The 140361-nt window shown below is 56.1% G+C and overlaps 1 protein-coding gene and 1 long non-coding RNA gene across 6 annotated transcripts; one reads left to right on the forward strand and one right to left on the reverse strand.

The window, feature by feature from the left end:
- Window positions 1–733: 733 nt before the first annotated feature.
- LOC118549387 (uncharacterized) lies at window positions 734–9426 on the reverse strand. 3 transcript variants are annotated; one of them, XR_013443820.1, is made up of 4 exons: window positions 8904–9426; window positions 8321–8460; window positions 7535–7772; window positions 734–4539 (listed from the first exon to the last, which is right to left on the reverse strand). It is a non-coding gene; the product is annotated as an uncharacterized LOC118549387 (long non-coding RNA). The 3 variants fall into 3 exon arrangements; XR_013443819.1 differs by having other exon boundaries at window positions 734–2665; window positions 7535–8460; XR_013443818.1 differs by having other exon boundaries at window positions 7535–8460.
- A 523-nt stretch (window positions 9427–9949) lies between these two features.
- On the forward strand, window positions 9950–93981 carry PHF2 (PHD finger protein 2). Of its 3 annotated transcripts, none has more exons than XM_078061683.1 (22): window positions 9950–10131; window positions 51438–51523; window positions 56900–57014; window positions 66563–66723; window positions 68372–68513; window positions 70874–71060; window positions 73186–73348; window positions 73811–73898; window positions 74269–74375; window positions 75520–75611; window positions 77286–77375; window positions 78141–78509; window positions 80193–80312; window positions 80657–80772; window positions 82135–82313; window positions 82391–82461; window positions 83100–83263; window positions 88629–88903; window positions 90092–90187; window positions 90667–90776; window positions 91092–91506; window positions 92113–93981. In XM_078061683.1, exons 1-22 carry the CDS (start codon window positions 10034–10036, stop codon window positions 92199–92201), a joined length of 3333 nt encoding a protein of 1110 aa, XP_077917809.1. In that variant the 5' UTR covers window positions 9950–10033; the 3' UTR covers window positions 92202–93981. The 3 variants fall into 3 exon arrangements, with proteins under 3 accessions (XP_077917809.1, XP_035969608.2, XP_035969610.2); XM_036113715.2 differs by lacking the exon at window positions 9950–10131 and adding an exon at window positions 13277–13298; XM_036113717.2 differs by lacking the exons at window positions 9950–10131; window positions 51438–51523; window positions 56900–57014 and adding an exon at window positions 63947–63965.
- The last annotated feature ends 46380 nt before the right edge of the window (window positions 93982–140361 follow it).

Raw genomic sequence — 140361 nt, forward strand, 5'->3', positions numbered from 1 at the left:
CTGCTGCTAATGCCCACATCAGCCATCAGCGGGGCTCCCCCGCCGGCCCTGCCCACCCGCCACTGTGGCGTTTCCATGGTCGCTCAGGCGGCAGCGCTGGGGACGAGCCTGCCGCGGGTATCCGGGGGAAGCCAGCCACAGCACCCGGGAGTCGCAGAGGACCGGCGCGCTTCCGGCCTGCGCACGGGGGCGGGACCTGAGCCGCTTCCGGCCTGTGCGCGGGCCGGGCCACGAGCACTTCCGGCTTGTGCTCTGGATGGCGCTGAGGGGGGGCCGTGAGCACTTCCGGCCTGTGCTGGAGGCGGGACCGCGGGCGCTTCCGGCCTGTGCTGGAGGCGGGACCGCGGGCGCTTCCGGCCTGTGCTCGGGGCGGGACCGCGAGCACTTCCGGCCTGTGCTCGGGACGGCGCGGGGCCGCGAGCTCTTCCGGCCTGTGCTCGGGGCGGGGCGGGCCTTGAGCTCTTCCGGCCTGTGCGCGGGACGGCGTGGGGCGGGGCCGTGAGCGCTTCCGGCCTGTGCTCGGGGCGGGGAGGCCTCCTCCCCAGCTGCACGGGCGCTGCGCGCGCACGGTCCCCGCCCCGCGGCCGGCCGCGCTGAGCGCCGGTGTGGGTGAGCGCGGCCTGCGAGGGCGCAGAGGCCCGGGGTCGGGCCGCTGCTGCGGGGCAAGCCAAACACTCGTGCTGACCGTTTCTTGTTTTTGTAAAAAAGAACTTTTGTTGATCTTGTTTGCTCGTTTGAAAAGTAACACGTTTATTGTAGTAAGTTCAGAGTGCAGCCAGACGGAAAGGAACAGAAATCACTCGTGACGCGCGCCTCTTGGCGCACCTGCGTCTGTGCTCCGCAGCCCACAGGCGTGTGCGGGAACCTTACAGCGGACTGCAGCCCCCACGCACGCCTGGTGAGGGTCTGCGCGCCCAGGATGGGCGTGTGTACGTGAGGCTGTATCAGATAAGAGCGGCACCGCGCCCGGCACCGCGCCCAGCACCACCGAGCCTAGCACTGTGCCCAGCACCACCGAGCCTAGCACTTAGCACCACCGCGCCCGGCACCGTGCCCCGCACCACCGAGCCTAGCACTTAGCACCACCGCGCCCCGCACCGCGCCCAGCTCCACCGAACTTAGCACCCAGCACCACCGCGCCCGGCACCGTGCCCCGCACCGCGCCCAGCACCACCGTGCCCAGCACTGTGCCCAGCACCACCGAGCCTAGCACTTAGCACCACCGCGCCCCGCACCGCGCCCAGCACCACCGTGCCCAGCACCACCGAGCCTAGCACTTAGGACCACCGCGCCCCGCACCGCGCCCAGCTCCACCGAGCCTAGCACTTAGCACCACCGCGCCCGGCACCGCGCCCAGCACCACCGAGCCTAGCACTTAGCACCACCGCGCCCCGCACCGCGCCCAGCTCCACCGAACCCAGCACCCAGCACCACCGCGCCCGGCACCGTGCCCCGCACCCAGCACCACCGTGTCCAGCACTGTGCCCAGCACCACGGAGCCTAGCACTTAGCACCACCGCGCCCCGCACCGCGCCCAGCACCACCGAGCCTAGCACTTAGCACCACCGCGCCCCGCACCGCGCCCAGCTCCACCGAACCTAGCACCCAGCACCACCGCGCCCGGCACGGTGCCCCGCACTGCGCCCAGCACCACCGAGCCTAGCACCTAGCACCACCGCGCCCAGCACCGTGCCCAGCACTGCACCCAGCACCACTGCGCCCGGCACCACCGAGCCTAGCACCCAGAACCACCGCGCCCAGCACCGTGCCCCGCACTGCACCCAGCACCACCGCGCCCAGCACCACCGAGCCTAGCACCCAGCACCACCGCACCCAGCACCGTGCCCTGCACTGCGCCCGGCACCACCAAGCCTAGCACCCGGCACCACCGCGCCCAGCACTGTGCCCCACACTGCGCCCGGCACCACCGAGCCTAGCACCCAGCACCACCGCGCCCAGCACCGTGCCCAGCACTGCACCCAGCACCACCGCGCCCAGCACCACCGAGCCTAGCACCCAGCACCACCGCACCCAGCACTGTGCCCTGCACTGCGCCCGGCACCACCAAGCCTAGCACCCGGCACCACCGCGCCCAGCACCGTGCCCCGCACTGCGCCCGGCACCACCGAGCCTAGCACCCAGCACCACCGCGCCCAGCACCGTGCCCAGCACTGCACCCAGCAGCACTGCGCCCGGCACCACCAAGCCTAGCACCCAGCACCACCGAGCCCAGCACTGCGCCCAGCACCACCGCGCCCAGCACCGTGCCCCACACTGCGCCCAGCACCACCGCATTCTGCTGCGACCCAGGCCCCACACAGTGGCTGTGTACAGGTGTTCCAGACTCAGCAGCAGGGGCCACTTCATGGCACTTCTGTTTCAGGGTGCAGTATAGATGTGTGCACACAAGGCCGTATCAGATAAGAACACAAGGAACATAACACAGGGTCACGGGCGTGTGGCAGGGAGAGCCGCTGGGGCTGGCGACAATGGTGGTCTGCAGAGCAAGGTCGGGCTCAGGTCCAGGGCAGCATCAATGGATAGAGAGAACCCACTGATGAGGGGAGAAGCCACCACACAGGGTTCTTGGGTGCTGCTGGCACTTGGGAGATGAGGAGCAGTCTCCAGGTGGGCGCACACACCCCGCCGGGGAAGTAGCTTCTCACTGGAAGGAAGGCCAAGGGGAGGGACGAGGAGGGAAGGGTGTGTTGGTCCTCAGCGCTGACCAGCCCCGCTCTTGGCCAGTGGGACAGGAAAGTGGGTTTCTGGTTTTCACCTGCATTGATTGCTTCAGTTGTCTGTGAGGGTGACATTTCCCTTTGTACCGTAATGTACCCTCAGTTTGTCCATGTTCCAGTCAACAGATTGTTAGTATCCTGGCTTTTTTGAATCTAAAAACCCAGGCCAGGGCAAACGTTTTAAGAACGAATTCACCATTTGCGCCCTCATCCGTGTTAGCAGCTGCAAGTACAAAGGGAATTGCAGACACCCCTCCTTGCCACCTGTCTCCTCCTGGCTCCTGACGGGCCCTCTCAGCACCCCCTGTGGGCAGGCACGAGGACCCCAGCTCTCTCCCCGTGTGGTCCCCTCAGGAGCGGCTCTCTTCTCCTGCGGCCTTATCCTGCCGTGAATTCTTTGGACAATGCCTGATTCCCTGCCCTTTCCCCTTTGCTCCTTACTCCCCACTTGGTGGAGTGAGCCTTGCAGAGGTTGCTTTGCCCTCGCCACGAGGGGCCCTGGCTGCTGCTGGCTGGGCCTCCGCTCCTCTCCTCATCAGCTTCCCTAGCACAGCCAGGGGCCCCACGGACCTGCCCACGGGCCAAGCCAGGCTCTGCACCAGGCACTTTAGCCCGTGCTGTGCGCTGGACTGTGCAGGTGATGTCCTGGGGACTCCAGGAGGGACACCCTGGGGGCTGGGTGGAAATTACCCAGGCAGAGCGCTGGCCGCTTCAGGGCGGTGCCTGGGATGGCCGTGGCCCACTGTGCCCAGCGGACGCCAGCAGCGCGTGAAGCAAGCCTGGTGGCACCGCAGCACACCCACCCAGCCTTGTCACGCCACGTCCACTCCTGGCATTTGTGCAGCTCCAGCTCTTCAGACCTGACCGACCCAGGTGTGGGTTATGTAAGTGTCACCTGGGTCTGGTTTTCCCAGAGTAGCCCGTTTGCCCTGTTCTGGTGTTTTACGAACAGTGCCCTTTTGGATGGTAAATTAGATAGTCACTGGGCTGAGGGGCTTTTGTCTACAAACGCACTGCTTCCAAACATCACAGGGCCATCCTAGAGATGCTCGACAGGAAGGGCACTCTCATACGTATCAGGAAAACCCAGAAGGTTTCCAAAGTCCCCATGGGTCACTGTTCATTTCAGTGGGTTCTGGATCAGATCAGTTTGGTCCAGGTCTCCCAAGGGCCTGCTCTTAGAACTCTCTTGGCATTCACCAGATGGCTTCCTGTGTTACAAAAGCACACATCCGACCCTGAACTAGTACCTCCTTTCTGACTTCTCCCACCCCCCAGACTGTTATTAATTGTCTGTCATCTGCTCCGGCACATGAGCTCCTCAGCGGGGGGACGTGTCTGCCTGGTTCACGGCCATAAGACCTGCACTTGTTGCTTACTGACACACTGGACAGCCTGGATGGAAAGGGCAAACTCTTGGACACACACAGCCCACCAAAGCTGAATTATGAAGAAACAGGACATCTCACGGACCTGCAGCTATTAGAGACTGAATCGGTAATCAAAAGCCTCCCAGCAAAGAAAAGCTTTGCTGGTGAATTCTACCATGGATTTAGAGAAAAAAATCAACACCAATCCTTAAACTCTTCCCAAATGTTGAGGAGGAGGGAACATTTCCTAACACTTCCTGTGAAGCCAGCATTGCCCTGATAACTGAAGCCAAAGACTCGACAAGAAGAGAGAACTACGAAAAAAAACAACCCTCACGAACCTTGATGCAAAATTCTCAGCAAAATATCAGGAAACTGCATGCACCCGTGAGTTAGAAAGATGGTACACCACGACCAAGTGGAATTAGTTCCTGGAATGCAAGGATGGTTCAGTCTCAAGATCAATCTGGGTGAGACACCACACTAACAGAACGAAAGAGGGAAAGCCCACAGGATCATCTCAACCAACGCAGAGAAAGCACTTCACAAAATTCAACACACTATCATGATAAAAATACTCAACAAACAAGGAATAGAAAGAAATTTTTCAGCATAGTAAGGCCACATATTAAAAAGCCCAAAGTGAACAATGGTGAAAAAGTTAAAAAAAAAAAAGAAGCATTTCCCCTAAGATCAGAAACGAGAAAGATGCCACTTTTACCACTTCTACTCAACATGGTATTGGAAGTTCTAGCCAGAGCAATTGGGCACGAATAAAAAACAAACAGCATCTAAATTAGAAAGAAGTAATTTCTGTTCACCAATGACATGCTTTTACGTACAATCATCAAGAATTAGGAACTCTAAAGATTCCACAAAATGCTATTAGAAGTAATAAATTCAGCAAAGTTGCAGAATACTGAATCAACACACAAAAATCAGTTTTGTTTCCATACACTAAGAATAAACAATCCCAAAAGGAAATTAGGAATGCAATTCCATTTACAACAACATAAAAAAAAAAAAAAAAACTTAGGAATACACTTCAGTAACGGGACAAAAGACTTGTGAGCTGAAAACTATGAAACATCGCTGAAAGCAGTAAGGCACAAATAAATGGAAACACATCCCATGTTCATGGATCAGAATATTAACATTGTTAAGATGGCAATACTACCCAAAATGACCTATACATTCAATGCAATCCCTGTCAAAATTATCATAGCCCTTTTTGCAGAAATGGAGAAGCCAATCATCAAATTCATATAGAGCTGTAAGGGGCCTAGAAGAACTGAAAGGATCCTGAAAAAAGCACAGAGTTGGAGGGCTCACACTTCCTGATTCTAAAACTTACTACAAAGCTACAGAAATCAACACAGTGTGGCATAAGCCTGGGCATGCAGATCAATGAAAGACAATAAAAAGCCTGGAAATAAACCCTTGCCCACATGGTCAAATGATTCTGACAAGGATGCAATGACCACTTAACGGGGAGAGAACTATGCTTTCAACACATGGCGTTGGGAAAGCTGCATCTCCACATGCAAAAGCAGGATGCTGACCCTTACTAACACCAAATACAAAAATTAACTCAAAATGGATCAAAAGCCTAAACCTAAAACACAGGATGAAACCTTCATGACGCTGGATTTGGTAATGACTTCTTGCATATGACATCAAAATGCACAGGCAACAAAAGAAGAAAAAAGAGTTGAACTGGATTTCCTCAAAATTAAAAACGTTCGTACATCAAAGGACACACCTGACCAACAGAGTGCAAAAACAACTGACAGAATGTGAGAAAACAATTGCAAATCATCTATCTGATAAGAGATTAATATCCAGAATATATAAAGAACACCTATAAGTCAACAACAAAAAAACCCAGCCCAAACCAAAAATGAAGAAAGGCCTCAAATGGACATGGACAAATATATAGATGGTCATTATGCACAATATCATTACTCATTAGGGAAATGCAAATCAAACCCACAATGATCATGGAGTTTCAGTGGCAACAAATTTTTGCCATGAAAAACTAGTATTATACGGAACTGTATGTTGAGAAATCAAAATAAAAATCTTTACTTTAAAAAAAAAAAACCACCCCACAGTGAGATACCACTTCCCCCACATGAGGACAGCTATAACAAACACACACATATACAACCAGAAAACAACAAATGTTGGCGAGGATATGGTGAAATTGGAACCCTCGTGCACTGTTGGTGGGAATGCAAACTGGTGCAGCCACTGTGGAGAACAGTATGGAGGTTCCTCAAGAAGTTGGAACTACCCTATGATTCACCGATCCCACTTCTGGGTATACACACAAAGGTAGCAGCAGGGACACAAACAGATATTTGCACACCCACACTCATAGCAGCATTACTCACAACAGCCAAATGGTGGGAACAACTCAGGAGTCCTTCAACAATGAACGGACAAATCAAATGTGGGTTCTATGTAGGATGGAATAGTATTCAGTCTTAAGAAGGAAAGGAATCCTGACCCCTGCTACAACACGGGTGAACCTGGAGGACACCGTGCCGGGTGAAGTAAGCCAGTCACAGAGGGTCCAACTCTGCAGGAGTCCACCGACCCGTGGTCCCTAGAACAGTCAAGCTCACGAAGACAGGAAGTAGAATGGTGAGCATCAGGGGCTGGGGGAGGGGGATGGGGGGCCAGAATTGCAGAGGGGCACGGTGATGCTTGCACAACAGTGTGAACGTACTTAATGCCACAGAGCTGTGACTTAGAGATGATCAAAATGGTCAATGTTATCTTGTGTATGTTACTACCATTAAAAGAAAAGCCTGCACTAGCCTTCAGTATACTTTGTGGAGAGGGAGGGGATCAACGTGACCTGAAACATGCTGTGTTTCCACTGGGCAACAAGGTGAATAAGACGGGCCCCACCCTCGAGGCTGGCTGCAGGCTGCGTGCTGCTGGGAGCCCCCTCTTAGCCCTGCTGCAGGCCCGGCCACGTGGCTGGGTGGTGAGGTCCTGATGCTTATGTGGACTGCGCCCCCAGGAATGGCATGGACTCGGTGGGTGTTGAGGCAAAGGGCAGACCACATGGAAGGGCCAGAGCATGAGTGGGCAGCCAGAGGGGACACCTGCATCTCAAGGCCACTGCCCCTGCTTCCTGGGTCCTTGCATCTGGCCCCATGCACTTTCCCTCTCTGCGTGGCCTCTGAGCCCAGGTCACTTCAGGAGGCCCTAGGTTCCCACCCACCCACCCCCACCAGTGCTGGTCTCCCCAGGGCACTGTGGGGCATGTGTCACTCTCCCCCTTACAGCAAGAAGAGCTACAACAGGGCACGCAGCAGGAGCTCAATGCGCATCTAAGTAACTGAAGGAGAGGGAGGAGGGCTTCCTGGAGGTTGAGGACAGGGAGGGTTTGGGACCCACATGGACGCTTACTTTAGTGTGTAGTTGGCCCGCGGCTTTGGAAGAGCTTCGAGCATCTCTGCGGACACTTCCAGATGCAGTGGACACTTGCAGACGGGGAGGGCAGGGTGGCCAGAATGGCCTCAGGCCCCGGGGAAGTGGGGGCTCCCGGCCTGCTTCTCCCTCCCGCCAGCAGGCCGACTCCTCCGGGAGGGACTGAGCTGCTTCCAGCCTCAGTGTCCTGTGGAATGGCGCCCACCTGGGTACCTGTCTGGAGCAGGGGCGGCCCAGGGCTGACGCTGCGTGCTTCCCAGGCCGCGGGGCGGGGGGGGGGGGGGATTGCTGCTGGAGCCTGCAAGGAACTAAGCAAGCCTCCGGTGAGCCTTTGCTAAATGCTGGTGACGCTGTCCTTGTTTGTAAACAAGGAGATGGAGGTGTGGGAGGAGGGCTGCCGCCCAGGGGCCTCCAGAAACTTCTGGCCTCGCTGGCCCGCCAAGGGTGGAGACGGACACTGCTGGTGTGAGCACCACGGCACTGCTGCAGGGGACGGTCCCTCAGCAGTGCCCAGGCGGGCGCCCTGGGCCGCCCTGCAGACTCAGCACTGTTCATCCGCACTAACTCGCACCACGGTGCTCCTGGTGGACAGTGCTTCCCAGAGTCCGCACCAGGTCCAGGGAGAAGGACTCCAGAGGGGAGGGTGACAGCTACAACTCAGGGAGGAAGGCGCTGAGCACGGGGCTGGGGGGCGGGGGATGGGAGCCCCCCCCCCCCCCCCCCCCCCCCCCCCCGCCCATTGCCCAGAGTCTTCTCCACTCTCACTCCTCATGCTGGTGCCTCCCAGCTAAGGCCCTGCCATGGGCCTGCCAGGCTGCAGTCCGGGGTCATCTGCTGGGGGAGGGGGGCTGGCCACGCCAGGGCGGGTTTTGCCTCAAGAGGACGGAGCACTTCAGCGGAGCTGCCTGCAAGTGGGACAGGTGGCCCCGAGAGGCCGCAGACTCAGCTGAGCACCTGCCTGTCCGGGCTGCCGCCGCCGGGTGGCCTGGACCAGGCTTTCCGTCCAGGCTGGAGTCCTGTGCTTCAGGTGGCCAGCATCCCCCAGGAGCAGGGGGCAGAAGGCTACTGCACTCCCTACTGCACATCGGAAGCCGCTCTGCTCAGGCACCCCCAGAGGAGCACGGATGCAGCTGGGAGGAAAGAGCCCTCAGCGCCCCCCACCCCAGACCCTGAGCCCCCTGCTGAGGCTGCAGCGCCCAGAGCAAGGCAGCAGCACCTCTTGTCCACCCCTCTAGCCCTGCTGCCCTAGAGCCACAATCCTGACAGGGACCCGAGGCCTGGGGGCTCTGAGCAGGGATGGGGGTGGGGCTCCAATTCCACATAATCACTCTCTCTTTCTAGAGCTGACCTGTGCGAGTGCGCTCCTGGCTCCCTGAATTCTGTCCTCCTCTGGGGGCTGAGCATCAGGAGAGTCAAGGATCCTGTGGGGGGGGGGGGGCTGGCTGCACCTAGCCGGAAAAGGAGCAGGGAGGAAAAGCAACAGAAAACCCCGGTTGCCCCCTGTCCGTCTGCTGGGTAAGAAGAGAGTTGGAGCCAAGTAGTTGTTCCTTGGCCATCTGAACGAGAAGGACATCCTGAGGGTCTCACCCCACACCCAGGGGTCTCAGGGCCTGCCTACCCTGTACCCTCAGCCCACCTTCTTTCGGGGTGACCCCCCCAATTACCCAGCCCACTTTGTCCTGGCTTGGTTCCTCATCCATCCTCCCCCACAGGGGGTCTCCCTGGCCCACTTACTCCTGGCAGGGGTCCCGGTCGCCTTCTCCCCTGCAGGTCTCCCAGCCCACCTTCTCCCCCAAGGGATCCCCCAGACCACCTTCTCCTCCAGAGGGGTGTCCCGGCCCATGTTCTCCTCCGGGGGGGTCCCCCACTCTCCTCCCCGGCCCACATGCCCCGAGAGGGGTCCCCCGTCCCTCCTCCCCCACAGGTGTCCCCCGGCCCTCCTTCTCCCCCAGAGGGGTCCCCTGGTCCTCCTCTCCCAGGCAGGCCCCCCAGCCCACCTTCTCCCCCAGAGGGGTCCCCCGGCCCACCTTCTCCCCGGCAGGTCCCCCGGCCCGCCTTCTCCCCGCGGTCCCCGGCCCGCCTTCCCTCGGCGGGAGCGGCGGCCCAGGCCGGCGGGCGGAGGCGGCGCCACCCGGGGCGCTGACGTAGAGGCCGCTCGGCGGCCGGGGGTCCCTTCGGTGGGGCCGCGGCTCCCCGCCCGCCGCCCCCGCGCGTCCATTCCCTTTTGTGTCCCGCGCGCGGCCCGGCCCCGCGCACACTCGCGCCCTGCGCCCCGGGGCCGGCGGGCGGCTCCCGGCGCGGCCCTGCTCCGCGCGCCCCGCTTTGTGTGGACGCGCCGGCCGGGTGCGCGCGGGCTGTCGTGCGCCCCCGGCCCCGTCCCGGCCCCGGCCCGGCGCGGCCCCCCGCCCGGCCCGCCCGGCCCGCCCGGCCCGACCCGGAGCGCAGCGCGGGCCGAGGGCGGGCGGGCGGCGCGCGAACATGGCGACGGTGCCCGTGTACTGCGTGTGCCGGCTCCCCTACGACGTTACCCGCTTCATGATCGAGTGCGACGCCTGCAAGGACTGGTTCCACGGCAGGTGAGCGCGCGGCCCGCCGGCCCGGCCCCGGCCCCCGGCCGCCCCTCGGCCGCCCCGCCGCCCCCCCCGGCCGTGCCCCGGCCCCGGCCCCGGTGCGCGCCCGCCGCAGGCCCCCGCCGCCGCCGCCGCCGCCGCCGCCGCCGCCGCCGCCGCCGGCCGCGCGCCCTTTTGTGCCCGGGGCGGGGGCCGGGGCCGGGGCGGGCGCCCCTCGCGCAGCGCACAAAGCGGGCCCGGGGGCCGCGCCGGGAAGTTGGGGCGCCGCGGGCCGGGCGGCTGACAGCGGGGGCCGCGGGGAGGCCGGCTCCAGGCCCAGGCCCGGCCCGCCGCCTCCCCCGCGAAGTTGCAGGAACTTTCCCCGCGCGGGCCCGGGAGAGGCGCGAGCGGCGGCCCGGACGCCGGCGGGCCCGGCCAGGGGGGCGGCCGGCGCGCCCACCCTCCGCCGCGGCCCCCGAGCCCCGGGACGCGGTCCGGGCCGGGTGGGGTGGGGGGACCCCGGCCGGCTCCCCGCCCCCCCGCGCTTCACCTCCCCTCCCTCCGCGCCCCGCGGGGGTGGGTGACAGAACGGCGTGGGTGGGGGTGGGGGTGTTGTTGCCGGCACGGTGCCCCGTTCCCCCTCCTCTGCTGCAGACAGGGACGCCCCGGGTCGGACTTGACCTTATGCCCTCTGGGGGCCGTGGGTGGGGGAGGTAGAGCTGGGCCCTGGCCCGCGGCTGTGACCTGGCCCTGTGCCAGTTTTCAAAGCGAGGCCCCTTCCCACCAGAAGTAAATGGGAAGGAGGAAGAGGAGGTGCCCGGGTGCCCAGACTGCTCCAACAGGTTCTCACGTGTTGGGGCCTGGGCAGGACGGGGGCCAGGGGCCGGCCCGGGCTGTGTGCCCTCCGTGGCTGCGCTCGGACCCAGCGCCAGCAGGTGGTGGGTGCTGGTGTGTGCTGCTGGGTGGTCCCCAGTCCCCAGAGGAGAACCTCCCACTCATCTGAAGGTGGATGGGCCGGTGGTCCTGCCAGGTCCCATGTTGGGGACCCAGGCAGCCCAGTGGGACAGGAGCTGCTCAGCTGGCTCAGTGCCAGGCGGGGTCCCCGCTCAGTGCTGGTGACAGGGACCCCGTGAGGAGGGGTGGGACTGCTCTGGGCAGGGACATCTCCTGAAATCCCCTGGGCCTGCCGGGCTGCCTTCCTGCCTGTGGATGCCCAAGGCTGCAGAGCCCCGGGGAGGGGTGGGAGGGGGGGACCTGAGCACAGGACCCTCCAAACAGTGCAGCTGCGCACCCACCCCCAGCGCCTGCTGGAATGGAAGTTCATGGCCGGGCCAAGGGTGAGAGCTGCCGTCTGATCCTTCAGGGCTGCTCAGTTCCAGAGGTGATGGCAAGCTGACCCCGAGCGCCCTGCGTGTGGGGGGCCCTCCCCTTCTTCCCCCACCCCATCCGGGGCCTGCTGAGCTCCCTGGGTGCCCAGGTTTGGGGAAGGCCTGGGAGGACCTTGGGCTGCCCAGGGGCCCCCTCCACTGGGTTGGGAAGGCAGGCGAGGTCTGGACTAGACTTTGAGACTTGGTGTGAAGGGCAGGCAGGGAGAGGGGCTGAGGGCTGGTGTGCCTGGTGGGCGGCATCTGCTGGACTGGCCAGGGCAGAGTTGGGGAGAGGTACGTTTGGGTAAGCCTTATCTCTTTATTTCTCAGTTCTCAGTGGAGGTCTTTGATTTGATCCAACGTAGGCACAGGTCATTTCATCAGCCCAGATTCATTTCCACCCACATGGGGTGGCCCTGGGGTCTGCAAGGGGCTGTGTTTTTTCCCCCTCCGTGGGCACATTTTCTGTGCATCTAATCAAGGGCCCCTTGCGGGAGTGAGCCCTGAGACTGTAGCTTTCCCAGGTGGCTCAGGGCAGGTGCCGAGATGGGGCACGCAGGGTCAGGGGTTGGCCCTGGGCCATGTGTGGCCCTCGTAGCCCTGGGCCATGTGTGGCCCTCCCTCCCCACCCCTGCATGGACCCCTCTTCTGTAATGGGAAGGTGTGTGATGATCCCTGTGCTGCCCCATCTCCAGGTATTTCTGGCTGACCCAGACTTTCCAGATCCACGTCCCACCTGTACTCTCGTTTACTTTGTGTTCAACAGCTCGGCTATTTTATTTTATTTTGTTTTGCTTTATTTATTTTATTTTATTTTATTTTATTTTATTTATTTTATTTTATTTTATTTTATTTATTTTATTTATTTTATTTTTATTTTATTTTATTTTATTTTATTTTATTTTATTTTATTTTATTTTATTTTATTGTTTTTAGAGAGAGGGAGGGGGTGAGGGGAATCCTAAGCAGGCTCCATGCCCAGTGCGGAGCCTGACATGGGACTTGAACTCATGACCTGAGCCAAAAATCAAGAGTTGGACACTTAACCGACTGAGCCACCCAGGCACCCCCTCGACTCATTTTTTTAAAGTTTAAATACTTTATAACTTTTTATTTTAGAGAATTTTGGACTTAAAGAGTTACAAAAAAGGTTGTGTTCCTATAAGCGTCACCCTGCCTGCTCTGAAGTTAGCACCTCCCCAGACCACGCTACAAGCATGGAAACTGAGGCAAGAACATGGGGGCAGGGCTGTTAACCACACCGTAGGCCCTAGCAGGTTATTTAGCTAGGTTTTCCCTGTGCTGCCCTTTTTCTGTTCCAGGACCCCACGGTGCATTTCAGTCTCCTGAATATTTCTTTTAGAAGGAAACTTCGTATCATACCCTGAAATAGCACATTAGTGGAACTCGCTACAGAGAGTACCTGTAAAAATAAACATAACTGTTAAAATAACGGGCTCCGTCTTGTCCCACCTGTGATCCCTCACGTCTCTCCAGGGCACCTTATTTTGGGAGGACTGGGAAGGGTCTCTGTGGTTACCCACACTCACAGCGGCCCAGACTTTGCTGGGAGGACTGCAGCAGTGTCCCCAGGCCAGGGCGTGGTTGGGGCAGCCCCATTCTCGGGGCAGAGCCTGCTCCCAGGGTGTGTTTGCCTCTGCAGGAAGCCCCGGGCACCCTGAGCTGCCGTCCTGGCGTTCCCCAGGGAGGCCTCTCTGCTGGACTGGGCTGGAAGTGCGGTCAGCCAGGAAGGCAGGAGCCCGTGTGGCCCCCCATCTCCTGGGGCTGGGGCACCTTGTCAGCCCACCCGGCCTTCCCCCGCACCGGGTACGTTGCCTCGGAAGCTGGCTTTGACCGGGGAGGGATGGAGTTTGTGGCCGGCCACCTCGCGAACCGTCTTGTCTGTGTGTCTGCTAGGCAGGTGTGGCAGCCATGGCACTGGGGGCCTTTCTCCTCCTGGGTGGGCCAGGCAGTGGGTGGCCTGTGTCTTCCACCAGACCCCGTGCGTCCTGACCCCGGCCTGCAGTGAGGCGTGTGGCTGCTGGGGCCGGTCGCTGTAGGGAATGAATGACCCAGCGTCTCGCCTTGTCACCACCCAGGTGTGAAGAGTCCCTGTCTCTGGGCAATGGGAATGATTCTGTTCAAGTATCAGACACCCCAAAGCTTCGTGGTCCCCTTTCAGTCGCCTGTTCTGTCGATTCCAAGGGGCTTTGGAGGCGTAATCGGTAAAATTGATTTTAAGGAGCTCGGAAGCCGGAGGTGCAATGTGAACGCTTCGGCGACAGAAGTTTCACTGACTTCTTGGTAAATGTTTCTGGGTACGCGTTCTGTGAGGGGTGCAGAGGTTCCTGGGCTCACAAGGCAGATCCATCTCCTCCTGTGGGGTTTCTTCGACCAGAGTCAGGCTTGCACATGAGGAGCTCGGTGCCAGCCTGGGGGGCCCTGTCCCAGTCCTGAGGGAGCCCCGTGGGGGCAGGACCAGGCGTGGGGCAAGGAGGCCCGTCAGCAACGGCCTTAGGCCTTTGGTATATCCAGGAGGGGGAGGCTCGCTGGCTCTCTGAGCCCAGGAGTGAAGGGGGAATTTGATAGGGTTCCTCTGCTGTCATGGGGACGAGGGCGGGGTCAGGAGCCGGTCCCCAGGGGAGAGATGGTGGGCACGGTGGGGGTGGGGCTGGGGTGAGTTCTGGCGTGGATCTCTGATTCCTGCTTGTCTGTCTGTTTGGGCTCCTCCTCGCAGGGGGGGCCTGTCTCTGGGCTCCCCTTTCCAGGACTGGTTGGCTTTTGTGGGCTCTTGCCATGACCCCCATCCCACCCAGCCATAAGCTTCTTGGGGCAGAGCCGGCCGGGGTCCTCAGCCCCATGGTGCCGGGTGACATTGAGCAGAGCTCCAGGCCGGCCCTCTTGGCCCGCGGAGTATGTGTGCTTGGAGGGAAAGGAGGGCCCACCAGGGCTGATGTTGTAGCCCCCACAACTGGAGGGGGCTGTTAAGTCCTTGAACCAGGGATTCCTGAATATGGGAGGAGATGGAATCGAGGTGTGTTTGACGGGTTTGCGGGCAAGACAGTTAATCATCCTGGAACAAGGACTTCTCAGTGCGTGAGTTTAAGAAGCTGTGAGCAGGTGGGGGCGACGTCCTGCCGGCGTCTAGAAGGCAGAGAGGAGGCCCCTGTCCCTTGGTCCTTAGACTCGGAGTCGGGCTCATTGAGAGTGCCAGAATGTTTGCTTTTACTGGAAGTGTGCTTGGTGTGAGCCTCTGCCCTGCGGCCGGCGTTAGTCGGGGTTGCCTGGGCTCAGGCCTGGCTGCAGATGCCCTGAGCCTGGGCCAAGTGCCCACCTCGGCACCCTGTCCTCTGGGGCCATCCCCTCGCCTCTGTGCTCGTGGCACCTGGCCATGTGGCGGGGCTTTATCCCAAAAGAACGAGGGGATTGAGGGCAAGTGTCGGCCAGGAAATGGGGTTGTGCTGGGAGAATCCAGCTCCTAAAATGCCTGGTGTGGGAAGAGCAAAGCCCTCAGTTGGCTTCTAACTGGCCGATGTGGCTGCAGCCCCCCCCGCAACCTTGGGCTGCTCTCTGGCGTCAGGCTTCGTTCTCCTCGTTGTTCCCGCAGTGGCCTGGCTGGTCGTGGGGCCGGCCACCTCGTCCTCTCACTTCAAGCAGAGAGGGGGACTTGGCTCCTCGCGCCCGGGAGGTGCGCACGTTCAGCTTGGGTTCCTCTGGCCCGAGGGCCCGACAGCCCCGTTCGCGTCCGTGGTTCTGCAGACCCGCACGGAAGGAAGGGCCTTTGCAGCAGGGACTCACTCGTGCTGCCAGGTGGGCAAGCTGGGCTCTTCGCGGCACCCCGAGTCCCAGGTGTGCCCGGCGCCCCGCCAGCCCTGCTCGGAGCCCTGTCTCTGCCTCTACGCCTCTCCCTCTCGCTCCGTCTTCTTTCCTGTCCGCCTTGGTGCTCAGCTCTTTGGCTGGGTGTGGGAGCGGGCCCTAACCCTGGTGTAGAGTCTGTCCACTTCCCCCCAGTGTGCGTGGTCATCGGCAAAAAAACACGGGATTCCAGCCAGTGACTAGCTTTGAGCGCAGAACATAAGGACTGAAGGTCCTTGTGGTGTTTGTCCAGGCTAGTGGAGAAACCAGCCTTTTATCTTTTTTTTTTTTTAATTGGGAGTGAAAGTCACACATCATGACCATGAGTATTTCAAAGTGCGTGGTTTATGATATCTAGTGCGTTCAGCATGTTGCGCAGCCGTCACCTCTGTCTGGTTCCCAAACGTTTTCGTCACCCAGGAAGAAGACTCCGAACCCTTTAATCAGCAGCTCCGCACCCCCCACGCCTCTGCAGCCCTGGACAGCTGTCCCCGTGTTTGCTCTGTCCCGGTGGATTTCACTGTTCCGGACATTTCCTGCAAATGGCCCTACAGTATGGAACCTGTGTGACTTCTAGCACCCAGCATGGTTTTTAGGTGCCTCCGAGCTGTGGCAGGTGTCCGAGCTTCACGGATGTTGTCCGGCGGACAGACCGTGTCCGTTTACCCGTTCACCAGTCGATGGGCGTGGGGGTTTTCCCGGCACGGCCATTGTCAGTAGTGCTGCCGTGAACACTCGTGTATAAATATTTGTTTGAAGACCGCTTTTCATTTCTTTGGGGAATTGCTGTGTCTTGTGGTTATTCTGTGCTTAACTGTTGAAGTGACCACAGCTGGTTCCCACAGCGGCCGCACCGTTCCGCGTTCCTGCCGCCGACGTGGGAGCCGTCTGATACCGCTTCATCTTTGCTAACACCTGTTATTTCCCACTTTCTAAATCACAGGCCTCCGCATGGCTGTGAAGTAGAATCTCATTATCGTTTTGATATACATTTTCCTAATGGCTGATGATGTGGAGTGTGGTTTCGTGCGCTCGTCGTCCCTTTGTTTGCCTTCGTGAGAGAAATGTCTGTTGAAACACTTTGCCCATATTTAAATTGGGTTATTCGTCTTTTTATTGTTGAATTTTAAGACTGTTTTATATGTTTTGAACACTTACCAGTTACACGATTTGCCAGTATTTTCCCATTCTGGGAGCTGTCTTTTCACTTTTGTGGTAATGTCCATGGATGCACCAAAGTTTTAATCTTGGTGACATCCAATTTTATGTTTTTTCTTCTATGCCTGTGCTTTTGGTGTCGCATCCAAGAATCCAGGGTCAAATCCAAGGTCACGAAGACTGGCCCCTTTGATTTCTTCTTAGAGTTTTAGAACTTTAGCTCTTCTATTCGGTTTTTGCTTTAGTTAATTTTTATATGATTTGAGGTAGGGATCACCTGCATTTGTTTGCAAGCGGACATCCAGTTGTCCCAGTACCTCTTGCTTAGAAGACTGTTCTTTCCCTATTGAAAGTCTCGGTGGCCTTGTTGAAAACCATTTGACCTCGTACACGTCTTCCTGGACCCTGTTCCATTCTGTGGTCTGTGTGTCTTTCCTTACGCCAGAGCCACGCTGTGTTGGCAACGGCAGCTTTGTGGTAGGCTTTGAAGCCAGGAGGTGCAAGACCTCCAGCTTTGTTCTTTTTAAAATACTGTTTCAGCTTCTCAGGACTCCTGGCAGTTCCATAGGAATTTAAGGATTGGCCTCGGTTTCTTGGGCAGGGGCTGTTGGGGCTTGGACAGGGATTGCATTGAATCTGTAGATTGCTCGCCGTGGGTGGTGCCGACATCTGAACGGTATTACGTGTTCTGATCCCTGAGCTCGGGGTGTCTTTCCATTTATTTAGATTTCGGTCTTTGATTTCTTTCAGCGGTATTTTGTAAATCCTTCATCCCTTTGTTAAGTTTATTGCTACGGATTTTATTCCTTTGGGTGCAATGGTAAGTGGGATCATTTCTGTAACTTACTTTTTGGATCATTCATTGCTGGTACTTTTACCCCTTTTTTAAAGAAATCACCTTTTTAGCGACTGGATGATCAGAACAAGGCGTGTGCAGGACACAGGTGTTCATGCGTGTGCTGGGGCGTGCGCACACGTAGCGGCATGCCCGTGGACGTTTTGTGCCCATGTGTCCACACACACGGGGTGGGTGCTGTCCTTTATAACCGTGTTTTTTGGGCCTCACCTCTGTCACATGTGGCGTTTTCCATATACTTACGTGGGGCCCCATGCAGGTCTCCACCTCCTTTGGCCTCCCCTTTGAGGAAGCCATGGTGGGGCGGGTCGAGGCCTGCTGCTGGGTTGTGCTGCACGCAGCCTTGCTGACCTTCCCAGTGCCTCCAGAGTTGTGGTGATGGGCAGCGCTGATTGGGAGGGGAGCCAACCGAGGCGTGAGAGATCAGCTCGCTGAGGTTGACTCCACAACATGATGGGCGGGACAGCAGCACTGTGCCCCCAGAGACGGGGGTGCTGTCCAGGACCCCAGAAGGTGGACAGGCCCAGGGACATGAGCCTGCAGCATGGCTCAGCACTGCTCCCTGGGCTGAATGGGGGCATGAGGACAGTGAATGAGCCCCTGGGACAGTAGCCTGGGCTGTTGACTGAACCATGAGTTTATGATGGGGTGTCCAGCTTCCCCAGGAAGCTTTGGCCATGGTCTCTGGCCATATGCACCAGGACTGGGTCCTCCAAGTGGGGTACTGTTTTCTGCTTCACACGGAGATACAAGGTGGCCCTCATTCCTTCTTGTGCCTAACATAGCGTGGACAAGTGTGAGCGTCCAGATGGTGCCTGGAGAGTGCCCTGGGACCAGTCTGCGGCTCGGATCCCCCACCCCACTGTGGCTGGCAGTCCCAGACCAGAGTTCACCTAGCCTGATGACGGGAACTCCGATACTTAGAGCTCTTCTTGTCACTTGCCTGCTTTGGCCCTCGTTTTGCTTCCCCTTGGACACCCTGTCAAGGCATAGTCTGGGTTTGGATCTCGGGAAGCTGGGCTGAGCGGGAGGGCCTCGAGCAAGCGCTTCCAGGCGATGGTAGCACGTCCCTGGAGACGCAGGGCCCTTCCTGTCCAGGCCCCACTCACCATCTTCCTGGGCTGACCTGCCACCAGCTGGAGAGAGGACATGGATTCGGGGGTTCAGGCCCCATTTCCCTGCAGGAGTGACTCAAGCCGGGGGTCCTGCAGCATGACACTTGGCATCCTGGAAAAATCCAGAAACTGTAGCCTGATGTGGTCTGCCTCCTGAATGAACAGGGCTGGGGAGGGCATGGTGGGGCTTCCTGAGAGCTCCCAGACCTCCCGGGAGGGGGCAACATGGGGCCACGTTGGAGCCTTCTCTCGGAGCCTGGAAGCTCCAGGATTGGTTGCCGTTGGTGGAGTGTCTTTCCCGACAGTCTGGCACCCTGTGCTGATATCCCCAGCTGTTTTGGAGTGAGGCTTGTGACAACAGGGACACCCAGGAGGTGAGGGCGTTTTCTGCCACTGGTTTGCACCCAGCCCCGGGCACTTCCTGACTGTGGTCCCTTGTTCTCCCAGTGGCTCCTGAGGGCGCTGGACCTGGGTCTGCTTAGGAGAGTCTGGCTGGGAGAGGGCCAGCGGCCGTGGGTCACCCAGCCCCCTCTCCACTCCAGCCAGTGAGAGCCACGCTGGTTTTGTGCTGTAGGCAGTGAGGATTCCCCGGGTTTCAGACGCTGGCGGCGCTGGGCGCTGGGGTGGCTCCTCGCCTGCCAAACGAGGCAGCTGTCAGCTCACCAGTGGGCACCTCAGGCCCCGTGCTCTGTTCTAGGCCCTGCGGGCAGTGCTGGGCACCCTCGTGCTGGGGCAGGCGGGTGCTGGTCAGAGGCCGCCCGGAGTACCCTGTGTGGGAGGGGAGATGGGTGGGGAGGCGCCCTGGGATAGGGGCCAGGGCTGGGAGTTCCCATTTTATTCTCAGCTCAGTAGGATCAGGACAGAGCGGGACGTTCTGTAGTGTCCATCTAGTTAACCAGATTCTGTTCGAGTGCTGCAGGCTGTGGATGTAGGGGCAAGAGGGGGAGAGATCAGAGACCAGCTGCAGGGGTGGGGGGAGTCCTGTGGGGAGGGAGGGGGGAGAGATGGGGGGCGAGTTCCTGGGGGCAGATGGGGGGCCCTGAGAGGAGGGAGGGGAGCCTTGGGGGAGGAATGGGGGAGGGGTGGTGACCCTTTGATCCCAGTCTGGATGCTCGTGGAGCGGGCCCCAGCCTTGTGTGGGTGCAGGTGCGGGCACGGACTCTCCAGCGCCCCCACGGCGGCCTGGTGCTGGTGCGGGCACGGGCTCTCCAGCGCCACCCGGCGGCTTGGTGCTGGTGCGGGTGTGGGGCTCTCCAGCGCCCCCGGCGGCCTGGCGTGGGTGCGGGCACGGGGCTCTCCAGCGCCCCCCGCCCCGGCGGCCTGGTGCAAGTGCGGGCACGGACTCTCCAGCGCCCCCCGGCGGCCTGGTGCTGGTGCGGGCACGGGCTCTCCAGCGCCCCCCGGCGGCCTGGTGCAGGTGCGGGCACGGACTCTCCAGCGCCACCCGGCGGCTTGGTGCTGGTGCGGGTGTGGGGCTCTCCAGCGCCCCCCGGCGGCCTGGCGTGGGTGCGGGCACGGGGCTCTCCAGCGCCCCCCGGCGGCCTGGTGCTGGTGCGGGTGTGGGGCTCTCCAGCGCCCCCCGGCGGCCTGGTGCTGGTGCGGGTGTGGGGCTCTCCAGCGCCCCTTGGCGGCCTGGCGTGGGTGTGGGCACGGGCTCTCCAGCGCCCCCCGGCGGCCTGGTGCTGGTGCGGGCACGGGGCTCTCCAGCGCCCCCCGGCGGCCTGGTGCTGGTGCGGGTGTGGGGCTCTCCAGCGCCCCTTGGCGGCCTGGCGTGGGTGCGGGCACGGGCTCTCCAGCGCCCCCCGGCGGCCTGGTGCTGGTGCGGGCACGGGGCTCTCCAGCGCCCCCCGGCGGCCTGGCGCGGGTGCGGGCACGGGCTCTCCAGGGCACCCGGCTGCCTGGGCCCCCGCCGTCTGTGCGGCCTGCTTGTGGTGCCGGGATCAGACGTGTGCGTTTTGGGCCCAGGCCCGGGATGCCGAGGTGGAAGTGTGGGTGACCCGCCCAGGGCGGGGGTGCGTGAGGCAGAGGCAGGACCTCGCGTCTACGGGCGGTGCCATATCTCAGCAGCTGGGTGCGGGACTGCGGCTCCGAGGGCCTCTCACCTGGCTCCTGCCCAGAGCACAGGTGCTTTGTGCCTGACCTCGGCCAGCGGGCGAGCGCTGTGTCCCCTCCCGTCTCCCCTCCCCGGACTGTGAAATTTCTGGGTTCCCGGAGGACAATGCCAGCCGTGACTGGCAGCATTCACTTCAGGGGCCCCTGTGGCCGGCAGTCTGGGGGGGCTGCCTGCCCGCCTGCCCTGTCCACCCCGTGGTCCCCCGCTGCTCCCAGCACGGCCACGAGCCCCTGTAGACCGGTCTGCGGGTATTGGGGGGCCGGCAGGGCGCCCTGTGGTCCCCGCCTCCAGCGTTGGGTGAAGGCTTGGAGCAGGAGGCAGGCAGAGCTGGGGTCAGGCTGAGAAAAGACCCTAAATACTGGAAACTGACCCCAGACAGGGCACATGTGGAGAAATAGTGTGTGCGGGGGAGGCTTGGCTCTGAGCGCGCGGGGAGGCCCTGCTCGCTGAGCCGCGTGCGGAGCACCACTCGGCCTCTGTCCCGTCCCGGGGTGCCTGCCTCCAGGTGTGGGGACACGCTGGGGCACACGCGGGCCCCGGGGGGGCGGGCGGCAGGGAACTTCCTCAGGTGGGAATCGGAGCTTCTGACTTTTTTATGTTTATTTAGCGTGATAAGGAATACTTGCTTTTATTTATTTAAAAATGGTCAAGGGGTTGGATTTGCAAATGCAACACTAGCACGTGGTGTTTTAAAACGGAGAGTACGTCGTGAAAACTTGCCTCCTCCTAGAAACCGGCCGGGTTCCAGCTTCTTGGGGACGCGAGCGGGACTCCTGTTTGTGCAGGACGCACCGCCGCCCCCCGCCCCTCAGTCCACAGGTCCCCCCGGGCCGCTGCCGTGCCGGACGCCCCTTCTCGCGCTCCGGCCACGCGGGCTCGGCCACAGGGGCCCGTCCTGTCTGTGCCCCGTCCGCTGGCCTCCTGGTTGACATTCAGCTTGCTTCTCGCCTTGAGCTCCCCCAGCTTTGCTCAGGGAATGTCCTGGCGTCTACAGTCACCTGCCTGTGCAACTGCGCCTGTCGGACAAGTTCCATGACGGAAGGGCGGGCTCGAAGGGTACAGTGTTGCAGATTGTAAAACGGGCAGGTGCCTTGTGCAGATCCCCCTGCTCTCTGGGCCACTGTTGCCTGGCCCTTTCTGTCGTGGTCAGTTCAGTCCGGAAGGCAGTGTGCCTCACTCCTGTGTGGAGGGCGCGCTGTCCTATCTGTGCCCAGTGTGTTCTCCTGCCGTGCCATCGGTCTGCAGCTGCCCGTCCTGGGGCCCACGCCCCCTGAGCCTCCCCTCCCTGCGACTGTGGGGTTTCCTCAGTGGCCCCGCGCTTTCCCACGAAGCCAGAGAGAGCAGGACCTGAGAAGTGAAAAGAGAGGGAGCCTTCCCCAGATGGACGGGGCGTTCCCGTCCCTCCCGCCTCCTGTCGCCCGGCCCGGAGCCCCCCAGACCTCCAGGGCTGGCAGGGGTTGAAAGCTTGCCTGTTTACTAAATAGCCCCTCTTCTTTCCTTTTGAGGCCTGTTGTGAGATCAGGCCTCATTTGTGTTTTTTTCCCTGTAAACTTTTTAATTTAGACTTGTTTTAGGCTTACAGAAAAATTGCAGACGTGGTAGAGATTGTGCGTACCCCTGGCTCAGTTTCCCCGTCAGCACCACGTGTCACCACCCTGCCCTGGTCACAGCTCCCTCGACAGCCACTCCCTGTCCTGGTCCTCCCCGCCTGCCCCCCGTCCAGCCTCCCCGGCCTCCTGATCCCAAGCTGGCTCTCACGCCGACCCCTTTGTGCTGTGATCCTGACACCAAAGACCCTTTGTGGTTTGTGCACCACTGAGGAGCTGTGCCCCCGACTCTCGTGTGCCCCCCCAGGCACCTTCACACCCACCAGCTGTGCCCTCGCCCCGACGCGGGCAGCCTGATGGCGGCGGTTGCTGGGGCATGGATGCGAGCCCGCTGCGCATGGCGCTGATGACACGGGCTACCACACAGGGCTGTGATGCTTCCCCCTTCAAGGATTCTTCCAGATCCCAAACTTGTGTTGTTTATTAGATTTCAATCTGCTGTTTGGAAAAGAAGGATGTAATTAGACTGGTCTTTGGAAAGTCCTCGGAAAAGCCAACAAGAGAGCAGCCTGGGTCCCAGGCTCTGCCTCGGGGCAGGTGTTGCTGCCCTAGAGTGGGGTATGTGAGCAGGCCTGGGGAGCACCAGCCCCAAGCCCCCTCTTTCCCACGGGAGGGGGGGCTGCACAGCTGTCTGCCCCTCTCTCAGCCAGCGCTGTTTCCAGACCTTGGGGTGTCCTTGCAGAAGGGCTGGAACCCCCATGTTTGGTGCTGACCTTGGGGGAGGGCCCCCGAGCCCTGCGCAGGACACCTCCCGTGTGGCGGGCGTCTGTCTGCAGCGGGCTGCTGTGGCCGCTTGGCGTGAGGTGGTGGGGCAGGAGGAGGCAGCCGGTGTGTGTCTCCTCTCACTCCCGGGACCGTCCGCTCCGTGAGCCAGGCAGGGTCCCCGAGTTACAGATGGACACTGGTGCTCGGTGTTCCAAACACACCGCTGGGCTGGAGGCGGCTGGGCGCAGTCCGTGTCCTCCCTGAGCTCCCGGCCGCTGCTGAGGTGCCCGTGCTGGGTCGTCCCTGCTCCAGGCCCCACACCCAGTCGTAGCTGCTGGGGGTTCGCTGGGGGTTCTGGGTCAAGGCCCTCCAGGTTTCCATATCCCAGTCTTTGCTTTTCTTGTCACGTGTGGTTAAAAACAAACGGCAAAGAGCAGATCCTGGGATGTTCCAGCGGGACAGGACCTCCAGGTGCACTGGTTTCTGCTCCTCCAGATGCAGCAGCCCCGGGGACCATGCCACCTGTCACTTGAGGGCTGCTCCCTGCTGTCAAGCACAGAGCTGGCCACCAGGGCCACCCCACACACCCTCCAGGCTGCTGCCCCCAGGGGTGCGGTGGGGACTGAGGACCGGGCCTCACCTCCCTTGCTCTGGAGTCCTGTTTCTGTTAATATGACCTTGACTGCTTTTGCTCTCTGGTCAGACTTGTCTTCCCAGCCCGTTGTGGGTCTCTGAGGGCTTTGGGGGACAGAGGGCTGCAATTCCCAGAGCTCCCGGCAGAGGCATCTGCTCTGCAGCTGCACCAGGTTTCCCCAGAAACTGCTGGAGTAGACGCTCCAAAACCTGCTTCTGGTTCTTAAAGGGACCGTGCCCTTTATCTGGAACATCTGCTGAAAGTCCACTGGAGCAGGTTTCAGAAACGTAGAGAGACGTTTTGAACGTTGATGTAATACGTGAAGGACCCCAGACCGTCAGAAGAGCAGGTCGGGGGATGGTGAAGTGGACCCCGGTGTATGCGCAGGGAGCGGCGGGTTCAGCGGTGGGTTCACGGGAAAGTGTTTCCGCTGTGACTTTCGATGGAACAAAAAGTGCGAGTCAGAGCTGGTGTGCGTTAGTGAAGACCAAACACGCCTGAAGGAAACATGGCAGCGTGCTAACAGGGTCGAGAGGAGGTGTGCCTCCTCGGGCCGCCCAGCGCAGGGCCCCCTGAGGCTGGCTTGTCTGGCGCTCAGGTGTTGGGCTTGTTTCGGGGCCCGAGGCTGGCCCAGGTGGCCTCTCGAGGATGCTGCCCAGGTGTGCTCTGGGGGTGTTTGCGCGGCTCGGCCACCGGAGCCCCGGAGACGCCCAGGGCTGCGGCCCCTGTGCAGGGGGCTTGGGGTCGCTTCCAGGTGACACAGGAGGGTATGTCCCTGGGAAGCTGCATCTGGTGCCGTCCTGTTGGCCTCGCCCTGCCCCCACAGCACTGGGGGTCCCACATGAGCCCCCCCATCTTTGTTGTGTGTTTGCACCTGTGCCCTTGGAAACTGGTTTTACTGTGCGTGTTCTTTGTACGTGTTATTCTGTAGCCTGTTCGCCCCTCGGCGTAGGCCAGGTGGGCCGACACCGTTGGACACCTCGGCTGTCAACACCTGTCCCCGTGCCCTGCAGGGGCTCCCAAGGGGAGGGTGGGCCCGTGCTCAGGCCCAGGGCAGTGATGGGCAGGGTCAGGCAGTGCTGGCCTGGCTGGGATGGCCGTGCACCCCCGGAGCGGGCCCCTCCTAGCAGCGTACCCCAGAGGGACCCAGGCCCGTTCACACTAATTGCAAGTGAGCAAGCGGTGGTGGGGCGAGCAGAGTGGTGTCCACAGCCCAGCAAGGGGAGCGCCGTGCTCGCTGTTTGAGGGCGGCTGATGGTCGGCCCGCACCTCACCTTCCCTGCACCGCACCAAGGCGTGCACCACGGCAGTCTGGGAGGGGGCCCACCCTTCACGCACAAAAGAGGGTCCCGTGAGTCTTCAGGGTGCTGATGTGGTAAAGGAGAAAGTAGCCAACTCTGGACATACAGAGTCCGTGTTTGGGGTTGCTTGGCACTTTTTTTTTTTTAATTCTTTTATTTTTTATTTTTTACTTATTTTTTTAAAGATTTTTATTTATTTATTTGTCAGAGAGAGCACAAGCAGGGGGAGCAGCAGAGGGAGAGAGAGAAGCAGACTCCCCACTGAGCAAGGAGCCCGATGCGGGACTCGATCCCAGGACCCTGGGATCATGACCTGAGCCGAAGGCAGACGCTTAACGACTGAGCCACCGGGCGCCCCTGCGTGGCACTTCTGAGGGGTAGCTGTGTGGTGGCAGGAGGGTCTGCCTGGCCCTGAGAGGACCCAGAGGGTGGGGCTGTGCCCAGGGAGCCCAGCACAGCACGTGGGGAGGGCGTGAGCAAGGCCCACGTGCTGCTTCTGTGGGGGGAAGGGACTTCGCGTCCTGGGCCGTCCAGGCACTGGGCTCTCTGGTGATGGGACCTGGGGCCTGGTTAACGCACGTGGTGGGAGATGCACCGAGTGCGTCTCGAGCTACCTCTTTCGGGCGTCTTGCCCAGCCTGCACCTCCGGGAGTGGAGCTGGCCGAGGCCCCTCTCCACGGCTCCCCCAGGGCAGCTTTACATTGTGCTGTGTGTGCATTCCGGAAGACTCTGGTCCACCCTCTCTGAACGGCAGTATTAAACAAATGTGTCTAATTTGTTGCCTGTGGAGTTTTAGATTTTAGTGTCCTTGTTCATTTCCAGAAGTTCTTGTGTTTGCAGGTTTGTCTGATCATTTCTGTCGCTGACTGTGAGTGCCCCCCGCCCCCGCGGTCATTTAAAAGGACTTTGTGTTCTCTGTGAGATGGCTCTGTGACGTGCTGAGGGCTTAGTCCTGCTTTCCCTCGGGAAAGGGAGAGAGATCATCTCCTCAGTTTGGAAATTTGAGCTGGGGAGCGTGGTCTGTGGCGCACCTGCCCCTCAGTGTCACTTCCCGGGGGCGGGCTGCTCTGGGACGGCCCCCCAGGGCCCCTCCCGCCCGAGCCCGAGCTCGCGGGCTCGCAGTCCCGCCCCAGCGCAGTGCCGCAGCCAGCCTGGGCCACCCGGCTTCCGTGCCTGCCCGACCAGGCCTTCCGGGGTCTGGCCCGTGGCCACAGTTGCGGAGGTGGAGGGACTGCGAGGAGGCTTCCACCAGCCTCGTGGGGAGTGAGGCCCAGCAGCGCACCCCCACCCGCGGGGCTGCCCTGGACCCGGCCTGCAGGACGCACAGCCAGAGACGTGTCCCCAGGTTGCGATCGTTTCCCATTTTCCCCTGCCCTCAGATTTCCAGGTCATGCTGCCCAGGAGTCCCTTGGTTGGTGGTAGCCCCCATCAGGCCTCCCGTGTGGGCCCTGGGGGCCCCAGAAGCACCGGGAAACGTCGTCCTACATTCTTGGGAGCGTGTGTTTGAGGCAGAGTCTCAGCGGAGAGGGTTTGGGTCCCAGGCTCCTTGGGTGGCTCTTGTCCCGCGATGCTGCCGCTCAGGTGCTATAGTGCTGGGACAGACTGGTGGGGCCTGGGGGACAGAGCCTCCTAGATGCCCCAGAGCCTGGGCTTCTTCATCAGGGAGGGAACCCCTGTGTCGTGTGGACTGGTGGGGGCGCAGATGTGGGAAGGGAGCCGAGGAAGGGAGCCGAGTGGTACGGATGCCCAGGTCTGCTGCCTCCCCGCCGACGGCGTTTGTGCCCTGGGTCACCTGGCAAAGGGGGGGCCCAGCCCAGCTCTGCATACCTGCCTCCCCGCCCCCCCCAGGGCCTGTCGGTGCTTGACTGGCCAGCGAAGGGTAGGGACAGTTGGCTCCTAGCTGGGCGTTCATGGGCAGTGGACACAGTGTGTCCTGTAGGTGTTTTTGAGGGGCCATGACCCCCCCCCCGAATGCTGCTGATGCTGGATTCCTCCTGTCCACACAGCTGAGGTCATGGACTGTCACTTCGGCTTCCCCAGGCCAGCCGTCACCTCAGCTTCTGGGGACTGCTCCCGCTGCTAGAGGTTTGCTTGCAGGGCCTACCTCCTGGGGCCCGGGATGCCCCCATAATCCGCAGACTCAAGTGGCAACCCGCAGCCTGAGCTGGGGCATGTGGGGTGCTCCCTGAGTCCCTGCCGGCCTGTCCTGGGCCAGGACCCTGCACCTTTGTCCAGCCCGCCCTTACCTGCACACCTGCCCCGAGAAGGAAGCCTTCCCCGCCCTCAGGCCGGCCTTCTCCTGGAGCCTGTCCTGGTCCTGCAGGAACGCCCCTCAGGCGGCCTCGCCAGGGGGCTGCGCGTGGGCCCGGCACACGCGCCCAGCTTTGAGCCCAGCTCCAGTCACCTCGTTAGTCGGCACCTGCAGGCTGCAGGCCGGCCACCTCTGGACCCCCAGCCCTCGGCTGCTTGTGGTCCTGATGGGCCCCAGCGACACATGGCCGGGTCCAGGGTGGGCTGGCCTGCACGCACAGGATTCACAGGACTCTGCCCGGCTGTTCATGGTCCACCTGGACACCCACTGGCCAAGGGGACATTTCTGCTGACTGGGAGGACACCCCAGCCCTGACCCGGGGAGCAGATGTGGGGGCGGGGGAGCCCCGAGGGGAGGACCTCGAGATGAGGAGAGCCCTCTGAGGTGGGAGAAGGCAGATGGTGCTCCAGGGATCAGACCAAGAGGTGGATGGTGGGCGGTGGTGGGCGGCTGAGGTGTCCAGGAATCCTGGGGCGGGGTGGGCTTGTGGGGGAGCAGGGGGCCTTACTTTCCAAGCCCGGCGTTTCTCTGTGTCTGCGAGGTTCTGAAGTTGAGCAGCACTGAGCCTCCTGAAGCTTGGGCCTCTCGCGCCCGCCCCTCCCTCCGCGGGCTCGTCATGTACTTGCTTCAAGTGGTATCTGTGACAGATGTTGTTGCCATAGGCTTTATTAGCGTTCCCATCATACGGTTTTCCTGTTTTGGCAGCTTTTCTCCAGCACAAGAACCCTCATGATTCTCAAAGACGTATGTGGAACTTTTCCTTTCTGATTAAAAAAAAATAGACTTTTAGAGTGGTTTTGGATTACAGGAAGATGGAGAGGAAAGTGCGGAGGGTCCCGCGGAACCCTTCAGCACCTGCGGCCTGTTGCGCACGCCTTGCCCAGGTGCGGTACGTCTGCCCTGACTGATGAGCCTGGACCGATGCGTTGTCCTTCGTGACGAGTCCACGGTCGACTTTGGGCTTCACTCTTGCTGTGTGTGTCCTGTGGGATTTGAAGCTGATGTTATACAGAGTACTTTCACTCCCTAGAAATCCTCTGTGCTTTGCCTCTTCGTCCCTCCCTGTCCCCCAACCCCTGGCAGCATCTTTTCACTGGCTCCATGGTTTTCTTTCCCAGAATGTCATGCAGTTGGAATCATGCAGCCTTTTCAGGTTGGCTTCTTTCACTTAGTGATGTGCATTTAAGGTTCCTCCACATCTTCTCATGACTTAATAGCGCATTTCTTTTTAGTGCTGAGTAATGTTTCCTCGTCTGGATGGACCACAGTTTATTTGTCCACCACCCACTGAAGGACGCCTTGGATGCTTCCAAGTTTTGGTGATTATGAATAAAGCTGCTGTAAACATCCGTGTGCAGGATTTTGTGTAGAGTTTTTAGCTCATTTGGGTCAACACCTAGGGTTTGCTTGGTGGATCCAATGGTAACAGTGTGTTTAGTTTTTTGGTTTTTTTTTTAAGATTTTATTTATTTATTTGAGAGAGAGAGAGCAGGGGGGAGGAGCCGATGGAGAGGGACCTCCATTGGCCTGAGTCCCTCTCCATCGGCCTGATGAGCCTGGACGGATGCATTGTCCTTCGTGACAAGTCCACAGGGAGGGGGGAGGAGCAGGGGGGAGGGACCGATGCAGGGGGGAGGGGCCGATGGAGAGGGAGAAGCAGACTCTCCGATGACCAGGGAGCCCTACATGGGGCTCAATCCCAGGACCCTGGGATCATGACCTGTGTTTGGTCTCATACGAAGCCACCAAGCTGTCTTGTGAAGCCGCAGCGTGGGTCTGCGTTCCCTGCAGCCATGACTGGGCTCTTGCCACTCCACGTCCTCGCCAGCACTTGGTCTTGTCAGTGCCCTGGATTTTGGCCGTTGTAGTAGGCGTGCAGTGGAATCTTGTTATAATTTGCATTTCCCTGATGACGCGGGATGTGGAGCATCTTCTCATGCGCTTATCTGCCGCCCGTATGTCTTCTCTGGTGAGGTGTCTGTAGATCCTTTGCCCATTTTTAAATTGGGTTGTTAGTTTTCTTATCGCTGTGTGTATACTTACTAGTCATTTACCAGGTATATGTTTTGCCAAGATTTTCGCTTAGTCTGTGGCTTATTTTTTCATTCACTTAAAAATGTCTTTCATGGGGCGCCTGGGTGGCTCAGTTGGTTAAGCGACTGCCTTCGGCTCAGGTCATGATCCTGGAGTCCCTGGATCGAGTCCCGCATCGGGCTCCCTGCTCGGCAGGGAGTCTGCTTCTCCCTCTGACCCTCCCCCCTCTCATTTGCTGTCTCTCTCATTCTCTCTCTCTCAAATAAATAAATAAAATCTTTAAAAAAAAAAAATGTCTTTCATGGAGCAGAAGTTTAAAAAAATTTCAGTCAAGTTCAGGTTATCAGTTTTTTCCTTCATGGATCATGTCTTTGGTGTTTGTACCTAAAAAGGCATCAGCACACTCAGATTTTCTCCTGTGTCATTTTCTAGGAGATTGATCGTTTCTAGGATATTTGCATTTTACATTTAGGTCTAGGATTCATTTGAGTTAATTTTTGTAAAGCTATTAGATCTATGTTTTCATTCTTTGTGTGTGCATGCACACGTGTGTGTGGATGTCTGGTTGTTCCAGTGTGTGTGCATGCGTGTGAGTGTGCATGGGAATGTCCATTTCCAGTGTGTGTATGTGTGTGTGTGTTTGCATGTGTATGTCCAGTTGTTCCAGTGTGTGTGCTGTGTGTGCATGTGTGTGTATGTCCAGTTGTTCTGGCACCATCTTCCTCCATTGCACTGCCTTTGCCCCTTTGTCAGAGGTCAGTCGACTGTACTTATGGGGGTTTATTTCTGGGCTCTCCATTCTTTTACATTGATCTGTTTGTCTATTCTCTCATCAAAACCCCACTGTCTTGATTACTGTAGCTTTCTAGTAAGTCTTGAAGTTGGGTAGTGTCAGTCCTCCAGCTTTGTTCTTTTCCTTCAGTTTTGTGTTGGCTGTTCTGGGTCTTTATCTCTCCATATAAATTTCAGAATCAGTTTGTTGACATTCATGGAATTTTATTTATTTTTATTTTATTTTTTTAAAGATGTTATTTATTTATTTATTTGACATAGGGAGAGAGAGAGAGAGCACAAGCAGGGGGAGCAGCAGAGGGAGAAGCAGGCTCCCCGCTGCGGGGCTTGATCCCAGGATGCTGGGATCATGACCTGAGTCGAAGGCAGACGCTTAACCAACTGAACCACCCAGGCGCCCCTTGATTGGAATTTTAATTGGAATCGCATTGGATCTACAGATGAAGTTGGGAAGAACTGACATCTTGACAATATTGAGTTTTCCTGTCCATGAACATGGAACACCGCTCCATTTATTTAGTTCCGTGATTTGTTTCATCAGAGTTTTGTAGTTCTCCTCATGAAGGTCTCGCACGTATTTTGTTAGATTTATATCTAAACATTTCATATTTTTGAATGTTAATGTAAATGGTATGTGTTTTTTAATTTAATTTAATTTTATTTTTTTAAAATTTTTTTATTGTTATGTTAATCCCCATACATTACATCATTAGTTTTAGATATAGTGTTCCATGATTCATTGTTTGTGCATAACACCCAGTGCTCCATGCAGAACGTGCCCTCCTCAATACCCATCACCAAGCTAACCCATCCTCCCACCCCCCTCCCCTCTAGAACCCTCAGTTTGTTTTTCAGAGTCCATCGTCTCTCATGGTTCTTCTCCCCCTCCGATTTCCCCCCCTTCATTCTTCCCCTCCTGCTACATTCTTCTTCTTTTTTTCTTTCTTAACATATATTGCATTATTTGTTTCAGAGGTACAGATCTGAGATTCAACAGTCTTGCACAATTCACAGCGCTTACCAGAGCACATACCCTCCCCAGTGTCCATCACCCAGTCACCCCATCCCTCCCACCCCACCCCCCACTCCAGCAACCCTCAGTTTGTTTCCTGAGATTAAGAATTCCTCATATCAGTGAGGTCATATGATACATGTCTTTCTCTGTTTGACTTATTTCGCTCAGCATAATACCCTCCAGTTCCATCCACATCATTGCAAATGGCAAGATCTCATTCCTTTTGATGGCTGCATAATATTCCATTGTATATATATACCACATCTTCTTTATCCATTCATCTGTTGATGGACATCTTGGCTCTTTCCACAGTTTGGCTATTGTGGACATTGCTGCTATAAACATCGGGGTGCACGTACCCTTTCGGGTCCCTACTTTTGTATCGTTGGGGTAAATACCCAGGAGTGCAATTGCTGGATCATATGGTAGCTCTATTTTCAACTTTTTGAGGAACCTCCATACTGTTTTCCAGAGTGGCTGCACCAGCTTGCATTCCCACCAACAGTGTAGGAGGGTTCCCCTTTCTCCGCATCCCCGCCAACATCTGTCATTTCCTGACTTGTTAATTTTAGCCATTCTGACTGGTGTGAGGTGGTATCTCATTGAGGTTTTGATTTGGATTTCCCTGATGCCGAGCGATATTGAACACTTTTTCATGTGTCTGTTGGCCGTTTGGATGTCTTCTTTGGAAAAATGTCTGTTCATGTCTTCTGCCCATTTCTTGATTGGATTCTTTGTTCTTTTGGTGTTGAGTTTGATGAGTTCTTTATAGATTTTGGATACTAGCCCTTTATCTGATATGTCATTTGCAAATATCTTCTCCCATTCTGTCAGTTGTCTTTTGGTTTTGTTGACTGTTTCCTTTGCTTTGCAAAAGCTTTTTATCTTGATGAAGTCCCAATAGTTCATTTTTGCTCTTGCTTCCCTTGCCTTTGGCGATGTTTCTAGGAAGAAGTTGCTGCGGCTGAGGTCGAAGAGGTTGCTGCCTGTGTTCTCCTTTAGGATTTTGATGGACTCCTGTCTCACATTGAGGTCTTTCAACCATTTGGAGTCTATTTTTGTGTGTGGTGTAAGGAAATGGTCCAGTTTCATTCTTCTGCATGTGGCTGTCCAATTTTCCCAACACCATTTGTTGAAGAGACTTTTTTCCATTGGACATTCTTTCCTGCTTTGTCAAAGATTAGTTGACCATATAGTTGAGGGTCCATTTCTTGTGTTTTTTAATTTTAAATTCCAATGTTCATTGCTGGTGTATGAGAAAAGCAATTTACTTTTGTGTACTAACCTTGTATCCTACAAACTTGCTATGATCACTTATGGCTCCAGGAGTTCTTTTGTTGATTGCTTGGGATTTCCTGCATAGATACTCATGTCATCTGCAAACAAAGACAGTTTTATTTCTTCCTTCCCAATCTGCATATCTTTTTTTTCCCTTTTCCTATCTTATTTCATTAGCTACAGCTTCCAATACAATGTTAAATAGGAATGGTGAGAGTGGACATCCTTGTCTTGTTCCTGATCTTACTGGAAAAACATCTAGTTTCTCATATTAAGTATAGTGTTAGCTATAAGTTTTGTAGAGCTTTGCTCTTTAGAACAAAGAGAGGGAGGGAGTAGAGGGAGTTCCCCTCTGTTTCTAGTTTGCTGTGAATTTTTATCATGAAGGAATGTTGGATTTTGTCAAATACTTTTTTTTTGCACCTATGGATATGATCATATTATTTTTCTTCTCTACCCTGCTTACGTGATGGTGGATTGCATTAATTGATTTTTGAGTATTGAACCAGGCTTGCATACCTGGAATCAATCACTATTGGTCGTGGTATATAATTTTTTTAATACACTGTTAAATTTGATTTGCTTCTATTTTTTTTAAAGATTTTATTCATTTATTTGGGAGATAGAGATAGCAAGAGAGAGAGAGAGCACTAACAGAGGGGAGAGGGAGAAGCAGGCTCCCCGCAGAGCAGGAAGCCAGATGTGGGGCTCGATCCCAGGACCCTGGGATCATGACCTGAGCCGAAGGCAGATGCTTAACCCACCAAGCCACCCAGGCGCCCCGATTTCCTAATGTTTTGTAGAAGAATTTTTTGCTTCTATGTTTATGAGAGATATTGGTCTGCAATTTTCCTTTCTTATAATACATTTGTTTGGCTTTGGTATTAAGGTAATGCTGGCCTCATAAAATGAGTTAGGAAGTATTTCCTCTACTTTTAATTCCTGGAAGAAATTATAGAAAATTGGTATAATAACTTTCTTAAATATTTGGTAAAATTCATCAGTGAACCCACTGGGCTTGGTATTTTCTGTTTTGGAAATTTATTAATTATTGATTCAATTTCTTTTATAGATGTATACTAATTAGATTATCTCTCCTTGTGTGAGTTTTCAGTAGATTGAATCTTTGAAGGACTAGATTTTTTTTTCATCTAGGTTATTAAATGTGTGGGCATAGAGTTGTTCATAATATTCCTTTACTGTGCTTTTAATGTTTGTGGGATCTGTAGTGATGGCCCCTCTCTCATTTCTGATATTAGTAATTTATGTCTTCTCTCTTTTTCTGTTAACTTAGATAGAGGCATATCAGTGTACTGATTTTTTCAAAGGATCTTCTTTTGCTTTCCTTGACTTTTCTCTATTTATTTGCTGTCTTCAATTTCATTGATTTCTGCTCTAATTTTCATTATGTGTTCTGCTTACTTTGGATTTTCTTTTCTTTTTCTAGTTTCCTCAGGTGGAAGTGGAGATGATTGGTTTTAGATGTTCTTTTGTAACATATGCATTCAGTGGTATAAATCACGCTCTAAGCACTGCTTTCAGTGCATCCCACAAATCTTGATAACTATTTAATTTCCATTTAGTTAGAAATATTTTAAGATTTCTCCGCAAACTTCTTTGAGTCTGTGTCATTTAGAAGTGTGTCATTTAATTTCCAAGTGTTTTAGAGTTTTCTAGATACCATTTTGTTATTGATTTCTAGTCTAATTCCATTGTGGTGTGACTGTATCTTTTAAACAGTTTCTTTTAAATTTGTTAAGGTGTGTTTTATGGCTCAGAATGTGATCTTTTTTGGGCGAATGTTCTCTGTGAGCTTGAGAGGAATGTTTATTCTGCTTTTGTTGGATGAAGTAGTCTATAAATATCAATTAGATCTAGTTGATTGATGGTGTTCAGTTCAACTATGTCCTTCCTGATTTTTGTCTGCTGAAATCTGTTAATTGTTTATAAAGGATGTGGAAATTGCCAGTATAGTAGTGTCTTTGTCTCTTTCTCCTTGCAGTTCTATTGGTTTTTGCCTTATATAGTTTGATGCTCTGTTATTAGGGGCATACACATTAAGGATTTTAATGTCTTCTTGGAAAATTAACCCCTTTATCATTATATAATTTCCCCCTCTATCCCAGTTATTTTTCTTGCTCCAAAGTTTACTTTGTCTGAAATTAATATGGTTACTTGGCTTTCTTTTGATTAGCATAAGCATGGTATAACTTTCTTCATCCCTTTACTTTTCCCCCAGTTAAAACCTTTTTATTTTTATTTATTTTTTTAATAGACCCCCCTTTTTTTTAAAGCAGTTTTAGGTTCACAGCAGAATTGTGTAGAAAGTGCAGAGAATTTCCCTTCCCCTTTCCCCACACTGTGCCTTTACTTTTAGTGTATATATTTTTTTATATTTAAAGCAGGTTTTAGTCTATATATTTTTATATTTAAAGCAGATTTTTGATAATGTATTGTACAGTCTTGCTTTTTTCCTCAATCTTATAGTCTCTGTCTTTTAATTTGTATTTTAGACCACTGGTGTTTAAGGTGATCACTGATAATGCTGGATTAATATCTACCATATTAGTTTCTGTTTTCTATTTGGTGCTCCTGTTCTTTTTTTTTTTGTCTTCTGCAATTTTTCTGCCTTCTCTGGTTTTGATCGAGCATTTTGCATGATTTCATTTTTTTCTCCTCTTCTAGCATATCAATAATACTTCTTTTTTAACTTTTTTTTTAGCAGTTGCCCTTGCATTTGCCATATATATACTTATGGCTAAGCCAGGCCCCCTTGTGAATACACTATTAAGGACAGTGCAAGTTCCACACAGCATTCCCAGGTCCTTCCTCTGTCCCTTATACAAGTGCTGTCATTCATGTCATTTATTTCTAAGCTATAATCAAGTACATTGTTGTTATTTTGTTTTACACAAACTATTATCTGTTATATCAGTAAAAATAAGAAAAATAAAATATTTTATGTTTCCTTAATTTATGCTTCTCTAACACGTTTCTTTTCTTTATGAAGATCCAAATTTGTGACCTATATTCTTTCCTTCTCTCTGAATGTATTTCTTTAACATTTCTTCCAAGGCTGTCTTACTGGTGACAAATTCCCTCAGTTGTTTGAGAAAGTCTTTGTTTCTTTTTCACTTCTGAAGGATAACTTTTTAGGATACAAAATTCTAGGTTGGTATTTTTTTTCTTTCAAAACTATAAATGTTTCTACTCCACTCTTCCTGTTTGCATGGTTTCTAAGGAGAAGTTTGCTGTAATTCTTACTCTTGCTCTTCTGTAGATAAGATATTTCCCCCCCATGGCTCTTTTTATTTTCAAGATTTTGTCTTTGTTTTTGATTTTCTGCAGTTTGAATGTGATTTGCTGAGGTGTACATTTGTTTGGCATTTATCCTGCTTGCTGTTCTTTGAGCTTCCTGGATCTGGGTTTGGGGTCTGTCATTAATTTTGGAAAATGCTCAGCCATTATGATTTCAGATCTGTCCTCATTTCCTCTCTCTTTTGTCTCTTCAGGCCTTGCCGTCCACATATGTTACTCCTTTATAGTTGTCCCACAGTCCTTGGATATTCTGTTCCATGTTTTTCTTTCTTTTTCCGCTTTGCTCTCCAGTTTTGGAATTTTCTGTTGACCTATCTTCAAGTTCACAGATTCTGTTTTTTAGGGGTTTATTTATTTATTTGAGAGAGAGAAAGAGATAGAGAGCGAGTGTGATGAGTGGGGGAGGGGCAAAAGGAGAGAGAGAGAGAATCACAAGCAGACTCCCCACTGAGTACAGACCCTGTGATCCCACGGCCCTGAGATCATTACCTGAGCCAAAACCAACAGTCAGACACTTCATTGACTGAGTCACCCAGGCGTCCCTTCAAGCTCACAGATTCCTAGCTTGGCCTTGCCCAGTCTAGTGATGAGCCCCGCGAAGGCATTTTTTTTGTTGCTGTTTTTGATTTCTGGATTTCCTCTTGTTTCCTTCTTTGAGTTTCCATCTTCTTTTTTTTTTTTTTTTTTAAAGATTTTATTTATTTGACAGAGAGAGACACGGCGAGAGAGGGAACACAAGCAGGGGGAGTGGGAGAGGGAGAAGCAGGCTCCCCGCGGGCTCGGTCCCAGAACCCTGGGATCATGACCTGAGCTGAAGGCAGACGCTTAACGACTGAGCCACCCAGGCGCCCCGAGTTTCCATCTTCTATTTATACTACTCATCTGTTCTCACATGCTGTCCACCTTTTCCATTAAAGCCCTCAGCATAATTATCCTGGTTCTTTTAGATTTCTGATCTGATCATTCTGCGATCTCTGCTATACCTGGGTTCTTATGCTTTCTCTGTCTCTTCAGACCTGTATTTTTATCTTGTATGCCATGTAATTTTTTTGTTTTGTAATTTTCTTTGTTGCAAATAACTATTTTAAAGGCAAGAAAACTGTCCCCCTTATATGCCACCATTTAGAGGTGCTAACTTATAACCTCTGTACACATTTGCCCCTCTCCTGGATGAGTTGGTGTGCTTTTTCCTCATATTACAGTATAAAACATTTGGGTACATAACGATCTGTTAGGTGGGTACTGACCTAACAGCTCCCCTGTTGGATACTTTGGTTTGTGAGGTTTTTTGTCTCTGCTGCTCCCAGAGGGCTGCTGGTCAGGTTTTCTCGCTGTAGTTTGTAGACAGGGATGCTGAGGGAGGCCCCAAGGGGGAGTGCCAGGGCCAGCCTCCTCCCCCTGCTCCAGCTGTCCTGTTGCTGCTGAGGTCTGGGGGGACCAGGACACCGGTGACTGGACACCACCTCTGATCTTGGTTCTGCAGGCAGATGTCCCAGAGAGGCGAGGCCTGGAATCTCCTAGGACAGATGTGGTCCCCAGGCTGCTAGACAGCCTCTTGGTCAGGGTGTGTGCAGACCCTGGGTTGTCCGGGGAGGAGAGCTGCACCGTGGACATCACCACTGAGGCCCAGCCGTGGAGGGAGTACTTGAAGGCCTCAGAGACTGGTGAGGCCAGGCAGTGGAGGGAGCCTCAGGTGGGCAAGGCGGGGACATGCTGCTCAGGTGACTCCCGGGGGAAGAGGGCCAGAGGTTGCAAACTGCCGGCCAGCATGGCTGTTGGGCTCATGATGCTGGTCCATGCAGGGTTTTCACAAACAGTTGCATTGGCTGTGATACAGAAAAATCCAGAGGTTTCACCTAGAAATGTGCATTTCCCGATTGTCTTGAAAAGTCAGGGGATATGACAGCACTCCGTGTGCGTCCACAAGGTGCCCCGTGGGCCTGTACTGCCCTTGGGCCACCAGGCTCTTCTCTCCGCTCCTTGCTGGGCTGAGTGGGGGCCAGCCCTCTGTCCCCAACCTATGCTCTGGCCCCATGCACAGTCAGGGCCTGTTTGGCGGGTTGTTCTAGATAACTCCCAGGTCCCCACTATGGGGAGACATGGTTGGTCTCTGGGGACCTGCTCTCGTGGAGACCTGTGATCTCCAGAGTTTTTGCCTCCCTCCTCCCTTGGGGCCCCAGAACAGCACCACCCGTGATTTGTAGAAGGTGTGACTGTGGGCTCAGTGGGCCTACTGTCCACGCTTGGGCTCAGTGTCTCCGTCTCACAGATGAGAGGGCCGGACAGGGTGGAGTTTTGCCAAGAGTCTCATTCGTCTCTGAAACCGCAGGAGCCTTAACTTCTTGCCCACTTAAAGCTGCTCTCAGAAGGTTTTGGCCACTCACCATGAGCATGGATCAGCACTGTCTTTGATCTGCATTCTCTACAGATACGTTTTTTAGAGTCAGAAGAGTATTTTTTAAAAGTCTGTATATATAAAAAAATTCAAAAAGCTTTGCTTTGAGTTAAATCGGTTTATTGTGATTACAGTTCTTTAAAAATTTTGAAGGGGGATAATAATATGCACACATAGCAAAAAAATTAATAGTCAAATATTTGTCTCCAGTGACAAGTCTGTCCCCTGCCTGCTGACCACCAGTCCTTGAGAGATGGTCACTGGGGTCAGGTTTCTGGTCACAGAGGAACATGTTTATGCGTTTCCAAACAATACCCAACAAAAGACGGGTGTGCACCATATACCTTTACTGCAACGTATGCCCTTTGCTGAACAGTATATCCCGGAGATTGTTCTGGGTCAGCGAGGGTAGAGTCTGTACTTCTTGGCATTAAACCTGAGTTTTCCGTGGATGGACACCTGGTTGCTGCTGCTGTAAGTGCCCAGTCCACACCTGCGCCTGTGTCCCTGGGCGTTTTGCGGGGAGGATCACAGACGAGGGCATGTGCACTTTCTGTGTCAGCAGCTCCCACTTTAGAGGCTGTGCCAGTGTGTTCTGCTGAGGACACATGAGGGCGCTTGTCCGTGTGTCAGGCTGCCAGGTCCCCTGCAGCCCCCAGGCTGGGCAGCCGATGGGTGGAAACCTTCTCACAGTTGGGTTGCATGTCTTACTACCAGTGCTGCTGCATCTCCTTCCGTGTTTAAAAGCCATTTATGTTTTTTCTGTAAAGTGTCTACTTAAAGTCATGACTTGAATCACTGGTCAGGCAGACATAGTTTTGTGTTTTTTCCCACAACCCCTGCACCCCCCCAGCCTTCCTTCTATTTACTACATCCTTGACATGTAGTCCACACGTGGACTAAGGTTTCCCTGAGGCACGTAGGACTGTGCAGAAAGCAGTCATTGGTTTGAGTACTTGGTATTTTTCACTCCTGGTGCTGCTCTTCATTGTTTGGAATTATTTGGATCCTTGCATCCATGAGGCTGGTGACAGGGCACCCTTGGAGAACCATGGGGAGGTGTCCCACTGGGCTGCATCTCTGTGGAGTGTGAGAAGGGCCAGGTTCCCTTGAGGCCCAGAGGCAGCCCTGAGGTGACCTTGGGTGATTAGAGCCACAAGCCTGTGTGACCTGCTTACTTCTTTCCACCAAACACCTAGTTAAACTAAACCTGCAGGTGTGGTTTTATGCTTTTAAATGCTTTAGGAGTAAGGTTTTAAGAAGGCAGCCCTTAGGAGTGCATTGTTTCTGTTAAGTCCACATGAGTGACTTGGGCCCTTGGGTGATGATGACGATGGTTATGATGGTGAAGATGATGGTGATGGTGATGAGGATGGTGATGATGATGGTGACGATGAGGGTGATGATGATGGTGGTGATGATGGTGATGATGATGATGGTGGTGGTGATGATGACGGTGATGATGATGGTGATGGTGGTGGTGATGGTGGTGGTGATGGTGATGATGGTGATGAGGATGGTAGTGATGATGGTGGTGATGGTGATGAGGATGGTGATGATGAGGGTGATGATGATGGTGATGATGGTGGTGATAGTGACAATGAGGGTGATGGTGACAGTGATGATGGTGATGATGATGATGGTGGTGATGGTGATATGGTGATCATGATGGTGATGATGGTGATGATGGTGATGATGGTGGTGATGGTGATGATGATGATGGTGATGATGGTGATGGTGATGAGGATGGTGATGATGGTGGTGATGGTGATGATGGTGATGATGAGGGTGATGGTGACAGTGATGATGGTGATGAGGATGGTGATGATGGTGATGATGATGATGGTGGTGATGGTGATGATGATGGTGATGATGATGGTGATGGTGATGAGGATGGTGATGATGATGGTGATGGTGATGAGGATGGTGATGATGGTGGTGATGGTGATGATGGTGATCATGATGGTGATGATGGTGATGGTGGTGATGATGATGGTGATGATGATAGTGGTGATGATGGTGGTGATGATGGTGGTGATGGTGATGGTGACAATGATGATGGTGACGGTGGTGGTGGTGATGATGATGGTGGTGATGGTGATGATGGTGGTGATGGTGATGATGGTGGTGATGGTAATGGTGATGGTGATGATGATGGTGGTGATGACAATGATGGTGATGAGGATGGTGATGATGGTGGTGACGATGAGGGTGATGGTGACAGTGGCTATGACAAGCCAGAAGCTGCCTTCGTCTTCCTGTCCACACACATCCTGTGTGCCAGACACACTGCTGTGGTTATACTCGCAGCCCCTCTGGAACTCACCTGTCCCACCAGCAAGGGCTGGGAGAACAGTTGTTTTTTGTGTTTCAGAGCCTGTTTTGTCTCTTCTGAGCATCCAGTTCCTCCCTGTGGTCCTGGTTATCTGTGGCCGTGTAATAGTCACCCCAAAGCCTAGTGGCTTCTGACAATAATCACATTGTTTTTTTCCCAAGAATCTGTATGTTGGACTCAGCAGACAGACTTCACCTGGATCCCCAGAGCCCCATCATTGTTCTGTGGCCAGATCCTCACGAGGGCCATGTGGGAGCCACACAGCCTGTGTGACCCTCGGGGGTTCCAGGGCACCGAGTCCCCAGACTGGCCACCCTCCAGGAGGGAGTGAGGCCTGGATCATGGCAGGTGTCCCGTCACCCCATGCAAGTGTGCGGGGGGGCCGGCTCTCTGGCTGGGTCAGGCCTGCCGTTCCCTCCTTTTTCTTTCCAGTCCTCTTTGTGACTTGTTCTCTGGGAGCCTGGCTGCGTCAGGGGTCTGGTCCTCTCTGTCCCCCACCCCGTCACTGTGCCTCCTCTGCTCCCCCTGAACGGTGGGTCCTTGGCCGACCGGAAGCTGCAGAGGCTCCAGGGCCTGGTGTGCCCATCCCCACCCACTTTCCATTTCCTCCTCCTATGGGGTCCTGGCCAGCTCAGGCTTCTCTGGGCCTCAGTCTCCCTTGCACATGGGGCCTGAGGCTCTCAGGGTGGAATCAGCAAACTGGATGGACAGTGGCTGGCCCGTGGAATCCTGAGTGGGCCCACGCATGTCACCCGTGCCCGTGTTTGGGAAAGACTGCTCCCTGTGTGTGACCTGGGGCATGTCGCTTCCCACGCTGTGGTTTTGCCTGTCACGTGGAGAAGCTCACGTGGTGCCTGGGCCAGTGGCTGGTACTCAGGGATTTAGCTGTTGTTGGCACAGTTAGGGTCTCAGGGACCATCTTGAGTCTGACATGTGGCCACTGACTGCGTCGAAGCTGAGTGACGACCGAGTTGTCCCCATGTGTCCCCATGGCTGCTCCCTGTGGAAGTGTGTCAAGGACCAGTGTCTGGGCATCCTCCAGAGATCAGCAGGCAGGAGTGGGGGGAGTGGGGCAGCCCTGAAGCCGGGGGTGAGGTTGGCGAGGGAGAGGGCAGAAAGAGGGAGGGAAATCACCGTGGCCAGTGATTGGCAAGGAGGGGATCCCCCACCGGGCCTTCCGTGCTCCCTGGCCACTCAGACCAGTGTGCAGGCACCAGCCTGCCCCTGCCTCCCCTGTGTCCTCCTGCCAGCCTGGCCTCTCCCCTGCAGCAGGCTCCCTGCAGGGTGGACAGCTCAGGCAGCCTTCTCCATGGGGCACCAGGACCTGGGAAAGGTGGGAGGAGGTGAGCTAGTGTGCGGGGGCCTTAGCTGTCGAATCTCAAACACGTGTTCGAGCCAAGCTGAGGTTTAGTGGCCATGGGCCGTTCTGCTGTGAGAGAGCAGCAGGGCTCTGGGGTCCGACCTCCTGGCAGGAGGTTTCGCTGCTCCTGGTGTTTGCTCTCTCAAGTAATCACGGAGGACCCACCTTGCACACTGAGCTTGTGTGCCTTCCTACCTTTTGCCTCAGAATAGGTGTGCAGGTGTGGAATTCCTGCCCCAGGAATAGCTCAAGGCACACGCGGCAGCAGTAGGTCAGGAGGCGCCTTCCGGTGGGTCCTGCCCCCCTCCCCCCCCCCCCCGGCCCTGCTGCTGGGACGGGTCCGCTGCCCGCACTGAGCTCCTGGGAGCCTCGGAGGGCAGGCGGTGCCCGTCCCTCCCCTCTGCACCTGGAAGGGCCCACTTCCTTTTTGATTTTTTTGTGAGGTTCCTCCTATAACTTAAAAAATAAATAAATGTCAGAACAGGGTTATAGAAGTTGTGGTTTATGTTAAATCCACATTCTTGACAATAGTAATAGGAAAAGCCACGATGCAATTTAATTGTAATTCAGGACATACTTCACAAACGCGAGCAGTGAGGTGTGGGGTGTCCAGGCCGGGCGGGAGCCTGAGCCCTGGGGAGCTCTGTGGGCAGGGTCCTGCCCCTGGGCTTCCGGAAAGCCCTGCCTGGCTGGGGGCAGAGCAGGGATTCCCACGGGATGACCTTGGAAGAGCCGCTTCCTCTGCGGGCCCCCAGCCCTTTATGCTGCAAGCGCTTCGCAGCGCCTAGTGTGGATGTGGGTTCTGCCCAAGGAGCCGGGAGCCCAGGCCTCCCCTGGAGGACAGGCTGCGCTGGCGCCTGTGACCCCCATTGCTGCCTCTAAAGTGTCAGCGGTGCCCCCCACCCCTTCAGGTCCCTCCTGCTTGGCCAGTTTCTTCAGTGTTTTGTCCCCCCCCCCCGCCACTCCACCTGCTGTCTTTCTACTTACTGGGCTCATGGCACTTACATTAGCTGTAACCTTTGTGGGGTTGACTCGGTGCCGGATGCCAGGTCACTGGGGGCTCAGATCAAACCAGTCCCCAGCCTCACTTGTCATGTGCCCCTGAAAACATGACCTCCCTCCGCAGGTCTCACCACTGGCTTCCAAGCCAGTGGCCGAAGGAGCTCAGACAGGAGCACAGGCAAATATGCATGTACACACTCATGCATGCACACATGGCACACACTCACGTGCATATTCACACACGCACCCACATATGCAGACACACATGCATGCACACACATACACACTCATGCATGCAGCCACGCACACAGCGCACACTCACATGCTCATAAGGCAACCGCACATACATGCACACACATACACATGCACGCACACACGGCGTACACATGCAACTCATGCACACGCGTGCACACACATGGATGCACACATACATATGCACGCATGCACGCACACATATGCACACATGCACACACATGGATGCACACATACATATGCACACATGTGCGCACACATACATATGCACACATGGATGTACACATACATATGCACACATGCGCGCACACATGCATGTACACATATGCATACATGCGCACACACATGGATGCACACATGCACACATGTGCACACACATGGATGCACACATGCACACATGCGCACACATGGATGCACACATACATATGCACACACGCGCACACACATGGATGCACACATACATATGCACACATGCGCGCACGCATGGATGCACACATATGCACACATGTGCACGCATGGATGCACACATACATATGCACACATGTGGATGTACACATACATATGCACACATGTGCACACATGGATGTACACATACATAGGCACACACATGGATGCACACACACACATGCACACACATGGATGCACACACATGTGCACACACATGGATGCACACACATGCACACATGCGCACACACATGGACGCACACATATATGCACACATGTGCACACATGGATGCACACACACATACGCACACATGCACACACACATGGATGTACACATATATGCACGCACGACGTACGCATGCAGCTCATGCACACATGCGCGCACACATGGATGTACACATACATATGCACACATGCACGCACGCGCGACGTACTCATGCAGCTCATGCACACATGCACACATATGGATGTACACACATATGCACACACGTACACATGCACGCATGCACGATGTACGCATGCAGCTCATGCATACATGCGCACACGCATGGATGCACACATACATATGCACACATGTGCACACATGGATGTACACATACATATGCACACATGCGCACACACATGGATGCACACATATATATGCACACGTGTGCACACATGGATGTACACATACATATGCACACACGCGCACACACATGGATGCGCACACACATGGATGCACACATACATATGCACACACATGGATGCACACATACATATGCACACACATGGATGCACACATACATATGCACACGCGCGCACATGGATGCACACATACATATGCACACACGCGCACACACATGGATGCACACACACATGCACACACGCGCACACATGCGCACACACGGATGCACACACACGCACACATACATGGATGTACACATGTGTACACATGTGCACACATGGATGCACACATACATATGCACACATGCGCACACATGGATGTACACACATATGCACACACGTACACATGCACGCACGCACGACGTACGCATGCAGCTCACGCACACATGCGTGCACACATGGATGTACACATGCACACATGCACACACGCATGGATGTACACACATGCACACATGTACACATGCACGACGTACTCATGCTGCTCATGCACACATGTGCACATATGGATGTACATACATGCACACATGCACACACATGGATGTACACACATATGCACACACGTACACATGCACACACGCACGACGTACGCATGCAGCTCATGCACACATGTACACACACATGGATGTACACATACATATGCACACATGCACACATGGATGTACACATACATATGCACACATGCACACATGGATGTACACATATATATGCACACATGCACACACATGGATGTACACATACGTATGCACACATGCACACATGCAGCACACAACAGCCACAGTTTTGTTGTGGGTTCACCACCAGGTGGAATCGTACGTACCTTGTTCTCTACTGTGTGTTTTCCACTCTGGGATCCATGTCAGCATGTAAAGATGTACTTTGTTCTTCTATTAAAGGTGGACTAGCAGCACCCTGGCCATGCTGAGCACTGAGCACCATGTGTGCCTGAGGCATGACGTGGTGACAGGTCCACTTCCCTGACTCTCACTGCTTTCCTGGCTGCATGCCCCAGTGGCTGGCTCCTGCTGTGGCCCGTGGCCTGTGGCCCATGGTGTGTGGGGCCTCGTTCTGTGTCCAGGGTGCACTGTGAGCATCTCACCCCGCTGACAGCCAGGGTGGGCTGCCCCCCACACGGGTCACTGGCTGGCGGCCTCCACTCCTGTAGGCGTGAGGCCTGGGCCCGTGCTCTCCCTCCCCGGTCACGGCACGGCCACCCTGGGGCCCCGGGGCCTGCACGTTGTGGGAAGTCAGTCCCTTACTGACCCCGTCTTCTGGGGTCCCGGGAAGCTGGGTTGCTCTCGGGAGGGAGGGCAGGGTCAGCAGGGTCTGAGGCCACGTCTCAGGTGGCCTCCGCCCCCTGCGCTCCTGCCCCCGACTGGGGTGGCTGTGGCCTCCGTGGGGCTGCTGCCACCACCAGAGCCGAACACACTAACGCAGCCGTTGTTGGGCCGCTGAGGCGGCGCTTATTCTGGGACAGAACTGAGCTCCTGGGGGCTCTTGTCCTCCCCCGAGGCTCTGCAGTGCCCCTCCCGCTCCTGCCCTGCTCCCTCCGCCCCAGTTCCCTGCCAGGCTTGCCCTCCTCCCTCTGCATTCCACCTCTCTGTCCTTCTCCCCCCTTCACTCTCTCCTTCTCTCCCCCTCCCCCCCACCTCGTCCCCTCCCCCCTCCCCATCCCCTTGCTCCTCCCCTCCTCTCCCTCCTCTCCCCTTCCCCCTCCCCCTCCTCTCACACCTCCTCCCCTCCCCTTCCTCTCCCCCTCTTTCCCTCCCTCTTCCCTCCCCTCCTCTCTCTCTTCTCCTCCTCTTCCCCCTCTTCCTCCCTCTCCCTTCACTCCTCCACCCCTCACTCCCCCTCTCCCTCACTCCTCCCCTCCCCCTCCTCTCCCTCCCCCTCCCCTCCCCTCCTCTCTCTCCTCTCCCCCTCTCCCTCCTCTCCCCCCTCTTCCTCCCTCTCTCTTCACTCCTCCGCCCCTCCCCCTCCTCTCCCCCTCCTCCTCCCCTCCCTCCTCTCCCCTCCTCTCCCTCCCCCTTCCCCTCTGTCTGTCCCCCTCCCCACCCCATTCCCTTTCTCTCCCTCCCCCCCTTCTCTATCCCTCTCTGTCCTCTGTCCTGCTCCCCCAGGCACCCCAGCTGCTCTCACTTGGTCCCCAGCCCTCGGGGTCACAGTCTCTGCACGGGTCATCTCCCCGTCTCATACAGATGTGATGATACAGGGACAGGACACGGCAGGGACCGTAAGTCGGGCCTGGCTCTCAGCCTGTCAGCGCCCCTTGTCCTGGATCTGTCACTGGACCTCAGCCCGTAACTCTGAACCCCTGCGTGGGCCTGGCGTATGGGGCGGCTCTAGGGCCTGCTCCCCATGCCCGCCTTTGATGGAGAAGGCTGAGTCAGCTGTTCCTCCGGGCCCTCCAAGCCTCTGTTGCGCAGCCCGCAGCCCCAGCACGCACACCCACGGAGGCGAGGACGGGCGAGGCCTCAGGTGCCCTGATGCCCCACGTCTGTTCCTCTGTCCTGTCCCTCTGTCCGGAGAAGTCCTTGGGAGCCCAGCTCTTGTCCTGACCCAGTAGTGGTCTCCACAGGGAGGTGACCTCCAAATCGGCGAGATTGGTGCTTGGGCTCAGGGGGCCCTTCACCGGGCTCCTCGGAGGGCGTGGCGTGGTGCCCGCCCTCAGGCACGTGCATGTTTGGGATTTTCTCTGACCACCTGCCTACTGAATCTCGTGGGGTGCAGCAGGCAAGACGCTGATTGCTGGCGCCCGGGGCCGCGAACGTGGGGCTAGGTGGGCATTTCTGTGCGCACAGCGACGGGCCGACGGGGCCTGCCCAGGGCGTGGGTCTTTGCTCCTGGCTTTAGGGCAGGGAGAACGTTTCTGACTTTCCCGTGGCTGTTGTTCTCTTAGATTTTTGGGTGATTTCCCAAGTAATTTCTCAGGAGGCACTGAGAAAGCCTTAACTTTGGGATAATAACATAAATGAGCTGTTTCAGTAAAAGGCCCTCCCCATGCGGGTGGGGGGGACCGCTGTGGCTGGGTGCTCCCCGCCCAGAAGTTCACTCTGACCGCGGGGTCCTCGCAGCCTGGGACATGGGGAGGTAGGAGGTGTGTCCTCGCACACAGCGCAGCCAGGGGGCCGCTCCTGGACCTTGGTTTCCACACATCCGGTGGCCCTTGTCAGGGCTGTTAGGCGCAGGCCGTCAGGGCCCGAGCGGTGACACACGCCGGTCGTGGGGGACCTGCTGGCATCGGGCCCTGGGTGGCCCTCCCAGGTGAGGGCCAGCCCCGAGGTGTCCTGGGCAGAACGAGGGACCCACGCCCCCACCTCTCTCTCCCTTTCAGCCTGGCCTCCCTGCACAAAGCAGCAAGTGGCCAGCCTGTCTTGGCTCTGCTGGGACCTGCACGCCCGAGTGCTGGTGTACAGAAGGGGTGCCCAGGGCTGGGCAGGGGTGTTGGCGTGCACGCCCTGTGACCCTGGGCCTCAGCTCCCCCACCTGTCCTGCGGGTTCGTGCGTGGGCCTTCCAGAGCACGATGGGGCCTCCAGACATGTGGAACCAGCAGGCGGTTGTTGGGTGGGGGGTGGTTCAGGCATGATGATTTCCCTCCCTTCACCCGGCCTAGAACTCAGCCGCCATTCCCTCTGCGCTCCACTGTGCACCTGCCCCCTGACCTGTTGAAAGGGCCCCAGTCTGTGGGGCTGAGCTTGATAGTCTGACCTCAGACTCCTGTGTGCTGGGTCAGCTCCTTGTGTGTCCCTGGGATCCCCGTGGCCAGGCCAGGCAGGAGTATGTGTGGACGTGGGGTGTGGACACAGGGTGGATGTGGGGTGTGGATGTGGGGTGTGGAGTCTGGGTGTAGATGCAGGATGTGGAATTGGGGTGTGGGCCTAGGGTGTAGACAAGAAGCGTGGACCTGGAGTGTGAACACGGGGTGTGGACATGGGGTGTGGATGTGGGGTGTGGACATGGGGTGTGGCTTCTGGGTCCAATTTCTAGACCCAGTGGGTCCTGAATGTCTGCAGGGCTCTGTCTCTTGCTCACAGTGCATGGCTCCTGGTGGGTGTGGGCGATGGGGGCTCACACCGGTGTGGTCTCTGATGGATAAGAAAACTGAGGCCAGCTGGCCCAGGCCCGGGGTACAGAGCAGGGCCGGGGTGCAGAGCAGACGCGGGGTGCAGAGCAGACCCGGGGTGCAGAGCAGACGCGGGGTGCAGAGCAGATGCGGGGTACAGAGCAGACGCGGGGTGCAGAGCAGACGCGGGGTGCAGAGCAGGGCCGGGGTGCACAGCAGACCCGGGGTGCAGAGCAGGGCCGGGGTGCAGAGCAGACGCGGGGTGCAGAGCAGGGCCGGGGTGCAGAGCAGGGCCGGGGTGCAGAGCAGACGCGGGGTGTGGAGCAGGGCCGGGGTGCGGAGCAGACGCGGGGTGCAGAGCAGACACGGGGTGCAGAGCAGGGCCGGGGTGCAGAGCAGGGCCGGGGTGCAGAGCAGACGTGGGGTGCAGAGCAGGGCCGGGGTGCAGAGCAGATGCCGGGTGCAGAGCAGACGTGGGGTGCAGAGCAGGGCCGGGGTGCGGAGCAGACACGGGGTGCAGAGCAGACACGGGGTGCAGAGCAGACGCGGGGTGCAGAGCAGGGCCGGGGTGCAGAGCAGACGCGGGGTGCAGAGCAGACACGGGGTGCAGAGCAGATGCCGGGTGCAGAGCAGACGTGGGGTGCAGAGCAGGGCCGGGGTGCGGAGCAGGCCCACGGTGCAGGTCCTTTCTGTGGAAGGCAGGGGTGTTGGGGGCTGGGAGGGAGGGAGCAGAGGGGTCAGGCAGGTACACCAGCCCGGGGGGTGGGGGTTGGGAAGGGGCTGGGTGAGCAGCTACTCCTCCTTGAGGGTGGGGAGGAGCTGGGTGGGGGGTGTTGAGGACACAGGAGGGAGCAGGCTGCTGGTGGGAGGGGACCTCGGGGCTCTGGTGGGGAAGGGGGTGCTGTGGAGACAGACCAGTGGCGACCTGGCCATTTGCTGTCCTCACTGTGCCTCCCACCTGCAGTGTTACCAGCTCAGCATGTCTGGTTTGGTGAACTTGCCAGGTGACTGATGGCAGTAATGTGGTTCTAGCTCCCCTTTCTGGGTGGCTAGTGGGGTGGGACACTTTCTCCATAGCCCTGGGCTGTTTGGGGTCTGCCCTGTGCTTTCGTGGAGGAAATGCCCTTCATGCGCGGTTCCTGGCGGGAGGGTAGGAACACTCCCATACTTGCTGTAAATGTTTTCGAAGTTAGCACTTCAAAGTTGGCTGTCGGATGGGAGCCCTGTTTCAGGCAGTCAGTGTTCTCTCTGATTTCCTTTGCGATTCTTTGCTTGTTTAGAAAGTCACTTTGCCTCGTGAGAGCAGATGAACACGCCCTCACAGTCTGCTTCTGACGGCTTTGTCTTTTACATCCGGCTCTTCAGACTGCCTGCACTTTGGTTCAGCGTTTGCTCTGAGATGAAGAGTGAACTTCCTATTTCCAAAAGCATGTGTCAGGGGCTTTGTGGGCTCCGGCTCTGCTCCTGGGACCATGGCACGTGGCAGCCGTGGCAGCCGGTGGTCCATCGAGGGGCCTGGAGCTGCGGTGGCTGACCCTGGCCAGGGGACCAGGGGACACAGGGAGGAGGCGCTTGGGGTCCGGGCAAGCGGCTCACCGCGTACGACAGGCGCGTGGTGACCCTCCCATTACTGCAGGGCTGTTGCCGGAAGATTCACGTAGGGGTCCTGCTGCTGCCGCAGGTGGAACGAGCGCTCGGCCAGCCTCAGCGAGGACGGGGTCAGTGGTGGGGGACGGGTGCCCCTGTCACGAGGCACGTTCCTTGTCTTTTGATTGAGATAAAATTCACGTAACATAAAACTAACCATCTTAAAGTGAGCACTTCATTGGCATTTAGTACCTTCACACTGTTGTGCAAACATGGCCTCTGTCCGGTTCCAGAACATTTTACCCCAGAAGGAGACCCCACGCCCCCTCAGCAGTCACTGCCCGTTCCCCTCGCACAGCCCCTGGCACCGGCAGAGGGTCCTCTGTGCATTTTGCGTGAATGGCATCCTGCAGTATGTGACCTTGTGTGTCTGGGGTCCATCATGCTGTAGCAGGTGTCGGCCCCTTTCCTGTTGAGGCTGGGGACCGCTCCGTTGCATGGATGCACCACAGTTGGTTTGTCCATCCGTCAGCTGGTGGACGTTGGGTGGTTTCCGTCTTTTAGTTATCGGGGCTGATGTTGCTGTGAACACTTGTGCGCAGGATTTGTCGGAGGCCCTGCTCTGCGTTCTTTGGGGCGCACATGCCCTGAGTGGGACTGCGGGGTCATAGGGTAGGTCTCTGTTTAACTTACTGAGGAGCCGTCAGACTATTTCCGTAGAAACTGTCCACTTTTACACATTCTCACCAGCGATGGAAGAGGGCTCTCGTTTCCCTCATCCCGGCCAGCACTTGCAATTTTCCTGGTGGTGTTTTCTTGTAAAAACTGTAGCCATCCTGGTGGGTGTGGGGTGGTATCTCGTTGGTTTGGATGTGCCTTCCAGTGACATCCACACGACTAAGAATGTTGAGCATCTTTCCTGAGCTTGTTGGCTGTTTGTACCTCATCCTGAGAGAAATGTCTGTTCGAGGCCTTCGTCCGTTTAAAAGCTGATTTGTGCGTCTCCCTGTCCTTGAGCTGTGAAGCTCCGTGTGTGTTCCAGACACTGGGCCCTCATCAGAAATGTGACCTGCAAATACTCTCTCCCGTTCTCCATGTTGTCTTTTCACTTTCTTCCTAGTGTCCTTTAGTGAGCAAAGGTTTTGATGATACACAATTTAATTTTTCTTTTGTTGCTTGTGTTTTTGGCATCCTATCTGGGAATCCATGCCCAAATCCAGGGTCATGAAGATGTGCTCCTGTGTCCTCTTCTTACCATCTTATAGCCTTAGGCCTTATATTTAGGTGGTTGATCCATTTTTAGTTAATTTTAGTTACATTTTGTATATGATGTGAGGTAGGGATTCGACTTCAATCTTTTGATATCCTGTTGTCCCGGCACCGTGGTACGGCCCCCTGGGATGGCAGTCCCTCTAGGGGTCGGAGGGCCTGACCCGTAGCTCTAAGCTGCCCATGGTGACGTGGTGGGGGCAGGCCCCTCCGAGACCCCCTTGGCCCCCGGCTCTGTGGTGACAGGAGGGTGGTGGCTGTCCTGCAGGCAGGCCTGTGGGACGGCCCGTCCCTCTGCGTAGCCTGGTCATGCACAGCAAGGCCTTCCTTGCCCCTCCCTACCCCCCTGCTCATGCCCCCTCCTGTCCTTGTGGGCCGCTGTCCTGGCTCCTGTCCTGTTCCGCCTGCATGCATGCTGCCCGCCTCCTGAGAGGTGGACAGGAGCTGCCCGGGTCCCACAGGGAAGGCCCCGGGGACTTGCAACATCTGTGCTTCCTCCGTTTCAGCTGTGTGGGAGTGGAAGAGGAGGAGGCCCCAGACATCGACGTCTACCACTGCCCGAACTGCGAGAAAACCCACGGCAAGTCTACCCGTAAGTACAGGGCCGTGCTGCCACCCCTGAGCTCCGGTCGGCCCTGGCCTGGCCTGCTGGGTGAAACGCCCGGGTACTTGCACCCTGCTGCCCGGGGACCACTGCCGGCCTTGCTTACTGCCCCTATGGACTTGGCACGACAGCCCCACCTGGCTGGCTCCCACCCAGGGGTGCAGCTGTGGCCACTTGGCCTGTGCAGAGACCCCACTGACTTCCCAAGGCCGGGCAGGGGCCTCACATTGCAGCACCTGCTGGGGCCAGGCCCACCCGAGATGGGGATGCCATGCTGCGGCTGTCCAGGAGGCTGCCCAGCCCTGCCCACCGCCCACCGCCATGCAGGGTGTGGCAGTGCCCACGTTGGGGATCTGCTGTCCCTTCTCTGGTACCGCCCGTAGGGAGAGTCCCTGTCTCAAATGCCTGCCGGTCCCTCGGGGCATCCTGTGGGGCTCCTTGGGAACAGGCTCATCCAGTGTGGCTCCATGGGGGGCTCATGTCCCTGCTAGGAGGTGAGCTCCGAGGCTGAGCCCATGTAGGGGGTGTGCCCTGGTCTGCAGGTTCCTTGGGGGGGGGGTCTGGCCTGGGGACAAGACAGATGGCGTGGGGGTGTTAATGTGGCCTCTGGTTTCTGTCCTGGGTTGGGGGGCATGGGTGCTCATAAAAGGTGCAGTCTGGACGCTGACCCTGGCTGGGGGGCTGATCACAGCCCTGTCATCCTGAGCCCTGGGTTGGCTGGAGGAGTGTTGGGGGGAACCAGAGCTGGCCCCAGGCCACCAGGAGTCCTGTCACTCCCCTTCAAAGGGAGCCTCCCTCCTGGTGTCCATTCACAAGGCTCCTGTGGGATGAGTCCTGTGGATCCAGTGGGGGTCGAGGGAGGGTGCCCGCACCCCTGTTCTGTGGACTGAGGCTGGCCATGCCCCCTCCACTCGGGAAGCTGGGTGAGGCAGGTGGGGCGTCACCTTTCCTTCTTGCCTCCCTTTGTGCCTGGCCTGTGTACCGTCGTCACTAGATGACAGGGGGGCTGCACTGGTTCAGCTCTCATCCTCCAGCCCCCAGCACATGGTCGTCACGCAGTAAAGCACCGCCAAATTCGTGAGACCAGCAGGAAGGCTCTTGGGCTCCTAACTGACCTCGTAGCCCCAGGAGCCGGCAGTGCTGGTGCTCAGGGTGAATCTGCTGTGGTTACCCAAAGAGCACTCTGGTCCCTGCTTGACAGGAGGAGGAGGTACACGTGGATGACGGTCGCTGTTAACACCTTATGAGCCACGGGCAAAGCTCAGGGCTGGCGGGGGTCAACAGGTGGGGCCTGGGGTTGCGCCATGCGGCCCCAGGGCAGGGCCAGGGACAGAATGGGACTGGAGCTAGGAGACCCCACCTGTCCCCACAACAGGGCTGAGCGTCCTGAGGGAGGGTGGGGCAGCCACTGTGGTCTGGGCTCTTGCATGAATTTGGGCTCAGGTTGGGCTACAGTGGGGGGACCTCTCCAGTATCTCTGCCCATCCTGGAAGCACCTTTCCCTGACCATGAGCTTGCCCACTGGCGGGGGCACACGTGCCTGCCGACTGAGACCCTGCCCCTGAGCCGGGGGTCCCCGCTGCCTGGTACTGCTGCTCAAAGCCAAGTGCAGGCAACCCGTCCTGGTACTTACGGCCAGCCACCCCCAGGGTATGTGGGGACTGCAGCTTGGTGGGAGCCGGCAGCCCCTCCTGGCTGCGTGTGTGTGTGCACGTGTGCGTGTTATGTATACGTGTGCATGAGTGTGTGCACAGATGTTTGTGTGTGCATCCACGTGCACAAGGAGTGACACGTGTGCGTGAGTGTCCATGTGTGTAGACACGTGCATGTGCGTGAGCGTGGATGTGTTTGCATGTGCTTCCGTGTGTATAGACACGTGTGTGTGCATGAGCGTGGAAATGTATTTGTATGTGCGTCCGTGTGTATAGACACATGTGTGTGTGCTTGTGCATGAGCATGGACATGTGTGTGTGCACGAGCGTGGACACGTGTGCATGAGTATGTGTGTGCACAGACACGTGCGTGTGCACGTGTGAACACGTGCACGAGCATCTGTGTATGGACACGTGTGTGCACGAGCGTGGACACGTGTGCATGAGTATGTGTGTGCACAGACACGTGCGTGTGCACAAGTGTGAACACGTGCACGAGCATCTGTGTGTATGGACATGTGTGTGCACGAGCGTGGACACGTGTGCGTATGTGTGTGCACAGACACGTACGTGTGCACAAGTGTGAACACGCGCACGAGCATCTGTGTGTATGGACACGTGTGTGTACGAGCGTGGACATGTGTGCGTATGTGTGTGCACAGGTTGATGCTCGTGTGTGTGTGTGTGTGTGTGCACATGTGCTTCATAAATCCTGTGAATTGGGCTTTCCCTGCTGTTACTGGAGGCTGCGTGGCTGTTGTGGACAGAGTGTGGGAACTAGCGTGTCCCGCCAGGGTGCGTGCCCAGTCGTGTGTCGCTCTGCCCTTGAATTGGGTCTGTGTCACTGGGACACGCCGGTCAGTTTGCCGCTTCTGCTCCAGTCAGACGTTGCACGGTGAGGACCTTCATCCTGCCCACGTCCCCAGGGGACCCCCAGGCCCGTGGGCTGCTCTGGGGGCCTCGCGTGGGTCTGTGGTGGGCATGCTGAGGTGAGGACGGGGGCCCACCCGCTCGCCCGCTTCACACAGAGTTGGGGCCTGAGGGTCCCCAGGGAACTTGGCGAGGAGTCCCCACCGACAGGAAGGCTCGCAGGCTTGGGTGGCCCTGAGAGCAGTTCTGGCCCCAGCGTGCCTGCTTCGGGGGCTGCCTCCCTGACTGCCCACATCCCTCCTTCCCGAGGCCCTGTAGCCGTGATGCCCTGAGGGCACCTGTCACCCCACGCCCCAGGCTCCTGCTGGGCCGAGGTCTCCAGGGTGCCTCGTCAGGGACACACAGGCAAGAGGACACTCGGCCTTGGGGCTCGGTGTCCTGGGCCCCGGGGAGGGAAGGAGCGCACCAGCCAGGGCTGCACAGGGAGCCCTGGGATGCTCACCCTGCCTCCCCTGCGGCTCTGTGTCGGGCTGTTGTCCCAGCCCTGAGCTTTAGCCGCAGTGTCCTTGAGCTGCTCTCGATGCCCCATCCTGAGTGAGGGCCCAGGAAGGCCAGCAGCCGTGGGCAGCGCTGCTTCCCAGGCCCAGCCCCTGGCGGGACGTGGGCGGGCTGCTGCTTTCTCACACTGCCCTTTACACTCGCGGCCCCGGCCCCTGGCCGCCCTCCAAGACTTGGTTTCCCCACATGACGTCCTGGGCCAGGGCCCTCCTGCTGGGCATCTGCGTCCTCGCGGCCTCTGCACACCTTCCATGGGGAGACCTTGGGAAGTGGGGTGAGGGGCAGATGCAGGGGCCGGCATTGGGGCAGATGCAGGGGCCGGCATTGGAGGACCTTGGGGGGCCCAAGTGGGGTCCTCTGCTGCCCCCCAGACTGCACAGGGATGCCTCTCTCTCTGCTGGTCTCCCCTACCTGTGGTGTCACTCACGGCTACCAGCCTGTGGCCTGGGCTTCCCCTTCTCCTCCTCAAGGCCCTGGACGCGCTGGACCCCTTGTAAGTGGGGGCGCCCCAAGAGCCAGGCTCGCCTCCCACTGGGGGAAGGCAGGGAGGCCCCTCCTGGTGTGGGCAGCCGATTGCCGAGGCCCATGATGCTCCTCTGTGGCCGAGCACGGCTACCCTCCCTCCCCAGGCCCTTCAGTGGGAGCTCCTTGGAGACTCCAGAGCCCCGTGCGTGTGAGGCAGGCCAGGCTCACGTCTTAAGGCAGCTGCAGGCCCAGCAGAAGGGATGATGACGTGGAGACTGGTTTCAGAGTCAGGGTGACCTGGGCCATCGTCAGGGTGGTGTCCCCGGGCCCTGCCTTGGCCTTGGGCGCCCCCACCCCCAGCCTGAGCCTGCTGGGCTCCTTGGGGAGCAGGGATGACTCCCAGGCCACCTGTGGCTTTGGCGACCCCCATGCAGAGCTGGGCTGCTCAGCGGGACTGAGGGGCCAGTGCAGCACCCAGGAGACCCGCCATTCACCACCCGCCCCCCCGTGCCCACTGGTGCCAGGCCGTGCCAGGCTCAGTGGGCTCGGGGGGAGAGCCCGGAGGTCTGGAGCAGGACTGAGCCCTGTGAACAAGGGCCTGCAGCCCAAACAGCCTTGCCAAGAGGAGGGGCCGTGCTTGCACAGTGTGCCCCCCAAGAGCTCCTGGGGCAGGTTGGGTGCCACACGTCGTTTGCCTCCTGTGGCTCACGAGGAGTCAGGAGGTCAGGACTAGCCCCTCTCTATTGAAGATGCAGCACAGAGATGCCCAGTAACTTGCCCAAGGTCACACAGTGACAAGGTGGGGGACAAGAAAGATTTGGGCAGGTACCCGGCCCTTCTGATCTTCCTTCTGTGCCTGGTGCCACCAGAGGCCCCAGCTTGGAGGCCCCCCTTTGCAGGATCTTGACAGGTTTCGATAACGTCCACTCAGACCTGGCCATGGCAGACCAAGCATGAGCGAGATAGTGCGCCGTTGTTGGAGACAGTCTCAGGGGTCTGTGACTGGACGGGAGGTGGGGAGGGGTGGCAGCCTCCTCCCCGTCCTTGTCTGTGAAGGACAGGCATCCGGAGGGCCGACTGGCCATCCCTCACATCCGGTCTCCTCCAGCCTGTTCCAGACCCGCCCGGCAGCCTCCAGGGACAGGTCTCCGGGCCAGTGCTGTCCTCGCTGTCCTCACTCCGAGCCACCAGTGGTTGCCCTGAGCGGGGGTGGGGGCCACAAGGAGATCACTTCCCTCCCTTCCTGAGCTGGCGGTCCCATGGGGGGGTGCGTGTATGTGTGGGTGTGCACACATGCGTGTGCTTGTGCATGTGTGTGCAAATATGTCACATCTGGTAGGTGCAGGTGCACCCACTTTCGTGTAAAAAGTCCACCGTCGGGAGCCCAGTGTCCTGGGAGCACATGTGAGGACAGGAGAGTCGGAGGGAGCAGGCAGGATGGTAGTTTGCAGGGGTGGACACACCAGGGAGCGTGAGGTGCGCACGGTAGGGGTGAGGAGGGCAGAAGCTACAGTGGGAAGCGCCAGCCTGCCTGTGCCCCGGCTGTGGGCTGTTGGGGCAGCAGAGGTCCCAGCAGACTGGGTGCCAGTGGAAAGGCCACTGGGCACCCTAGCTTCTGGCTGTGGTCACTGAGCCAGAGGCTTGGCAGGTGCAGGGCGGGGGTGGGTGGGGAGGTCACAGGGGTTAGGGAGGGGGGTGGGCCGGGCCCCCAGGGGACCTCGAGGGCTTTGCCTCCAGGGAGGCTTGAGTCAACAAGGAGTTGATGGCTCCTTGGCTGCCCTCCCAGCTGGGTCCCTGAGCTGCCCCTGTCTCCCCACAGTGAAGAAGAAGAGGGCCTGGCACAAACATGGCCCGGGGCAGACGCCCGACGTGAAGCCCGTGCAGAATGGCAGCCAGCTCTTCATCAAGGAGCTGCGGAGTCGGACCTTCCCCAGGTGGGCGGCAGCGGCCTCATCCTCCTGGGGCTCAGGGGCATGGCCTTCCCTCCAGGGGAGCGGTGCAGCCCCCCGAAACCCTAGGCACCTCTGGCTCTGCGGCCGGCCTCTCCCTTCTTAGCACCTGCAGACACAGGTGTTGGGGACCCTCTTCCTCTGGGCGCATCTAGCTCCCCCACCTGGGGTCGCCCTTTGCACGGAGCCTTCCTGAGGGACAGGCTGCTGTCCTCAGGTTATGTCCAGTCGAGCAGCGGGGCCTGGGGTCCTGCTTAAGACACCCCCCAGCCCCCATGGGCCCGGCCTTTCCTCTGTGCCCCTGGGCCTGGCACGCTGTCCCCGGGTCCCCATCGCAGGGCGCTCCCCACTCCCACCTGTGTCCTGCGTGAGGGCGGAGGGCTGAGGGCAGGGTCAGAGTCAGGGTCAGGGTCTGTGGGGAACCACTGAGAAGCAGCGCCTGGCACAAGGACCTGTGTTCTTAGAGCTGCTCTGGGCCACCTCGGCCCCTCACGCCTGGAAGACTTTTTTGTTTGTCTGACAGCGTCTTTGTTTGCCCTCGACTTTTGAAGAGTAATTCACTGGACACAGAATCCTGCATGGTGGGGTTTTTCCTTTTAACAGTTCAAATATTTTGCTCCACTGTCTTCTTGCATGCATGATTTCTGATGAGAAATCCAGTGTGACTCTTACCTGTGACCCTGCGTGGAGAAGGTCCTTCCCTCCTCTGGCTTCTTTCTTTCCCCCACTTTCCCTGAGATATAACTCACATACCATACAGTCCACCCGTTTGAAGGGTACGATTCAGTGGTCTTTACTGTATTCACAGATGTGGGCACCACCAACAGCCAATTTTAGAACGTTTTCATCACCCCAAAGTTTTTACTTAATATTCTGTTGTATGGATGGACCACATTTTTTTTATCCATTCATCAGCAGACACATTTGGGTTATTTCTGATTTTTGGCTACTGTGAATATTTCCGCTGTAAACATTCTTGTACAAGATCTTGTTGGACATATGTTTTCATGTTTTTAGGAGTAGCTCTGTATTCAGTTGTCTGAGGAACTGCCAGACCGTTTTCCAAAGTGGTTACACCGCTTTCTGATCCCACCAGCAGAGCATGAGGGTTCCAGTTTCTCATCGCCCTTACCGGCACTTGTAATAACCTGGCGCTTTGATTCTAACCATCCTTGTAGGTGTGCGGTGTTCCCTCACTCTGGTTTGATCTGCATTTCCCTAATGATGAGTGATGTTGAGCATCTTTTCATGTGCGTGCTGGTCGTTTGTATGTCTTCCTTGGAGAAATGTCAGTTCAGACCCTTTGCCTATTTTTAATTTTTTGTGTCTTTTTATTATTTAGTCATAAGAATTCTTTCCATATTTTAGAAGTCTCTTAACAGACATATGATTTGTGAATACTTTACCCTGTTTTGTAGACTTTTCACTTTCTCGGTTGTGTTCTTTGAAGCGCAAATGTTCGTCATTTTGATGGAGTCCAGTTTATCCATTTTTTATTTTGTTATTTGTGTTTTTGTTGTCATAGCTGAGGATCTTTTGCCAAGTCTAAACCCAACGTCATGAAGATTTATCCCTATGTTTTCTTCTAAGAGTTTTATAGTTTTTAGGTCTTACAGTTTGGTCTTTGATACATTTTGAGTTAATTTCTTCATATAGTGTGAGGTAAGGATCTAAATTTTTTTGAGTTAATTTCTTTGTATAGTGTGAGGTAAGGATCTTTTTTTTTTTTTTTTTGCATGTGGCTCTCCATTTGTCCCTGCACCATTTGTAAAAAGACAGTTCTTGGGGCGCCTGGGTGGCTCAGTCAGTTAAGCATCTGCCTTTGGCTCAGGTCATGATCCCAGATCCTGGGATTGAGCCCCGCATTGGGCTCCTGCTCAGCGGAGAGCTTGCTTCTCCCTCTCCCACTCCCCCTGCTTGTGTTCCCTCCCTCGCTGTGTCTCTCTCTGTCAAATAAATAAATAAAATCTTAAAAAAAATAAAGACAGTTCTTTTTCTATTAAATTGCCTTGGCCCTTAGCTATAAGTGTATGCATTTATTTCTGGACACTCAGTTCTGCACCACTAATCTCTGTTTACCCTTAGGCCAGTCTCACACTGTCTGGATTACTGTACTTTGCAGTATGTTTTGAAATGAAGAAGTGTTGAGTCCTCCAACTTTGTTTTTCTTTTTAAAGATCATTTTGGCATTCTGGGTCTGTTGCAACTCCATACAAATTTTAGATTCAGCTTGTTGAGTCTGCAGAGAAGTCAGCTGATAAGGATTATGGTGAATCTGTAGAGCAGGAGAGTCAGAGTATTGCCATCTGAAAAATGCTCAGTCTTCTAACCCATGGACATGGATATTTTGCCATTTATTGAGATCTTTTAAATTTCCATCAACAGTGTTTTATAGTTTTCAGAGTATAAGGTTTGTACTTCTTTTGTTGAATTTATTCCTAAATTTATTCTTCTTGATGTCTTTTAAATGAAACTGTTTTCTTATTTCATTGCTACTGTACTGAAATACAGTATAATTTTGAATATTATCTCGTATCCTGCAAATTTGATGAGCTAGTTTATTAGTTCTAATAGCTTTTTAGTAATTCCTTACATCTTTCTATATACAGGATCATGTCATCTGCAAATAGGTCATGTTCTTTCTTCCCTTCCAATCTGTGTTACTTTTTTTTTTTTCTTACATAATTGCTCTGGCTAAGACTTCTAGTCGACTGTTGAGTAGAAGAGGCTGGGCAGGGGGTGACCAGGGCCCCACTATTCTCAGGGTGCCACATTCAGGGTACAGGTTCAGTACCTGTGGGCCAGGTGGAAGAAGGGAGCCCCCATGTCTTGGCTGCCCTCACCCAACACTTAGAATCAGCCATAGACAGCTGGGGCCGGATGAGAAAGGCTGCCGTCCTGTTCCTCCAGGAGGAAATCCCTCTGCCTGGAAGCTGGGGAGCCCTCCCAGTCAGCATTCCTGTGTCCTTGGCTGCAGCCTTCCAGAGGGGAGTCTCCTCACCAAGCCAGGGAGGTGAAGAGAGGAGTGGTCACACACTCTTGCCTTTCCTACCAAGTTTTTGTAGATTTTCTCTACTAGATGTTTCTTCATTTGCTGTTTGCTCTTAGAATCATTTCCAGAGGTTTTGAATGTTTTTCAAAAATAATTTTTACCAGTTTCGCCAGGGTGTGGGTCAGTGGAGCTCTTCACGCTGTTATGGCAGAAGTAGATCTTGCTCATGTGGCCTTTTTCAAGATACTGTCTTTCATTTTTTGCAGTTTGATTATGACATGCCTACGAATAGTTTGGGGTCTTATCCTGCTTGGTGTTGTTTGAGTTTTCTGGATCTGTGGTTCCACATCTGCCGTTATTTTTAGACAATTCTCAGCCATTATTGCTTCAAACATTTCTTCTCCTCTCTCTCTTTCTTTTCTTTCTGGGATTCCCAACATGCATATGTTACTCTTTCTGCAGTTGTTCTCCACTTCTTGGATATCCTATTCCCTGCTTTTTTCATTCTTTTTTTCTCTTTGCATTTCAGGTTGGGCAGATTTTATTGACTTAACTTCTAGCTCACTGATTCTTTTCTTAGCCATGTCCCTCAAAGGCATTCTTCATTTCTGTTACAGTTTTCAATTATTTTTATCATTTACTTTTGGTTCTTAGAGTGTCCACTTCTCTACTTACATTTCCCTTCCATTCTTGCATGTTGTCTACTTTTTCCACTAGCACTCCTAACATATTAATCATAATTTTTTAAAAAGATTTTATTTATTTATTTGACAGAGAGACACAGCGAGAGAGGGAACACAAGCAGGGGGAGTGGGAGAGGGAGAAGCAGGCTTCCCGCCGAGCAGGGAGCCTGATGCGGAGCTTGGTCTGACCTGAGCCGAAGGCAGACGCTTAAAAACTGAGCCACCCAGGCGCCCCTTAATCATAATTTTTTAAAAGTTTTATTTTATTTTATTTTTTAAAGATTTTGTTTATTTGAGAGACAGAGAGAGCGCACACATGCGTGAGTGGCGGGGAGGGGCAGAAGAGGGAGAAGCAGGCTCCTCACTGAGCAGGGAGACCGACATGGGGCTCGATCCCAGGACCCTGGGATCATGACCTGAGCTGAAGGCAGATGCCCAACCAACTGAGCCACCCAGGTGCCCCAGTTTTAAAAAATTTCCTGTTTGATAATTCCAAATTCTGTGCTATATCTGAGCTGTGTTCTGATATTTTTTAAACTTTTTATTTATTTTTTAATTGTAATATAATTAACATATAGTGTAATATTATGTTAGTTTCAGGTGTACAAGATAGTGATTCAACAATTTTTTTAGAAGATTTTATTTACTTGAGCGAGTGAGCACATGAGCACGGGGAGGGGCAGAGGGGGAGGCAGAGGGAGAGAGAGAGAATTTCAAGCAGACTCTGTGCTGAGCCCGGAGCTGGACTCGGGGCTTGATCTCATGACCCAGAGATCATGACCTGAGCCAAAACGAAGAGTTGGATGCTTAGCGGACTGAGGCACCCAGGCACCCCGTGATTCAACAATTCTATACATCACTTCAGTGCTCATCAGGATAAGTGTACTCTTGAGCCCCCTCCCCTATTTCCCCCATCCCCCCACTCACCTCCCTTCTTGTGACCATCAGTGTGTTCTCTGTAGTGAAGAGTCTGTTTCTTGATTTGCCTCGCATCTTTTTCCTCCCTATGTTCATTTGTTTTTTTAAAATTCCACATATGAGTGAAATCATACGGTAATTGTCTTTCTTTGACTTATTTCACTTAGCATAATGCTCTCTAGCTCCATCTATGTCGTTGCAAATGGCAAGATTTCATTTTTTTTTTTTAAGATTTTATTTATTTGACAGAGAGACAGCGAGAGAGAGAACACAAGCAGAGGGAGTGGGAGAGGGAGAAGCAGGCTTCCCGCGGAGCAGGGAGCCCAATGCGGGGCTCGATCCCAGGACCCTGAGATCATGACCTGAGCCGATGGCAGACGCTTAACGACTGAGCCACTTGGGTGCCCAAGATTTCATTCTTTTTTATGGCTGAGTATATTCCATTGTGTATATACACCACATCTTCTATATCCATTCATGTATGGATGGACACTTGCGCTGCTTCCAACTCTGGGCTATTGTGAGTAATGGTGTTATAAACATAGGGGTGCATCTTTTTGAATTAGTGTTTTCATTGTCTTTTGGTGAATACCCAGTAGTGGGATTACTGGATCATATGGTATCTCTATTTCTTATTTTTTAAGGAACCTCCATACTGTTGTTCACAGTGTCTGCACCAGTTTGCACTCCCACCAGCAGTGCACGAGGGTTCCCGTTTCTCCACATCCTCACCAACACCTGTTATTTCTTGTCTTTTTGATTTTAGCCATTCTGACAGGTGCGGGGTGATTTGCTTTGTTTCTTTATACTATGGATTTCTTGCCTTTTAGCGTGCCTTGTGATTTTTTTGTTGAAAGCTGGACATGATGTATCAAGTCAAATGAACTGAGGTACTTATGCATTTAGAGTGAGGTTTCATGTTGACCTGACTAGGGACTAGGCTGTGTCCACTGTGGCTGTAGGTGCCAGACACATCACTTTCCTGTAGTTACCTTGTTTTTCCCTCCTCCCTGTTTTCTTTGGGCTTCCCTAACAACAACTTCTTAAATGGAATCTGTCTTGCAGCTCTCTGAATTATGCTCAACTGTTATCTGTTATATGGTTTGGGGACGGGAAGTGTTCTATAATTGAATAGTAAACCTCAGTGCTTCAGTGGGCCTGAGGCTCTGGGCTGTTACCTTTGGAAGCATTTCTTGGCCTTTGCTTTTTCTCTACTTTCCTGAGACAGGAAGCCAGTGGGGGCTGGAGGTGGCCACTGGCCCTTCCCCCTGTCAGATGAGGGCCTGGTTAAGTCAGTTCTCTTGGAAGGTAGACTTTTGTTATGGAGGAGAAACATAGTCGCTTCCCCCCAACCCTACCTGAAGTAGGAGCACATCTTCACCAGGACATCCTGAGGTAAAACCCATGAAAGTCTGGGTCTCCTCTGAGACAGAGCCCCCATGAGTTCTTACCTCTGAAGCTAGTTCGCACTCAACCTGTGCACTTTGTAAAAAATTACCATTTAAGTATTCCTCCCACTGACCACCTCCAGCAGCTTCTGCCTCAGGTAAGGTTATCTTGGTTATGATTTTCTGTATTTGCCTGTCGCCCCAGATTTCGGGGGTGGCTGTTTGCCCTATAACCCTAATTCTCTGTGAGTCTAAGAAAATTTGTTGATTTTCAGTTTGTTCAGCCTTTTTTCTTGTTGTGAGGACAGGAGTGACCATTTCCAAGCTCTTTACATGTTGAAGTCGAAACCAGAAGTCAACTCTAAGTTACTGTAACCCTGTCTAATTAATTGGTTATCTTTTTATTGTTGAGTTGTAATAGTTCTTTACATATTCTGGATACTTGTCACTTATCAGATACTTTCTCCCGTTCTGTGGGTTGCCTTTCCACTTTCTTGATGGTGTCACTTGAAACACAAATGTTTATAATTTTGATGGGGTCTAATTTATTTTGTTGTTGTTGCTTATGGTTTTGGCTTCCGAGAAACCATTGCCAAATTCAAGGTGATGAAGATTTATGCCTGTGTTTTCTTCTGAACGTTTTTATGGTTCTAGCTTTTATGTTTAGGTCTTCAACTCATTTTGAGTTAATTTGTGTATGTGATGTGAGGTAGGGCTCCCGCTTCATTCTTTTGCATGTGGACATCCAGTTCTCCCATGTGCCATTTGTTGAAATGACTATTTTTTCTCCATTGAGTTGTCTTGGCGCTCTTGATGCGAAGCAGTTGACCGTAGATGTTTGGGTTTATTTTTGGACGCTTGCTTCTGCCCCACTGATCCGTGTGTCTCTTCTCTCTTCTCATGCCAGCACCACACAGTCTTGATTACTGTAGCTTTGGAGTGAATTTTGAAATTGGTAAGTGTCCTCAACTTTGTTCTTCTCTTAAAAAGATTGTTTTGGTCATCTGGGTGCCTTGCGCTTCCATTCAGCACTCCCAGTTCAGCTTGTCAGTCTCTGCAGAGAAGTCTGCGGGTATTTTGATCGGGATTGTGTGAAATCCACAGCACAATTTTTCATTATTTCTCGAGTCCCATTTCTTTCTTCTAGATTCGATTTCCCTCTTGTTGAATTATTATCCTTTAGTGGTTCGGTAAAGGCCTATAGAAATAGTCTCTGTTTTTGAAAATGTTTTCGTTTCATTCTTACTCTTGAATGATTCTAATTTCTCTAAAATGGATCTAAAATTCGAGAGTAAAAGTTATTTTCCTTGAATTCTTTGAAGATAGTATTCTATTGTCGTTTGGCATCTCTTGTTGCTCATGAGATGTCTATTGTCAGTCTAGTGGCTCATGTTTTGGTTGGTTTGGCTTGACAAAAAATCTGTTTTTTTCTCTGAAAACGTTAAGATTGTCCCCTTGTCCTTGATGTACCACAGATATGCTACAATGCTCCCAGATGTGCATTTGGTTTTTTATTAATTCTACTCAGGACTCAGTCAGTTCTTTTAATTTGAGGAATCGTATCTTACCTCAGTTCTGAAAAATGTTCTATTTTCTTTTTTAATGGCACTTCTTCCCCATTCTCTATATTATTTTTCAAATATTTCATCAAATTCACCATTATTTTCAGGCAGCTACCACTGAATGCATCGTTGAGTTTTTAAAATTTTTCAGAAATGATGTTTTTCGTGTCTAGAATTTCTGTTCATGCCTCGTCCACGCTGCCCGCTCTGCTTTCCTCCCTCCCTGCTCTCTGCCCCATCCTCCCCGTTGCCTCGTGAATGTGTTCAGTGGGTTTGTCTGAAACTCCCTTTCCCCGTTGTCCGTTGTCCTCCGTGCTGGGACCTGCGCTCTGGCAGGTGGGTCTGCCGGCGCCCGTGGTCCACCTGTGCCGGTCAGGCGGGGCCTTCGGAGCGCGTGCTTTCCCATGGCAGCCAGCCCCCGCAGGACCGTTCTGTGTTTGCCTTTGCTGGGTCCTTACCTGATGCGTGGGGCTGTGTGAGGCCAGGGGGTTCGGGTTTGTCCGGCGCCTCCCGCAGCTGACTCTGCCCTGGCCCCCTGGCCCTGCGGCCGCCCCAGCTGCTGCTCACCGCACTCCTCCTCCTGGCTCACATGCCGCTTGTGCCTGGTCCGCGCCCAATGCTGTCACCCCGCGCTCCAGCCCCAGGGGGTCGCCTTGATCCTCGCCTTCCCTGGCCTCTTGGCGGACCGTGGCCCTGCAGCCCCTTCTCCTCGGAGCTGCGACCCCTCCGTCTGCCCGGCCTCCTCTCCTGCTGACCGCTCTCCCTGGGAGTTTGGTCCCTGCTGTGTCTCTGCCCTCAGAGTTCACGTCCGCCCCCCTGGCCTCCCGGACGGCCCCGTGCTCAGCCTCCTTCTGCAGCCTCTGGTCCTCTGAGCTCCAGACCCGTCTGTCCCACCGGTGCCTCTCTTGGCAAGTCTGACTCTTGCCTCAGCCCACGTCCGTGCAGCTCAGCTCCGGGCTGCCCCCTGCACACGCCTGCTTTCCTCCAGCCCTCAGACCATGGCCCCGGCCCCTGGGTCACGCGGCCCCCCCGGTCTTCACACTCGCACCCACTGCCGCCCCCTGGCCGGGGCAGCACGTGCCGAGCCTCCTCCTCCACAGTCGTGGTGCCCCCCCTGCTCCTGCTGCGGGCCCCTGTCCGTCCGCACAGCAACCGGACTGACCTCCAGCTGGGTCGCCCTGCGCACGCTGTCCCGTGGCTCCCCGTGCTCTTGGCTTGAGGCAGAAGCCCTCCAGCAGGCAGACAGGCCCCCAGCCGCCTGGCATCTCGCCCCTGCTCACCCTGGCCACATTCTCCCCACTCCAGGGCCTGTGCCTCTCCCCGCTGCCCCTGCAGGCCTGGACGGGCTGCTCTGACGCGGACTCCTGCCACCACCCCCCAGCCCCAGCTCTGCTCTCAGCTGTGGGCTTACAGCCTTGCCTGCCCCTCTGATGACAGTCTGTCTCCAGTGTCACCACCGGTGCTGTTCCAGCTGGGTCCCCAAGGCCCCTGGCCCCCCGGCAGGGCCCAGCACACAGCTGCCCCTGGGGCCTGTGCTCAGCTTGTCTCGGGGGTGGGTTCTCCCTGAAGAGGGGTTTGTCTCCCTCTGCCGTGTCCTCAGGCCCGACCCCAGCCCAATGCAGGGTGTGATATCGAGCACTAGGGAGGAGTCCCGTGGAGTGGAGGGTGGGCAGGTAGAGCAGTGGAGGAGGGGGAGAGAGCTTGCTCACACTTCTGCCTTTCTCTGCCATGGTGGGAGGGCTGGTTTCGGGGTGTCCCCATCCTGGGCCTCCTGGACCTTGAGGTCCCTGTCTGTGCCCCGTGGCTGCCCCGGGAGCCCTGGGCATGTGGGGGGGGGGGCGCGGGCAAGCCCTCCTCCCAGGATGTGGGAGGCGTATGGCAGGAGCCGGGGCTGCGTGTCCCCGGCCCCGAGGCCATAGCCAGGCCTATCCCAGAGCTGCAGGGCGGGGGCGCCGGCCGGCATGACCCCCCACCCCCACTTTTTCCACAGCGCGGAAGACGTGGTGGTCCGCGTGCCAGGCAGCCAGCTCACGCTGGGCTACATGGAGGAGCACGGCTTCACTGAGCCCATTCTCGTCCCCAAGAAAGATGGGCTGGGCCTGGCGGTCCCGGCCCCCACCTTCTATGTCAGCGACGTCGAGAACTACGTGGGTGAGTGGACTGCTCGCCGAAGGCCCGGCTGGTCCCCGTACCACGTGCTCCCTTCAGGAATTAGACCCCATGTCCCACTAAATGGCATGTGACCCTGGCCACTCCGCCTCAGTTATTCTGGCTGCAAAATGGGGGCTGTCTTGGGGACCCTTTCATTCTGCCGGCTGTGAGGGCCCCCTCCTCTGAGGTTTGTGCTGTGTCCCCCTCGGCCCCTCCCGGGCCAGCCTGGGGCCCGGCCTCCCTTGTCCGCCCCGGGACCCTTCCTCTCCGGATCCCTCCAGTTCCAGCTGATGCCGTCCTGCCCGGCCTGCCTCGTGTCCCCTGCCACTTCCAGCACTGTGGACGCCCTTGTCGGGGCAGCGCCGGGAGGAGGGCTGTGCCTGTGTGTGCTTGGGCATCGTCTGCGAGGCCGTCTCCCCCGGCAGTGACGGGCCCAGCTCTGGGGCCCTCGTGGTGGCTGGGGCTCGGGGCGTTCACGGGGGTGGCTGCGTGGCCAGTGCAGGAGGAGGGAAGACCCAGAGAATGCCCGGGGCCCCCGTGGCAGGGGAGCGAAGTGACCAGCGTCTGGGCCAGGCCGCACCCCTGGACTGACAGCTGGACTCTAGGGCCTGCCCGCCAGGCCCTGCCCACCTGGGAGCCAGTGTCTTCCTGCCGATGGCTCTGACAGACGACGTGAGAACACCATCAAGGCTGGGCCTGCGCTCGGCAGCACTCACGGCGCTGATTATTCACACCAGAGCCCTGCCTCAGTTACCCCAGGGGCCCGGCACGTGCCTTCCGGGCGGGCCATGTGAATCACACACCGAATTTGGTGTTTATGCCCATCGGCCTCTCCTCTCTCCCGAGGTTGTTGGAGGACCGGGGTTGTTGGTCCTAGAACGTCCCACATGGGGTATGTGGCCCCCAGTGTGTCCCGTAACTTGCTCCTGTGTCCCCAGTGGTTCCCGCACCGCCTGGGCAGACGCTCAGATTTGCAGTCAGGTGGACAGCGGGACTCCTTCGGGGGTGCGGGCGGTGGCACTCCCGTCTGAGGGCCCACGGAGCTTGGCCACCCGCCTGAGCGTCTCTGTGTCCACAGCTGGGGTCTGCGTGGCCCCGGCGGACTGTCGGGAAGGACGAGGCCGTGAGTTCTGTGCGTCTTTCTCCCACTGCTACTTATGAGTCAGATGGGGCACGCTTGCCCTCGCCAGGTCCTTGGTTATCTGGAACCTCCTGTCACCAGCGATTCTTACCCTGATCTTTTCCTCATCAACTACAGAAAATGCAAGAAAAATGTTTTTCCTTTAACTTATCCATTTTCAGAATAAGCTGGTGTCTTAGAAATGTAGGAGTTTTTTGATTTTTAAAATTTTTAAAACATAAGCATGTCCCAAGCATTATTTGGGTTGTGCTTAGACTAACAACATATTTGTCGTTTGCTTGTCTGAAGTTCAAGGGTGCCTGCGTCCTGTGTTTTTATTCGCCTTCACGGCCACCCTAGCTGACGCCCTAGCATGTCAGCGGCCTCCCGCGCCCCGGGACCCTCGCCATGGCCGAGGGAGCGGGCACGCACGGGTGGACGTCAGAGCCTGAGCCTCCGGGTCCAGCCCCGCTCGGCGGCCTCCCCCGCACCTCCTGCCCCGCTCACTGCCCCCTGCCCTGCCCGCAGGCCCAGAGCGGAGCGTGGACGTGACAGACGTCGCCAAGCAGAAGGACTGCAAGATGAAGCTGAAGGAGTTTGTGGACTACTACTACAGCACCAACCGCAAGCGGGTGCTCAACCTCACCAGCCTTGAGTTCTCCGACACCAGGTGAGCGCCCGCCAGCCCCGGGGCCGCCGCCCGCTCTCTGCCTGCGAGCCGCCCGCGCTGTCAGCTTGCGGGTTCTCTTCTTACGCATTGTGACAAATTCAAGCAGAAGATAAGCAGCAAAACGCCGACTCCCCCTCCAGCCGGCCCCATCCCACTCCCCAGAAAGAGCTCACACCCGCGCACGGTGCACACGCTCCCACACGTCCCTCCACACGCACACAGGCACACTCTCGACTCCGCACCTTCAGCACCGCAGGGTCGTGCTGTGCACCTGCTCTCCCCCCGCCCTGCCCCTTCTCAGCCTGAGCTCCGTGTGCCAGGCCTGCCCGGCTTGCTGCTCTTCTCAGGGCGGAGGGGCCGGCAGATGCGCTGTGGGTGATGCACCGTGGCTGTCTGGGGCCCACCTGAGTCCAGGCTTCTGTGTCGTCGGAGGCTGGCCCTGCCCCCAGTCCCTGTGCCCCTGCTCTCCCGGGACCACGGCTCTGCGCGGCCCCACCTTTCCTGCCCCTCTGTCAAATCCCTGCTGCTCTCCGGCTGGCCCCTCGTGCACCGTAGGGCCTGAGTTGTTGACAATGGTCTAGTTTAAGCGTGGTTTCACTTTTGGAGGCTTTCCATCTTGCCTACTTCTGAAAAGCTCAGCACATAGCCAAATAACTCGTGTGCAGAAGGGCAGGTAGGAAAAAGAGTTTCTGGAAGCCTCATGGAGACAGAGTACAGAGCTGTTCCAGGAGCCCCGACAGGATGTTGTAACTGGATGCTGGGTTCTGTGTGAGCTTCCTGACAGCAAAGACGCAAAGGGGAATAGGATGGGTTACGGTATCGGGAGAAAGCCGCCTCCTGCGAGTTCACAAGAAGGACGTTCTCCCAGGCGGGTTGTGATGGCGTGTTGCTTTCGTACAGAGTGCACACTCAGGAATGTCGCCATCAGCTTGGTCTGCTGAGCAGCCTGGGGTCTTCACAGAGAGCCGCGGGGTGGCGGAGCTGGGGGGAGTGGGTGCTTTGGCTTGGGGTTTCCCCTTAGGCTTCTCGGGGCCCCCCCTTTGCTGGCAGAAAATGTGTGGTGCCTCTGGTGTCCTCAGGCCCGATCCGAGGAGCACGGGGGTCACGCACACTTCCCGCCAGGCCGTCGAGCAGCTGGGGCTCTGGTCTACACCGTCTGAGAGGCAGAGGGAGGCCTCCATGTAATCAGTGTGGTCTGTCCCCGGGGATGTTGGCTGGGGCTGCAAGGGCTGGGCCTGACCCCACAGGCCATCTGTGGGGGCCTCAGGGTCTGCGGCCTCGGGGATCCTGCAGTGACTCACACATCCCCTGACCCCAGAGGCACCTGCTGTGACAGATGGAGAGAGATGTGCCTGCTGTCTGTTGTGTGGACATACATGGTTATCTCTGCACGTCACCCACGGTGGCCCCAGGTGTCTGGGGGCCTTGGGACACCGCCCCTCCACCCTGGGAGAATGCAGGGAGCAGCTGGTCTTGGTGGTAGGAGAACGGGCTGGCTTTGCACCCGAGGAGCCATCAAGCAGGGAAAGAAGGGCATCTGTGGCCGTGTTGGGAAGCCCTGGTGTGTGGTTTGCAGAGGGCCGCGGGGCTGCAGGGCCGGGCCCCTCTCCTGTGGCCGTGGAGGGTCTGGGGCCACCAGGGGCCTGGGCTGGTCGAGGAGGGCGCTGGGGAACAGGGAGGGACACCAGCTGGGGACATGCCGGAGAGCTGAAGGTCGCTGAGGGCGGGTGGCAGGGCCGGGCGTGCGGGCCGTGACGGTCTCGTCCTGCGGGCACGGACTTCGGTGCAGAGCCGTGCGGTTCTGCTCTTCCTGCAGCAGCGAGCACACCGGGCTGTCCCTGCGCGATGGTGGTGCAGCCCCGTGCGTTTAGTCAGGACGGTGAAAGGCCACCTTTGCCTTTCCATGTCCACCTTGGAAAGGAGTCCGCTGGCTTGACGGTGACCGCCAGCCCCCGTGGCCCGCTCTGGAAAGCAGCTGCTTTTCTCCAAGCGATGCTCGGGAGCGCCTGGGCTGCGTGTGAGACGCGCCATTTGCCGCCTGCCGCACCGTGCCCGGCAGCACCCTCCTGGGCCAGCCCGGACAGTCCCCTCCAGCTCTGCAGGGAAGGGCTGTCCCCGGTTCCCCGTGAGAGACCGGTGTTCGATCCTGGCGCGGCGACGCCCGGCAGCTGGGCTCCTTCTGCCCCCGTGAACCTTAGTTTGCTTGTCTGTGGGATGGGGGCGGTGCCACGTGGCCCGGGGTGGACAGATAGGTGAGAGACGCGGCACGCGAGGAGGGACGCGATCTCGGAGCCCCTTCCCGGTCGGGTGGCCTGGCGGATGTCGGGCCACTGGTGCCCCTCCCCCTGCGTCTGCCCCAGGATGTCCAGTTTCGTGGAGCCGCCTGACATCGTCAAGAAGCTGTCGTGGGTGGAGAACTGCTGGCCCGATGACGCGCTGCTGGCCAAGCCCAAGGTGACCAAGTACTGCCTTATCTGTGTGAAGGACAGCTACACCGACTTCCATATCGACTCAGGCGGTGCCTCTGCCTGGTACCACGTGCTCAAGGTAGGCACAGCTGCCTCCGTGCGCAAGGCCGCCTGCGGCCCCCGTGAGCCCCGTGGGGCCGGTGCCCGGCTTCTCCAGGAGGGACGTGGTGTCCGGCCCTCGGGAGGCAGAGGGGTGGGGTGCGTGTCGCATGTTTCTGAGGAGGGGGAGGCTCATGAAGCAGTTGGACGTGGCCCACTGGAGTGGAGCCCAGGGCTCAGCAGTGTGCGTGCCCAGAGAGAGGAGCGTGGTGCTGGGAGGACTTCCTGGAAGAGGGCCCTGCACAGGAGCAGGGGCAGGGCTGAGGGCTCCTGCCAGGGGGCAGGGAGGGGAGCCAGGGGAGAAGGGAGATGTGAAGACAGACGAACAAGGGGATCGTAAGGAGACTACCAGGGTCTCCCCACACCTGCCCGAGCCCAACATGGGGTGGGCAGCTCGGCTCATGATCCCCGCCCTGGAACCTACAGGGCAGGGTGGCCCAGACCCCAGGGCTCTCAGGAGCAGAGCTTTCCTGACAGCGGGTCCCAGCTTTGCCGCCCCATGGCACCCTTGTCCCGGTTCACAGACTACAAATCGCAAAGCCCACATGGCCCCACCTTTCAGGGAAAGGACAGTGTTCACGCCAGGACTCCCAGTGTCTGTGGGGTGTGGCAGGCTCTGCCCCCCGCCCAGCGTGCCGGGTCGTGGCTGGCTCTGCCCCCCGCAGCGTGCTAGGTCGTGGCGGGCTCTGCCCCTCAGCGTGCCGGGTCGTGGCGGGCTCTGCCCCCCGCAGCGTGCCAGGTCGTGGCAGACTCTGCCCCTCAGCGTGCCGGGTCGTGGCGGACTCTGTCCCCCAGCGTGCCGGGTCGTGGCGGACTCTGCCCCTCAGCGTGCCGGGTCGTGGCGGGCTCTGCCCCCCGCAGCGTGCCAGGTCGTGGCGGGCTCTGCCCCTCAGCGTGCCGGGTCGTGGCGGGCTCTGCCCCCCGCAGCGTGCCAGGTCGTGGCAGACTCTGTCCCTCAGCGTGCCGGGTCGTGGCGGGCTCTGCCCCCCGCAGCGTGCCAGGTCGTGGCAGACTCTGTCCCTCAGCGTGCCGGGTCGTGGCGGGCTCTGCCCCCCAGCGTGCCGGGTCGTGGCGGGCTCTGCCCCCCGCAGCGTGCCAGGTCGTGGCAGACTCTGCCCCTCAGCGTGCCGGGTTGTGGCGGGCTCTGCCCCCCAGCGTGCCGGGTCGTGGCGGGCTCTGCCCCCCCCCAGCGTGCCGGGTCGTGGCGGACTCTGCCCCTCAGCGTGCCGGGTCGTGGTGGGCTCTGCGCCCCAGCGTGCCGGGTCGTGGCGGGCTCTGCCCCTCAGCGTGCCGGGTCGTGGCGGGCTCTGCCCCCCCCCACAGCGTGCCGGGTAGTGGCGGGCTCTGCCCCCCGCAGCGTGCCAGGTCGTGGCAGACTCTGCCCCTCAGCGTGCCGGGTCGTGGCGGGCTCTGCCCCCCAGCGTGCCGGGTCGTGGCGGACTCTGCCCCCCAGCGTGCCGGGTCGTGGCGGACTCTGCCCCCCAGCGTGCCGGGTCGTGGCGGGCTCTGCCCCCCCCACAGCGTGCCGGGTCGTGGCGGGCTCTGCCCCCCAAGTGTGCCGGGTCGTGGCGGGCTCTGCCCCCCAGCGTGCCGGGTCGTGGCGGACTCTGCCCCCCAGCGTGCCGGGTCGTGGCGGACTCTGCCCCCCAGCGTGCCGGGTCGTGGCGGGCTCTGCCCCCCAAGTGTGCCGGGTCGTGGTGGACTCTGCCCCCCAGCGTGCCGGGTCGTGGTGGGCTCTGCCCCCCAGCGTGCCGGGTCGTGGTGGCTCTGCCCCCGCAACGTGCCGGGTCGTGGTGGACTCTGCGCCCCAGTGTGCCGGGTCGTGGTGGACTCTGCCCCCCGCAGTGTGCCGGGTCGTGGTGGACTCTGCGCCCCAGCGTGCCGGGTCGTGGTGGACTCTGCCCCCCAGGGTGCCAGGTCGTGGCGGGCTCTGCCCACCCCCAGTGTGCCGGGTCATGGTGGGCTCTGCCCCCCGCAGTGTGCCGGGTCGCAGTGGACTCTGCGCCCCAGCGTGCCGGGTCGTGGCGGGCTCTGCCCCCAGTGTGCCGGGTCGTGGCGGGCTCTGCCCCCCCCCAGCGTGCCGGGTCGTGGCCTCTCATTGGCAGGGGGAGAAGATCTTCTATCTCATCAAGCCGGCTTCAGCCAACATTTCCCTCTATGAGCGCTGGCAGTCGGCCGCGAACCACAGCGAGATGTTCTTTGCCGACCAGGTGGACAGATGTTACAAGTGCACCCTCAAGCAGGGCCAGACGCTCTTCATCCCCTCGGGTGAGCGCCCCGTCCCGCGCCCCATTGTAACTGCCAGGCTCCCCGCCTTTGCCCTTGCCCTGGGCCCTCCTGCTCCGCCGTGACTATGGCATCCGGGGAGTGGGCTCCTGTCCGAGGCTGATCTAGGGGTGCGCCCACTCTCCTGGGCTGTGGCAGTTCGACCTCGGCCCCTCACCCTGTGTGTGGGGGTTGGGGGTGCTGGGCAGGCAGGGCCGGTTTCTTCAGTTCCAGGGTTGGTGCCAGGCAGGAATGCCAGCGTGGACACAGGCTCTCCTACCGGGAGGGCCCAGCCACCCATCACATGGCGGGAAGGGTGTGTGTGGGCAGCCAGCCAGGGTGGACGGGGGCACCAGGGCAGGCTGGAAGATGCCAAGCTCATGCTGGCCGGGGTCAGGCCAGGCGGCGGCTGTGAGCCCGGCCTGAGAGCGTGCTGAAGGGCTAGCCACGTCCCTGCCTCGCCAGGCTGGATTTACGCCACGCTCACACCTGTGGACTGCCTGGCCTTCGCGGGACATTTCCTCCACAGCCTGAGCGTGGAGATGCAGATGAGGTAGGGCCACACCTGCCCCGGTCCCACCCAGCCGGGGTCCCTGCTGCCAGGCCAGTGTGGTGGCACTCCCCTGAGTTCTGGGCATGCCATTAGCCTCTTCTGTGGTCCTGCCAGGGCCCCTGGGTGACCTGGTTCCTGGACAGCCTCTGTGGCCCTTGGAGGGTGTGGGGTGAGTTGAAAGGCCTCTTCCCGGGCACTGGCCGCAGGGCAGTCATTCCGATGTGGTCCCCTGTTCCACCCAGCCACGCAGGGTGGGGGGCAGAGTGGCACAGCCTTGGTGTGGCCTTCTCCTGGCTGTGATACGGGCTCATCCTTAGTGTCACTTGCTCAGTGCTGAGTGCCCTGGACAATTGTTTGCTATGGTTTCCAGAGCATACGAAGTGGAAAGGAGGTTGAAACTGGGCAGCCTGACTCAGTTTCCCAACTTTGAAACAGCCTGCTGGTACATGGGGAAGCACCTGCTGGAGGCGTTCAAAGGTACGGGTGTGCAGGCTGGCGTCTCTGATGGCGGCTCCAGGTGGCTGGTTTGCATGTGGGGCTCGGGGATGTGGGCGTGGGTAATGGCTATGGCTTCGTGCAGCCGGGCGGCCAGACCCTGGGGTAGGCTGAGCCCCGCGGGGCAGCGGGAGGCCGGATGGCATCCCGCGGGGCTGTTGATGTTTTGGAAAGAACGCTGGGATGTGTGTTCCCGGGCCTGGCATGCATAGCCTCACGTGACTGCTGATGGGGCTCATTCCGGATGTCGAGAGGCCTGGGGGTCTGTCTGGCTCTGGGCTTGCAGCTGAGGGACACCTGTGGCATCCCTGCCCTCCACCCCCGGCCTTCAGGGTCAGTGCCCGGCCCCCAGCGGCCGGGCTGCATTCCCCCTGCAGGCTGAAGCCACCTCATCCGGATCCCTTTGTACTCGGGCTCCTGTTTGAGATGGGAAGGCTAAAGAGATGGATCTTGATCTTGCCTGGTCAGGTTTCAGTGAAATTTGTCCATCCCCAAATTCAGATCCCTGAGTTTCACCCTGGCAGAGGGCGTGCCTAGGAGCGAGCCCATGGGGGCTGCCCTGGGGGCCCGTGGCAGGGAGGTGGGCTGGGGCAGTGTGGACAGAGCCAGACCCTGGGCATGGCCTGATGGATGACCGCTGACCATTGGGTCCGCCCCTCCGTCAGGGGCCCAGAGCAGCAGCCAGTCCCCTGGTGGCTCAGAGGTCCGGCAGCTCTGCCTCTGCAGTGAGCTCCCCGGCCGGAAGGGGGGCACTTGGCACCTTCTCTGCGGGGCTCACCCAGCCCCCAGGGGCGTCTCCAGAGGCGGTGCTTGTCCCCGTGGCCACAGTGGGAGTCCAGCTACCACCACTGTGCAGAGGCCGTGTGAGGTGGGGTACGCCTGTGGCCCCTCACTAAGGTGGGCCGGGGGACAGGCGGAGGGGACAGGCCCTGTGGGTGGACGGTGGGAGGGCCGGTCCTGCCCTCACAGGGCATCTCGGACAGGTCCCCGGGGTTCCAAGACAGACCGTTGGCAGTTGGGCAGGTGGCAGTGGGTGGAGGTCCAGCCCTGACCCCGCCCCTGCCCACCGTGTGAGGTCGCCTGCAGGGGGCGCACAGTCTGACCCAACCCCTCTACCTCCCGCCAGGTTCTCACAAGTCTGGGAAGCAGCTGCCCCCCCATTTAGTCCAAGGAGCTAAAATTCTCAATGGTGCTTTTAGATCATGGACGAAGAAGCAGGTAGGGAGGTGGGCCAGGTTGTCCCCGAGCAGAGGGGAGTGTGGCTGGTGGGGAGCCCTCCCCAGTGCTGGTCCTTCCTTTGCTGGGTGCCCCTTGCCCACCTGTAGCGGGGTGGGGGTGCTGGAAGCAGTTCCTGGCCTGAGGGCTGGGGGCCGGGGGGCCTGGAGAGTCTGTAGGAGGAGGGTGGGTGGTGGAGATGGTGCTGAGTGCACCTGAGGGGCGGGGGCAGGGTTGGACTCAGGGCGGGAGATGGGAAGAGCCTCTTGGCCTCCCTGGCCAGCCTAGGCATCAGCTCAGAAGTGGGCTTCACTCTCTGATGTGGGCCTCCCTTTCCACTGTGTCCCCCCATTGTGCCCCCTGTAGCAGCATGGCATTTTACCCCCCAAGGTACCCCTGACAGTATGCCCAGTGCCCTCCATGGCCCCCCAGCAGCACTGTCCTGTCCCCCCCATGCCCCCCAAGCAGCACTGTCATGTCCCCCCTCAGAGCCCCCCCAGCAGCACTGTCCTGTCCCCCCCCAGGCCCCCCCCAGCAGCACTGTCCTGTCCCCCCCCAGGGCCCCCCCAGCAGCACTGTCCTGTCCCCCCCCAGGGCCGCCCCCAGCAGCACTGTCCTGTCCCCCCCCAGGGCCCCCCCAGCAGCACTGTCCTGTCCCCCCCCAGGGCCCCCCCCAGCAGCACTGTCCTGTCCCCCCCCAGGGCCGCCCCCAGCAGCACTGTCCTGTCCCCCCCGGCCCCCCCCAGCAGCACTGTCCTGTCCCCCCCCAGGGCCCCCCCCAGCAGCACTGTCATGTCCCCCCCCCAGGGCCTCCCCCAGCAGCACTGTCCTGTCCCCCCCAGGCCCCCCCCAGCAGCACTGTCCTGTCCCCCCCCAGGGCCCCCCCCAGCAGCACTGTCATGTCCCCCCCCAGGGCCCCCCCAGCAGCACTGTCATGTCCCCCCCCAGGGCCCCCCAAGCAGCACTGTCCTGTCCCCCCCCAGGGCCCCCCAAGCAGCACTGTCCTGTCCCCCCCAGGGCCCCCCCAGCAGCACTGTCCTGTCCCCCCCCAGGGCCCCCCCCAGCAGCACTGTCCTGTCCCCCCCAGGGCCCCCCCCAGCAGCACTGTCCTGTCCCCCCCCAGGGCCCTCCCAGAGCACTGTCCCCCCCCTGCCCAGGAACCCCCAGCAGCACTGTCTGGTAACCTCCCAGGGTTGTCCTACAGCCACATCTCTGGCCTCAAGGCCTGGAACCGTGTCTGGTATCCCTCCCACCTCACCTCAGCCACAAGTCCAGAGATAGCAGCCTTGTGCCCAGGAAGACGGGATGGCCCGCATCCGCTGCCCAGCTGGTGGTGGCCTCGGACACCTCGTCCTCTCTGGGACCCTGTTCCTCCCCCTGTGGAGAGGGGTGGTGGCAGAGCCCTCTTATGAGTCTGGCTGGGGGCTGACTCGTTCGGGGAGCCAGTCTTTGCCTGCGTCAGCCCTTCCCCCGTGCCTGTCTGGGCTGCCGGGGTCCTGGGTCGGTAGGCAGGAGATGACTTGGAGGGACAGTGTGGGTGAAGCAAGATCCTCGGCGGTCAAGCCTGCTCGGGGACCCTCTGGGTGGGAAGGGGGTGGGGCAGCGTGGCCTGGACAGGTGGACGTCGGCACCCGGACTGGGCAGCTGACCGCCGGCCCTGCGTGTGCTGCCCTTCAGGCTTTGGCGGAGCATGAGGACGAGCTCCCGGAGCACTTCAAACCTTCCCAGCTCATCAAAGACCTCGCCAAAGAGATCCGCCTCAGCGAGGTAGGACTGAGCCGGGGGGCCGCCAGCCCTGGCCGGGGAACCCTCTGCCTGCCTGGCCTGGCCCTCCCCACAGCTGTCTGCCAGGGTCAGCCGTGTCTGAGACGGCTCCTCCCCCAGCCCTCTGAGGCAGGGTCACCGGCATGAGGGGGACTCCGCAGCACCTGTGGCTGCCCGTGGCCTCCTGGCCGGAGCTCTCCACGTGGGTGGGGAGGGGTCTGGAGGGAGGACAATTCCAGCCGCTGGAGACCCTGCTTGTGTGAACTTGGACTGCCCCCAGCCTCTCCGTGCCGCAGGATAGGATGGCAGTCCCCACCAAGGAGATAGAGGGGTCAGATGGCTGATGGTGTAGACGAATGGCACCTTGTCACTCGGGTACTGCAGATGAATGTGTCACACAGTGGTGTAGATGGATGTGAACATGTTGCATGGATGCTCTAGGACAAACGTGTGTCACAGAATGGTGTAGACAGACGTGAGCGTGTCACGCGATGCTGTAGGATAGATGTCAGCATGTCCCATGGGTGGTGTAGACGGATGTGTTGTATGATGGTGTAGACAGATGTGTGTCACACGACGATGTAGACAGACGTGAGCGTGTCACACGATGCTGTAGGATAGATGTCAGCATGTCCCATGGGTGGTGTAGACGGATGTGTTGTATGATGGTGTAGGCAGAGGTCCTTTCTGCTGGAGTGTCCCCCACAGCCTGGGCTGAGGCCCTCCTGGCAGGAGGTGGTTGGCCATCTCTCCTTCTCCTTTCCCTAGAATGCCTCCAAGGCCGCCCGACCCGAAGTGACCCCGGCCATCTCCTCAGATGAAGTCTGTTTTGGGGACCGGGAGAAAGAGGAGCCCCCATCCCCTATTGAAGCCAGCCCTCCTCGGTCCTTCCTGGAGAAAGTATCCAAAAAAAAGACTCCCAAAACCGTGAAGATGCCCAAGCCATCCAAAGTTCCCAAACCCCCCAAACCCCCCAAGCCCCCGAAGCCCCCCAAATCACTGAAGCTCAAGGATGGGGGCAAGAAGAAAGGGAAGAAGTGCAGGGGGGCAGCCTCACCCACCATCCCCAACCTGGACCTGCTGGAGGCCCACACCAAGGAGGCGCTGACCAAGATCGAGCCTCCCAAGAAAGGCAAGGTGGGTAATCTCACCCTCCTGTCTGTGGGCAGAGGGTCTGCAGACACCTCGGGGGCTGGCCTGTGGGGCGGAGCTGGGGCTGCTGTGTCCTTGTGAGGCTCGGGGTAGGTGGGTTGTGCTCCGGTGAGCTTGGTGCAGTGGGGAGGAAGCCTCACAGGGAAGGCAGTGGTGTCTGTTCTGGGATGGGGGACACCACACAGGGTCCCTTGCAGGGTTGAGGTGGCTGGGTCCTCCTGGGGCCCAGGCATTGGCTGAGATCTGAAGGTGGGTCAGGTGCCCAGTGGAGGGCAGTATGGAGGCAGAAGGGAGACTTATGATGTGGGCAGTTACTTGAGGGGCCTGAGCCCCTATAGACAGTGAGAGAGGCGGACCTGGCCCTGGGGACCTACCGGTGTGACCAGAGGCCCTTAGGTGTGGGTTTCAGGGACCATGAGCCCGAGACCAAGCCCCATTGAGTGGGAGGTTGTTACCCACTTCTCGGAGTGGGGGGTGGTCAGTGACAGCATTACAGGGCTGCAGTGGGACACCTCGGTTTTCTCTTCCTCAAGACAGAGTGGATGAATGAACAGATGAACAGATGGATGGATGGCAGGAATAGGGGAGAGAGGGAGGAAGCGGGGAGGGTGCATGAATGGGTGGATGGATGGATGGATGGGCATGTGGGTGGATGGATGGTTGGGTGGATGGATGGGTGGATGGATGGGTGGATGGATGGATGGATGGTGGGTGGATGGATGGGTGGATGGATGGATGGGTGGGTGGGTGGTGGGTGCATGAATGGGTGGATGGTGGGTGGATGGATGGGTGGATGGATGGATGGGTTGGTGGTGGGTGCATGAATGGGTGGATGGATGGATGGATGGATGGATAGGTGGATTGCGGGTGGATGGATGGGTGGATGGGTGGATGGATGGGTGGATGGATGGATAGATGGGTAGGTGGATGGTGGGTGGATAGATGGGTGGATGGTGGGTGGATGGATGGGTGGATGGGTGGGTGGGTGGATGGATGGATGGATGGGTGGATGGTTGGATGGGTGGGTGGGTGGGTGGTGGGTGCATGAATGGGTGGATGGTGGGTGGATGGATGGGTGGATGGATGGATGGATGGGTGGGTGGGTGGTGGGTGCATGAATGGGTGGATGATGGGTGGATGGATGGATGGATGGGTGGGTGGGTGGTGGGTGCATGAATGGGTGGATGGATGGATGGATGGGTGGATGGATGGATGGATGGGTGGGTGGATGGTGGGTGGATGGATGGGTGGATGGATGGGTGGATGGATGGGTGGATGGGTGGGTGGGTGGTGGGTGCATGAATGGGTGGATGGATGGATGGATAGATGGGTGGATGGATGGATGGATGGGTGGGTGGTGGTGGGTGCATGAATGGGTGGATGGTGGGTGGATGGATGGATGGGTGGGTGGGTGGGTGGTGGTGGGTGCATGAATGGGTGGATGGTGGGTGGGTGGATGGATGGATGGGTGGGTGGGTGGTGGTGGGTGCATGGATGGGTGGATGGTGGGTGGGTGGGATGATAGGTGGGTGAGTGGATGGGCTGCTGCATGTGAGCCAGCGGGGCGGCAGGGGCTCTGTGCTGTGTGGCTCTTGGTTTGCCCTGTAGCCTCACGGATCCCCGACACCCTCCCACGTCCACTGCTGGGTCATGACTGCTGTTTCTTAGGCCACAAAGAGCGTCCTGAGTGTGCCCAACAAGGAGGCGATCAGCTCGCAGAATGACGTGGAGAGGCTAGAAATCCGAGAGCAAACTAAGAGCAAGTCAGAAGCCAAGTGGAAGTACAAGGTGAGGTGTGCGGGCATGTGTGTGGGCCTGGTGGTGTGGGAGGAGGTGTGTGTCCACCTGTCCCCAGGGCGGGCAGTGAAGGTGTAGGTGTGAGCGTGGCCTCCATGGGGCTGCCTTCCGTAGGCACAGGCTGAAGGGGCCGGGTGTGCCACTGTCCGAGTCGGCGGACGGCCCTGCTTGAACTCGCACTCCCTGGAGCTGGACAGTGTCTTGCAGGCCCCGGGCTACAGAGAAGGGGGGTTTCTGGATGATGTGGTCAGAGGGAGGAGGCTGGCCTATCGCAAAGGCTCGGCCCACTGGTTGCCTGCATGGGGCTCAAGGAGGGTCCTGGGTTTGCTTTTCAGAACAGCAAACCTGACTCCCTGCTGAAGATGGAGGAAGAGCAGAAGTTGGAGAAGTGTCCTCTGTCAGGGAGCAAGGACCCCAAGTTCTCGTTCTCCTTCAACAAGAGACTGCTGGGGTACGTGCACGCTCATGCACACGCGCTCCCCCCTCACACATGCTCACACACAGCACACACGCCCTCGTGGAGGGCTCCCCAGGTGAGGTCCCCTTCCTGGGCTGGGAGAGCCCTTCCCTGCCTCCCAGGCTGGTGGCTCTGACGGCTGGAGAGGGGGCAGAGGGCAAGAGCATGACTCGGTGGCTGTTAGCCCAGTTGCTGTCCTGGGCTGGGAGAGAAGAGGTAGGGTGGGTCAGGGCCCTGGCCTTGGGGCCCAGAGGCCAGTGTGAACCCGGTATTCTCAAATGTACCTAAAATTATGGCTGAGATGGGGGCTCTGCAGGAAAGATTTGTGGGGCCTCTGGGGCCTGAAAAATCAGGAGGGCTTCCTGGAGGAGGTGACATTGTGCTGAGAAGTGGAGCACCCAGCCTGGGAGGGTGTGTGTGTGGGAGTGGGCACGTCTGGGTTCCAGACCGTGGGACAGGTGTGTATCTGCCGACCAGCTTGGCAGGCCAGCCACACCTCACCCGCTGACATGCCCCAACCAGCGTGGTCCCTCATGCCGTTGCTTGCTCAGTCTGAAGTCAGGGTGGGCGCCCCTCGGTAGGAAGCAGTGCATCCCAGTGGGAAGGGGGCCAGCGTCCTGCCGTGGGCTTCAGTTTCCTCCTTGCAGGTGGTGGGGAAATGGGGCCAGGCAACGTCTGGGGCCCTGGGACGATGGGGCCTTATTCCTGAGACCTCTTGGCATTGTGTCGAGGCTGCTCAGCGAGCAGGTGGGGCGGGTCTGGTCCGAGGGTCCGGTGCCCTGACCTCATGGCCCTGAGCATGTTGGTGCTGGTCCGAAGCTCAGGTGCTGGGCTCCGGGGGCTTTGGAGACGGGGGAGGTGGCCGCGGACAGGACTCCAACCGTGTCACAGATGTGTGTGCTGCTGCTTCGCCCACATCCCACAGGGCTGCCCGCCCCCGGGACTGGGAGCCGTCCCGTTGCAGCTGACGACGGCCCTGCCCCGGCCTGCTGTCCCCATGGTTGGGCACGGCCGGAGCCCTGCCTCGCCCTGAGGGGAGGCCCAGCTGAAGGACAGCGGAATTCATTTTTCCGAAATAGCTCCGCAGGGAACCAGGGCCACTGGCTCCGTCTGAAACCGAGCTGGTGCTGGACCCCAGGGTGGGGGGCGGTGAGGGGCACGCCCTCCAACAGCCCGAGGAAGGGCCGGCACCCACCCCGTGGGCCATGCGCCGTCCTCGCTGGGGCCACGGCGTCCGGGAAGAGCCCGGGGGATGGGACGGGGATGGGACGGGGACGTGTGCGGCCAGCTGCTGGTCCTCTGAGGCCCAGGATGGGGTGCAGGGGGGCGCTGAATGACCCGCTCCTGCCGCCCCAGCTCCAAGGCCCTCAAGCCACAGCCCAGCCCAGGCGTGTTTGGGGCCGTGCAGAGCTTCAAGGAGGACAAGCCCCAGCCGGTGCGGGACGAGTACGAGTACGTGTCGGATGACGGGGAGCTCAAGATTGATGAGTTTCCCATCAGGAGGAAGAGGAGCACCCCCAAGAGAGATTTGTCTTGTGAGTGAGGGCGTGAGGGTGGGGAGCGGGCCGTCCTCCCGAGGCCTCCACCAGACGCACGTCTGCTGTGCTTTCAGTCTTGCTGGACGGGAAGGAGCCTCTGGCCACGCCCACTACGAAGCCAAAGCTGGACTCGGCACTCTACAAGGTGAGCGCACCTGTGCCGGGCCCAGGAGCCGAGCCAGCTGTCCGTCCCTGTCTCGGGCGGTCCTGCCACGCAGCGGGACCTGGCTGACGGCGTTGTGTGTGGGCTGCAAAAGGGGTCTTCTTCTACCTTGTCTCGGGTGTTTTCATGGGGAGGGTGGCCTGGGTCCTGGCCGCGGGCCTCGCGGAGGAGGGATGAAGACGGGGCACGCGGAGGTGTGCAGGTCTCTGTGAGTGGCCGCCCGCCATGAAGCTAACGAATGAGGGGACGCGGGGCCAGGCCTGGCACTGTGCTGTGGGGACTGAAGTTGGGCCACCTCCCACTGAGGAGCCACCAGCCAGGGGCTGACGGGGCTCCCCGAGCGTGGGCATGAGCCCCCACCGGCTCCCTGCCCAGCCACACGGCTCCTCGCGTGGCTGTGGTCAGGACTGGGGCTCACGGGCAAAGAGCAGGGCGTGGCGACGGCTCCGTCCTCTGGGACAGGCCTGCGGTCCTGGCGGAAAGCCCCAGCGCCCGGCCCCGCCCGCAGTGCTCATTACAAAGGCTGGCTCTTCATAAACTGTGGGAAACGGCTTTTTCTGGCCAGAGGGAAACAGTAGCTCTCCCCCAAGCCCCCCTGACCCGTGGCTCTGTCCCCGCAGCAGAGTGACGGCTCCTCTGACGAGGGCTCGCTGCACATCGATACAGACTCCAAGCCCGCCCGCAGCGCCAAAGGGAAGAAGGAGGGCGTGGGCTCGGCCGCGGGCATCCTGGACCTGCTGCAGGCCAGCGAGGAGGTCGGCGCGCTTGAGTACAACCCCAGCAGGTACGCAGGAGCCCGGCCCGGCCAGAGTCAGGCGCCCAGAGCGGGACCCACTCAGCAGAGGGTGCCGGCTGGCCAGGGAGCTGAGTGGGGGCTAGTCCCACCGGCCCCCAGGGTGGGCAGAGCTCCTGGACGCCCAGACGGCAGGCGTGGGGGAGGCTGGGGGGCCGTGTGAGAGCGTCTGAGGGGCTGCCGCACCTGGCGGCCTGCGGAGGAGCAGGGCTGGGCTCCGGGCTCTGTCGTCCAGCTGTGTCTCTCTAGACACGCCCCAAATGCTGTGAAGGTGATGCAGTAAACTTCCCATGGCACATGCCCAGCCTCCCGGTCCAGGGCACTTGGTGTCTTTGGGACCCAAGGCTGCAGAGACCTCACCCCGAGGGAGGGAGACGGTCGCTTCAGAGCTTGGGGACAGAAGAGCCTCGAGGAAGGGCTGGATCTGCCAGGTTCCCAGGTGACCACACCCAACTGGGGGCAAATGGGGACCAAGCCAGATTGTCCCTGAGTCCCCATGTGCGTCCAGGGAGCCCACTCGCTGCAGCCATGGAGGCCCGGGTGGCAAGATCGCTCTTGCCCAGGCCTGCCTGGCCCAGGCCTCTGATGTGAGAGAAATGGATTGACCCCTCTGCGCTTTATTGGGTGAAGGGCCTCGGCTCGTTTCTCTGGTGATGGTCCCAGTTGAAGTCTTTCTCCATTCAGTTAAACGTTTTTAAGCATTGTGGTCATTTTTTTTTTAAGTGGGATTTTCATAAGTATCACAGACAGATAACCGAGGGGTCAGGGCCTCCCCGGCGGGGGGACCTCCGCTGCCCTGGGGGCTGGTGCCCTGCTGGTCCTCAGGATGCAGCAGACTCCCGCGACAGGGCAGCTTGCTCAAGGCCGCGCTGCTGGGAGGCGACCCAGGCAGGGGTGACCTGCCCGAGGAAGGCCTGCGCGGTGCTCGGTCCCCTCCATCTGCCTCCGAGACCGTGTTGCAGAAGCGAGGTCCCAGGGCTGTGCGAGTCCGCTGGGAGGCCGCACACCCAGCCGGTGACAGACACACAGGGGCCGAGGAGGTGGATTCGGCCGTGCTTGGGAAGGGCTCCTGCTGACCAGTGGCTGTACCTTCTCTCGGGAACGTCTGTTCTGTGCGCCGTGTTGCGTCCACAGACAGCCGGAGGCGCCTTCTCCCGGGGGCGTGGCGCGTGGCTGGCCGCGTGGGCAGCCGTCCGGGTGTGCGCTCCTGCTCGGCGCGCACTGGTTTCTGTCGATGTGCAGAGTGGGCCCCTCACTGCACGGAGGTGCTGGGCGGGACCTGGCCTGAGGCCCCCTTGCTGGGAGCAGTCTGACTGTGACCCCCTTTCCAGGGGGGCCCCGCACCGCCTTGGGGGTGCCTTTCTTCTGGAGGGACTTTGGCCAGCCCACACCTCAGCTAGCCGTTTGTGTTCAGACCCCGGAGAGGTGCGGGGACACGGGCACTGCGGCCTGGGCTCAGCCCCGGGGAGGAGGGGGCCTGTGAGTGGGTGCGCTGCTCACAGCTCTGCAGACATGCACATGTGCCCCATGCACGTGAGCACTCAGGCCCGCCCACACGTGTGCACACATGCCTGCCAGGCCCACCCCCCTCGGTCCGCTGCAGGCACTTCCTCTCCCCAATCTCCCATTTGGAGAGCAGGTCAGTTTTTGATGGTCCATTTGCTCTGTTTTAAGTTTTCGCTGTTGGGAAAAAACAGCTGAAAAAAATGGAGGGAAATATGTTAATTTCTTGTGGATGGTTTGCTGAGTGTTTACCGCTGAGGGTGGGGGGAGAGGATTTTGGTATGATAATTGGAGGATTAAGAGATTATTTTCCATGTGCTCTGGTTAGATTTTGCTTCTTGATTCCCCGTGTGGACAGACCGGCGGCCCGTGCCGCATGCGGCCCTGGGCTCCACGGGCCTCCCTGTCGGCTGCAGCCAAGCGGGGCTGGGACCACGCCGGCTCCGGGGCGGGGGACGCGCGCACTGGGTGTCCTGGCCCCCTGCCCTCCTGTCCCTGCGGGAAGCCTGGTGTCTGCCCAGCCTCGAGGCTGGGTGAGGAGGCCCAGACCTTCAGGGCGGGGCTGATGGGGCCACATCCGCACCTGAGAGGTGGGTGTAGTGGGTGCTGGGCTGGCCGTGGGCTCCTGCCGTCTCCTGTGCAGGTCGGTGGTCTGGTGCAGCAGGGATATGCTGTGTGCTCCTGGTCAGATCTGGACGGCCCTGTGCCCGCGCAGCGTGGACGGGGCAGGCTGCATCACAGGGGTGGGGCGGAGGGGCCAGGAGCGCCCGACTCTGCAGGGGGTCTGACCGGACTGATTTTCCCACTGTTTTGGCTTTGAAACTGCAGTGCAGTCTGGTTCCAGCAGAAACCAGAACACTGAGGTCCGGTGTGTCTGGGACAGGACCCAGGGAGGTGGTATTTGTGGAGGGCTGCCTGGGGGGGGCCAGAGTCCCTGGCCTGGAGCCCAGCAGGGACCTGGCAGGACGGCTTCTGACGAAGCTTGCTTCACTGGGCCCCCAGGACCTGCAGGGGCGCTCTCTATCTGCTCCCTGGGGCCAACTCAGTCTCCCCCAACCCTCCAGCCCCAGGTTTGGGAAGCTTCCATTTCTGAGTGGGGACACATGGCCCCTCTTCATTTTAAGGGTCTTACTAAATGTGCTTCAAACACTTGGAGGTGGGGATGGGGGTGGGGAGGGAGTGGCGTGAGATGCAGATGACGCAGAACCCCCAGGAGGGCCTGTGTGGACTGACACTCTGGGTGCTGCTTTGGGGTCACAGTAGTCCTGCGGGTGGGTCCATCCCCTGGGGGCACATGGGGCAGGCAGGAGGGGGCCTGCAGGTCAGACATCAGGGTGAGACCCTGCCGCCGCTCCCTGGGCGTTCTCGGTCTGTGATGGGGAGGAGGGCTAAGCCGGCCTATGGGTCCCCCACCCCATGCCTGGCTCCTGGTCCTGTCTCCTGGGGGTCCAGGGAGTGGAGGGAGGGTCAGCCCAGGAGTACCCGATGCAGTGGTTTGGCTGGGGGCCCTGCAGGCCAGGGTGGACTGTCCTGTCCCCTGTGGCCCAAAGCCTGGGGTGATGGGCAACAACGAGGGCCAGAAATGGCCCCTAAGGGGAGATGCCTGCTGGGCCAGGGCCACTGGGAGCTGCCTGGGCTGGTAGCTGAGGAGGTCCCCCGAGGAGGCCCAGCGGGATCCCATGGGAGGGTCTGCTGGGATGAGGAGGTGAGCGAAGCTTCTGGAGGAGCCCAGGCCTGGGCTTTGAGCGCTCTCCCCATCCAGCCATATCCAGGACCCTGCTGTGCACGGGGAGGGGGCGTAGGTGGGGAGGGCTGCCTACCCCTCCCAGAGCCCAGGCCAGCAGAGAGCACGGTGCCAGGTGGCACAACCTCACTGGGTCTCTCGGAAGCCAGAGCAGGTCCTGGAGGGAGGGGAGCTGGTGCAGCTGGGAGGAGGTGACGGGGGGTAGGCATGGGGCAGGCAGAGGGTGTGGCAGGACACCGGGGGCAGGAGTGCCTGGAGCCAGAGGGCAGCAGGTGCGGGGGTCAGGTCAGCGGGAGGCGGCCTAGGGAAAGCTGGGCACCCGTGGAGTGACTGAGAGGAGCTGAGCTGGGGCTGAGCTGACATGTGGCCGTCGCGTAAAGAACGGGTGGGAGGGAGCAGTTGTGATCAGAGGCAAGAACGGGCATCCCTCTCTCTCTGCCCCCTTCCTCTCCCTCACTTCTCCCTGTGTTCCCTCTCCACGCTCTTCTCTGTCCCTGCAGAGTGTGGGGACAGAGGACTGGCCATTTCTAAGTGGGAGTCATCAGCCACCACTGTGCTGCACCCCATGCTGTCTTCTGGCCACTGGGTGGGAGGGTGCCGGGGCTATGAGCCCTGGGCTGTGGGCTGAGTGCCGTGACTGTGGGCTGAGTGCCTTGGGCCGTGGGCTGTGGGCTGAGTGCTGAGGGTTGTGGACTGTGGGCTCTGGGCTGAGTGCCGTGGGCCATGGGCTGTGGGCTATGGGCTGAGTGCTGAGGGTCGTGGGCCATGGGCTGTGTGGGCTGAGTGCCGTGGGCCGTGGGCTGTGGGCTATGGGCTGAGTGCCGTGGGGGTGTGGGCTGTGGGCTATGGGCTGAGTGCTGTGGGCCATGGGCTGTGGGTTGAGTGCCGTGGACCATGGGCTGTGGGCTGAGTGCTGAGGGTCGTGGGCTGTGGGCTGTGGGCTATGGGCTGAGTGCCGTGGGGGTGTGGGCTGTGGGCTATGGGCTGAGTGCCGTGGGCCATGGGCTGTGGGCTGAGTGCCGAGGGTCGTGGGCTGTGGGCTGTGGGCTGAGTGCCGTGGGCCTTGGGCCGTGGGCTGTGGACTGAGTGCTATGGGCCGTGGGCTATGGACTGAGTGCTATGGGCCGTGGGCTGTGGGCTGAGTGCTGAGGGTTGTGGACTGTGGGCTCTGGGCTGAGTGCTGTGGGCCATGGGCTGTGGGCTATGGGCTGAGTGCTGAGGGTCGTGGGCCATGGGCTGTGTGGGCTGAGTGCCGTGGGCTGTGGGCTGTGGGCTATGGGCTGAGTGCCGTGGGGGTGTGGGCTGTGGGCTATGGGCTGAGTACCGTGGGCCATGGGCTGTGGGCTGTGGGCTGAGTGCCGTGGACCATGGGCTGTGGGCTGTGGGCTGAGTGCTGAGGGTTGTGGGCTGTGGGCTGTGTGGGCTGAGTGCTGAGGGTCGTGGGCCGTGGGCTGTGGGCTGAGTGCTGAGGGTTGTGGGCCGTGGGCCGTGGGCTATGGGCTGAGTGCCGTGGGCCATGGGCCGTGGGCTGTGGGCTGAGTGCTGAGTGCCGAGTGCCATGGGCCATGGGCTGTGGGCTATGAGCTGAGTGCTGAGGGTTGTGGACTGTGGACTGTGGGCTGTGGGCTGAGTGCCGTGGGCCGTGGGCTAAGTGCTGAGGGTTGTAGGCCATGGGCTGTGTGGGCTGAGTGCTGAGGGTCGTGGATTGTGGGCTGTGGGCTGAGTGCTGAGGGTTGTGGGCTGTGGACTATGGGCTGAGTGCTGACGGTCATGGACTGTGGAGTGTGGGCTGGGCCATGGGCTATGGGCCGTGGCCTGTGGGCTGAGTGCCGTGGGCCATGGGCTATGGGCTGAGTGCTGAGGGTCGTGGATTGTGGGCTGTGGGCTGAGTGCCGTGGGCTGTGGGCCGAGAGCTGTGGGCTGTGGGCCGTGGGCTGAGTGCCGTGGACCATGGGCTATGGGCTGAGTGCTGAGGGTCGTGGATTGTGGGCTGTGGGCTGTGGGCTGAGGGCCGTGGGCTGTGGGCTATGGGCTGAGTGCCGTGGGCTGTGGGCCGAGAGCTGTGGGCTGTGGGCCGTGGGCTGAGTGCCTATCTCTCTGTGCCTCCAGCCAGCCCCCGGCCTCCCCCAGCACGCAGGAAGCCATTCAGGGAATGCTGTCCATGGCCAACCTGCAGGCCTCTGACTCCTGCCTGCAGACCACGTGGGGCGCCGGCCAGGCCAAGGGCAGCTCACTGGCGGCCCACGGTGCCCGGAAGAACGGGGGTGGCGGCAAGAGCGCGGGCAAGCGGCTGCTGAAGAGGGCGGCCAAGAACAGCGTGGACCTGGACGATTACGAGGAGGAGCAGGACCACCTGGACGCCTGCTTCAGGGACTCGGACTACGGTGAGCCCTGGGGGGTGCGGGCGGGCTCCGGCCTGCCCCCCTGGAGGGGCCCCCCGCGGTGCTGCTGGGCTCGTCCTCGGGCGGAGACCCTGGCCCTTCTTCAGGAGAGAGGAAGGTCCGCCTTCAGAAGCACGTGACTCAGTGGAGGGCGCGCATTGTCACCACCCAGAAGGGAACCCTCCCTGGCCCCCGAGTGCCCCCGTCTGCGTGCATCGTGTCCTGGGTGCAGGCGGTCCTTCACGGGCTCGTCACGGCGCAGCCAGTCGGCGCGGGCGGCCACACGTGCTCACCGTCGGCTGCTCGCAGTCGCCTGGTGGCTTCCTCCTCTTGGCCCCTGTGGACACTGCTACCGTGCTCACCGGTGCAGGGGTTTTGTGTGGCCGTGGTGCCCCCAGGCAAGGACCTAGGAGGGGGCGTGCTGGGTTGAGGGTCCATACCCGTCTTGCCTTCTGAGGACCGGCCACGCGGCCGTGCGGTCAGACACGTTGAGACCCCATCCACCCTGCATGTCTCTGTGTGAATAACAACACCGAGGCCCCCGGTGGCCCACATCTGAGGGGGGCAGAGCAGGGACCCTGAGGGCATGACCCCTCACCCCCCACCACAGCCCTCCAGGCTGTCCCTCAGGGGGGGCTCCAGGCTGCCCGGGGTGGGGGGGGCCAGGAGTGCGCACCTGCCTGCACACCTCGGCCTGCCTCGCAGGGGTGTGTAGGATGCCCCGAGCTCACACTCCTGCCCCTGGAGAGCCCTCCCAAGGGGGGCTGGCCCGGCCCCGTCTGCTGGACACAGACTGACAGCAGTGAGCGCCTTTTCTGGACTCCTGTGGGGGGCAGGGCGGGCCCCGATGGAAGGACGCAGCTTAGTGGGGCTCCCTCCTCGGAGACTCGCTGGGACGGCAGCCTCCAGTGGACTCAGCAGCAGAGAAGGGGGCGTTCTGGGAAGCACAGGGGACACTGCAGGCAGGCTGGGGCAGTGCCCATGGGGGTTGCTGGGGCCTCTTGTCTGGCCAGTCCCTGCTCTCCCTGGGTCTCGGGGGGCCCTCGGCCTGACGGTTCTGGGGCCGCCCGTGCCTGAGCGTGTGGCAGAGGTGCCAGGGGGGACAGTGGCTCGCAAGGTCGGCTGGCTGCCTGAAGCCCCCGTCCCCCCATGGCACCGCTGGCTCAGGCCTTTCTCCCCCTGTCTCCCTAGTTTACCCCTCCCTGGAGTCTGACGAGGACAGTCCGGTCTTCAAGTCCCGGTCCAAGCGGAGGAAAGGCTCTGACGACGCTCCCTATAGCCCCACAGGTAGTGCCCGGAGCTGGGCAGCGTGTCCCCCGCCCGTCCCTCTGGCTTGCAGGCTGCGGCCCTGGCTCTGTGAGGGGTGCTGGTGGGGCTGGTTGCCTCCGGGAGCCTGACTGGGGCTGCACTTTCCCCCAAAGGCACCCCAGCTCCTGCGAGTGGGGTGGACAATGGGGGGCTCCCTGTGGGGGCCGGTCCCTCACCTGGTTTGTCCTGAATGAGCAGCCCTAGGAAGGCCATCTCTGCACCTGGCTGGGTCACAGCAGCCCATGGGTGGGGGTCTCGTCCACCGTCTGTGACCCCTTCCTGCTCTCTCCCGTCTTGTTGGCATGGGGGCCCTTCACGTCGGGGCTCATGCTGACCCTCCCTGAGTTGTGAAGTGTCCCGGAGACTCGGGCACAGACTGGGGCAGGGCCGAGGGGGCTGGGGAGGGGGGTTCAGGGGCTGGGCAGCTGCTCCAAGCAGGCGGGTGTTCTCTCCTGCAGCGAGGGTCGGCCCATCGGTTCCAAGGCAGGACAGGCCTGTGCGCGAGGGCACCAGAGTGGCCTCCATCGAGACCGGGCTGGCAGCTGCCGCAGCCAAGCTGTCCCAGCAGGTGAGGAGGGGCCCAGCCCGCCCAGGCTGGGAGCTGTCGCAGGCCTGGGGACATCCGAGTATTGCTGACCCCTGGGAGTGGGAGGCTGGGCAGGTGGGAGCGGGCAGCACGTCCCCTGGCGGCTCAGAGCGGGGTGGGGGGGCATGTCCACTGCAGCTGAGTGCCTGTGCCACATCCCCTCACGCAGGGGGCGTGCTGGTCCCCGCACGGGCCCCAGCGCTGCTCTGGGGGTCATGGTGAATGGGGGTGGGGCTTGGGCTGCTGCTGGGTCCAGTTCCTCAGCGGCTGAAGCCGGCCCATACGCTTTGTTCAAAGGAGGAGCAGAAGAGCAGGAAGAAAAAGAACACCAAAAGGAAGCTGGCTCCCAACACTCCCTCCCCCTTGGCCTCCACCAGCACCACCCCGGCCTCCACCACCTCGGCCTCCACCACCTCGGCCTCCACCACCTCGGCCTCCACCACCCCGGCCTCCACCACCCCGGCCTCCACCACCCCGGCCTCCACCACCCCGGCCTCCACCAGCGCGGCCAGCAGCCAGGCCTCACAGGAGGGCAGCTCGCCCGAGCCCCCGCCCGAGGCACACAGCAGCAGCCTGGCGGACCACGAGTACACCGCGGCCGGAGCCTTTGCAGGGGCCCAGGCTGGCCGTGCCTCCCAGCCCATGGCCCCTGGGGTCTTCCTCTCGCAGAGGCGGCCCTCCGCATCATCCCCCAACAACGCCGCTGCCAAAGGTACCGTGCCCGCATGCCCCGAGCGGCCCTGCTCTGGGGTGTGCCGTAGGTGCCCGTAGGCCTGCCCCGTCCCCCGTGGCCCCGTGTCTGTAGCCACACACGTGGCCAGCGTGTGCCAGAAACGGTCCCTTTCAAGATGGAAAGCTGTGGTCCCTCACAGTGCTGAGGCTGGTCTGGTGGCCTCAGCTTTGGGGCCTGGCTTGAAGTCGGGGTGTGGTCAGCAGTTTGCTGAGGGGTTCCAGGCTCCCCCGGGCGATTTGGCAGTGGGACTGCCGACTAGGTCCCTTGGATGCCCCCCACTCTCACCCCCAGGCCCCCAGTGTGCCTGCACCCTGGCCATGAGTCCCAGCCGGCCGTGGACACAAGGAGCGTGGCTCCTGCCAGGAGGTGGGACGGGCGTCACTCTGGAGTAATGCCGTCCCCCGTCCTGGTCGCTGCAGCCTCTAAGCAGGGCACTTCGTTGGCCGCTGGTGGTTTTGCAGGGTCTGGGGGGGCCCAGGGCTCAGGCCCCACAGGCCCGCCTTCTGGAGAGGGTGGGGGCTCCAGGAGGGGCTCCTCTGGCCTCTCGCTCACCTGGCATTTTCCTGTCTTCTCCTCTGCCTCCAGGAAAACGTACAAAGAAGGGCATGGCCACCGCCAAGCAGAGGCTTGGAAAAATTTTGAAAATTCATCGGAACGGAAAACTGCTCCTTTAAAGTTTGGAAAGCCAGGATCCTTCTGCTCCGCTCAGGACCCCCGGAGCCCCGCTAGAACATCAGCCCCCAGGAGGGTGGCCACGCTGCCTCACCCGGGGGAGGGCCTGGCCCCCTCCCGGCCACCACTCCCCCCATACGAGCATCTGTTGCTTCAGCAGGCGGAGCTCACCAATGTGGACAGACGTCCTTTCTCAAGTTGCTTAGAGTGACCAGTTCCCGAAACTCGGCCCTGCCTGTTTGAGGACCATTCCAGTTTCAGGAGAGCCTCCGGGCACCCCTGAGTGTGGGTGTGATCGCAGGGCTTCTGCAGCTCTGCGGGAGCACGAGTCCTTCGAGGAAGGAGTGAGCCAATGCTCACCAGGCCCAGAGTCTGAGCTGGCCACAGGCTGGTAGCCTCCAGAGGCTTAAAAAAGGCAAAGAACACTAGAGAGGAAGAGGAGGAGAAAATGGGGTATTATGTGCCCCCCTACTCTTCCCAAGTGATTCTCAGTCCAGAGAGTGTGCGGCCCGGCCAGGAGAGGGGCCTCTGTGCTCCCCGGCCGGCAGGTGGCGGGCCGGATGGTGGGTGTCGTGCCCTGAATGGCCAGGGTCTTTCTCGGGACACTGGGGCTGGCAGCAGGGTCCGTGTGTTAGTGGGTGGGGGCGCCATCATGGGGTCTCCCCAGAAGGGTTGGGCCCAGCCGTGATGTGGGGCCTGGTGGCCCGGGCTAAGCCATGAGGGTGGGCCCAACGCTGCCCCACGGGCTACACTCCGAGAAGCACTTCTCAGCTGAGGCACCCCGCCTGGCGGGGTGGGTGGCGATGGGGCGGCCCGAGGACGCGGGGCCCGGCACGTCTGTCTTGTCATCTGTCCGTGTTTGGTGTCGAGTCCCCGGGTGGACCCCGGACCGAACGTCCGCCCGTCGACACGGAGGGGCTGGAGTTGTTTCTCAGGCAATCCTGTATTTTAATTTTAGATGTATCTCCTGAAGCATATTTTTCATAGAATGTAGCGTGTAAATAGCTTTTTAAATAACTTCTTTTTTATAAGAGTAAAAGTATCTTTAGGGATTTCTTTCTAGAGAGTCTGTCATTAACATTTATACGAGTTTTTTGCCGAGTATGACGAACACTTGGGTTTGCCTCCTTCTTTCTGTTTACTGTTCCCGTTGGTGTTACTTTCTTCTTTTAGGAACTAAGGTATTGCCTGAAAAACACGTGTCCCCGGGGTCTTCTGTCTGTCTGGGCGGCAGCGAGCCTCGCGGGCTGGGGGAGGCCTCCACGCGGACACCAGCTCTTTGTTTCCTTCTCGTTGGCGAAGGGGGTGGGGATGCAGTTATTTTACTTAGCACCTTGTGAAGTGTTTCTGTGTTTTGTGATGCTGTAATTTATTAATGTTTGTAGCTTTTTATATTTGTACATTTCTTATGAGCTTGGTTTATATGCCCGTCCCTGGGCGCCGAGTCCGCGAGGCCCGGCCCCAAGGCTGGCGGGCAAGCTCGCTGGGCGCCGGCCGCGCCCACTGTGCCGTCCCGGCGTCCCCGAGGCTTCCTTTCCCGTCCTCGTTGAACATTTATATACTCTAACCCAGCCATCAAGCTGTTCTCTCTCTCTCTCTTTTATTTTTTAAAGTTTATTATTATTATTATTTGGCAACATGTACATTTCTAACAAAGTTTACCGTGGCTATTAAAGTGTTTTATTTCCCAATTCATATTACTCTTGTATCGAGTCCATGAGATCTAAGACAGCTTAGATCAAAGTTTTAAAAGAGTAAAAATATTTCAGGTTTTGTACAGAACCATGTCTGTGTCATTCCTGCTCACCCGGCAGCGTCTACTCCTGCGGTGGGGGTGGTGGGGGGGAGCGCCGGGGGCTGGCGGCGCGGGCCCGGTGGGGCGGCCGGCATTCTCCTCGGAAAGCACGCGCTGCCCTGCGGCCCGAAGCAAGTGCCCCGCACCAGCCCGCGGGAGCGTCCCCGGGAGCCTCCAGCCCTCACAGCTGACAGCATCGGTGGGGGGTGTATTCAGATGGGCTCTTGGTGGCAGTGCGTCATGTGCCATGTGTTACGAAGCACAGACACGTAGAACCTGGTGCCCTTGTCGCTTCTTCCGACTGAGCTTTGGTTCCCTCCATCCAGGTAGACCTCCTCTAGCCCGCACTGCGGCGGAGCGCCTCCAGGACCTCAGTGGAGCTCAGGGTGGGTCAGGGTGGGCGCTCCGGGCACCTGTCCTCCTGCCTGGAAGGGGCTGCCCCTCTGTTGGGCATCTCAGACATGGCTGGGCCCTTGGACGTGGCATTCTCCCGGAGCACCTGACCGCCCAAGCCCCTCTGCCGGATCCCACGCGAGGCGGTAACCTGCACACCCCTGGCCCGGGCGTTCACCCTGCTCGCAGCTGTCTCATCCCGGCCCAGATCCAGCCAGAATTTACCCTGCGGCCCCTCCGGGGGCCCCCACACTGTCACCCCACAGCTGCCGGGTGCCTGGGCCCGCATCCTGGAGGCTGGGCCATCTGGCTACTGCTGGGTCCCCCACCTTCGTGCGGCTGTCGAGATTGGACCTTCAGGGGTTGTCTGGGGGCTGGGGCCCAGGGCCCGGGGAGAGGCTCCCAGGTGCCACTCAGCATCCCCTCGGCCCCAGGCCCCGACCTGGGCTGCACCTGGGGAACCCCGTGCCTCACCGGGGCCGCGGCCGCCTATGTGAGGTCCCCACATGGTCCCCGGCTGGGTGTGCCTGTGCCAGGGCGGCGGGGGCCGGGAGCTGCCGTGACCCGCGGGGTCTTCTCCCTTCTCCAGGGGACGCTGACAGCCCCAGACAGTAAAGTGGGAGGGGGGTCCCCAGGCAGCGCCCAGCACAGCTGCAAACCAGCCCCTCACCTGACGGCCCAGCCTCCTCACAGCGCAGGCCTGGAGAGACCGCTCGGGGCCCGGCCAGCCCGTCCATGGGGCCCCCAGGGCCGCTGCTTCGTCCCTTCCTACAGAGGGCCTGGCTCTCCGCCGCGACGCTTCCTTCCTCCCAGGTTTCACCGCCGGCTCCGGGGCTTTCCGCCGCCAGCACGCGGGACAGCCTCGCGGCCGAGCTCTGAGGCCCCGCCAGGTCCGTGGGGCAGCCGCGGGGGGGGCGGCCGCAAGGTGGGGCGGCCATGAGGTGGGGACGGCCGCGACGGGGGGCGGCCGCGAGGGGGGACGGCCGCGAGGGGGGGCGGCCGCGAGGTGGGGACGGCCGCGACGGGGGGCGGCCGCGAGGGGGGACGGCCGCGAGGTGGGGACGGCCGCGAGGTGGGGACGGCCGCGAGGGGGGGCGGCCGCGAGGTGGGGACGGCCGCGAGGGGGGGCGGCCGCGAGGTGGGGACGGCCGCGAGGGGGGGCGGCCGCGAGGTGGGGACGGCCGCGAGGGGGGGCGGCCGCGAGGGGGGACGGCCGCGAGGGGGGGCGGCCGCGAGGTGGGGACGGCCGCGAGGTGGGGACGGCCGCGAGGGGGGGCGGCCGCGAGGTGGGGACGGCCGCGAGGGGGGGCGGCCGCGAGGTGGGGACGGCCGCGAGGGGGGGCGGCCGCGAGGGGGGACGGCCGCGAGGGGGGGCGGCCGCGAGGTGGGGACGGCCGCGAGGTGGGGGCGGCCGCGAGGGGGGACGGCCGCGAGGGGGGGCGGCCGCGAGGTGGGGACGGCCGCGAGGTGGGGACGGCCGCGAGGGGGGGCGGCCGCGAGGGGGGGACGGCCGCGAGGGGGGCGGCCGCGAGGGGGGGCGGCCGCGAGGGGGGGACGGCCGCGAGGGGGGACGGCCGCGAGGGGGGGCGGCCGCGAGGTGGGGCGGCCGCGAGGTGGGGACGGCCGCGAGGTGGGGCGGCTGTGAGGCGGGGCGGCCGCGAGGCGGGGCGGCCACGCCAGGTCTGAGGCCACGCCAGGTCCGTGGTGCGCGGACGGCCGCGAGGGGGGGCGGCCGCAAGGGGGGACGGCCGTCTCGCTCCTCCACAGCCCCGCGCAGCGGCCGCGCTCTCGGGCGTCCGACGCGAGGCCCTCGCCCGCCGCCTCCCCGGCCCGGCGGCATGCGGGCTGCGTGAGCGGAGCACCGGCGGGGGAGGCGCACGAGCCGGCGGCGGTCCGCAGTCCCCGCCCCGAGGAGGGCCGCCCCCGAGGGAGCCGCCGGAGCGCCGTGGACTTCGCAAGAGCAAACAGCAAGGTGCACGCAGCCCCTTGGAGCCGTGTCCTACCGCCTGGGCCTGGCCCGTCTGACCCGCACGGGGCCGGCGTCCGGTGCCCCAGCGCCCGTAAATGCACACACTGCCCCGACCTCGGCTGTGGAGGTTCAGCCGGATTCCGCGCTCGCAAACACCGGCTGTGTGCCGGGCGCTGTGCCGAGACCCCTCCGGAGCCATCGTCGAGGCCCACGAGCAGCCCATTTTGCCGAGGAGGTCACCGAGTTCAGAGCAGGGGCCCGCTCCCCCCCCGGAGGAGAGCCCAGGCCTTGCGAGCGCCGGGACCGGCCCGTTGCCAGCTCCGTGGCCGCTCACACGCCAGGTAGAAGGGGCTTCTGAGAGGTTCCCCGGAGCGCCTGGGGGGAAGAAAATGTCTTTAGCAACATGAGCAAAGGCCCTGAGGCAGCAGGTGTCCCTCTGGGACTCTGTCCTCCCCAGGGGCTCCTCTCCCCTGGGAGCCCCTCCCTGAACACTCCCTCCCCGGGGGGCCCCTCCACCCTGGCCCTAGGCCCGGTAGGCACACGTTCCCATTGCGTCCGTGCAGGTGGGAGCTCAGCACTGTGGGCACGGCCGCCCCCTGGGTGCCTGGAGCCTGGGGAGGAGCCAGTCCCAAACTGAGCAGGAAAGGGTCGCTCTTGGTGCCTGGGGGAAATACCGAGAGTGACCACCAGGGGGCAGGGGAGGGCCGGGAACCAGGCTCCGCGGTCGGTGGAAGCCTGAGCTCAGCTCTGCTGCGGCCCGGGGCGAGGGTGGCACTGCTGGCCTAGGGAACAGCAACCGCCCCGGGAAGTGAGTGGGCAGCGCGCTGCAGTGCAGGGACGTCCGCACCATCCTAAACTACGTAAGCGGCCGGTGTGCCAGGACCTGTGTCGGCACCAGCCCTGTATTGGTGCGTTCACGCTTGCCGCTGTCCTCTGTGGAAGGTCCCAGCACTGTCTTTATCTCACCAATGGGGCAACTGAGGCACGCAGTCTCGCAGCTGGTGGAACTGGGGTTCAAGTCCAGGCAGGACAGTTCCTGGGCCCCAGGAGCAGGAGCTCTGCGAGAGGAGGGGGTTGCTGTGCAAAGGCCCTGAGGTGGGGACAAGGTGGGGTGCCATCTGAGGATGGCTGCAGCAGGGGGCCGAATGCAGGGGAGCGGCCTCAGAGTTGGGCAGGGCAGCAGGGCCAGGCCACGCTGTGGCACCTGGAGCCGTGTAAAGGGCACCGTGCCGTCCCCTCACCTGGCTCTCCCCTCCACCACGAGGGTCTCTAGTTCTGCAGGCTGCACAGGCCCTCTGGGCCCTGCCCACCCCACCTCTGCACAGCCCTGAGCAAAGAGCCCTCTTTGCAGATAGGGACGCTGAGGCAGATCCACTGCAGGGGGTCTCTGCCCTCCGTGGGTGTAGGAAGGAGAATCAAGAGGGCTCCCCAACCAGGGTTTACAAAAGGATGCGACTGGCGTAAAAACTGAGGCTGGTTCCCAGTCCTGTGAGAGCAAGTCTGCTTCACAGTAATTCCCCGTGGTGATGATGGTGAGATTCCTATCCAAGTCTGTGCTGCCAGAGTGGCCGCCTGTCCTGAGATCCTACTGTGTGCTGGGCAGGGTGCGTCAAGCTTTCCCACCACTAATCGCTCACCACTGTGCCTCCACCTCGGCCTCTAGGGAGGAGGCTTGGACCCTGGGGCTGAGAGATGGCCTTTGAGCCTGTGCAAAGGCCTGGGGGCAGGAGGGAGCTTCCTGAGGGATAGCGGGGCACAGTGTGGGTGGAGAGCTTGGCAGGGCCAGGGTCCCTGCAAGGTTTTGTCCTTCCAGGCCTTGGCCCAGGATGCTTGCCTGGATGAGTGGCTACACCACTGGCCTGAGGAGCCCTTGGTGGGCATCCCTTGCCTGTCTGCGGGACCCCAGGGAGGCCTCAGCTCCCTCCCCACACAGAGGGGCCACAGGCCTGCCCACCCCGAGGGCCTGTTGGCTGTGTGATGGTGGGCGGTCACTTCCTGTCTCTGGGCCTCTTCCGACGGCCGACATGGAGCGGAGGGACAGAGGAGAGGCCCCAGCGGGAGCTGAGAGGGAGTGTGTCCCCACCGGCTTGCCCTCCATCCTCGCTGCCACAGCCTACAGAAGAATGCCCTCATGGGGTTCCGGTCACAGCAGGATACAGGCGGCCTTGGGCGGCCAGGCGTGGCCCCTTGGCCTGTGTCTGCTGAGTCGATGCTCAGTTAATTCACTTCCACCTCCTACTTTGAGTGCGTCCTTACTTTTCACATCCCCAGAGCCTGGTGGACAGAGGGACCTGGGTGGGGCGGCCGGGCTGTCGGGCAGCCTGACAAATGACCTCCTTCCTCAGCCGCCGGCCTGCCTTTCCCAGGCCAAGTCCCGCCGGCCGCCTCATCCAAACATCCCTGGGGATGCCACCTCGGCAGAAAAATGATGCTGTTCCATTAACATCTGACACGGATTTGCAGGCCCCAAACAGACGAGCACGCACGTAAACACCCGGCTCAGAGCGGGATCCTCGTAATTAATTGTCCGCCTGCGCGCCCGCCGGCCTCCCCCCAGCTCCAGCCAGTGTTATTTCAAGATTGCAATCCCTCCTGGCCCCCCGCAAACTGCATTTCCCAAACAGCGGATGTGCCTGCTTGTAGGAAGGAGGAGAGGGAGGATCCTCGTTCTGTGGGCCTCGACTTCCTCCCTGTGAAACGGACCATCCGCCAAGGTGGCCACGTCCACGCAGCTGCTCCAAGCCCTGCTCCTTTGTCCTTTGGATCCTGGGGATCCTTCTCCTTGCACCCCTGGCCTGGGTTGGTTCTGGCTTTATCAGATCATAGCACCTGCCAGCATCCTCAGCTGTCCCCAGGAGCCCCCACATCGGCCCTTCTCAGCCCTCCCCGGGACCCCCTGCACCAGCCCTGCCTCCCCGGGACCCCCTGCACCAGCCCTGCCTCCCCGGGACCTCCCTCACACCAGCCCTGCCTCCCTGGGACCCCCCCCACACCAGCCCTGCCTCCCCGGGGCCTCCCCCCACACCAGCCCTCCCTCCTCGGGACCCCATACACACCAGCCCTCCCTCCCTGGGACCCCCACACACACCAGCCCTGCCCCCCCCGGACCCTCCCACACAAGCCCTGCCCCCCTGGGAACCCCCCCCACACACTGGCCCTGACCTGTCTCTCTCTCTGATTTCCTTTCTTCTGATCTCAACATTCAGCTTCATACACTGTCTGGTCACTGCCCAGCTCAGTCACCTTCTGTGGCTCCCCACTAACTACCTATGGGGTTCCCCACATCTCTCGATCCTCTCAGGGCATCTGCTGGGTGGTCAAAGTGGCCCTATCCCAGCCCATGTCCCTCTGCTGGGTGCTGGGGCTCAGTGGCTGCTAGGCTGTGGGAGAGCCAGGTAGACTGAAAGACCAGGGACCTGGGTGGAGGGAGGGACAGGGAGGTGGGGAGTATTGTGAGGAAGGGGCTCCAGGCAGAGGGATGCGTGGTGTCAGGGGCAGGCCTGGGCTGTGCAGGCAGGCCAGGGGCAGAAGTGGAGAGGGCTGTGTTGAGCCCTGCCCTGTAGTGTGGATTAGGACAGAGCATAGGGGGTGGCCCTTCTGAGGCCTGGGGTTATCGCTGCTTCCTCCTGTGAGGCCGCTGTGATTCATGGCTGGAGGGCTGAAGGGCAGGCTGTCAGGGGCATGGCTAGGTCGGCAGGGAGAGGTGCCAGCCACTCCTTCTGTAATGGGTTGGGCTGACCTGTCCAGGCAGGCTCAGGGCCCCTGGAAGCCCTGATGGAAAAGCACAAGACTCCAGGTCCTACTGTCTTAGTCCCCGAGCCCATTCCAGACCAGTGCCCCAATCCTTCACATTCCTGATGGGGAGCTCATGCCCTCCTGGATGCTCTGTCTCACACCCAAACTCGGCTGGTCTCAAAGAGCAGGAACCTATTTTCTTGGGTGACTCTGGGGGGCCTGAGCTCTGGGGCTTAGGACATGGACCAGGCCTAAGAGAGGTGAGCAAGCACCTCTGGGGCTGGTAGCGTTGTCCCTCTCCTCTGTCCTCCTACAGACCAGTAAGTGACTGAGAAGTGACACCAGTGACTCAGTGGCCTGTCTAAACCATGGTGCAGGCTTGGGGGGAGACAGATCTTGCCCCACTGGGAAGTCCTGTGGGATTCTAGGTAATGGGGCCATTGCCATTTGAGCAGGTTGGTGCAGGGTCAGATGTCTGTGTTGGAAGCTCCTTCTGGAAGCAGAGGTGGGGAACAGACAGTTAGGGCTGGGAGGAAGCAGAGGGACAAGGATGAAGGGAAGTGGCCATAAGGCCTGAGGTGGGGCCAAGCCTATGTTCATCAGAACAAGATGGATTAGAGGGCTGCTTGGCCCGCCCATGAAGCTTTCAGAAATGCCTTGCTAAGAGAGATGGGACCAGTTGAGGAATAGACCTCCTGCCCCCCGGAACAGAGCCATCCAGTGGAATTATTTGCAAAGATAGAAATGTTTATATAATGCAGTTGAGCACTTGAAATGTGGCTAGTGTGACTGAGTTCTGAATTCTTTTTTTTTAAAGATTTATTTATTTATTTGAGAGAGAGAGAGTAGGGGAGGGGCAGAGGGAGAGAATCTCAAGCAAGCTTCCTGCTGAGCACAGAGCCTGATGTGGGCCTTGATCCCAAGGCCCTGAGATCATGACCTGAGCAAAAATCACTAGTCGGACACTTAACTGACCGAGCCACCCAGGCGACCCGAGTTTTCTAAATTCTTAACTTTACTTCATTTGGCTGCTTTAAGCTTTAACGTATATATTCACATGAAAAAAAGCAATGAAGTTGGATGGAACTAAAGGGTATTATGCTAAGCAAAATAAGTCAATCAGAGAAAAACAATTATCATATGATCTCACTGATATGTGGAATTTAAGAAACAAAACAGAGGATCATAGGGGAAGAGAGGAAAGAATAAAACAAGATGAAACCAGAAAGAGAGAGAAACCATGAGAGAGTCTTAATCATAGGAAACAAACAGAGGATTGCTGGAGGGGAGGGAGGTGGGGGATGGGGTAACTGGGTGATAGACATTAAGGAGGGTGCGTGATGTAATAAGCACTGGTTATTATATAAGACTGATGAATCACTGACCCCTACCTCTGAAACCAGTAATACATTTTATGTTGATTAACTGAATTTAAATTAAAAATGGGGAAAAAAGCAATGAAGTAGAAAGTAGACAAACAATAGAGAACATTAATGAAACCAGATATTGGTTCTTTGAAAAGATCAATAACATTGATAAGCCTCTAGCTAGACAGCCTAAGAAAACACATAGAGAAGATACCAAGTCCTAAAATCACAGATGGAAAAGTGGTCATTACTATAGACCCTATAGACATTGAAAGAATGAAAGAATATTATGATCAACTTTATGAAATAAGTTCTACAGATAACATGGACAAGTTTCTTGAAAGATATAAATAAGCAGAGCTGCATGAGATAGGAAATCTGATTAGCCCTCTGAGTATAAAAAATCTGAATTCATTATTAAAAAGCCTTTTCCCATAAAAAAATTCCAGGCCCCAGTTGCTTTACTGGTGAATTCTAGAGACATTTCATAAAGATTTATAAACTCTTTCCAAAAACATAGGATAAGGCAATGCTTCTTCTCTCATTTTATGGGGCCAGCATTACCCTGATGTCAAAATTAGAGACATTACAAAGAAATTACAAAGAAACCTATAAAGTCTATATCCTTTATGAATACAAACATAAGATTCTCCATAAAGTATCAACAATCAAATCCAGCAATATGTATAAAAAAATCATTGTGTTTAAGTGGGGTTTATCTCAGGAGGGTGAAGTTGGTCTAATATTCTCAGATCAATCAATGTAATTCACCATATTAAAAGAATAAAGAAGAAAACTATATGCTATATGATTATCTCAGTAGACTAAAAGAAAAGGGAAAAGCAACCCCCTTGATAAAATTGAGTACCCATTGAGGACAAAAAATTTTCAGGAAACTGGAAAGAGAAGGTAATGTCTTCAATGGAAGTCCTGATAAAGGACATCTATTTATAGGGAGAAGACAGGGTATTTCCCCCCAAAACAGAGTGGAACACTCTTATCACTTCCATTTAGGAGTGTACTTAGCTAGTGTGATAAGGCAAGAGAGAGAATAAAAGGCCTACAGACTAGAGAACATTCACAGTTCGTGTACATAATAATACCTCAGGAATCTACAAAAGAGCTACTGGAACTGATTTGAATGAAGACCCATAGCATAAATCAGTTTTATGTGTAATGCCCAATGAAGGAAAGAGGAAAAAATGATGAGTGGACAGATTGGAAAAGGTCACACGATACAAGATCAGTATTTAGAAACCAACTGTATTTTCTATGTGCTAGCAATAACTACCAGAGAGTGAATTTATAAAGCAGTACTTGCCACAGTAGTATGAAAACACAGAATACTTGGGAATAAATTGAACAAGAATATTTGCAAGACCTATATATTGAAAACTACAGAAACTGCTGAGAGAAATCAAAGATTTGAATGAACAAACAAAATTAGAATTAACACTGGTTGATTTCAAAACTTGACATAAAATTATAAAGCCTTATTTTAAAGCTAAGTAAACAAAACGATGTAGCAGATACAGAAAAATGGAACAGGATGAAATGTCTAAAAGTGAATCCACATGTACATGGTCAACTGATTTTCCACAAAATTGCCACGGCCATTCAACATGGAAAAGAGAGTCTTTTCAAGAAATGTTACTGGAAAACTAGATATCTGAAGCCTGGGCCTTATCTCATTCATACACAAAAATTAAGGCCAAAGGGGTCAGAGATTTAATATAGAAGCTAAAACTACACATCTTCTAGAAGAAGACATGGGAGAAGTTCTTCACATATAAGCAAAGAGTTCTTAGACACAAAAGGAACAAAACATAACTAAAAACTGACAAATTGATCATCATCAAAATAAAAATATTTTGCTACGTGTAAGTTTCTGATAAGAACACACAAACACAAGCCACATGAAAGACATAAACCTGCAGATTCAAGAGACTGAGCAAATGCCAAGCAAGATAAACCCAAAGAAATCCACACCAACTAGGATACAGTGGAACTAAACTTGTGAAAAGTAAAGACAAAGAAAAGGTCTTTTTCAGAAGTCAGAGAGAAATGGCATGTTGCCTGCATGGGAGCACCACCTCAGGTGACAGCAGAGTCCCTGACTGTCACACTGCAGAGCTCAGGAGAAAGCAGCACAATTTTCAAGAGCTGGAGAAAAGCAGAGGAACAGGCACCAAAGGAACAAATGGAAAATAATAATACAATGGCAAACTTAAGCCCTAATATAGCAATAATTGCTATACGTGACGATGATCTCAATACGTCAATTAAAAAACACAGACTGGCAGAATGGATAAAAACTATTCCAGTTACCAGCTGTCATTCAGAAACTCACTTCAAACATAATGACACAGGTTGAAAATAAAAGGATGGGAAAAGATATATGCATTCCAAGCATTACTTCTCAAAAAAGATAACTGGCTACATTAATGCCACATAAAGTAGAATGCAGAGCAGGAAAAATTACCAGGGACAAAGAGAGACATTACATCATGAGAGAAGCACCAATGCACCAAGAAAATACAGCAATCCTAAATGTTTATGCACTAAACAACACATCTCCCAAGTGCATGGAGTGAAACCCAGAAGAGCTGAAGGAGAAACAGACAAGGCCACAATTCTGGCCCACTCCTCCCTCTCAGCAACACACAGAGCTGTCACCCAACATGGTGGAATACACATCCTTTTCACACAGCCGTGAGCTTTTACCAAGACAGACCATAACATAAACCTCAACACATCTGAAAGAATGGAAATCACATAGAGCGTGTTCTCTGACCATAATTGATTGACCTTAGAAATCAATAAGGTGAAGACAAAAGGAACATGTCCAAACAGTTGGGAAGTAATCAGTACATTTCTAAGTAATCTATGCAACAAAAAGGAAGGCTCAAAGAAAATACAAAAATGAGTAGAACTAGGTGAAAAATAAAAACGTGGCATGCCAAAATTTGCAGGATACAGAGAAGGCCATGCAGACAGGGAAATCTGTAACACGAAATGCTTATGGTAGGAATGAGAGAAGTCCTCAGAGAAATAATCTACGATCGTACCTCCAGAAATGAGAAAAAGAAGAGCAAAATACATCCAAGGCAATCCAGAGAAGGGAAAGAATAAGAGTAGGAATCTATGAGACTGCAAAGAGGAAAAGAATACAGAAAATTAATGAAAAAAATCATTAAAGTTGATGCTCTTCTAGCAAGGCTGACTAAGCCACACAGAGAGAAGACCCGAATCTCTGACAGAAGAATGAAGCAGGGCGACACCGGAAGTCCTGCAGCCATTGAAACATAACGGGAAATACTGTACAAAACTTATGATCACGAATTTGACAACTTAGAAGAAATGCACCAATTCCTCCAACACCACAAATGACTGAAGTCTAACCAAGATGAATGAGATGAGCTGACTAGTCCTGTAACCATTGAGTAAATTGAATGGGTAATTTAAAAGCTCCTGGAAAAGAAATCTTCAGGCCAAAACGATTTCACTGGAAAATTCTAGCAAACATTTAATGAAGAATTAGCACCATTTGTGCACAATCTCCTTCAGACAAAAAGGAGGGAGCGCTTCCCAGAGCAGTTTACCAGCCCAGGAGCTCCCTGGCACCAAAACAGAACTAAAAACTAATATCTCTCATGATTTTAGAAGCAAAAACCATCCACAGGGGCGCCGGGGTGGCTCAGTCTGTTGGGCGTCTGCCTTTGGCTAGGGTCATGATCCCGGGGTCCTGGGATCGAGCCCCGCATCGGGCTCCCTGCTCAGCGTGGAGCCTGCTTCTCCCTCTCCCTCTGCTGCTCCCCCTGCTTGTACTCTCTCTCTCTCTCAAATAAATAAATAAAAAATCTTAAAAAAAAAAAACCATCCACAAAATACTACGAAATCAAATCCAAAGTGTGAAACAAAAATCATACACTCATAGTGGGATTATTCCAGGAATGCATGGCTGGTTCAGTATTTTAAAATCAGTCAATACAATACACATCAACTGGTTAAAGAAGAAAAATCATATGATGATATCAATTCAGGCAGGAAAAGCATTTGACAAAATTTAACACACTTTCATGATAAAAAAAACAACAACACTTCAGGAAACTAAGAATAGAGGGGGGATCTCTGTCAACTGTCTCTACAACTGGAGTGGAAGAAATGTCCCTGTTTGCAGATGATGATTGTCTATGTTGAAAATCGAAAGGAGTCTACAGAAAGCAAACCAGCCCTTCAAAGTAATAAGTGAGTTCAGCAAGGTTGGAGGATAAAGGTTCAAAATGCAAAAGTCAACTGTATGTCTTTACAGTAATGATGAACATTTGAAAATGGAAATTAAAAACACAATACCATTTATACTCCAAAGAGAATAAAATACTTAGGTATAAGCATGATGAATGCGCACAGGACCTGAAATGCTGACAATGATAAAATGTGGATGAAAGAAACCAAATACGACCTCCATGAATGGAGAAGTTCACACCACGCTCAGGGATCAGAGACCCAGCACGGTACAGAAGTCAGTCCTCCCCAAACCTGTCTGTAGATTTGGTGCAATTCCCATCAAAGCCTCAAGACAGTTTCTGGGAGACATAGACAAGCCCATTCTCAAATTCACATGGAGAGGTACACACCTTGAAGAAGTGTTAGGGGTTGGATGTTGCCCCCTCAGACTCATGTGTTGACACCCTCACCCCCCGCCCCCATGCCTCAGAATGTGACCTTATTTGGAGATAAGGTCTTCACAGAGGTGGCCAAGTGAAATAGAGGTGATTAGGGTGGCCCTAATCCTCTACAGCTGGTGTATGGGGAAACTTGGGAGACAGACACGGGACGAGGATGCCACCCACAAGCCAAGGAGAGAGCAGAGCCTCCCTCTCAGCACAGAAGGAACCACCCCTGTGACACCCTGATCTGGAGCTTCCAGCCTCCAGAACTTGGACAGAATAAATTCTTGTTTAAGCCTCCAGTCTGTGGTACTTTGTCACGGCCGCCCCGGAAAACGAATACGAGGGGTTAGACAGCATGACCAGGAGGGACCACGCCTCTGTCGCCACAGCAAAGGGGACCGGGTGGTGCTGGGGGGACAGACCCAGGGCTCAACGGGACACGACAGGGACCCAGCGGGAGCCCCACCAAGGAGGGGGGTGGCTGCCAAAGGTGCAAACGGAGGAAAAACAGCCTTTCCACGAATGGCGTTGGGGCGGTGGGACATCCACCGGCAAACAAGGAGCCCGACCTAAACCGCACACCTCATACAAACACCAGCTCAAAATGGATCATGGATTTAAACGCAAAATGTAAACTAGGGAACTTCAAGGAAAAAATAGGAGAAAATCTTTGGCACTTAGTCAAAGCGTTCTTAGGCTTCATATCAAAAGAATGATCCAGGGGCGCCTGGGTGGCTCAGTCGTTAAGCGTCTGCCTTCAGCTCAGGTCATGATCCCAGAGTCCTGGGATCGAGCCCCGCATCGGGCTCCCTCCTCGGCGGGAAGCCTGCTTCTCCCTCTCCCGCTCCCCCTGCTGTGTTCCCTCTCTCACTGTCTGTCAAATAAATAAATAAAATCTTTAAAAAAAAAAAAGAAAAAAAAAAAAAGAATGATCCATAAAAGGAAAATTGATCAAAAATAGAAACTTGGGCTCCTCTGTGAAAGACACTCTATCACTAGGATGAACAGGTGTCTCCAGACGGGGATAAAGTGCCTGCAAGCTGCATATATGACAAAAGACCACAGCATAGCAAGACGTCTCAGCGCCCCAGAGTGAACACAAACCATCCCATTAGGGAATGGCCACTCGCTCGGGCAGAAATGGACGAAAGATGGTGCACAGACGGCAAAGGAACCTCGTGAGCAGAGGCTCAACACCAGCAGCCGCCAGGGAGTGTGATCTTCTTACACGCCTCTCATGACAGCGAGGACAAAGTCTGGTGACAACAGCCGAGCCGCCAGGAGGCCGGGAAGCTGGGGCCCTCCCGCGTTCTGGGCGGGAGTGCGGATTGGTGCAGCCGCTCTGCACAATACTCGGGCAGTTCCTGTTAAACCTATTAGTGGAGTTACTAGAAGACTCGGCGGTTACACTTTCGGGCATTTATCCCAGAAAATGGAAATTTATTTTCACACAGAAATTTGGACAGGAATGTTCATATCAACTTTATTTGTCATAGCTAAAGTCTGGAAACAGCCCAGTGACCTTCCCCACGTGGATGTGGAGACGCTGGTGCGTCCAGGCCTTGGAACACTGCTCCGCAGGAGGACGGAACGCTGACGCGCGCAGAAACGGGGGTGTCCCGGGGACCACGCTGAGGGGAAAGGCCTGTTTGAAAGGATACATTCTGCCTAAGTCCTTTTACATCGCATTTGTTAAACAGGGTACTAGAGCTTGGTGGTTAGGGGTGGGGTGGCTGTAAACGGGCACCGGGGGGAGTCTCCTGGGGCTGACCCAGTCTGCATCCTGTGGCGGTCGCATCCAGCGGCCGGGGCTGGGACGGCACAGAGCGGGCTGCACACGCACGCGGGCGGCCGCGGGGACCTGATGGGCTCCGTGGGTCGCGGTGGCGGACGCCCCCTGCTTCCAGAAGGCGCTCCTGTCAGGCCACGTGCTGGTGTTGGGGGAGGCTGGCTGAAGGGTGTACATTTTTTTTTTTTTTTTTGCAACCTGCTTTGAAGCTACAATTATTTCAAAGTAAAAAGTTAAAAAGGAGAGGCAAGCCAAAGTTCAGAGGGAAAAAATCTAAATAGGGCTTCTATATCCGAAACAGAGAAAGAAGTCTTAAACTCAACAAGACAAACCCAGCAAAAGGGGCAAAAGATCTGGAAAACCTTTCTCAAAAGAAGGCGTTCCGAGGGCCCAGCGGCACGTGGGGTAGTGCTCGCCGGAACAGGATACTCACCCGGGGCCGAAGAGAATGAGGAGCAGCTGGGACCCCTGTCCTGCAGGTGGTATGCGTGGGCCCCACGGCGGGCCGCCTTCTGGTAGTTTCTCATGAAGGTAAACCCGCAGTGACCACGGGCCCGAACCCAGCTTCCTAGTTCTCAGACGCCCACCCAGAGACATGGCCACGGCAGCTGCGGTGTGACTCGCTCGAACTGGAAACAGCCAAACATCAGGTGAGTGGATGCGGGAACGCTGGCGTGCCCGGCCCAGCAGCGAGGGGTGAAGTCCGGGCACCGGGCGCGGGCAACCGGGCTCACGGGGTGTGGCCGCCTTGGGGTGCGGGCCTCCTGCATGCGCCTGGGGCCGGGCCCGGCACTCTTCGTGGTGGCGGGAGTGCTGGGTCCTCGCTGTGGTGGGGCAGCGGGCTGAGTTCTGTGCTTGCGGTAGGGGGGCTGAAAACACCCGCCGTGTCTCCCCCTCTTGGAGGCCGGCCGCCCCGCCTGGCTCTCCAGAATGAAACCTTGCACACGACGCACGTTTCCCCTTGTCCCCTCTGGGCCACTACGCACGATGCCCAGACCCGCCGCAGGCCTGTGTCCCGTCCTCTCTCAGGGCCCTCTTCCCGCCAGGCCTTCCCTCCCTCACTGCTGGTCTGTCCACTCCTACTTTCCCTTCCAGTCTGTGGCTCAGACGCTTCCTTCTGCAGGAAGCTCTCCCTGATTCCTCAGGCCCAGTGAGCCTCCTGTCGGTCCCTTGGTGTCCCTCCCAACGGCCCCCCACCAGGTTTCCTCTGGGGGGACCCCCATCCCAGCGAGCACAGCATCGTGCACAGGCCTGCGCTGAAGGGCGCCGGGGACTTGCACCCCCACGAGGACGGAAACCTGCATCCAATCTCCTGGGCAGCCGTACCTATGTTTGGAAACGCAAGTCTGACAGGTGGGGTGGGCCTGGCGTGCGGGTTCAGGGCTGATTCGTTAAAAGGTTTTATGAAAGCATGCTAAATAGACCGTGCAATTGCAAGAGTGAGTCCTTCTCTGGTGGAAATTACTCAGCCATTTGGTTTTTATTTTTGCAAACGCAGTTCGGCCCTTTTGAACACTCACTTGATATGCCTTTGCTGCCAAAGCAACAGGAAGATATGCTTCGAGTTCTCTGTAAAACCCCCGTGTAAACACCAGGCTTATGGGTAATTGCAACACCGCGCCGGCCCTGGGGCCTTCACGTGGCCCTCCCTCCAGCTACCACCCCTGCCCGCCCCGCAGCGCCCACCCCAGAGCCCGCGGGGCCAACGTGCCAGTCAGGCCCCCACCCGGGGGGATGGGGGAGAGGTGAGGCTTCTGGAAGGGGAAAGGGAGTGCACAGCTTCCGTGGGCCTCTGGCCTTTGGACGCCCCATCCCTCCCAGTTAGCTCTTACTCACCCTGGGTCCTGGGTCCGCTGGGGAAGCCCACTGCCTGGGCTCCGTGGGCAGCTCCCCCTGGTCCGTGGGACTTGAGGGGCTGATCTCTGCCCCTGGGAGCCTGAAGGAACAGAGGGGGTCACAGGAATGGCCAGGAATGGCGACTGGCACGGGGAGCCCACTTGGCTTCCCAGAGCCCACACCCTGCTCTGGGCGGCCCCCGAACACATCAGGTTCCCAAGTAGAAATGGGAGGGACCATAGGATGGCTTGCCCCCTTGGGGCCCTGGGGAAGCATGAAGGGGCTGGGGTCCATCCCAGGCAGGCACAGGGGTCCCCTGAGCACATGAAAAGGGGCAGAGGGGACCGTGTGCTATGTGGGGTGGCCTCCCGGGACCCGGAGGAGGGGGTGTGCAGCCACATTGTACGTGCCCGCCCTGCACCCCCTCTCGCTCCCTTTGGTCACCGCCCCCCCCACAGCTGCTGCTGGCCCCTGGGCCCCGTACCAGCATTGCTACAACCCAGCCAGGCTGGTGAGCACCCCCAGCCCAATGCACAGGCCCACGGGGGCTGTTGTGAGCGGAGCCTGTGGTCCAGCCCCGGGAAGGGGCTGGTCAGGTGGGGGGCGGTGGGACGGGCAATGACCATGCTCCAGGTAGGGGCAACCCAAGGGCCTGGGTGTGACCGTGGTAACGGCGGGGCTGTGTGTGGCCCAGGCGGGGGCCCCTGAGCTGTCCTGTCTCCCAGGGTCAGAGAGCTGGAAGGTCCCCTCGTCCAGCCTCCACCCAACACGGGAAGCTTCTGTCCTGCCGGGCACTGTGTCCCCTGCTTGTGCGCCTCTCCACCTCCACGCACAGCTCTTGGCTTGGCCCAGAGAGCGTGTCCCTACATTCCAAGTGGGGTCTGACTTGGAAGACTTGAATGCTTGGGGCCTTCCAGAACCATCTGGAAGCTTCTTTGTCACAAGCCCAGCAATCCAAGGGGAGAGCCCTCTTTTTGAGGGAACACCAGAGGATTTGCAGTCATGTTGAGTCCCCCTGTCTGCTGTGCTGGGCCCGCCCCCCCCCGGTGGCCCGCGAGGCGACAGGCGGGCAGTATTGGCAGGACCAGACCCGGGTTTTCCTCCCTGGCCCTGAGCTCCCACCCCTTTTGTAAACTACTGCACTCCATTATTGCACGAAAACCCCCATTCTGCCGGCAAAGGTCTGTCGAGTGCCAGCCGTGGTGACCGAGCTGGACGTGGCCCCTGTCCCCTGGAGCTTGTGGACAGGTCTCGAGAGGCAAGACCCCAAGTAGGACAGGCCAGTCTCACGGGGAGGGGTCCGGTGACAGGGCGAGTCCCAGAGGGCCGCTCTGCGAGTGACTTCTGCTCTGGGCTGCGCATGGACAGAAGGCCTGGGGCGAACACAGACCCGGGCCAGGGGCCGTCGGGGCGTCCGGAGCAGCTCTGGCAAAGGCCTTCGGGGTCTCTGGGCTGCGGGTGTCTGAGGGCCAAGGAGTGACCCCGGAGGAGAGGTCACCCGGAAGAGTGAGCGGGCATCCCCCCGCCCCGCCCCAGGCCACATGTGAGGTCTGCAGGGCCCGGCCCCACGGGGACCTGGGTGGCAATGCCAACGCGGCTCCCACCCTCTGCTGCGGGAGCCCCGCGGGAGCCGCGGGCGGGCAGAGTGGATCAAAAGGCCCAGCCCGGCCTTGCCCATCAGGGAAACATCACGCTGCTCTGGAATGAGGTGGTTTCGAGCAGCCAATGCGAGGAAATGGGTATTTATGTAACGGTGGGCATGGTTTTTATTTTCCCTAATTTTCAGATTACTTTCGATTAGGCGTCTTCGGAGTAGAAAAGGCTTGCCGTGAAATAGATCCTGCCTAAATCATTAGTGCCCCCGCCCCAGGCCGCCTCTGCAGACAATTACCCCGACCCAGGGGTTAGGGGCAGACTCCAGGCCAGGCACGGCCGCAGCGGCCTCTCGCGCTCCTGTGGGCACACAGAGGCCATTGATTCCGACGTCCCTCTGGCCAGAGGGGCTGGGGGAGGGAGAAGGGGGAGTCATTCCCACCAACATCTGGACTCTATCTCTTCTCCCCGCCCCCAACTCAGGACAAGGCGGGGGAGGGGGAGAGGGAAAAAGAAAAAAATGCCCAGGCCAAATTCAAATGCTTTCATAAATTTTGCACCAGAAATGTTTTGACGTGAATATTTTTGTCAGTCTCCAGCGTGTGCCAAAAGAAACTCAACTCCACATGACAGCCCAAACAGATTCTCTAGATGACTCTGGAGCGCCTGGGCCCCAGCACCTGCAAGGCATGCGGGGCCTGGTGCCTGGCCCGGTGGGCAGAGGGCAGGCGCCGGGCACGAGCGAGCTCTCCGTCTGCGGAAGGCCTGCCGTGGCCCCCGAGGCCGGGCACTCTTCCCACGTCCACCATAGGGCAGGGCCACCCTGGGGTCCAGCCGAGCCCGGGCAACAGCCGCACACAGGGAGGGCAGACAGGAGCGGAGCCGGACGGATGGGGTGGAGGCCTGTTCACACCTCCAGAGGGAACCCCTACACATGGTAATAGCAGTTTTCTTCGCAAAGCTGAAAAAAGTCATTTTTGGTTTTCTTTTTTCCTTGACTATGTTTTTCCCACTTTCCTATAATCAATATGAATTACTAAAAGATGTCATATAAGAACATGTCTCTCTTCCTCAACAAATTGAGGATGGAATTGCCATGTGATGCACTAACCCCACTCCTGGGTGTACCCCGAAAGAGCCGAGGGCAGGTGTCTGCCCACGCAAGCCCGTGGTGCCGCTGCTCTTGGCGGCCGCAGAGGAACGAACAGACAGGCTGTGGCGTGCACGTGCGGCGGAGTGTGCGACGCAGCCTGGAGCCGGAAAACCCTGTCGCCCGCTGCGGCACGTGAACCCTGAGGACACTGCGGTCGGTGGAGGAAGGCGGCCACAGAAGGACACCTAGTAGAGTGTGTCTACGGCAATCAGATAATAGGGGCAAGAAGTCGGCTGGGGGCTGGGGGAGCGGACGGGGGCGTGAGTGCTTAGTGGGGACACAGTTTTGCAGGATGAACACCTTGTGGGGACAGGTGGTGGTGATGGTTGCACAACCCGAGAAAGTGCTTGATGACACTCAACTTAAAAAACAGTTAAAACGATAAATGTATGTTCTGTGTATCTTACCGCACACGATCCAACGGCTAGGTGTTCCGTCCTCGCCAAATCCGTTACCGCTCGGGGGCAGGGGCCCCAACCAAAGTCCTCCCCTAGGGGCTGCAGCCTGGCTGGAGCCTCTGGCCGGCCGGAGGCTTCGGATCGCTGGTCCATGAGGTGGGAGCCGCCTCTCCTCAGCACCAGACTACGAGGACCGGGAGGGCGGCCCCCAGCTGGTGTCGGGGGCTGCGAGGGGGCTGGTGTGACTCCCAGGAGCCAAGGTCCCCGGCACACGCCCGGGAAACTGGGTCGGGAGCCGTCACCAGGGGCGAGGGAGATGCAAGCCGGGCCGGCCCTGGGCCCCAGGTGCAGCCGCGTCCCGGCCTCGTTCCAGGGCCCGCGGTGGCTGTGGGGAGATGGTGGAGGTGGTGGCTGAGGGCAAGCTCCTAATTCCTCTGTGACTCAGTTTCCCCACTTGTAGACTGGGGTGGCGATGCCAGAGTGCCGACCTCAGGGCAGCCCCGAGGACGGAGTGGGGCAGTTTCTGTCACAGGGGCCGCGCCTGGCGGGGGGATCAGCCAGCGCTCGTTGCGGAGCTCGACTTGTGCAAATGGGCAACAATGTCGTCTGAAGTCATTTTTATCTGAAAGGGATAGGGCAGGAGGGGCCAAGGGAGGCGTGGGACGGCAGGTGTGGAGCCCGCGGGGCAGGGGGCTCTGGGAGGGCGGAGCGGAGCAGGTGGGCGCGGGCGGCAGCTGCCGGGCGCTGCGGGGTCTGCGTGCGCACAGCTCTGCTTCTGGCCGCCTGTCAGAGCCGGCCGCGAGCGCCCCTCGCAGTGGCTCGTCCCGGGACACGGCCCCCTGCAGGCGGCTCTGTGTGGCTGTGCCCTTGGCGGGGACTTCCTCCCTCCGAGCACCATCGTGAGCTCCACAGTCAGCCAAGGGGGGCAGAGGAGACACGTGCCCTCCGGGATGGTCATCTGGCTGTGGGGGGTGGGGGTGGAGACACGGGGGACGGGGAGGCTCCTCCAGCGGGGTCCACGGGCCCAGCCCCACCTGCCCCCCGTGAATGTCACAGGACATGAGTCACAGGAGGTGGCCAGGGGCAGAGTACGGCTGAGCGAGGGTTCAGTCTTCCCCTTTCATCTGCTGGGGCCTGGGGTTGCTTGTTACTGCGACAGAGCCAAGACACTGACTGCCACACACACTCACGTACGTATCTGGATCTCTGGAGTTTCTAGGAAAAAATAGGAGCTCTGGCCACATGAGCCCACGCTCCCGCATGGCAACCGTGGGTGGACTGAGCGGCAGCTTCATCCGGGGGCAAGGCCGCGCCACTTTGCCTCAGTTTCCCCTGGCGCGTCCTCTCATGCTACCACCCTGTGCCAACGTTTGCTTCCCCGAGGGCCTCTCTGAGTCTCCCCACGACTGTGAACTCCTCCACCGGGAGGCCTGGCTCAGCCGCCCAGATGTGTGGGACGCTCTTGCACTCCAGGGACGTCTGCACCCAACGCCTGGTGGCTTGGGGGTGGCGGTGTTCATAATGCATCTGCTGACTAACACCCTGTCATCGGTGGGGAGGAGCCGCCCCTGCCCAGCGCGAAGAAGTCTGACCACACCCCTGGCCATCTCCTCCTCTTCTGTGGGAAGATTTTGCTGGAAGCGCTCAGAAGGAGGTGGTGGGCACCTGGAGTAAGAGGCTCGGAGGGGGACGCACCCTGGTCAAAGTCATACAGCTAGTGAAGCCGAAGCCAGTGCTCACCTTTACTCACGGGGTTTCCTTATGCGGCTCCCCAGGGGAACCTCAAGCTCCCCTGCTTCTCCACCTGCTTTCCGCAAGGGTCATCAGGCTTCCAAAGATTTTCAAAGAATAGTCAGTCATACTCATTTCCAGAGGAGAAGTCAACGCTGTATGCTGCCACCAAGTAGCAGTTTGTCCAGCCAGAAGTCCCTCAACTTCCCTCCTGGGTATTCACTCCCGTTGGGGAGCCTACTTCATTACACTTCCATCTTAACATTTTTGGAAGGAAAATGTGTCAGACCAAGAGAATGTGACTCTCCCAGGGTGCTCACCCAAGCACATGGAAGGACTCAGACCAGCCACCATAAATCTTCCCTGAATGAGTCATTGAGGCTAGAATCACACTGACTCAAGCACAAGCCCCTGAAAGGTGGACATTTGCATCCTCCTTTTGCTGATGAAGAAAACGAGGCCCAGAGAGATGGAATGACTGGACCAAAGACGTACAGTGAGGTGGGACCAAAGCCTGGAGATGAACCTTCCCCTTCTGAATCCAACATTTCTGCCTCTGGCCTGATGAGGTCTCCCTTCTGATTCAGGCAGACGTGGAGTCCATTCTCGACTCTCCCATGTGTTTTATCTATGAGACCTGGGGCCAGTCCCAGTGCCTCACAGAGCCTGGGGTTGTCTGTAGTGCGGGGCAAGCACCCCGTTCATGATGGGGGAGATGAGTTGCGGCTGTGTGAGCCTCATGCACGGTTAGTCGTAACGGCTCGCTCACTATCTGGCTTCTTTCTAGAGTTACTCTAGAAAAGTAGACTCCTGCGGGTGAAAGGCTAGGATTCCTGACCGGGAATAGAATGAGCATTTCCCTTCCCCTGAAGAATTAAGGCTGTGAGAAGGGGAGACACTTGTCTCTCCTTCAACTTCCTTCTCTGGGGATTAAAGCCTCCTGCTTACTGTGGACGCCAGCATCCCGGCCGAAGGGACCCACTCGCCTGCAGGCTGGATCGGGAAGGAGGAGGTCCAGTCGCCTGGCGCCATCAGGCCAGGGAGCAGCCAGGCTGGCCGGGACGCTGAGCCTCTTTTCCTTTCTTTCCTATTTTTACTGTGGCCAAATATATATAACATACAATTTACCATTTCAACCATTTTTAAGTGACCATTCAGTGGTGGCATTAAGTACACTCACAGTGTTGTATAACCACGGCCACTACACACCCCCAGAACTCTCTCACCATCCCAAACGGAAACTATGACTGCTAAGCCTAGCTGGCCATCCCCCCTCCACCAGCCCTGCGGACCGCGTTCCCCTCACAGAAGCAGAATCAGAGTATGTGCCCTTCTGTGGCTGGCTTACTGCACTTAGCCTACCACTGGCGAGGTTCATCGTGCGGTTGTGTGGGTCAGAGCACCCCTGCTCGTAACTGCTTTTAGTAGAGTCCCCTTGTAGGCGCGTATCATGTTTGTTTACCCGTTCCTCTGCTGGTGGGCGCCTGGCTCGTTTCTGCCTTCCAGCTCGTGTGAATCCAGCTGTGGTGAACATGGCTCTCCAGCGTCTGCTGGAGTCTTCGGCTCTTCTGAGTATATGCTTACGAGTGAGATTGCGGGACCCTGTGGTAAGTCTGTGTTTAACTGTTGGAGGGACAGCAGCTGGGGCGTTTTACATTCCAGTCAGGACTGTGTGAGGGTTCCCATTTCCCCACATCCTCGCCGTACTGGTTATGCTCCTTTTTTTGTTTTATTTAACACAATCGCCGTCCTAGTAGATATGGGGTGGTATCTAATTGTGGTTTTGACTTGCCTTTACCTAATGACTAATGATGTGGAACATTTTTGCATGTGTTTGTTGGCCATGTGCATGTCTTTGAAAAATATATTTGTTCAATCCTTTGCCCATTTTTGAAGTGGATTGTTTGATATTTGCTGTTGAGTGGTAGGAGTTCTTTATATATTTTTGATATGAGTTCCTAATCAGATATATGATTTGCAAATATTTTCTCCCATTCTGTGGGTTGTCTTTTCACTCTCCTGGTTTTGCCTTTTGATACATGAAAGCTTTTAATTTTGACAGATCCAACTTATTTTTTTCTTTTGTTGCCTGTGCTTTTGGCGACATACCCAAGGTCATGAAGATTCTCCCTTATGTTTCCTACTAAGACTTATAGTTTTCAGCTCTTATGTTTATATCTTGATCTGTTTTGAGTTAATATTTGAATATGGGGTAAAGGAAGGGTCCAACTTCATTCTTATGTATGGGGATATGCAGTTTTTCCAGCACTGTTTGTTGAAAAAACTGTCTTTTCCCCATTTAGTGGTCTTGGCTCCCTTCTTGGAAATCATTAGACCATATATGTGAGGGTCTCTTTGTGGCTCTCCATTCTATCCCATCACTCTATAAGTCCATCCCTATGCCAGATCACACTGTTTTAATTGTGGTAGTTTTTCAGTAAGATTTGAAATAAGGAAGTGAGAGTCCTCCAACTCTGCTCTTCTTTTTAAGATTCTTTGGCTATTTGGGCTTACTTGAGACTCCATATGGATTTCAGGGTGGGTTTTTCTATTTCTGAAAAAAAAAAAGGGCTGTAAAGATTTTGATGGAGATTGCATTGAATCTGTAGATCCTTTTGGTAGTATTGTCACCTTGACAATATTAAGTTTTCTGATCCATGAACATAGGGTGTCATAACATTGATGTCTGCTTTCATTTCTTTCAGCCATGTTTTATAGTTCTCTGTGTACAAGTCTTTGTATACTTTGTTAAATTTATTCCTAAGTATTTTATTCTTTTTGATACTATTTTAAATAGAATTATTTTTATCATTTCCTTTTTATTGTTAGTGTATAGAAATGCAACTGATTTTGGCCTGTTGGGATGGTATCCTGCAACATTGCTGGATTCACTTATTAGCTCTGACAGCTTTGTTTGTGTATAGATTCTTTTGTGTTTGTACATAGAACATCATGTCATATTAGAACAGAAATAATTTCACTTCTTCCTTTCCAATTTGGATAACTTGTATTTCTTGTACTTGCCTTTTTTATGTTGAATAAAGTGGTGAGAGTGGATAACTTTGTCCAATTCCTGATCTTAGGGGAAATACTTTCAGTCTCTTACCATTGAGTATTATGTAAGCTGTGGGTTTTTCATATATGATATTTCATGTTGAGGAACTTCCATTTATTCCTAATTTATTGAGTGTTTTTAATCACAAAGGAGTATTGGATTTTTCTGCATTGATTGAGATGATCATGTGGTTTTTCCCTTTGTTCTATTAAGGTGGTGTTTTGCATTGATCGGTTTTCGTATGTTGAACTTCCCTTGCCTTCCTGGGATAAATCCCCCTTGGTCATAGTCATAATTATTTTCATATGCTGCTGAATTTGGTATGCTAGCATTTTGTTGAAGATTTTTGCATCTATATTCATAAGGGATATTGGTCTGTACTTTACTTTTCTTTTTTTGTAGTGTATTTGTCTAGCTTTGGCATCTGGGTAATGCTGGCCTCCTCAAATAAGTTAGGAAATATTTCCTCCTCTTAAATTTTTGAAAGAGTTTGGGAAAGATTGGTATAATTCCTCTTTAAATATTTGTTAGAATTCACCAGAGAAGCCATTTGGTCCTGGATATTTCTTTATTGGGAGATTTTAAATTACTGATTCAATCTCTTTACTGGTTACAGTCCTGTTCAGATTTTCTATTTCTTCATGAGTCAGTTTTGGTACATTGTGTGTTTCTAGGAATTTGTCTATTCTTCTAGATTTCTTCCAATGTGTTGATGTATAATTGTTCAGAGTATTCTTTTAATCCTAATTCTTATAATCCTTTTTATTTCTGTAAAATCACTAGTATCTTCACTTTCATTTCTGAATTTGAAAGTTGCATCTTCACTCTTTGTCAGTTTAGCTAAAGGTCTGTCAATTTTTTTTGATCTTTCCAAAGAACCAACTTTGTTTCATTGATTTTTTTCTCTGTTGTGTTTCTATTCTATAGTTTATTTATCTCTGCCTTAATCTTTATTATTTTCTTCCTTTTTCTCACTGTGTGTTTAATTTGTGTTTCTTTTTCTAGTTTTTTTTAAAGTGTACAGTTGAGTTATTGATTTGACATCTTTTCAAAATGTATGTTTGCTGCTATAAATTTTCCTCTCAATCCTGCTTTCTGTGTCCCATAAATTTTGATATGTTGTATTTTTTATTTTATGCATTTCAAGGTATTTTCCCATTTTCCTTTTTTTTTTTTTTTTGATTGTTGGTTATTTAGGAGTGTGTTAATTTTCACATATTTGTGAATATTCCAGTTTTCCTTTTGTTATTGATTTCTAGTTTCATTCTTTGTGATCAGTAAAGATACTTGCTATGATTTCAATTTTAAAAAATGTGTCAGGATTTGTTTTGTGGCCTAACATGTGTTCTATCATGGAGAATGTCCCATGTCTACTTGAGAAGGCCTGCATTCTGCTGTTGTTGGGTGGAGTGTTCTGTACATGTCTTTTAGGGTTAGTTGATTTGTGGTTGTTCAAATTCTGTATTCCTATTGATCTTCTGTCTGGTTGTTCTGTCCACTATGGAAAGTTGGGTATTGGAGTCTCCAACTGTTATTGTTGAGCTGTCTGTTTCCCTTTAATTCTGTCACTGTTTCATATATTTGGAGGCTCTGTTGTTTTGTGCATATATATTTATAATTATTTTACATTCTTGGTGAACTGACTCTTTCATCAATATATAATGTAATGTCCTTGTCTCTTGTAACAGTGTTTGACCTAAAATCTATTTGTGATATTAGTATAGCTACCCCAGCGTTCTTTTGTTTACTATTTGCATGGAGGATCTCTTCATTCTATGACTTTTGATCTATTTGTATCTTTAGATCTAGAGTGAGTTTCTTGTAGGCAGTATATAGTTAGATCCCTTTTCTATTTGTTCTATTAATTTGCCTTTGAAGAATTTAATCCATTTACATTTAAGGTAATAACTGATAAGAAAGGACTTACTTTTGTCATTTTGACGTTTGTTTTCTATATGTCTTATAACTTTTTGTGTCTCACACCCTCATTACTGACTTCTTTGGGTTCAGTTGATTTTTTTGAAGTGAAACATTTGTATTCTCTTCTCATTGCCCTTCATGCATATTTTCTATACATATTTTCTTTGTGGTTATCTGGGGCTGGCTTTTAACATTCTAAAGTTACAATATAATTTGAATTGATACAAACTTAACTTCCACTGTATACAAATATCTGCTTCTGTATAGTTTTGTTCTCCTTTTATGTTATTGATATAACAAATTACATCTTTATACACTGTGCACCCAATGGCATTGATTTATAATTTTTATGCATTTGTCTTTTAAATCCTCTGGAAGATAAACAGTGGAGTTGCAAACTAAAATTGAAATAATGCTGGCATTTTTATATAATTCCATGTATTTTCCTTTATCGTGAATCTTTATTTCTTTGTATAGCTTCAAGTTAATGTTTTGCGTTTCAACCTGAAGAACTCCCTTTAGCATTTCTTGCAGGGCAGGTCTACTGGAGGCAAATTCCCTCAGCTTTTGTTTACCTAGGAATGTCTTAATTTCTTGCTCATTCAGAAAGACAATTTTGCTGAACATAAAATCTTGATTGACAATTTTTTTCATTCAGCACTTTGAATGTATCGTCCCACTTTCTTCTGGTCTCCAAGATTTCTGGTGAGAAATCAGTTGATAATTTTATTGTGGATCCCCTGTATGTGACAAGTTGTTTCTTTTTTGATGCTTTCAGTAGTTTCTTTTGATATTTAGCTTTTGACAGTTTAATTATAATGTGTCTGGGTATGGTTGTCTTTAAGTTTTGCTACAAAACATTGGAATTCATCCAATGCATATGATGATCTATTTGTTAGTGTCTACAGGTCCTTTAGGCTCTGTTCACTTTTTGCCATTGATTTTTCTTTCCATTTCTCAGTCACAATTTCAATTGTCCTAACCTCAAATCCACTTATTCTTTGTTCTGCTTGCTCAAATCCACTGTTGAATCCCTCTAGTAAATTTTTCAAGTTTCAGTTATTGTATGCACCAGCCTAGGATTCTCTCAATCAATCTATCAATTGATGAGAGAGAGACATTTGGTATGTGGAATTGGCTCCTGTGATTATTGGGGCTGAGAAGTCCCATGATCTGCTGTCTGCAAGCTGGAGACTCAGGACAGCTGGAGATGTAATTCATTCCAAGTCTGAAGGCCTGAGAACCATAAGAGCCAGTGGTGTAATCCCAGTCTGAGGACTGCAGAAAATGAGATGAGGTGTCCCAGCTCCACAGTGAGGCAGAAAGGGACACTTTGAGCAGCACCTGTGTTCCACTTGGTCACCATGGAAACTCTAGGAGTGGGTGTCATGATGCCCGATTGACAGTGAGTCCGAGTCAAGAGAGCCACTCGAGTAGACTGCAGATGAGTGTGGGAGCAGTGCTGTGCTCGATTAGCAATGTCTGCCCTTGAAGGGGACAGAGAAGGGTGCAGGGTCTTACGTTTGTCATCATGTTCTATGACCAACTTAGATCCTTTTCCTCTGGGGAAGTGGACATCAGAAATATTCACATCTGGTCCATGACAGATTAGTGTTTTGGACCCAGAACCTGGTGCTCCATGATCCTATATTCTAATGACCTATTGCTGCATAGCAAACCGCCCCAAACTTTGGGGTTTAAAACAATAATTTTATTATGCCCACAGATTCTGTGGGTCAGAAATTCAAACAGGACACAGTGGGGACAGCTTGTCTCTGTTCTACAGTGTCTAGTGCTTCAGCTGGGAAGATTCAAAGGGCTTTATGTGCCTGAAACAGGCTGGAAGTGTGGGGGTGGGAGGTCCATTTGCAGATGGCATGCTGCTGTCAACAGTGCTGGGATGGCTGGGGTACTGGTCCCAGGGGGTTGGTCAACTGCAGTGGCTCTCTGTGTGGCTTAAGCTTCCTCTCAGCATGGAGGCCTCAGAGTGATGAGACATTTGCCATGGCAGGCCAGGACTCCAAGATGGGTGTTCCAGCAGCAAAGTGGAAGTTGCATGACTTCCTATGACCTGGCCCAAAGCAGCCACAGCCACAGCCCACCCAGTTCCAAGGAGGGGACACTCCATGCAGGAGTGTCAGAGGGTTTGCAGCCAAATTTTATTTATTATTTATTATTTATTTTTATTTTATTTTATTTTAAGATTTCATTTATTTATTTGACAGAGAGAGAAGGAGAGACAGCAGGGGGAGGAGCAGAGGGAGTGGGGGAGAAACAGGCTCCCTGCTGAGCAGGGAGCCCAATGCGGGGCTCAGTCCCAGGACCCTGGGATCAGGACCTGAGCCGAAGGCAGATACTTAACTGACTGAGCCACCCAGGCGCCCCTGCAGCCAGATTTTAGAATGGAAGTTGCATTCTTTGAACTGGTACTAGCTTCCAGATGGGGCTACCCAGCAGTCAAAGAGGAGAGTGTGCTTCGGGCACATGGCGGGGGGGGGGGAGGGGGGTGGGCGCGGCAGGGCAGTGACAGGCACTGTTACTGCCCTGGGCTGGCAACACCATCCTAAGAAACAATCACAACTAGTGACCCTGAGCCAGGACTGTGAAGTTCTAAGAAACCGTCAGGAGAAGGAGATGGAACCTTGGTTATTAAGCACCTACTATGTGCTGAACACCTTACGGGTGATGCTGTAGGATATCATGGGATGGTGTAATGGGAGCGGGATAGTGTTTGGGATACTTGAGTGCCCAGGGGTGTTATCATTCTTGCTAGCTCTATTTTCAGCTTTCTGAGGAAACTTCATACTGTTTCCAGAGTGGCTGCACCAGCTTGCATTCCCACCAACAGTATAAGAGGGTTCCCCTTTCTCCGCATCCTCACCAACATTTGTCGTTTCCTGACTTGTTAATTTTAGCCATTCTGACTGGCGTGAGGTGGTATCTCATTGAGGTTTTGATTTGGATTTCCCTGATGCCGAGCAATGTTGAGCACTTTTTCATGTGTCTGTTGGCCATTCGTATGTCTTCTTTGGAAAAATGTCTGTTCATGTCTTCTGCCCATTTCTTGATTGGATCATTTGTTCTTTGGGTGTTGAGTTTGATAAGTTCTTTATAGATTTTAGATACTAGCCCTTTATCTGATATGTCATTTGCAAATATCTTCTCCCATTCTGTCGGTTGTCTTTTGGTTTTGTTGACTGTTTCCTCAGAGCCAACAATTTTAATTTGATAGGGTCCAATTTATCAATTTGGTAGTGTCCAGACTAAGGGCTCACTGGTCCTAGATCCTAAGACTAAGATGCTAAACCCCTGAGGTTTTTTTTTTCTTGAAATTTTATAGTTTACCTTTTATGCTTAAATCCATGATCCATTTTGAGCTGGTCTCCGTATCAGGCATGCGGTTTAGGTCGGGCTCCTTGTTTGCCTGTGGATGTCCCACCGCCCCAATGCCATTCGTGGAAAGGCTGTTTTTCCTCCCTTTGCGCCTTTGGCAACCACCCCCGTCCTTGGTGGGGCTCCTGCTGGGTCCCTCTTGTGTCCCGTTGATCTCTGGGTCTGTCCCCCAGCACCACCTGGTCCCCTTTGCTGTGGCAACAGAGGCGTGGTCCCTCCTGGTCACGGCTGCCTAGCTGCCCAGGGGCCTGTGCTCTCCGTGTAGATTCTGGAATGAGCTTGTTTACATGGACCAAAAACCCATTTGGGGTTCTGATAGGAACTGCATCAATACTATAGATCAGTTGAGACTGACTTCTTTACCATGCTGAGTCTTCCAATCTATGAACATATTATGACTCTCCGTTTTATTTAGGTCTTTTGGGGTTTTTTTCAACCAACATTTTGTAATTGTCAGATCCTGTACATATTTGTTACACTTTATACCTTTTTGGGGGCATGTAAATGATGTATTTTTTCTATGTTCACATATTTATTGTTAGTATATGACAGTGCAGTTGATTTTTGTGTGTTGGTCTTGTGTCCTCTGGCCCTGCTGAGCTCAGTTAGTTGTAGGAAATTTTTCTGTAGATTCCTTTGGGTTTTCCACATACACAGTCATATCATCTGCAAATAGGGATGCTTTAAATTCTTCCTTTCCAATCTGTGTGCCTTTTCCCCCTTGCCTTAATGCAGTGGCTGAAACTTCCAGGATTGTGTGAAATGGCAGTGGTGATTGTCCCCATATTTAGGGGGAAAGAACCCAGCCCTTCACCAGTAAGTATGACGTTAGCTGTAGGATTTTGGTAGTAGGTGTTCTTGGGCAAGCTGAGGGGGTCCCCCCTCTGTTCCTAGTTCCTTAAGTTTTTATCATGAGTGGGACTTGGATTGTATCAAATTTTTTTCTACATTGATTTGTGTGATCATCTGACTTTTCTCCCTAATCTTTGGTTGGGGTGTATTATGCTGATTATAGACTATTGAACCAGCTTTGCATTCCTGGAATAAATCTCACTTGGTCATGGCATATAATGCTTTGTGTTACACTGCTGGATTCACTGGGCTCATATTTTGTGGAGAATCTTTGCATCTGAATTTTTCTGAGAGAGATTGGTCTATTGTTTCCCCTTCTGTCCTTTCTCAAGCAATCCTTGTCTGGGTTTGGTGTCAGGCTGGGAGGGACTTCTAACAGAAGCTGGGAAGTAATCCCACCTCTGTTTTCTGAGCCTCACTGTGTAGAAACCATTTCCATTCTTCTTTAAGTGTTTGTTAGAATTCTCTAGCAAAAAATCTGGGCCTGGAAACTTTTTTCTCAGGAGCTTACAAATTACCCAACTTAATTTATTAAAGGTTATAGGATTATACAGTTTGTCTCATTTGTCTGGGTGAGTTTTCATAGTTTGCGGTGTTTGAGGAATTACTCTCTTGTTCTTTCTCTCCATTTCTCCTCAGTTGTTGAATTTATGAGGCTAGAATTGTTTGTAGAATCCCCATCATCGTGTAAGTGGTTTTAGTAGGTGGAGTGGTAGTGCCTTTTCCATTCCTGATGTTGGTTATTTGTGTCTCTACTCTCTGGGTATTTTCAGTCTTGCTAGAGGATTATGTCTTTTATTGGTTTACTCAAAGAACCAGTTATTTTTTTCTGTTAAATTTCTGCATTGTTTTTCCTGTTTTAATTTCATCAATTTCTGCTCTGTATTTTTAAATTTAAAAAAATTTAAATTGAAGTATAGCTGATGTATGATATTAAATTAGTTTCAGGTGTACAACATAGTGATTCAATAATTATGTACATTATGAAATGCTCACAACGATAAGTACATGACAGTATTATTGGCTATATTCTCTATGCCGTGCTTTTCATCTCATGACTTGTTTATTTTATAAGTGGACATCTATACATTTTAATCCCCTTCACATATTTCACCCACCCCCTTGGGCAACGGCCAGCTTGTTCTCTAGGAGTCTATTTCTTTCTCCCTTTTTAGTGGTTATTTGTTTATTTGTTCATTCATTTGTTTAGTTTTTTAGATTCTACATATAAATGGAATCGTGTCTATTTGTCTTTCTCTATCTGGATTATTTCAATTAGCAGAATACTTTCTAGATCCATCCATGTTGTAACAAATGGCAACATTATATCTGACAAGGGGTTAATATCCAAAATGTCTAAAGAACTCATACACTCAACACAAACCCTCCCAGAGATAATCCTATTAAAAATGGGCTGAAGTCATGAACAGACATTTCTCCAAAGACATACAAATGGCCAACAGACACATGAAAAGATGCTCAACATCATTCATCATCAGGGAAATACAAATCAAAACCATAATGAGATGCCATCTCACACCTGTCAGAATGGCTAAAATCAAAAACACAAGAAACAACAAGTGCTGGCGAGGATGTGGAGAAAAAGGAACCCACGTGCACTGTTGGTGGGAATGCAAACTGGTGCAACCACTCTGGAAAGCAGCATGGAGGTTCCTCAAGAAGTTAAAAATAGAACTACCCTATGATCTTTTAATATCTTTCTGTAGATTATTTCAACATCTTTTAGTATTCTCTTTTGATTTATGTACAATGTTTTTGAAGATATTTTGAAGTGTAGAAAATCTAATTCCCTTTAGGTTCATCACTTTTCCCATTTAAAGAACAGATCTGAAGTATTTCTTCTTCATACACTGAGCAACACATCAGATTCTAATTTTTGCTTCAATCATCAAATACGACTTAAAAATTAATGAGAAGGTAGTTCATTACTTTTGCTTCTATTTTTAGCCACTTCAATGTTGCTCTTTCCTTTTTGACCTTCCGACTTCTGTTGTCCTCAGTTGCTAAGTTTGGGATCATTTGTTTCACAGTGATAGCTAACTAGTTCAGGTGAGGAGAGGCAGGAGTGCTCCGGGCACAGGGAAGAGCCTGAGCAAAGGCCTTGTGATGGGGCCGGGCCCGAGACGCCCAGGGGAATGTGTCATGAGCTGAGGCTGGAGCAGCTGGCACAGCTTCCTGACCAGGCTGGCCCCCAGAAGCCCTCCATAAACAGAGCCGCTGGGGGAATGTTTCTCGGAGGAGGTGCAGATGGTGCCTCCCCCCGGCTTCCTGCACGTGGCGGGGAGGTGTCTGCCCTGAGCGCACAACGGGGGCGTCCGGCTGGCCCTCCCCACGCTGCCTCTTGTTTATGTTGTGTTTTGTTTTTTCTGGGTTCCTCATTTACAGTCACCAGATGTTGGCTGCTTTCAGACACGCTGGCCGGCGCTCCTGGGGTTCTGCCGGAGAGACGCTGCCCAGCGATGCAGAGAGTTATAAATGAGTCCATTAAGGGAGGTGGATTTGCTAAAAGGTTGTCTTCATTCCACCTGGTCTGAAGCAGCCTCACGTGATGGATGGTTTCAGAGCCTCCGACACGTCTTAAACCTCAGTGCAGTATTAATGCCTCAAAAGTTTCCAATTAAAGTCAAATGGCTCTTGGCAAAGTCCAAGGCATTTTCACTAACTAAAATAAATACCTGGGCAAGCTCCACGGTTTATGCCTTCTTCACGCGGTTGAGGATAAACAGCCAGGAGGCCAGGGTTAGAGGCATGTCAGGGACTGGAGGCCCAGCCGGCCTGCGGAAATCACCAAGAGCTCCATGCGCCTGTGGGCCGGGAAGGGAGTCGTGTCTCCACGGGCTCTGGGCTCGGGGGTCCTGTCACCCCATCCCTGTGAGAAAACCAAGGTCAGAGACAGGTATGGGGGTGAGGGCCATGCCGAACGAGGCAGTGGGGCCTGAGGAGGGTGCCCGCAGTCAGCCCTCGCTCTGGTTCCCTCCTGCCACCGCATGAGCCCCCCAGGACCAGCGGATGAACAGGTGTGTGAAGCCGTTGGAAGGTGCCCGCACGGGGAGCCTATGGGCATGTCAGCCGGGACCATCCCCCCCTTTGCTGCCTCCCAGTGTGGGGTGGCCTGACTGCTAGGACACCTCCTCCCTCTGCCTCCTTCTCCCTCCACCCTCAGGGACCTCCCGGCCACCCTGTTGCCCCTGGGCACACGCAGGGTCACCTCCACAGCAGCTGGACTCTTGGTGCTGCTGAGAGACTGGGTTAAATCCTGGCTTTCTCCTCAAGGGGAAGCTGCTCCGGAAAGCCAGGGTCCCATTCTGGGAGTAACAGTGACCCTGCCTTGGAGGGGTTAATAGGAACACCTGGGAAGGTTCACTCGGACACCTCCACCAGGAGGGCTGCCCCTAGCCCTCTCTCCTGGCTCCAGGGGTTCTCCCCTCTTCTTCCTCCTTGAGGCTCCACCTGCCCGCTGACATGAAGAGGGCCATCCCTCAAGGGGACCATGCCCCAACCCAAGGAGCTGAGGCCTCTGGGGTAAGAAAGGTTAATGCGGTGTCCAGTGCATCCGGGAGGGTTCCACCAGGGTGCTGGCCAGGAAGAAGAGGGGTCCCCAGGCCCGGAAGGGCCATGCAGCATTGCAGGCTGGGGCTCAGACAGCTGAGTGTCCATGGTCCTGATATGTGCAGGTTGATGCTCAAGGGACCCCAGGGGTGGTGCGGGGAACCCGTGGAGGAGTGTGGGCAGCCACCTGCCTCCTGCTGCGTGCTCCTTTCTGCCCCACAAGGCTCTGCTGTGGGACCTTCTCTGCCCCAGGGTGCCCCGAGCATTTGGGTGACACTTTGCCAGATCAGCAGGATGATCTGAGGGCCCCTGTCTGCTCCCTCCCCCTTTCCTTCCACAGGTGTGGCCCCAAGGTTGGCCTGCCGGCCCCTCTTGACCTCCCAGAGGGCCCGACAGACGCCTCCCTACTGCCCTACTCTCCCTCTCAAGCTTCCAGCCCACTTAGACCCCTGCCTCGCATCTGGAGTGGACTTCCCTCTGTGTGTCCTCCTTCTGAGTCCCTCCACCTGTCTGCACAGATGAGATTTCTTGTTTTAGGGCTATTTGTAGAACAGTCACTGTGTGCCATGGGAGGGGTCTGGTCCTATTGAGGTCACTGAGCCGCTCCCAATAGATGGGGACGTGGAGGCCAGCCAGGTAGCCAGGTCCTGCTGAGCTGCGGGGTCAAGCCCCAACCGTGGTACCTGTGTCCATGCCAGGTTCAGCACGACCCTCAGACACTCGGGGCCACTGCTGCACAGATGGGTGTCTGAGGGCACTGGGGGGTGGGGCTGCAGCTCCTTGGTGCCAAGCAAGGACCGTGGAGAATACTGACTAAGCCCCTGTTCTGTGCCGGCCATTGTCGTCGGTGCTCCTGAGGTCTGGGAGCAACATGGTCACGGCTTCTTCTAGGGGACAAGGACAGAGGCCCTGGTCCAGCCGGCTGACGGGAGCCCTAAGCCTGTCCTCATCCCCCCACGTGAGGGAGCCTGGGGCCCCAAGGCCTCTGGACTTGCTGCCAGGTTCCAGCCCTGTCCCCGGAAGTCAGCTTCCTCATCACGGGTCGGGCAGCGTCACCGGAGCAGGATGACGGCGGGACGCCCAGGCCTGGGATCCTAGGGGCCCCACAGAGAAAAGCCGTGGCTGTGGGTTTTACGGAAAGAACAAGCATGAAAAATATGGTCGTGTTTCCTCACCGTGGAGCCCGTGATGGGATCAGCCAACAAGGCCATTCCTGCTGCTTTCCTGGTTATTTTGACATTTGTCGCAGTATCGTGACCGTTTAGAGGAGTAAGGGAAGTAGAACCGAGAGTCTGAGTGGGCCGGGAGGCCGAGGGGGCGGCGCAGCACAGACCCCTGCCCCTCACTGCCAGTCTGGCCTCTGCCGGCGAAGCTGACGCCCGCCCCGCCCGCCGCGCAGCCCCGCTCCTGGCCGGGCGCCCGCCCACGGGCAGCAGGGTCCTGGCCCAGGAGTGTCCCCAGGACCTTCCTCGTGGCAGCGATGTTGTGGGACAGCCACGTGTCCCCTGGCCGAAGGATGGACAAATCGCCCGTGTCCGCGGCGCTGAGGATGAATTTATTAGAGCTGTGTACCAGCCGTATCCCGGGAGGCGAGTCGCAGAAGAATGTACGTCAGGTGAGTCCACTTGTACCGAGTGTGGCAGCATGCCGGATGGCGCCTCGGCAGGTGGGGACGCGCACACAGGTGTCCAGATCGCGTCTGCACGACGGGAGGAGGGCGACACGGCACCCGGGCAGCGGCCGTCCAGAGGGCACGCGGAGGCCCCAAGGGATATGCCGCGCTCGTTCCTTGGTATTTGTTATGCCTCACGCAAGGTAGTTTCTGAAGGTGAATGTGGAGAGTCCGGGGTCCCCTGCTCCCTCCTGAGCCCCGCACGCCCCGCACTCTCTGTCTGTGCACCGGCCGGGCTGGGCTCCGGTCCCTCCACTGCCCAGACGCCGGGGTCTGTCCTCCAGGCCTCCTCAGAACCAGCGAGGGGTCAAGATAAAACACTCTGCTTCAGCATTCCCGCGTGTTGGGGGGCATCAGCCCATGCTGGGGGCCTTGTCCCTCCCTGCCCCTTTCCCTGGAGCTTGCCCAGCACCCCCAACCACCAGGATGCAGAAGTCCCGGTGGCTCAAGGTTACCGGTGTGGACAAGCGGCGCTAGCCGTCGGATCCCCGCTGGCGCCCTCCGCCCTCTAGCCAGGGACCCAGCCTCACCTGGCATGGCCAGCTGCTCTTCCTGGGACCCAGGCCCCTTCTCCCCTGCAAAGTGGTCTGCAGTGGGGACAGTGCCCGGGGGCTTCCCACAGCACCGGGCGCAGCCGTGACCCTCCGGAAACAGGAGGGTCCTTCTCTGGGGGGCGGGCACTCCCACGGCCCTCCCCCCGCCATGCCCACCATCTACAGGTGGCTGTTTTCTCACCAGTGCACCCCCACCCCAAAGGACCCCCAGGACCTCAGGAGGTGTGGCCTTATGTAGAGATGGGGTCATGGCCGACACAAGTAGGTAAGACAAGGTCACGCTGGAGTAAGGTGGGCCAACCCGGCACGACTCGTGTCCGTCGAAGAAGAGGAGACGCGGCCACAGGGCCACAGACAGAGAGGAAAGAGGCCATGTGCTGAAGAAGGCAGAGATCAGAGCGGGGCCTTCCACAGCCCCTGGGGCCACCGGGAGCAGGAGGGGCCGGAGGAACCCTCCCCCAGAGCCTGCCAAGGGAGGGTGAACACCTGTCCTGGATGCCACCTGTCTGCTCACAGCGGCCACAGGAGACTAATACACCGGGGACGTCCCGGAATACGGGTACAAGCCCCTGCAGCCCCATCAGCAGAGCCAGGCGCCCACGTAAGCTGCCCAGGCTGCCCTGGGACCTGCTTGCCACCTGAGGACGCGGTGTGGGCCCGCACGCAATCTGCAGCGCTGTCGTAAATGGCCGCAGCTTCCCAGGCACGGACAGAACATCCCTCCACGAAGCCCTGGTGGCAGGTACTAAGTTTGCTTTCTCCTCCCTCCTCCCTCCCTCTCCCTCTCTCTCAAATCTCCCTGACACTGTAAAGAAATGAGAAAACACAGGCCTTTCTGATCACAAATGTTTTAAAATGCCTTCGTATTAATGACTGTGAGTATGCGTGTTGGCGAGCAGAGGGCAATCTTTCTTGTCTTAAATGAGAAAAAGTCATAGGAAAAATGGGCTTTGTGTTGTCAAACATTAGCCTGAGCAGACACTCTCTGAGAGCTGGACCCTGAGGCCTTCCTGAGACCAGTTGCATTTTTCCTGAAGGAGTGTGTTTAACGTCAGCACCCTGAGGAGCTTGGCCGAGAAGAGTCCTGAAGACCAAATATTTACACAGCCGACCCCAAAGCCCAAGGAGCTGACCTCATGGACACTGTTTTCAGTTCATAAGACGTGGTGATAAACGGGACGACTGCTCTGTCTGACGCTCACTGCTGGACAGTGGAAGCGGGGTACTGGGCTCCTGGGGGCAGAGTCGCCGTGCTGGGGAGAGGGCTCGGCGCAGGTGGATGGGCGTCCGTGCTGACTCCAGCCCCCTGCGGGCCGCGTGGCCTCACGTAAGCCACGGCGGCTCTCAGCCCCTTCTGTGGAATGGAGGAAGGAGGGCAGAGCTCTGTGCATGCAGGTCTCTCAGCGGGCAGTAGGGCTGGGGGCCAGAGCCTCACTGAGCTGGGCTCCCTTGCATGCTGTTGAGATCTCTGCAAAGAGCTGCCGTGCCCTGAGCATGGTTAAATGAGGTGGCGGGAGTTTCCAGGCAAACAGCCAAGCCAACAGGAGGTCTCAGGGATGCAAACTCTCACTCCCAAATTTGGAAGCCCTTGGCTCATGAAGCGCTGACAGGTGACTGTCCTCTGGTCTGCCACCAAGCCCCTCCCCCTCTGCCTGTGGACCCCCACAGCCTACGCCCAGCTGTCAGCCCCTGTGCCTCCGCCCGAGGCCGTCTGCCCCCAGAGCATGAGGCAGGCCAGCATACCTGAGGATCAGTGCTCTGGAACCAGCCCTCAAGCCTTGGCTGTCTCCCTCTTCTATGTCCCCTGGGTTGGCCACCTCGAGGAGCGTGTTCCACAGGGGCTCCCGGAATTCTCAGGTGGGAGTGGACACCCATTGCCTGCAGTGCTAACTTGGGTAAGACACCTGCGTCCACCCACCTTCCTCCCCTGCCTAAGGTCCCCTTCCCATTCGGTGCTGCCTGGGATCATCTCTCAAGCTATTGCCCTGTAAGTTCTGTCCCTGGCTCTGCTTTCTGAGGAATGTGCCTTCTTCTCTGAATCGACCAAGTGCGATTTCTCACAGCCTGTACCAGCTGCCTTCTCAGCAGCCTGCACTCCATCTTTCCAGCTGCTCAAGCTCAGACTCTTGGCAGCATCTTTGATGTCTTTCCTTTTTGACTCCCCCATCTGATCCATCACCAGTAACCAGCTGGCTCTGACTTCAAAACATGTCCAGAGGCTTTATATATCATAATCCTATTTCTTAAAAATGATTATAAAGGAAAAATCTTAAGAGAAAAAGAAACATTGTACAAGAAAACAGAGGACTTCTTGTGAGAACCGTTGCAAACCAGAAAATAATGGAGAAACATCTTAAAGTACTGAAAGAAAATCATTGTCAACCTAGAATTCTACACCCAGCAAAAAATATATTTGAAAATGAAGGCAAAGACAACACCAATTTTGGGAGAGGATGTGGAGCAAAGGGAATTCTCATTCACAGCTGGTAGGAATGCAAAATGGCGCAGCCACTTGGGAAGACAGTTTGGTGGATTCTCACAAATTGAGCATGCTCTTACCATACTGTCCAGCAATCACTCCCCTGGGTACTTAATGAGTTGAAAACTTACGTTCACACCAAGTCCTGCACATCGGTGTCTATGCCAGGTTTACTTACAACTGCCCAAAACTGGAAGCAGCTAAGATGTTCTCCAGTAGGTGAATGGATCAACAAACTGGTCCATCCAGACAAGGGAATATGATCTAGCACTAAAAAGAAATGGGCCATCAAGCCATGAATAAACACAGAGGAACCTCGAGTGCATATTGCTAGGCGAAAAAAGCCAATCTGAAAAGGTAATGTACTGTGTGATTTCAACTACATGACATTCTGGTAAAGGCAAAACCATGCAGGCAGTAACCAGAGGTCATGGAGCGAATGACTACCCTGAAGACGGGAGTGTCGGGCAGACACATAGAATCACAGCTTGCCATGAGCTGAAGCCACGGCCAGAGCCAGCAACTGGGGAAGCACTGGGGGCAAATGACACGCCGCCAGGCACTGAGCATGGGCTAGCTTGAGATATGAAACATTCATTTTTTTATGAGTTCCACCTCCTGGAGCTGCGCAAGATCCTCAGAATGAAGATCAGAGAAGAATGCTCTCATACTTCCAAGAGGGCAAGAGGAAGGGCAACCCAGAGCATTCTATTCTCCCTCCCAATGAAAATATTATTAAACATCTAGAAGATGACATAGGAGAAAATCTAGATGACTTTGAGTTTGGTGAAGATTCTTTAGATACAATACCCCAGTGCATGATCCATGAAAGGAAAACATAGTAAGTTGGATTTCATTGAAGTTAAAAACTTCTGATCAGTGGAAGACACCATTCAGCTAATGAAAAGACAAGCCACATACTCAGAGAAAACATTTGATAAAAAAAAAAAATACCCTATTTCATAAAGGACTTGGGTCTAAAATACACAAAGAGCTCTTAAAACTCAACAATGAGAAAACAGACAACCTAATTAAGAAAAAGGAGCAAAATACCTGAACAGACTACTCACCAAAGAAGACGTACCGATGGCAAATAAACATATGAGAAGATGCTCAACATCATACGTAATTCAGAGTTGCTAATTGAAACGAGACTCCACTACATACCTACCAGAATGGCCAAAATCCAGAGCACTGACAACACCAAGTGCTGGGGGGAATGCAGGGCGGGAGGAGCGCCTAGTTACTGTTGGTGAGAATGCAGAATGGCGCAGCCACTTTGGAAGACAGCTTGGCGGTTTCTTAGAAACCCAAACATTTTCTTATCCTATAATCCAGCCATTGTGCTCCTTGATATTTTTTCCCCAGCTTTATGGAGATATTATTGACATATAACATATGTAAGTTTAAAACGTACGAGGTGATGTTTTATTACATATGTGCACTGCAAAATGACTACAATAAGGTTAGTTAAGACCCCCATCCCCTCGCATATTTGCCTTTTTTTTTTTTTTTTGGTGGTGATAACATTTAAGTTCTACTCTTTTAACAACTTTGAAGTATATAATACAGTTGTTAATTATAGTCATCATGCTGTACATTAGATCCCGAAACTTATTCATCTTATAACTGAAAGTTTGTACCCTTTGAGCAACATCTGCCTCACCCTCCACCCTCTGGCAACCGCCACTCTGTCTGACTTATTTCACTTAGTATAATGCTGTCAGGGTCCATCCCTGTTGTTTCAAAGGGCAAGATATCCTTCATTTTTATGGCTGGATAATATTCCGTTGTATATATACACCTTATCTTCTTTATCCATTCATCTATGGGTGGACACTTAGGTGTTTCCATATTGTGGCTATTGTGAGTAATGCTGCAATAAACATGGGAGTGCAGATGTCTCTTCAAGATCATGAGTTTATCTCCTCTGGTCAGAAGTGGAATTGCTGGATCACATGGTATTTCTATTCCTAATTTTTTGAGGAACCTCCATACTGTTTTCCAGAGTGACTGCACCAGTTTGCATTCCCACAAACAGTGTAAGAGGGTTCCCCTTTCCCCACATCCTCACCAACACCTGTTGTTTCTTGTCTTTTTGATACTAGCCGTTCTGACAGGTGTGAGGGGATATCTCATTGTGGTTTTCATCTGCATTTCCCTGATGATGAGTGATGTTGAGCATCTTTTCATGCACCTGTTGATCATCTGTATGTCTTCTTTGGAAAAATATCTCTTCGAGTTCTTTGCCCATTTTTTAGTCTGTTTTTTTTTTTTTTTTTTTGCTATTGAATTGAAGGAGTTCCTTATATATTCTAGATATTAATCCCTTATCAGATAGACAGTTTGCAAATATTTTCTCCCATTCTGTAGGTTGCCTTTTCATTTTGCTGATTGTTTTTTAGAATGCAGTTTTTTAGCTTGATGTAGTACCACTTATTTATTCTTGCTTTCATTGCTTCTGATTTGGCGCCATATCCAAAAAATTTTTGCAAAGATTAATGTCAATGAGGTTTCCCCCTATATTTTCTTCTGGTTGTTTTATAGTTTTGGGTCTTACACTTAAGTCATTAATACATTTCAAGTTAATTTTTGTGAGTGGTATAAGACAGGGTTCCAACTGCCTTCTGCATGTGGTTGTCCATTTTTCCCATCACCATTTTTTGAAAAGACTATTATTTCCCCCATTGAGTCTTCTTGACTCCCTTGTCAAATATTTGTTGACTGACTATACATGGGTTTTTGGGGGCCCTCAAGTCTTTTCCATTGGTCTATGTGTCTCTTTTTATGCCAGTACCATGTTGTTTTGAGTACTATAGTTTTGTAATAAAGTTTAAAATCAGGAATTGTGATTCCTTGAACTTTTTTCTTTCTCTGGATTGCCTTGACTACTCTCTGTCTTTCGTTGTTTTATATGAATTTTAAGGTTTTTTCCATATCTGTGGAAAATATTGGTATTTTGATAGGGATTGCATTGAATCTATAGATGGCTTTAGGTGGTGTGGACATTTTAATAATATTAGTTTTTCTGATCCATGAATATAGGATATCTTTCCATTTATTTGTGTCTCTTAAAATTTCTTTCATCCATATCTTGTAATTTTTAGTGTATAGATCATTCACCTCCTTGGTTAAATTTATTTATAACTATTTTTATTTTTTGACTCTATTGTAAATGAGATTATTTCCTTTATTTCTTTTTCAGATAGCTCATTGTTAGTGTGTAGAAATGCATATGATTTTTATGTGTTGCTTTTGTATCCTGCAACTTAACTGAATTTATTGTCAAATGCATTTTCTGCATCTATTGAGATAATCATATGACTTTTATCTTTCATTATATTATTATGGTGTACCACATTTATTGATTTGCATATGTTGAAACATCCTTGCACCTGGGAATAAATCCCATTTGATCGAGGTAATGATCCTTTTATTGTATTGTTGAATTTGGTTTGCAGGTATTTTACTGAGTACTTTTGCATCTATATTCATCAGGGATATTAGCCTGTAGTCTTCTTTTCTTATAGCATCCTTATCTGGCTTTGGCATCAGAGTGATTTTGACCTCATAAAATGAGTTTGGGAGTGTTCGTTCTTTTTCAGTTTTTTTGGAAGAGTTTGAGAAGGATTGGTGTTAATTCTTTTTCAAATGTTTGGTAGATTTCACCAGTGAAACCGTCTAGTCTGGCGCTGTTCTGTGTTGGGAGGTTTTTGATCACTGTTCCATTGTCCCCACTCATCATTGGTCTGTTCAAATTTTCTATTTCTTCATGATTCAGTATTGCTCTTATATCTCAATAAAGCTGATTTTAAATGTCATATCCTGAGTCCGTCCCCTTACTGTCATCTCCCGCTGTGCCCTGGGCTCTCTTAGGACAATTGCATTTGCCTCCGCCCTGGAGCCCCTTCCTGTCCGTTCTCCACACACAGCCACAGGGTCCTTCACACTGCAGAATGCTGGAATGGATCTTTACAAACATACGTCAAAATCTCATAATCTCTTCACTTAAATCCCCATAGCAGCTTCTTGTTAACTTTGGAGAAAACCCACACTCTCCTGTGGCTTCTGGGGTCTCTGCTGACCTCTGACTCCTGACCACCCCTCAGTGGTCTCCCATTTGTTCACTGCCCTCCAGCCACACTAGCTGAGTTTGCAGTGGCTTCGGGGCATCGGGACAGGCCGTCTTCCTGCCACCTGACCTCTGCCCCTCACCTCATATCTCAGTCCAGCTAGTGCTGCTTCCAAAACCCTTCAAGTGGCATTTCCCAAACTTTACCCATTTGTGAAATTCCCTCCCGATTTTTGCTGTATCAGCATAACATCTATACTGTCATTTTGTAATATTTTATTTAAACCTCTCCTATTTTTATTTAAACAAGTGTACTTCAAAGAGGTACTAGGGTGTGGGGGGAGGAAGGAACTGGAAAGTCCTCCAAAAGGGCCATGTGAGGGGTCCTTGTGGTGGAAATGTTCTGCAGTTTGACCCCACCAGTGGCAGCGTCCTGGTTCTTATCAGTGGGAGAAACTGGGTGAAGTACACTCTGGATCTCTATCATCTCATACAACTGCACATGAATCTACCATCATCTCAAAACACAAAGTTTACATAAAAACATGGAGAGCGAACATGCACGGCAACAATGATATGAGAGGCAGAAGGGGGTCAACGGAATTTGTGTGTTGTAAGGTCCTTGCACTGCCTAGCGATTGGTAAAAATGCAAATTCAAATTAGATTTTAATAAAATAGGGTTACAGTTTGTAATCTCTTTGGTTACTATGAAAAGAACAGTAAACAAGTGTATAACTAAGAAGCTAAAAGAGTGGAGAAATGGGAAAATAAAATCCAGAATAAAGCAGGAAAGCAGAGAAAAAAACACAGAACAGGTGAGACAAATAATAATAAATGGTAGATTCAGACCCAAATATATTAGTAATTATATTAAATTGTGTCAGATGTAAATGGGCTGAATATCCTAAGTAAAAGATAAAGATGCCAGACTGGATTCTGAAAAATCAACAATATGTTGCCTACAAGAAATATGTCTTAGTTATGAGGTTAAAAAATAAAAGGAAATAAAAAGTATATCTTTCAGGCTATCAAAAAATGAACAATACCAGGCAAGAAACACACTTAGTAATAAATATAGTTAAAAATGAAGGGCGACATCACATAATATAACTCAATTTTATTGTTTTAAGTTTACATACACCTTATTAATAGAGCCTCAAAATATCAAATGCTCAAAATCGACGAAATTGAAAGGAAGAGGAGATGAGTCTGGGAGCGTGGTGGGAGACTTTCACACATCTCTCTCTCGGTAACTGACGGAGTGAGCGTAGGCTCGTCTGCAAGTGTGGGAAAGAGGTGAACAGCAGGAGTAAGACCGTGCTGCTTGCAAGAACCACTTCATTCGGTGAGGCATCTGACAGGGCTTTCCGTGAGAGCCTTTGGGGAAGAGAATACAACTGGTGCGAGTGTAAAGCTGGGAACATCTCGGGGACTGGAACAAGTCAGTCGTGTGTGGCGACAATCTAGCGCCGGAAGTTATGTTCCCGTTCGATTTAAATCATGTATAACCGATACCAGGGGTGATAGAATCGATTTACAGCTCTTCCAATGGTTTGAAATGGAGTCGAGGGGCCCCTGGGTGGCTCAGTCATTAAGCGTCTGCCTTCGGCTCAGGTCATGATCCCAGGGTTCTGGGATCGAGCCCCGCATCGGGCTCCCTGCTCCGCGGGAAGCCTGCTTCTCCCTCTCCCACTCCCCCTGCTTGTGTTCCCTCTCTCGCTGTTTCTATCAAATAAATAAATAAAATATTTAAAAAAAGAAAAGAAATGGAGTCGAAAACTTAAAGAAGCAAAGTCTTGTAGGTTGCACTGTTAGTGTGAAAAGAGTTTTGTATGTTAAACTTGAGGAATGGCACACATATATACAAACTGCCCCGCTGTGACTTTTTCCTGACACGTACCCTCGGGTAAACAGGACACAGAGTTTCCAGCACCCTGGACAGGTCCCCTGTGCCTCTTCCCCTTCCCCGCAACACCCTGCCCCACAGAGGTGAGCAGCCCTCGGCCTGCTGTTCCCATCGCGTGCTGCCTGCCCTGGAACATGAGATAAATGTGCACATATATATATGCATGCGTGTGCGTGTGAATGAACGTGTGCATCTCTACCTGCCCCCTTACATCATTTCTCTGTCATCTACCTGTCTCGCTGTCTTGCTATCTCTCTGTCTGAGGGAAACTAAGTCACGTTCCTAAAACAACAAATGGCATCACTTTCCGGGAACCAAAGTCACCTGTCACAATGCGCCAAGCGAAGCTTAGTTCCGATGTGGCCTGCAGCTACTTGGGGTAGCTGAGTGAACTGAGATGTGCTCTTTGTTACAAACATCTAGAAAGGTGTTCAGGACAGTATCACTGAACGGAGCATTTGTCCCTGGTGCCATCAGGACAGGATGACAGACCTGAAAATGCTCCTGCCGTGTGATGCTGTCATTCAACTCCGCACCCAGGACACTCCAAAGCATCTGGGCTGCCCCGCGGCATGTGTCCCATCGCTGGCAGTCACGGCTGTGGCATTTCTCAGAGTGTTCTGATGAGGGTCTGGTGGCTGAGACCCCTCAGGAGGCACCTCTGCCTCTAGGTCTGCCTCAGTCTGCCCCAGGCCCTTGTGCCTCGGTCTACCCTACCTAACACACATCTGAGGTTCCAGATGGTCGCAGCACTACACCCCAGCGCTGTGGGACGGAGCTGCAGAGTCTCCCCCTGGCCTGGATTGTGCCACCGGGGAGGGCCGGAGCGTTCTGGGACGGTGGGTGTGAGCAACGTCATGCCCACGGCACAGAGCAGAGCTGTCCCAGGCCCCACTCCCTAAGTTCGGGGAGGGGCACCTGACTCAGGTTTGCCTTTCCAAGGCTCCATTTCCAAGGGGTCCACACTGCTTCCCCCTGAGCTTCCTGAGGCCCCAGTGGCCTTGCTTTCTGGTGTCCCTGTGACCAGTGCAGGGCTGTGCCTGACTTGGGGCTGACGAAGGCTGCACAGTTGGGGGCCCGCCCCCCTGCTCCATGGACTTGACCCTGCAGGTAAAAGCAGAAGTGACCTCAGACCTGGCCGTAAGTTCCCAGGCTGAGTCTGGCCCGGGTCCAAGGTTAAGGACCACCTGGGGAGGCAAGGCCCAGAGGGTGGGCTTCAGCTGGAGGCTGTGGCCTGAGCGCGAGTCCTGCTGTAGGCCTACGGGTGCTGTGAGCCAGAAGCCCGGTGTCCTTGCGCACGGCCGGCCTCACTGGGCAGGACACATGTGGGGCCCCGCACCCCGCCTGGGCTGCTGTCAGCTCCAGGCCGAGGCCAGCACCCCGGCCCCCGGGCCTCAGCTGGTTCTGAGAGTCGTCAGCCAACAGCGGGCTTGGAGCCCCACCAACCGCTGAGCGCCCTGTGCGCCCAGTTCCAATCTGTTCCAGAAGAAAGCCAGTGTGCGGCTTGAGGTCCTTGCTTCCCCCCGAGGAAGGAAAGAACTTGTTTCACGGGGTCAGCAGGTAGCTCGGAAGAGGCTTCATCCTCCAAGACAGCTCCGGCGGCGTGGTCCTGGTGCCCGCAGGGGGCGGGACCCCCGGGAGGGGCTGCAGACTGGGGGCCCCGTGCTCCCGAGGGTCCGCGGCTGTCCTTGGGGCGACAGTGAGGCCTCCTGGTTCCTCCTCTGTGCCTCAGCGTAGGCCAGACCTCACCCCTTCGTGTAGGGTGCTAGACCTTCTACTGTCCAAACCGCACGGCTTGCGAGTGGGAGAGACATTTCCCACAAAGACACAGTGGCCTTGATGTTAAAATCTATGACATCGTCGTCCCAGGGGCCCAAACGCCCTATTCAAACTTACTTACGTGACTCAGCACATTTGTTTTTTTTCTGGAGGTCACCTGTCGGACATCGGCAAACAATCCACAGCAGTTTACACGTAGCCAGGAGTCGGAGGCCTGGAAATACTCGCGCTGGTGGAAAACCATGGTTTAGAGAGGGGAGCAAACCTCAGAATGCCCTGGCACCACCCCCAGGACTGCCACCCGGCACCCAGGAGCACCCGCGGGCAGTGTGGGGTTTCAGCTGAAGATGCTGTTTCAGGCGGCGGCGTGAGTCCTGCTGTGTGGACCTGGACACGTCACCTACCCCCACCCGCTCAGCGTTTCCAGAGAACAGATGAGATTTTATTCGGGATGGGCCCCTCCCAAGACCTGCCCCA

The sequence above is a fragment of the Halichoerus grypus genome, chromosome 14 (genome assembly GCF_964656455.1).
Source record: "Halichoerus grypus chromosome 14, mHalGry1.hap1.1, whole genome shotgun sequence".
Lineage (NCBI taxonomy): Eukaryota > Metazoa > Chordata > Mammalia > Carnivora > Phocidae > Halichoerus > Halichoerus grypus.

Coding starts and splice junctions, on each gene's coding strand:
- PHF2 (XM_078061683.1), top strand. CDS start 10,034: ATGGCGACGGTGCCCGTGTACTGCGTGTGCCGGCTCCCCTACGACGTT. Junction 10,132..51,437: donor AAGGACTGGTTCCACGGCAG/GTGAGCGCGCGG, acceptor CCTCCGTTTCAG/CTGTGTGGGAGTGGAAGAGG. Junction 91,507..92,112: donor CAACAACGCCGCTGCCAAAG/GTACCGTGCCCG, acceptor CTCTGCCTCCAG/GAAAACGTACAAAGAAGGGC.